The sequence below is a fragment of the Amphiprion ocellaris genome, chromosome 2, assembly GCF_022539595.1.
Source record: "Amphiprion ocellaris isolate individual 3 ecotype Okinawa chromosome 2, ASM2253959v1, whole genome shotgun sequence".
In the NCBI taxonomy this organism is placed as follows: domain Eukaryota; kingdom Metazoa; phylum Chordata; class Actinopteri; family Pomacentridae; genus Amphiprion; species Amphiprion ocellaris.
The window spans coordinates 16,253,520-16,397,698 of NC_072767.1; the positions used below are offsets into that span (position 1 = coordinate 16,253,520).

The following is a 144,179-nucleotide window of genomic DNA, read 5'->3' on the forward strand; positions in this document are numbered from 1 at the left end:
TTTTTTTTTTTTTTTGGACGGGCAGTGTATAATAATGTATACATTTTGTATTCCCATTTCTATCTTGCCTATCTTCTCAGATGCTATTTCCTGTGAACATAGTAAATTAAAACAAAACCATCCCTGCCACTGCATTTGCTCTCTTCTGGTCAACACAACCTGATACCAGTTCTCGTGCAGACTCTCTCCCTTCAATACCTCCTTCTGCTGTGCCAAACTGCAGTCCTTGCAGTTAGAACTACAGAGGAGGCTGCTCTTCAGCTCATGCAAACAGGTCTTTGACCACACCAGCAAAATGGCTTCCCCTATTTTCTGAATTCAGTCTGTACAACATGTCCAGTGGCTGCATTTTTCAAAAAATTTCCTTCAGGATCAATGAAATTCCATGATGTTACATTCTGGTCCATGGATGCTACCGTCAGTGCAGAATTCCTTTCTTATTGTGAATTTATCATATTTTGATGCATGCAGCTTAAGACAAAGTCCTTCAGGCACCCGGGGACTTAACAGCACGACAACAAGATCAGTGATCAATAAGTTAGCTGATATCCGATCTGTCAGTGAACGGCACCACTGGCATGCTGAATATTATTCCAACTTCTGACAAAGTCCTTAAAAATGCTGTTCAAAGTCAGCTATTTCCCAGCCCAAACATGTTTTGAGTTAAATTTTCCCTTTGAGAAAAAAGATCAAATGAACCAGTGTTATGAAGGTCAAACAAATTGAATGTCTAAAATCTCCTCCAGTGTGGACTTTGATTTTTTTTTTTCAAGCCTTGAAGAGAACTCACTGCAGAAACCTTAACCTAATGTTGTAGGTCCTGACTCCCAGGGCATTTGTCAATGAGGTCAAGTCACATTTATATCGCAATTACTTCTTAGTCTCCCTGAGCCAAAGAGGATTCCTCTTCTATCATTTATTGTCAGCACGTCTACAGACCTTTGTTATAAATGTGAGATTAACTACAATGTTAAATCCTTTGACAATATTAGTAGATTTGCTGGCTACCACAGGAGGGCAATAAGACCAGGACTGAAGAGATAAACCAGTGATTGCTCAGCTTATATTTAGCCTCTGACCCTGTGGTCTGCAGTCCCAGGAGATCTGTGGCACTGCCATGCACAGTACACGTCTTTTATTAAAGCACGAGGAACCACTGCATTTGGACTCTGGAGGCACTTTGTCAGGGCAACTGAAAGACAACAGTCCTTTGTCCTTTCATAAAAGACTTTCAACTCACGTCAGAGTGGTTCGAGCCTCTTGGGGCTGCTGCTGTGACCACAGCAGCTGAGCTGCTGTTGTTTTAAGTCTTATTTTCCACATCCTGCGGAGCACCTAATTCAGTGTAATTCACTGCAAACTTCAGTGATTTTGAGCCGAGCTGGTAGCGTAGCTTTATGGAAGGCAGTCAGTTCAGGCTACCACTTTGTTTCAGACTGAAATATCTCAACCAGAAGTAGACCAACAACAAAATATAAACTGGGATTTTTTTTGTCATGCGGCCCCAGTTAGGAACATCAAATCTGAGGTTAACACAACATGTGGGTTGATTAGCAAATTATTCAACAAAAACTAAAGAAAATGTTAGTTTGTGTTCAATAAAAAATAGTTTGAAGATGATTGTGACAGGCCTAAGGAAATACAGACATGCCAGATTTTCTTCACCCCTAAAACAGAGTGATAATGAAGTATAGTCAGACCATTCTACACAGCACTCTGTTGGTACGAGAGAATGGTCTACCTATGTGAGACTTAACTAAGATGCAAAATCAGGAAGTTAATATTCAAAGACTGTACAGAAAGTTTTAAAAAAAATGTTGAAAATGTTGCAACATACTCTCATTCCTTTTAGTTATTTTTTTATTCTTTTACCTAAATGAAGTCCAGCCTGATCATATGAATGATGTATTGTGTTCCAACTTACATTCACAGGATAACATTCAGTAATGCACCTCTGTTTGAATATGGATTGGATAAATATCCTTTTCCTCCGAGGCTATAATGTAAAAACAATTATGAGCAGTCCAGAAGAAAATTATCACATTTATGAGTTTATTTTGCTCATTTACTATCGAAGTTGACAACCATATTTTTATTTGTCGACTGTGACTGTAAATGCCTTTGACTTTAGAGAAATTGAAGATAGTGTGTATTAAGTCTGACAATTAAATCTCAGAAATTATCAAACCTGCAGCAGAACTCCAGCACTGAAACCCCAAGGTGGACAAAAACATTCAGTTAGTTTGTTTAGCTTGTTTTTGACAGGACAAAGCACCTGCTCTCTGTTCGCTCCTCTCTAATGCTTTTGCCTCTTCACAGCTGTCCTCATCATCACCTGCAGACTACTTGAATGAATCTGTTATACCTGAGCACAGTTTGCGGCATCAGTCGGTAAAGCTTCTCTTTGTTTGATTTGGCACACCATCTCTGCCCTGCCTGTCAGTGTTCTGTTTCCATCCATGTTTTGGCAATGAGCGCTGGATGCATTTAAAAAGTGCTAGATAATAATGGCCTGAGAGCGCTGATACTTTTGGTTGTGATGGCAAATACTACCTGCTAAGACTGTTTTCATCAGCCATGTTGATAGTCTATTCAATACCTGTTCATAGAAAATAGGGACAAAAAAGACTGGGCCTGACAAAACCAACCTCCTGGGAAAATTCATGAACCTTCCAATGGCCAATCCATGCTTTTTCCTAACAGATATTAGATAAGAGTCCGCTAAACTATAGTAACATACACTACTGTTCAGAAGTTTGGGGTCACTTAGAAATGTCCTTATTTTGGAAAGAAAATCATTTTTTAAAGGAAGATTACATTAAAATAATCAGAAATACAGTCTAGACATTGTTAATGTGGTAAATGACTATTCCAGTTGGAAACAGCTGATTTTTAATGGAATATCTACATAGAGGTACAGAGGAACATTTCCAGCAACCATCACTCCTGTGTTCTAATGCTACATTGTGTTAGCTAATGGTGTTGAAAGGCTAATTGATGATTAGAAAACCCTTGTGCAATTATGTTAGCACAGGAATAAAAGTGTGAGTTTTCATGGAAAACATGAAATTGTCTAGGTGACCCCAAACTTTTGAACCATAGTGTACATTCAGGTGCTCAAAAGATGGATCCTGCTTATTTTGATTGTCCAACCTTCCTTCTAGTGCCATCATGAGGTCACTTTTTTAGTGAACTATCTCTAAAGCTGTAGGATGTTTTGTCATGAAGATATTCTCCAATGAATCTTGTGATACTTTTGTATCTCTTGCAGATACAGTTTGACATTTTGTGAAATGCAAAATGTCTGCCTCCTGATAATAGTCAAATAAAAAGGTTGCCACCACTTTCAGCGTGGCTCTGTCCAAAGGTCAATGTATCAGCACTTCTAGAATCATTAATTAACATATTACATTGCCTTTGTTTAATCTAAACTGTCTTTACCTTGGTGACTGATATCAGGGATTTACTGGATAAGAATAGCTTTCAAGTAGGACTTGAGGATCAGGATGAGGATTTACGGAATGAAAACAGCATTGTTTTAATTTACCGGTTGACTGATTTTATAACCCTCAACCCCCCTTACCCTGCTGCGAATCTGACACTTGGATCTTTGATAAGCCGTTACAGATACGGTTCATAAATTCATATCATATAAATAGCGGGAGATTTGTGTGATTTAAAAAAACTGTCTGCGAGATCACACTTCACTCAGAGGAAAAGCAAAAAGTACAGTTAGGTGCCTCGAGATATGAAAACGTTTGTTTTTTTTTTTTTAATGCTTTTAATGAGAATTGGTCTTAAGTCACCACCCATTGCACTTCTGAATTACTTGAAGTGCTTTAATTTTCTCAGCATTTATAAACAACACCTGCTCTAAATGCAGTCAACACATTTTTTAACCCAGCTCCCCTCCTGCCAGTGAACTGAACGGTCCGAACGGCTCATTGCCTTTATGAAGATTACATTTTCTGAGATGACTTCTTCCTGCTTTCCACAGATGTCAGTAATTTGAGGGGCAGTTAACTGGCATCAGTCAGGGCCCTTTGGTATCCAGTATCCTCTTGAATTAGTGGTGGGTGTATGTAAATGAATGTTCTTCACCTTTGATGATGATCTGTGTCTGAAAGTTAGATGACAGCATGTTAGAGTCCACATAAATAGACATATTACATGTTAAATTTTAATTAATGTCTCCTTTTTGTGTTCAACACAGTTCGTTTCCTCTCATATGCTTTGCTCCGTGTTTCTGTCTTTCACTGTATTTCCCCAGTATGTTAGAAATGGTGTAAGTTGCTTCCTAATGACCTATCCCCTCATGCATATTTTATGTAATGTTCTCATTCACATTTGAAAAGAGGCTAATTCACAGCATAAATATTTGATATGGACCTTTTATATTCCCACCTCCCACATTTCAATTAACAGCAAAATGTATCTTTGGGCTCACAATTCACAGCCTTGCTATCCACCATGGAAACTGTTCCCCTCATTACGTTTATGTTTGTTATGCTTCCATAAAAACAGGCTCCACAAAGCATTAGTAAGATTGCATTTCCCATTGATTAACCTTTGAAAGCCTCACCAAGCCTTCCCCGTTGGCCACATTAAGCACACTTCACAGGCCACAAGCAGACTTTGAATTTCTGATGATGCCGAGACAAGTGGTGACCGTTTTAAATGTCGTGAGACGCCTTCACATCTTACAGTAGCACCTGCGTCGGTTTCACTGCAAGACCAAAGGCGTAGGAGGCCACAGCGCTTCATCAATCAAACTGGGAGTAATCAGACACAGATTGCTGCAAATCGCCCAGGAGGATGGGAATCAATGTAAAGCAAAATTAACCCAGGGAAAAAATTGACAAAGATGAAACAACTGGTACAAAATTGGATATGAATTCCAATTATGATAAATACTGTGGCTTAAGGCGTAGGGGCATGTTTGCCAGCGGTGGATTCTTTGAAGGACGCCAAGTGGAACTGTTCTGCATGAGTTGACATGGAATATGGAGTGGTCTCACAGCCAATAAAAAATAAAAAGTGTACGCGTTTACCTTCTAAACTGGATCCCAGCTTTGTTTCTCAGTACCTCCTAAGCCCCAGAAGACAGTATAATACTGCTGTTCATACTGCCTGCTGTAATATGAAGAAAATACACAGAGGAAAACATTCTTAAAAGACACAAAACAATTTGTTTATCAATTTATTGGCAAACATATTTTGGCTTCTTCCAATTAAAAGTCAATTACTGTATCCACAAAGAAACGGTAATAAGCAAATCCAGAAATCAGGGAGACATTATTTTTAAAAGGCCAGACACAAACATACCTGGAGATACTGCAACATAGTCGGTTCTTAAAATAATTTCAACATTCGTGCACATTGGCACAGATGTTCCATTATTTTCATGTACATGGACTTGAGCAACACAAACATTACATAATTGCCTTTTACTGCCTTTTGGCAACTCTTTCAGGACATTATTAACAAACTCAAAACACAACCTTAAATTATAGCATGCCACTTTTGAGGACGTTTCTTGTACCACGTCAAATGATTTTAAGCATACGTACCCAGAGATTGTATAAAACGACAGACGGACAGTATTGATATCTTTCTGGTGATAGAGCTCTCATCCCCCAATCGCAAGGTTGGTGGTTTCATCCTCAGTTTGGGCTGCATTGTCCAAACACAGAGTGGCAACATTTTTACATTTAGCTTGCTAGCAAGTCAAGAGTTAAGGTTAAGTGTTATGTTCGTAGAGCAGTAATTTTCTAGTTTTAGTGACTTCTTGCCAAAGAAGCTTGACAGAAACTGTACTTCACTATTTCTCAAACACAACTGTCAAACAAAATTGAACAATATTTCATTACACCAGACAGACAGATTTTCTGGCAATGTGTAGTTTACAGCCTGTCGCGATATCTCAAGTAATGTAACCAAGTGCTGGTCTTGTATCTTTGGCACAAAGTAGCAAATATGTTTCCTGTCATTGTCTACTGTTTGCGATATTCATGGACGGGGTCTCAGGGTGCAGTTAAGGTGCGGAGGGTGTCCAGTTTGGGAGCCTCAGAGTTTTGACTCATCTTTTTGCAGATGTTGTTCTGCTGGCATCATCAACACTTGATCTTGAGCGTAGAGTGAGGCAGCTACCAGATCTGAGGCCATGGTTCTCTGCTGTAAACTGGTTTATTGTTCCCTTTGAATAGGGGGTGAAATTGCAGGTACATCGCGGTCGAAATTAGTTTAGAGATAGGAGGCCAGCTATCCAAAGGGAACTTGAAGTGGCTACTTCTAAGTTTTGAAAGCAGCTGTAGCGGTTCAAGCATCTGATTAGGATTTCTACTGGATCCTATACTGATACTGGATCCTTTGAAGGTTTTCCAAACACATCCAACTGTAAGGAAACCCAAGGGTAGAGATGGAATTTGCTGGAGAGATTTCATATCTCATCTGGCCTGGGAACATCTGTGAAAATAAAATCTACCATGAGCTCTCAAGTTATCATTTATTATGTATTTGTTCATTTTATGTACATGTATCTTTGTATGTATCATTGTTGGTGGGGGGAAAAAATCTGCTTTTGGAGTAACTTTCATGTGACTTGACTTAATTATGAAAGAGTTATCTAAGGGGTCAAAAAAGGCTGAGGCCGACCAGAGAAGATATGTTTACACCCCTAAAAGGTTTTTGTCTTTGGAAAGATGGACTCAGCATTTCTAATGCGATACGGAAAACTTTTTTAATTTTAACTTTTTTTTTTTATTTACAATCTATTTACAACGAGCCATTAGGACAAAAGTTTGTTCTCACTGTAAAAGCTATTACATTGGTACTTCCTCTTAGAGAGAGAAAGGAGTGAGGTCTCTCCCCTGTGTTCAGTAAGGTCTCTTTCCCATTGCAATGATATACTTTTATTATTCATATTAACAATAATACATTTACGGACAACCCAGCAGTGTTTGTTATCTTATTCAAGGGTAGAATCCAAGTGCATAAAATATTCTCGACAAATCTGAAGGAGGAACTGAAAAGTGCTGCTGGGAAAAGGGATAACTGGAGTACCCTCTTTAATATGCCACCTGTGGATATAACCAAAAAGTTTTAAAACCTGATGCCTAACCATCGAGGTGGCAGATCAGTCACACAAATCACCTTTTTAATTATCATATGTAATAGTTTCAAAGACATTCATCCTGTCAGTCTTACTCTCAGGCCTCCAGATCACAAAGTTCTCATCAAAGGCATAGTGGGAAGCAACTGAAAGGAGCCTACTTTATTATTCAGTCTTTAAAAATATTAATATTTTAGGCGTGACAACTCACAGAACAACGCTCCTCCTGCTGCCACCCTTTCTGTGTAAAGTCTTACATGATCATGGGACACAGAATACTATATATGTAATTCTTTCTGATAATGCAAATGACTATTTTAAAAAGCCAATAACTCAGTTCAGTCTGTCAAAATTTCCAGAGTGAACCGGAAGCTCTGACTGGCATCTAAAGCCTGAATGGAGCCGAGCCGTCCTCTCTATCTGTGACAAGCCACTGAACCCCGACCAGTTTAACTGATCCTTTCTAGAGCTGAGTTCTGCTGTGCTCTTATCTGAAGAAGTATGTTGATGTGACTGTGTCATGATAATGAAGTTAGGGCCACAGAAGCCTGTCTCAGTGACTGAGTGATGGCCTGAGGGCTTCTGCCACCACCCCCATTCATCACAGTGATGATAGTTTTCTCTCCCTCTCTTTTTCCCCTCCCTCTCTCTCTCTGTCTTCATCTCTCCATCTGTCTATCTCTTCCTCCATTCCCTTTCCCTGCATTTGCATTTGTACCCTTTCAGCTGTTCATTAACACTTGATAAATGCTGCTGTGTAAAAAGGTTTCCTTAAAGTCATTTAGTTTGTGAGTCATGAATATTTCCTGCGCCCCTGCTCAGCCCCCACCATACCCATCATACACAGTCATTTTCTGACTACACTGCTGCAGCACGGTTTTAATGCAGGTCATCTGTCAGACACCCACTCCTTATTATCTGTTACCTCTGTAGACGTGACACAGTCCTGGACACCAGTAGTTTAATTTCACCCCTGAGAAATATGGAACCTTAGACTATCAGCACACCCTGGAGATTGGAGTGAACTGACATCATGTATATCTTTTCCTATCTCTCTTTCACCCCACACACAGCTGCAGGGCCAGAGGACAAGTGGCCAGGGTGGCACAGGCCCACAGCTGTAATCTGACTGGCAACCTCTGCTGTCTCCTGTACCAGAATCAGGAGGTAATCGGCATTTGGCTTATTAGTATTCTGGATTGAATACTGAGCAGGCCTAATGGGTACAGGACCAGGGACCCAGGACTGAACTTCTAAATGAACTGACTAGTAACATTTCATTCCATCATTTTTGTTCGGAAGCTATGAAACGACCACAGAGACAGATACAACAAAACCAAAAAGAGAAACAATGACGTAACAGCCAACTGCAACAACATTTAGGTGGATGATACGTGTCAAAGTAACCTTCTCATGAATGCCAGGATCCACGGTTTCACAGCAGAACATCGTACTGTAAAGAGATTATCAATGTCACGTTGACTGATCAACATAAATGTCCATATGAATGTGTGAATGCTGGTCTCGTTGTGATGTGTTTATGGTTTGTAGGAGATGCAGAGCAGCCATAGTCAACTGCAACAAGACACAAAATGACCACAGAGACAGAGCAACTACACTGAACGCTGAAGACAACCACAAAGAAATGCAAAAACCAAGTGCAAAAACAACTACAAAAATATGCAAAATATCCACAAAGAATTGCAGCTACAAAGAGATGCAAAATGACCACAAGAAAATGCAAAACAAATATGAAACAACACAAAACAGCCCCACACATTTGCAGACCAGCAGCGAACGAATGCAAAATGATCACAAAACCACCACAAAGAAATGCAGAACAACTTCAGAAAGACAGAAAGCAGCTTCAAGGAAATGCATAACAACCATAAAGAGATGTTACACAACACATTCGCAGACCAGCTACAAACAGATGCAAAATGACCACACCTACTGACTTTCTACCTGTAATATTTTGGTTCTACATCCATTTCTGTTCTGGAACCTTGGAACGAGAGTGCCACCTTGTGAACCAACCCATATTTTAAGAAATTTGTTGCAGAACTGATACGGCACGATAAAAACAGATTTTTTTGTTGAACTGTGAATGTAGAGCAGGGAAAACCAAGCAAGTTGTTGGGTCTTATCTGCAAAGTTTTAGCATCTCATTGCACAGTACATTTACAGTTACATGTGCCGACACATGTCGTGGTGGGATGACTAACAGTTTAGTATGCAGACTACAATGGAATTGATTCTCTATAGTTGGAAATACGAGGTCAAAGCAACTGCTAAAAGAAATAAATTACATGGCCACATCATTTTGCAATTCTAAGTCTTCATCAGTCTTCAGTGGTCTTAGTTCTGTTTGAGAAGAGTGGAGAAGGTTTTAAATAATCTGTGTCCATCAGTCTGTTGTCTGATAATACATCCACATCTGCGGGCTGTCTGGAGTTACATTTTTCAGTTACTTATTAATATAGTTTCATATTAGAATATTTAAAATTCATACACTACCGTTCAAAAGTTTGGACTCACCCAGACGATTTCATGTTTTCCATGAAAAGTCACACTTTTATTCATGCGCTAACATTATGGTACAAGGGTTTTCCAACCATCAATGATCCTTCAACACCATTAACTAACACAATGCACCATTAGAACACAGGAGTGATGGTTGCTGGAAATGTTCCTCTGTACCCCTATGGAGATATTCCATTAAAAATCTGCTGTTTCCAGCTAGAATAGTAATTTACTACATAGCAACGTCTAGACTGTATTTCTGATGAATTTAATGTTATCTTCATTGAAAAAAAATGCTTTTCTTTCAAAAATAAGAACATTTCTAAGAGACTCCAAACTTTTGAACAGTAGTGTATGTTACACTAAATGAATAATATGGTTATTTACAATTGCATAGATAATAATATTACCAAAAATCAGGGCTTCGCATTTGAGAGTTGATACACTTTTATGTATGTCATAAATATGCTCCAGTCTGACCCCTAAACTCTAAAGTTTCTAACCCGACACGCTGCCACACATCATCTCTGCTCACTCATTCCAGCCATCTGCTGTTCTTTTTCAGTCACTTCCACCGACATTTCTTTCCCTCTTCTTTACTTTTTTGCCTCTTACTGCTCTTTCTCCTCATCTGCCCTGATTTTGCACTTTGCAGCAGCCATTAGTCTAAAGTACTGTCTCTCATGCATTAACCATTGGCCCATATTGGCTCCCATTAGATCTGCCGCCTCTCATAGAGGAAGAACCGAGGTGTTGGGAGACAGACTGAGTGCAGGGGCCTGATGCTTTTACAACAGCCTCAAGAAGGCAAACCGTCTTGTGCTTATTAACATCCTGCTCAGTCTTACCTTCAGCAAAAGTTCAAGATCCACAATGGGAGTTGTCATAATCGCAGTGACAGGGGAACAAGATGAAACACACACACACACACTCTCACAAGCCTAATGATTCGTGCACTAATTGTGATTGGTTGATTTGCTGTGCCGCTGCCAGATGAAGCACGGATTGAAGGACTGAGGCTTTTTGATGTTGGGAATATGAATGTTAAACATAATCACATCAAAAATGACCTTTACAGCCTTTATGTACCTGTTGGGTCTCTCATTAGCGAAGTCTTTTGATGTTTCACTGTGTGTAAATCATTTAAATCTTTCTAGCCACATCGACCTGCACTGCCGCCGCTGTATTTGCAGACAATGGTAAATGTTAACTTAATACTGTCTTATCTGTGGTGTGGGGGGTTTATCACATAGCTCTCTGTGGATATCTACCACAGACTGTGTTTTTAAAGCTAAGGCCAGCTCCATCGCCGCAAAATTGAACCCAACTTTTAACACTGAAATAAACAGAATTTGAACAGCAATGTGTCAAGGTTATAAGTCATGAGCCTGAAGGGCAGAATGAGGAATGACATGTGAAATAAGGATTCAAGCCTGTGCTCTGTGTGTGTTGTTTTGGGGTTTTTTTTTTTTTTTATATATATACATGTCGTGGCAGCTGACATCTGACAGTTAGAGCTCCATTGTGCTCCTGCTGATTACATTTGCAGCAGGTATCAATTAGCCTCGACAAAGGATAGATTTGGCACAGTTGTTATGAAATTAAGTGCAAGGTGAGTGACTGTGTTTTACCAAAATCATGCATTGCAATTACTCATTTAAATCATTTGCTTCAACACTAGCTCTGTCGGAAGATGTGTCTGGTTTTTGCACTCTTCCTGTCAGATGCTGTTTGTTGATCAGATTTAACAAACCTCCTCTGTGTTTATCTCTATGGGTTTACCCCAACCACAAAAAAATCTGGGGAGTGTGTTGGTTTTAGTCACATTTTCGTCTTTTGACACCCACAGCAGGCAACAATGTTATGTTAACATTTTCAGTGATTAGCCTCAGCATCAAAACTACCTGCCTAACATCGTGTAAGTCACCCAAAACAGCCCCAACTCAAAGACACCAGACCTCTGGAGGTGTCCTCTGGTGTCTGGCACCAGGATGTTGGCTGCAGATCCTTTAGGTCATGTGGGTTGTTAGGCAGGGCTTCGTGGATTGGACTCTTTAATTCACAGATGTTTGATCCAATCAGATTTAATCACAATTTGGACGTTTAAACTCTTAAACTTTCCTCACGCTGTTCATGAGCAGTTTTTGTGGTGTGGTGATGTGCATTATTTTGATGTGGAAGGCTGCTGCCATCAGGTTGTGGTCTGCAGCTTCATTTAGTTTAGTGGTATGTGTCCGAACATCCACATGAATGCAAGGACGCAAGGTTTCCCAGCAGAATGTTGCATTTTAACTAGATGGATAATGTTGTTAGCATCACCTGTCAGTGGCTTTAAAGTTGTGATGAATCAACATACATCTCCTATTTAATATATGAGTGTGCTGATCTGACTATGGTTGTTTGTAGGAAGAGTTTTTTCCTGTTTTCTTTTTTGTTTGGTGAGCTGTGAGGAATTGTAGATAAATTCATTCCATAAGTCTGTTACTTTCTCCATTCAAGAACTAGTAACATTGACTCAAATTACTCCAGAGACACACCATGACTGAAATGCACAAGGCTGTAATTAGTTTTACAAACAGGAATACATAATGTGTTATTCTGCAGCTGAATGCAAGTTGTGGAATAAGGCTTTACACACTCAAATCAATTTTCTTATATTTAGCCCAAACTAATAAATACAGCTTGAGCACAGATGTTTAGACTAAGCCTTTGTCAGTGTACAATAGAGGACTTCACGGGTCCAGAATGTTGAAACAGATCCAACAGGAACCCATGGGAAACCTGCCTAATCCCAACATGCATAAATTAACTGTCAAAAAGACAAACCCAATCCAAGGGGGACCCATGCACAGGCAGACCTAACCTGAATAAGCCCGAGTATAATAGACGCAATCCAAAATGTGTTTGACCCAAAGGGATCCAAACAAAGAGGGAGCACAAATAGTGGCAGCAAAATAATGCACTACCAATTAAGGTGATCAATTAAAAATCAGCAGTGGGTGGAGAGAGACCATAAGAAGAACCCAAGGCAGAAAATGAGACCTTTTGAATGAGTGCAATTTGGACTCGGTCCAACTAAAGTTTCATGTCCAAGTCTTGGTTTCGCAGCCTCAAATGGACCCATGAGGAACTATAGAATGCAATAACAGATGGGAAAAGCTGTCTACTAGGTAATGAGTATTTTCTTGTACTTAGGCAAGGAAAAGCAAGTTTTTTTGTATAGATTCACACACAAGGCAATTCAAGGTGCTTTACAATGGCAAAGAAACACATTCAGAAAAATGACATACAATGAAATAATAGAAAAACACATAAAGGTATACATTAAGTTCATAAAAGTGCAGTAAAAGACAAGAAAAAAGACTGAGCATCTAAGAGAAAGCTGCAGCAAACAATATGGCTTTCAGGCCTTTAAAAAGCTACCTACTTAGTAGTTAGCTTTTTGGTTTTCTACAACCATTCTACCTTTTTTTTTTTTTTTTTTGCTTTGAGCGCAATGTTTTTTTCATATTCTTTATGGAATAAGCTCTATATCAAAACAATTATTATTTCACTTGTTTGTTCTTTCATCTTCTCAAATTATTATCTAGTGCTACGTTTTTCAGCAAATAGTACTTAAAGTCTTGTTTAATGGTGGGAAAAAACTGTGACAACTGAAATGTAAAATCATGGGTTTTTTGATGAAATTAGCACTGTGAGGGTGGTAAACACTACAGATTATTAGCAGCATGTGCCAATGAGGGTGTTGTGTTGAGAAAGAACTGCCAGTGGCCCTAAATGTGATAATCATACTGTATTCTCTGCAGCTGCAAATTGTTTACATTGCCAGCTTTTAACCTTGAATATTGAACCTCATTGATATAAAATATTAATTGGGACAGTAAAACAAAGTCATATAATATAATTAACAATATATAATTCTGTTCTGTGAGTCACAGGAGAATATGGTAAAATAGAACGTCATGCACAAAAGATGTATCAGTATCAGATTACAGCATGTATCAAACATGCATGTTTTTTTTTTTGTTTTTGCTTTTCTGTAACTGTATGTATTCAGATACAGAAAAGCAATGAGTTTTATACCTTATTCCTGTAGTTTTATGGTTATTCTGTCATTTTTTGTTCATAAAATTGTTCATAAAATGCAACATACTTTGCATCACAGCTGTGTCGAAATGCATTTGACACTCTAATAAGCTCATTCAAAAAACATTAAAAGCTTTTGTTAAAATCTATTCCTGACTGACCATTGTAGTGGAAATTCATTGTATTAGAGATAACGGAGAAGCATCGCTGTGTCACATGATAAAAGCGGAAAAGTAGTGAGACTTGTTTTTGGGTGGAAAAGTACTGAAGGTCCTGAGTTTCTTTTTGAGTGAAACTATAAGTTTTGTCAGCCTGCCTCACTGGGCAGACTCTCAGTGTCATATCTTGCATGTCACACTGACTGTCTCTTCTGCTGCAGAAAAAAAGATTTTGTGCACATTAAAGGAAAATCAAGAAACAACAATCCTAACTGCATGGTGTTTATTGATAAGTTGAAACTTCCACAACACCATGAACCAGCATCACTGAACATGTCCTGAAGAATAACCTGGCAAATCCACAAAATAGAACTGGAAAATAGAAATGATTCCACTGAAGTAAGACTGCAGTGTAGGCGTTAAGCAGTTCCAGGATTTTCTGCTGTGGCTGCCTCAGTTAGCATGTTGGATTAAGTACAGTGAGCTTTGTAAAACTCCAAACCCTGCAGCCAGCAGTGAGACACACTGGAAGAAGACACTGTTACTGAGAGAGACAGCTTTGAATCTTTGGTCAATTTTGAATTCCTGCTTCATCAAAGCATTTTAAACTTGAATCAGCTTACAGAAATATTGGGAGCTGTAACTGGATCTTTTCCTTCTCGTTAATTGTGGGGGCATCTGGCATGACGTCTCTATTTTGAGCTCTTGGTGCTTTGCTTCCTCGCATGGAGAATGTTTGTTTTCTTTTGCAACTAAAACAGTCTCTTTGAATCCCTGCAGGACTCGGAGGCCTGCACTCTCCCAGCCTTGATATTGATGCAATTTGATGTTCACATCTGTGTATCTGTGAGGCATTTTTTTTCTCTGGCTGGTTTCTTCAAGCACAATGTATACTTCAGCTTTCCTACTGATTGGATGATACAATTGCAAACGCTTTACCACACACATGCAAACTGTCTGAATAAGAAATGCTGTTAAGGGGCGACATTACAGGTGAATAGAGTAACATTTTCAGATAATGGATCTCACCAGGAATCTTCCCCAGTTAATTATTTATAATAAGACAATGATTTTGTTTCAGGGTTTTTTTTTTATTGTTTGTTTGTTTGTTTGTTTGCTTGTTTTTGCAAGTTTTGTAATATTTGGTGTGGAAATATACAAACAAGGTATTTGGTATGATATAATGGTATAAGTTGCATTCATTTCCAGAAGATAGATCTAAATATTGGATAAAGCCAGCTTTTTAAAAATATTGCTTCTTTTTATTTATTTATTTATTTATTTATTTAGACAAATTACAGTCAAAATTTTTCTACAGATTGGATTTAGGATATCTCTTTTTTTATCATTCAATAAATCAGAAAAAAAAACTACTGTAAACAGCCAGAGAAATAACATTTACACCATGTTTTTCAGAATAAAGTGTTCTACAAGTTAGGCTATGACTAACACGAAGAAATCTTCAGAACATAAATAAGAACAAAAGTGGAAAGTTTGGTGTATGATAGTGATAGTGAATTTGAAATTTCAGGTGCAGAGTATGAGGAAAAAGATGATTTTGTAAAAACAACCTTTAAATATATGCATTACACTTGAAATCTCAAGACACAAATAAACAAAGTGTGTAAAATAAATACCTAAATGAGTAATTTAGCTTTTTCTTTCTTTGCATTATTCTGAAAGAAGACAGGGCTACATAGTGCAGTTTGCATGTTCTCCCTGTTCTGCATGGCTTCTCACCGGGTTGTCAGTCTTCCTGCCACAGTCTGAAAATATGCTGAGGTTAACCTCTTAACACAGATCTTCACAAATTCGCATCATGCCACTTTCATTCAGACTGCAGCCGAGATAGCACATCCATTCCCCCAGTGCCGGTTTGTGCATATTCAACACGTACCTCAGAACCTTTTGCAAGCACTGGTTTCTCATAGGACCGGTCAGAGTGGGACCTAATTATTATATATCTGTTATTATTATTATATATCTATTGTATGTGTTATTGACAAATTAATAATCTCCACTTAATTTTGCATCAGTTGGAAAATAGAAACTTTTTTTTTTAAATTGTAAATAAATTCAGGCATCAAGGGGTTAATTGGTGGCTCTAAATTGTCCATAGGTGTGAATGTGAGTGTGATTGTTTGTCTCTATGTGTAGCCCTGTGATAGACTGGTGACCTGTCCAGGGTGTCCCCTGTCTTCACCCTAAGTCAGCTTGGATAGACTCCAACCCCCCTGTGACCCTACAGAGGAATCAGTGGTGTATAGATGATGGATGAAAGAAGACAGTGAAGCGAAATATCTCAAAACTCACTAGTGCATGAAAAAGCCGTGTTTTTCCCAGTAGAGTCTCACCTTGACCTGCTTGCAAATACAGAAAAGGGAGGACGAGTTTGCAGAGTTAAGATTCTATTAAGCAAGTCAGCAATACGAAGGATTCCAGGATTTGTTTGATTCCTGTGACATTCAGAGTGTATGGTTGAGTGTATCACAAAGATAACATCTGTGTCAAAAACAAATTTATTTTCAAGTCTGCATTCAGATTTAATCTGGAGAGATGCAAGGCCTCAACCAGAGGCTGTTTGAATCTGTCTAGAATACTGGAGTTTTAGGTTTAATATCTTATACGTGCATTAGTACAGAAGCGTATTGCCTTAAGAACCTTATCTTGTAATTATAACTTAATATGTGGTAATTATGAGAAAAGGTTAAGATGGTTATCAGTCATTGCTATACAGAAGTGACAAGGAAGGATGGCTCTAGTTGATTTTTAATAAAGAATGTTGGAATATGTCTTAATGAATCTTCGCCTGTGTGAGCAGTTGTGAACTTTACAGGGAACTGGAAGTACAATGTAACCATGGATGCAGTGTTGTATGTCCTCACCACAGGAGAACAGCTCCCCCAGATAAGACTGAGGTCTTGCAGTGGGGTAATGGGTCATTAGCCATGTGAAGTGAAGGTAACAATAAATATATATATAGGACTCAGTGGCAGGTCATGCATTTTACATCTAGGCTTCAGTGGCATCCTACCTGAATCAAACCGCCTCCCATCAATATGACGCCATGACACCAATATTATACAGAAAGGTAGGATAACAGGACGTTGCATCACAGACAGGTATCTCATGTAGCGAGAAGGAATGCTACTACTAAAGCAAGAAACCCAATTAAAACAATTCAACAAGTCTCCTTTTATTGCAGCTGCTGCACACCTGCACCATATACATCATATCTAGCAGAAGCATCAATATTAACCTTGCTCACCAATACTTGTGGTTCTATGAACACAAAATATATCCTCCTTCCTTTCCTCATGAAAAGTTCAATCACACTGTTGTGCAGGCAATCAGTGTGTTTCAGTTCCAACAATAAGTCCTTTTCTATTGCCATGGAGACAATGTTGAATGTTGGGTCTGTCCAGTTGTATTTCTGCCAAAAATCGAGTCAAGGTTACCGCTCATAGTTACTGAACTGAAAGTGATGGACAAACCTTTTTTCCCAGCTGGTGGCTTGCTAGCTTTGGTTGTTGGCTGGCTTTTCCTCAGAATGGCTTTCTAAGTATATCTGTAACCAAATCAACATCTTTCACTCTGTCAGCCATTGTGGGTTAAAAAAACAGCTATTAATATAAGTTTCAGCTTGTGTGGGTCGCTACAGATAGAAATTGCTAGCTTTGGCTAAGCTTTCTGACCATCCAATCAAAGGATGTGAAAATGCTGAGGTAATCATATGCCTGCTAGATGGCTCTGAGGTCACCAACTCAAAATCTGCTTGGTTAAAGCAACAGATTCATTGCGATATATTTTAAGCCACAGGTGCCTGTACTTCTGATTCTGAAGACCTCAAGGCAGATTTCTTTGACCCTGGCACACGTGATGGCTGAAATATGATTGGATGAAAACTCTAATATAAACATACACTGCTGGAAGTGCCACAGCCCAGAGACACCCTATGAAATGAAGAGACTATTGGGAATAATGTCAAGATTAATGGGGAAAAATTAAAAGGTAAGTCAGTGATTCTGATAGAGTTTAGGCCAGGAGAGAAGGTCTTGCTGGCCCTGACCATGCACCACTGATGGGACCTCTATCAGTTTTAGAATTGAAGAGTCCTTTTTAATGAAGTTGAAACACATTCAAGAAACAAAAAACAAAATGTCCAGTTTCCTTCTCCTAAAGGTCTCAGTTTCACAAAAACCTGGTTGACTGGGAATCTACACAAACACACATTATCTCATAATTATGAGAAAACTATGTCATAATCTGGATCAGGAATTGAGGTGTGTATCAAGATCTTGTAATTAAGAATGTAAAATATATATTAAAACATTTTTTTTTTTTAAAAACAGCACACATTGACACTGTATGCATGTACTCACGCTCCCTTCTAGTGGGCAAACAATCCAACGATGGGTGAATTCTGCCTCGCAACGATAGGAAGAGCCGACATCGAAGGATCAAAAAGCAACGTCGCTATGAATACTTGGCCGACATAAGACAGTTATCCTTGTGGTAACGTTTGTGACATATATAGATGACATATATAAATGATATAGAAAAAAGCAAGTGAGGTCATTGAACCATAACATAAGATTTTCATAAGGCTAGAGGCATTGTGTTTTAGAATCATAACTGTATATCTGTCCCTTTCTTATGAACACAATAAATCAGGAATGACTGGAGGGGATTTTATTACATCTGGCACAAATGTTCACTTAAACTGACTGAGGGATGAACTGATCAGAATTGGTGGTCAAAGGTTACTGCGACCTCTCAAAACATGTTTCTGGCCGTAACTCAAGAATTCATGCTCTAATTATGACAAAATATCACACAAATGTCGAATGGGAAAGAGGATAAAATGATAAAATGATTTTTATATTCAAAAGGTCAAAGGTCTGGACAGACATGGATGTAAACTGCAGCTTCACTGGATGGCAGCAACGCAGTAATAAAGTAGTTTTTAAAGAAGGCTGAGCTTGCAGTCAGTCCCCAACTTTATCTTTTCACTTTCTCATCTACTGTCAACTAATGCTCGGTGCCTGGCTTCAATATCTGATCTTTGTGGTAAAAATAACTTTAGTTGACACTGCACAACTTATCTTGTGCAAAATGATGAAAGTTATTTAGGAGTACCATGGCTGAAGACTTGATAATTTATCTTAAAAGTTCCTATATCTCTTCACATCTTAGCAGATCAACATGATGGAAAGTCCAGCTGGTTTGGCTGCCAGCACTGTACAGACACCTGAAGTCTAATAATTAGAACAGTCTGTGATGTTAGAAGAAGCACTGTGGGTCTCAAATTTCTATCCATCCATTATCTATACACCACTTAATCCTCATTAGGGTCGCTGGGGGCTGGAGTCTATCCCAGTTGACTCAGGGTAAAGACGTGGGACACCCTGGACAGGTCACCAGTCTATCACAGGGCCACATAGAGACAAACAATTACATTCACATCTACAGACAGTTTAGAATCACCAGTTAACCTCAGCATGTTTTTGGACTGTGGGAGGAAGCACAGGGAGAACTTGAAAACTCCATGCAGAAAGAACCCAGGACCAGGCCGGGACGCAAACCGGGGATCTTCTAGCTGCAAGGCAACAGTTATAACCACTGAGCAACTGTGCAGCCCTGGTCTCAGTTTTTTCAACTGAGTTATTCTTGGTGGACATCCTCATATCATTGCACAGAGTAATTTGATTTTAGCAGCTTATGATTTCTGTATGTTGATTAGTGTCGTGGGCCAAGCAGTCAAGCACAAAATAACACAGGTTTAAAGTTAAAAAAAAAAGAAGGATTTATTTTCAAAAGTAACTTTTACAAAAGAAATGACTAAAGGTAATTAAATCACAGCTGTAGTGCCCTTAAAAGAGGTCAACAAAATATAACTCTACTGAAAATAAGAGTGACAGAACCTAAACACCAACTCAAATAACAGACCTGCCAGAATGAGACACCGGGGCAACATATATAGTGATGGATCAGACCACATTTAACACACAGGGGGAAACTACATACACAATAAATAAAACTAACTAAACAAAACCCTGATCGCCCCATGATGTAAAAGCTCTTGGTTTAGTCCATGAGAGGGCCTTCAGCATAAAGCTGTGCTCCGCCCTCACCCCCGTCTTTTGTTCGTCCAAGCCAGAAATGCCATGCAGCAGCCAGGTAACTCAAACAAAGGAGAAATGAATTACTACAAACAAATTGCAAAATGATGAAATATGTAAACTAAATGTGCATGCTAATAAATAGATTTTAAACAACTGCGTTATAATTTAAGTGACTGCAACTCAAAATAACTAAACATATGACAGTGGTGTTTGTGGGTGAGTGAATGCTGCAACCTTTTGTGTGGCTGTAGGCACGGCCATCACAATTAGACTGTTGTGACAGAGAAGAAGTACTGTAATGAGAAAACAAATATTAGTGCAGAAATATTGCTTGTATCTGCCCAGAGTATTTTCTGTGTTTGGCTTTGCAGGTTTATTAGTAACATTAGACCCTCAACATCAGATCTCTGTATAATGCACTGTGCATAATCTTATCACAGCAGGCTGAAGTCTATATAAAGGGTGGAAGCCGAGCAAACATCCTGGATGTGTTTCCAGTCCAGTGGAGGGCAAACACAGTCACGCAGACAGCAAACAGCTGAGGAAGATAGTTTAACTGTTTGTTGTCTGAAGGTAGAAATAAAAGGAGAAGAAAAAGAAAGCAAAGGAAAGACACCAAAGTAGTGTAGTAAGTACTAGGAAGAAGCAGATGTCCACTTTTTGAAGCTGGTTTTACCAAAGCTTTATGAAAACTAAACATTTTGTTCACACAAAAAACATTCATGTATTTATCATTTAAAATGTGAAATTTTAAACAGAAAACACAGTTTTAGATGTCAAAGTATCAAAACAACACATCAGTCAATAGAGTCTGATGATACCTGTTTGCAGCCCACATACTGTTTATTTTCAGTTAACATTTACAGGTTGTGGCTACAGTCAGGATCTGACCCTCTGCTCCTTGAATGTCCTTCACTCTACAGACTTATCATAGCTGTGTGTTTAGAATGAGAAGGAGTAATTTTGAGGCATATTTACTCTCCTGCAGATAACAATCACGTTTTAACATTACTGACCCCAAAAAAGTGAGAAACTCAGTCTTGCCTAGTTTGTTTTAATTTATTATTTTTTTTAATCATTATTGAGTGACCGTGGTGTAACATAATTGAACAGCATGACTTGTCTTGCTGCAAAGTGCAAGAACAAAACTTCAAGATAAAATCATATTGGAAGATTGTGAGAATGGAGATCCCAATGGCTTCTATGTGACTCCTGAATGAAAGAAATGAATAGAATTCTGTCCAACTTGATCCTGACTTGCTGTCACATCATGCAAACATAGGCAGTAATGACCTCAACAGAAGTGCTAAACATCTGCAGCTCCTTGAATGGTCACTTTGGTTCCAAAACTCAGTCAATCTCCATAGACCCCTATGTAAAAATGGCCCTCATTGCAGCAGAAATAAATATGTTTACAGTCTGGTATAACAAAGACTTTTGGTCTCTATAGCTAATTTCCCCATCTATGACTACTGTTTCTTCATAAAACCGATTTGTTTAATTTGTATTAAAGCGTAATAATCAAGGCAGTGGCTACTTTGACTGTCCAAGGCCTTTCTCAGTTCCACTCATGCTCCAGGTGAAAGTTTGAAGGAGACAATGGTGATAGCAGAAGTCACAACACTGAGCTTTAAAGTTTTCAGGAAACCTATGGATAGCATAAGAGAAGGTTCATTCATCTTCATACAAACTCACTGGATCTTCTATAACAGCTGATTGGTTTGATGTAGAATCAACAAAATGCATCAAAATGTGGCATCATTGTCAAGTTAAAAAGTTTTGATTTTAAGTGTAAGAGTTTGCTCTAGAAATGTTTACAGTGTTCAGTTAAAAGAAGAAATATTTTGTCGTCATTGGTGACCACCGAGGTGAAATAAATTAGGCTTAAACACTGCCTGTCCTAAAAAAGTCTCACACTCTATTATTTTATTGGATAGCCTTCAGCTTTCAGTATGGCACACATTCAGTGTGGGATTGCTTTGATAAGCTTCTCCAATGTCACAGCGTTTATTTTTGTTCAGAGTTTCAAGCAAGCATAAGTTATGGCAACTGGACTAACCTCGTGTGAGTCGAAAACGTTTCACCTCTCATCCAAGAGGCTTCTTCAGTTCTGAAAGCCTGGTGGGGAGTACCAGATATTTATCCACCAGGAGGGTGGTGGCAAAAACAAGTGGACAAAGACCCGAAACCAACAGACTCGTTAGGTGTTAATGTGAGTCGTTAGCCTTTGATGGGCGGTCGTTACCCCTCCCAGCCCTCTAGGAGGGTGGTTGGGGGTCACCTGACTGCAAGTGGGACAGATGGCTGCACCTCCTTGGGAGGGCTCTAAGAACGGCGTTGTAAGTGGGAGACAAGTGGTGTCTGAGGCCCCCTCCTCTGTTCAAAGATGGCCGTTCTAGTTTGACATGAATGGCTTCTTTTACCCCTCTCTCAAACCATCTGTCCTCTCTGGCTAGAATGCGCACCTTGTGGTCATCAAAGGAGTGCCCCTTCTCCTTGAGGTGGAGGTGGACTGCTGAGTCCTGGCCTGTGGTCGTGGCCCTCCTGTGTTGTGCCATGCGCTTGTGTAATGGCTGCTTAGTCTCTCCAATGTACAGGTCAGAGCATTCCTCATTGCACTGCACTGCGTACACCACATTGCTCTGTTTCTCCCTTGGAATTTTGTCCTTGGGATGGACCAGCTTTTGCCTCAGAGTGTTGCTGGGCTTGAAGTGTACTGGGATCTGGTGGGTGTTAAAGATCCTCCTGAGTTTCTCTGAAATTCCTGCCACATAGGGGATGACAATGTTGTTTCTCTTTTTGTGGTCCTCGTCTTTCTTATCCTCCCTGCGCTTTTTTGCTGTTTTGATAAAAGCCCAGTTTGGATAGCCACAAGTTTGAAGAGCAGAGTGAATATGTTTGTGTTCCCTTCTTTTTCCATCCGCTTCTGATGGGATGTTCTGTGCTCTGTGCTTTAAGGTACGGATCACCCCCAACTTGTGTTCTAGTGGGTGGTGTGAATCAAACAGGAGGTACTGGTCTGTGTGAGTGGGTTTTCTGTAGACCTCAATGTTGAGTTCCCCATTGGTTTCAATGCGTACCACGCAATCTAGAAACGCCAGACAGTTGTCTTGGACATCCTCTCTTGTGAACTTGATGTTTTTATCCACCGAGTTGAGGTGTTCTGTGAAAGGTTCGACCTCACCCTTCCTGATGGTGACCCATGTGTCATCCACATATCTGAACCAGTGCCTCGGGGAGTGGCCACTGAATGTTCTCAGTGCCACAATCTCCATTTCTTCCATGTACAGGTTAGCTACAATGGGGGATACAGGGGATCCCATGGCACAGCCGTGTTTTTGCCTGTAGAAACCATTGTTGTACTGGAAATAAGTGGTGCTGAGGCAAAGGTTAAGGAGGTCACACACCTGTTCGGGGGAGAGGTTGGTCCTCTCAGACAGAGAGTTGTCAAGCAACAGAGTTGGATTCATTTTCTACCAAGATCTTACACTGATGATGGCAGAGTCGGACAAAGTCTTCTCCAGCACGTCTCAAAGACTCTCAATGGGGCTGAGGTCTGGACTCTGTGGAGGCCAGTCTATGTGTGAAAATGACGTCTCATGCTCCCTGATCCACTCATTCACAATGTGAGCCCCATGAATCCTGGCATCATCATCTTGGAACATGCCCATGTCATCAGGGAAGAAAAACTCCATTGATGGAAAGACCTGGTCATTCAGTATATTCAGGTAGTCAGCTGAACTCATTCTTTGGGAGCATAACGTTGCCATGATGAGCGCATCACTTCATCCACTTCTCTTCTTACCCTGATGCACCCATCATTTTGGAACGGGGTAAATTTGGACTCATCAGACCACATGACCTTCTTTCACTGTTCCCGAGTCCAATCTTTATGCTACCAAGCAAATTCAAGCTTTTTTTCGATTAGCCTCACTGATCAATGGTTTTCCTAGAACTACACAGCTGTTTAGTCTCAATCCTTTGAGTTCCTTTCACATTCTGCATGTGGAAATGCTCTTATTTACACAATGAAACATAGCTGTGAGCTATACTGGTAATTTCTTATAATATGATTTCACCAAACGTTTAAGTGATCTCCGATCACGGTCATCCAAGAGTTTGGAGGCGAGTTGCATCTGAGCCATGTTAGGCATGAAGGGTTTATAAAAATTTTGAGACATGTAGCTTTAAAAGTAAAAACAAAAGTTGGTCCCCATGAGATGATCTTTCAGCCGCATAATAACTCCAGAGTCAGTCTGAGTGAAGACTGTAAACTGAAGCTCAGTCCCTGTCTGTTGGAGGTGTGAGCCACTGAGCCCCCTGTGAAACTCTACAAACATATTGGATTTGTTGATGGGCATCAGGGGCTCTATTGAAAATTAAATAGCCCCTCAAGTGTTTATAGCCTTGGAATAGACTTAAATATTATCCCAATAATTCTCTCTTGTTCTTACTCCGTTTTGAGAAAGAGGGGGACAAGCTGATTAAAGAGACAAAGACATTTCTGGCGTGATGACAATGAAGCTCATCTAATCTAAAGCTAATCCCTTTTATTGTCTCCCTCTGAGATCCGGCCCTCTCTTACTGACCCATCACTCCCTCTTCCGCCCATCCCTCACCCTCCCTTCCTCCCCTTTCTTCCTCTCTTTGCACTTCAGTTTTAATACCAATTCACTGAGGCCTGACTGTGCATATAACCCTCCATGGCTTGATAAGCCCCTGATAAGCAGTCTGTCTCCTCTCCCCAAGGACCCGGGGTTTGAGTTTTTCTATTTGACCTCTCTTTGAGGTCCAGGTTTCTTCCCTGTGGAGGAGCCAGGCCCAGAGCTCTCCGCCGGTGACCCGTCCGAGAGAGCCGCTCAGAGCTGACAGGATCAAAATCAGAGGCACTGAGCTCAGGGAATAGGAGGCTCTGTACATGCTCAGACTCGAGAGGAGGGATAAGGCTCACAAGCTTTTCATGTATGTTTTTTTCTTTCTCCCTCTCTTCCTCTTTTGGTGAATCGTACTGTATACATGTCCAGCAAGACGTGCCACTGCATACAAATGTGTTGGAGCTCTCTGCAGCTTTGCCTATTTCCTTTGTGGACGTTTCCTTGCAGAGGTGTGACGGGCTGACCACAAGATGTTAGTAGGGAGATGTAAACAGAGGCACTGAACCAGAAAGAGAGGTGGACATGTTTTCCCCACAAGGCAGCACAATTAATCACATAATACAGTCGACAGCTTCCGTTGGATCCCGCAGAGGGAGCAGCTGTGAGACGAGTTACACCCATTTGACAAAGGCGATGTAGCAAAACATTGTATTTCTGTATTTTCAGTAACTTTACCTGTTTTGAAGGGTCACTTCACCCAAATACCAAAAACACATGTTTATTATTAACACATGTTGCAAGTAGTTGTATCCAGCTGGACTTTCTGAAACAAAGTCTTTAAAAAAGTGATGTTCTTTGGTTTTCGATGTGATAATACTTCATTGTGACATTCCACCTTATCTTATGTTCATTTTGACTCTGATGGAGGCGCAGTAGTGCCACATCATTAGCTGCTGCAAACCAGTCAGTACACTCCAGTTGGCTTCTGGTATATTTTGAGTCTTGTTTAGGTTTTTCAGAAAACTCCACAGATTTCAGTGTGAAACCCTTAAAGAAAAACCACTCCCTATCAAATTTATAAAAAGCTGCTCACAGTAAGGTCAGGGAATGAATTCTCAAAACAATCCCCCTCTTGGGACAACCACTGTATATCCGGTCTGTTCCTGAGTAATTGAGACATTGTTTACTGGAAGAAGAACAAATGCTGCTTTTCAGTGCTTAAACGTAACAGATACGGTCCTATTTTCTTCTATTATATTAAAGTAGTAAAGAATCTTTCAGAGGCTGGCACCCCAAAATTTCACCTTGTCATACTAAAAGTAAAGCAATGCCTGTGAGCTGGTTGGAGACTAATCCTGTCACACGGCTCTCTGTGCTGTATTAAGCTCGGTGCTCTTACCATGTATGCATTTTCTGGACCCAAAAGCGGGTCGCTAGTTGAGGAAGCTGGCTGGCAAACAGGACACAGGAGAAGCCCGAGGCACGTGGAAGTTTGATGTTATATGAATCTTAAAATAGCAATGGGAAGGATTCCAAGGTAGATGAGCAGGTAGGATAAACTGGCAAAGAGTGGAGGGGTGAGACAGGTCTATGTGCAGCAGAGGGTTGCCTCGATGAACCTCAGGAGTGTCGGCAGATTGAAAACTGGAGAAAGAAGGTTCAGGTACACACATGCAACACACTGTTCATTCTTTATTCACATAAGCACCCATTTAATTAGCTTGACCTAGCTGTGTGCATAATATACTAATAAGAATGTATTAATATTCAGTGTATTAAATTAATTTAACCCCAACTTTAAATTTAAAAAAGAACTACCATGACTGAGACACCCATCCATTTCTATACATTGCTGAATTCTCATTAAATTTGTGGGAGGCTGACTGAGGGTGAAGGCACTTTCAAGCCACATGTGGAGAATCTTGTGAAGAAGCTGAGGCTAAAATGGGGTTTTTATTTTCGTAGCAAGTTGTCTTTTTCTTTCAATGCAAAAAAAGCAGCTTGTCGCTGCAACTGTTTTGTCTGTGTTGCATTATAGCGATCTTTTGTACATGAATGCTTCTGCTCAATGTCTTCGAGTTGTTGACTGTCTACCATGCTTATTATAAATTGCAAAGTGTCGACGCACCACTGCGAGCTATACTCTCGGGTGGGATGGCCTGCTTTAGCGTCCAGAAGGATCTATCATTGTTAGACTTTCATACTGTGCAGGCTCCAGATAGTGGCAGCATTCTCCCCCTCCCTTCCTGAGTCTTAATTGACAGGTGCAGCTGGAGCAGGAGGCGGCAGGTGTTCTGCATCTGCAATCAGCTGATCTGGAGCGAGCAGGTGAGAGTGGTTCAGCCATCTACTCTCGGACTGTGAACAAGCAACTGATATTTCTGCTCTCAGTTCAGTTCCTCGTGGGTTTTTTTTTTTGCCTTCAGCTAACTCTCATTTGTGCTCTTTTCCATCCTGGACTCTCATCTGCTTGAGCCATTCTTTGTCCACCTACCTCAAGCCTCAGCCTTCCATTGCCACTCCGTCTCCTGGTTCCTTCCCTGTCTCGGACCATTCATGTCTCACTGCCACCATGTGCCACCTCACGGCGTCTCCTGCTCCGTTCCATGCCACTCCACCGTCTACCTCTGCACCTGCCCACAACTTCCCCAGTTCCCCACTTGGTTTCCTGTCAGGTAAGTCCTCAGTCCTGAGCCAGGCTGGTAATTAGTTGAGTTTTGTTCGATTCGGGTTCATGTATTCGCTTCTGTATACTTCGTGTGTTCATATAGTGTTACGCTGCCGAGTACGGCCTTCATTCTCTTTTGTGTACCTTGCTTAGTGCTCTTATTGTTTGTATCACCCTGCTAGGATATTCCTAGGGTTATTTTGCTGCCCTGTTTAGCGGAACATTTCGTGTCCTGGTTATTTCTACATAGTGTAGATTTTCTGCTGTAGTATTCCTTGTGTACCTCAGCTCTCCTGATTAGGTTGTACCTTCCGTGGGTTGGCCACTGTTCTTGTTAAAGTACAATTAGTGCAATTTTTCCGCTTGCTTGTTAGAGGGTTTAGTTCTCTTGTTCACCCTAGTTTGCATTCTGTGTGACAACTCGTCACTTCCGTTAAATTGTATTGGTGTAATTCTTCTGCCTGCCTGTTAGAGGGTTCTGTTCTTCTCTTTGGCTAAGTTGATATTGTGTGTGGTTACACGTCACTTCTGTTTGTAGTTCTTTGTTGCGATTCGTAGTCCGCTTTGTTAATATTATGTATATATTGTACATAAAGATCATAAATTGTTCTTGGAGGGTGTCGTTTGTCATTCCTGCGCCTGAGCCTCCTTGTGAACTGCAACACATATACAAGGCAATACTTGGGCTACTACCTGCCTACATTTGCTCCTTCACTGCACAGAAAAGTCCTGATCTTCACTGTCTCTGTTAACAAGATCATTTGTTTTCTGTTCTATATGCCTGTACTAAATTGGAGAAAAAAGGCTTTTGTTTACGCTGCACCTTTTGCATAGACTTTGTTGCAGAAAGACTAAAAAATGAGTTAATCTCCTTGAGCACCTTTAAATCCAAACTGCGAATTCTTGAGGCCGACTCCACAAAATGCAATTTGTCATAATTTGATTGTAAATTTAATTTTTTCCCCGTTTTTTTTTTTTTTTTTATTTTACTAGTGTCTTAATTGTACCTTTAATTGTGTTTTAGCTGTAGTTTTGTAACCATTTTGTATTTGCTGCTGCCAGTCTTGGATTTCTCCTGGTTAAAGGTTAATGATGACAATAAAGGCAGGGGACACCCTGGACAGGTCACCAATGTACACAGCAACAAGCACACTCGCATTGTGACTGAGACATAACCCAGAAATGCTGTTAATGTGTTGCAAATTCAAAATCAATTGCTGCAGTCCTGCAGCAGGTGACTTGTGTTCTCTAAAAGAAAAAATTTAAATATTCGTGTGATACCTGACTTGGTGAGTTATTGTCATTTCAGTGTGACTAGTTTAAATCTGGATTCTGAGGAGATTTTTTTTTTTTTTTTAAAGGTCTGTCACCTGACAGGTTCTAACTGTGAGGAAGAAGTCATTTTAAATCATAAATTACACACAAATGCGTTTTGGAGACTCATCTCTGTAAGGTGTGTGTGTGTGTATATATATATATATATATATATATATATATATATATATATACACTCAAAATTACACCCTTTATCAGAGGCAGAAACTATAAAAGCAGAAGGAATCGTTATATTTTTAGCTTTCTAGTGGTCCTTGAATGTATCATGTCTGACTTACACAACCTAAAGATAAAACATCCAAATCATAGCTAAATTTGTTATATTCCTACAAAGCAGTCATTCCACGTCTCATGTAAAGTTTGCCAAAAATAAACGGTTCGCACCAGATTCTGTAACAAAGAATTCTGTGCTCATCTGCACAACTGAGAAGCCATCAGTGACTCAACAGAGGGCGACAATAATGTAACAAAAAATCAGAGAACATTGTAAACTGCAGACTGCGGTTCTACACAGCAGAGAGGAAATGAAAAGGGAGATTGAGAGAGGAAAAATACAACCAACCTCAATCTATAAAATAAATGCAGCATGGCTCAGAAATGTGTGCAGGGGCAAGTTTTAGCAAGTCGTTGGAAAGTTCATTAAATGTGGTGCAGAGTTGTGTGAAAATTGCATTGAAAAATGTAAATGATAAAATATCTGTAGCATGTGGAGCCACCATTTATTTCCACTTTCAATAAAACCTTTGGTAGCTGAGAAGTAGTTGAATGTTACACATGTTGATTCTGGGGGGTTTTTTTTGTTTGTTTTTTGTGCGATATATAATCACACTTGTTTCTTCTTTATTGCAATCTGTGGCATTACAGATGTGTCAAACTGCACACAAGATATTTCTGAGTTCTCTCTACTTCTAGCATTGATTGTGCTGCCTAGATTGATGTGCAGGATTTTGTGAGTAAAAAAAGTAAAGGAACAAAAAAATGGCCTGTAACTGTTTGTGGCTCAGATATCTTCCATGTACAGCACACTACCATTCAAAAGTTTGGGGTCATCTAGGCAATTTCATGTTTTCCATGAAAACTCACATTTTTATTCATGTGCTAACATAATTGCACAAGGGTTTTCTAATCATCAATTAGCCTTTCAACACCATTAACTAACACAATGTAGCATTAGAACACAGGAGTGATGGTTGCTGGAAATGTTCCTCTGTACCTCTATGGAGATATTCCATTAAAAATCAGATGTTTCCAGCTAGAATAGTCATTTACCACATTAACAATGTCTGGACTGGATTTCTGATTAATCTGTTATCTTCCTTGAAAAAAATGCTTTTCTTTCAAAAATAAAGACATTTCTACGTGACCCCAAAAACTTGAACAGTAGCGTATAATCAAAGGAAGAAACATTTGTTTCTTCTTTTTTGCAATCTATGGCATTACAGCTGTGTCAAACTGCACAAAAGACATTTCTGAGTTCTCTCTACTTCTAGCAATGATTGTGCTGCTTAAATTGATGTGCAGGATTTTACACTGTGGTAAAAAATAGTAATAATAATAACATAAGCCCACAGTGAGTAAAAAAGTAAAGGAACAAAAAAAATGGCCAGAAACTGTTTGTGGTTCAGATGTCTTCCATGTCTGCCTCCTGAGTTTAGTGTGTTTGTCTGCCAATAGTTGTGAATGAAGTGCAGCTGAGGCTGATGGAATTGTTTGGTTTTATTTGGCCATTAAATCAAACTATTGAATAAACCAGATGATGGTGTTAGATGAAAAGTCAGAGGGAAGTTATTACAGTCTATCCTGAGGGGAACATGAATGTCAAATTTCATGGCACTCCATCCACCACTAAAGTCATTAGAAATCATTTTGTTCTCATTTTCATTGTGCACAGTACCTGCAGCCGTGATTCTCCCCATTAAAACTGCTCCTTCACACAAGGGCCCTTGTGATGTTTGAATCACTTGATCCATTAGAGCAGCTGTTGACGCAAACTCTCATGACAAGGTCTTTCGTGCCTCTGCAGACAGCGGTATTCAGGAGATACGATCTGGCAGAGACTTGCTCGACCCAACTCTGTTGATCACCAGCAGCGAAAAAGCAGATAAGGAGTGACAACACAGTCTCCCAGATAGCATGGGCTGGATTTAGGTGACAGTAGCAAAGGCTTGGGGTGGTTTTCTTTTTAAGTTTCAAGAGAAAGAACCTTTAAAAAAATGTTAAAATAAAAACATAAAAGGTCAGAAGATAAAATGCAGGGTTTGCTGTGGGGGGGCATCTCCAAACCAGGGCATCAGCTGTAGATGTAACAGATAGTATCTCTGAAAAAAAACAAAAAAAAACATAGGATCAATTATTCATACAGAGAAGAAAATGCATCTGGATTACTTTCAAACAGGTGGAGCTGAATTCATACTCTAAATACAGTCAAACAGAATATGGAATCATAATATTTACATACAACATATCCTCTGCAATGATATGTGATAGTTTTAATTTGAAATTCTTTTATGAAACCTGAACATCATATTTTTAAAACAGTAATACTTTGAATCTGCTGTGTGTTTGAAAGCACTTTCTAGGTGCTTCAGCTCATTCTCCAGCTTAAGGAAAAATTCAGCTGAGTTAACAGTGTATCTACTGGAGTAAAACATTTCATAAATCTTTTCACCTCTGCCTTTCTTGAGAAGATATCCCTTCTTTAAAATTCTCCACAGGAGAGGCAGAGTTCCTGCTCTGATTTTCAACATCAGTGGGACAGTACATTCTAGCTTTGAGCTTAACTACCAGGTTCTTGGAGCCCCATAACTGATGATGTGCCAGTGAGCAGTATATACAGGGCATTTAACTGCTAAAAGGACACTATTCTGCATTATCATATACACGGTGAAGGAGATTTATGGTTCAGCATCACCTGAAAGCTTGTGGCAATGGTATTGCCAATAGCTGTGTGTTTTAGTAGTCCTGGGATGAATGGATCTTGTCATACAGAACATTTTTCTTGGACATTGTGTCTGGACCATTCCTTCCTTCACTGCCTTAGAATGGGAAAGAAAACATGTTATATCAGCCCAGCCTTCATTCTGAAATGCACTTACTGTATCATCGCAAAGGGTTTATGCCTCTTTCATAATGACGGTGGTTCCTAAATAATTAATAATGACTAGCCTACAGTAGTAATCTGTTATAAAGCATCAGTTTCCAGGTTGAGTTCCCATTTACGCCTGAAAACAAAAGGTTATATTCATTATCAATTTGTCTTTTGATTATCTGCCCACTTAGCAGAAAAACAATTTGGTGTTTAAAATGTCACAGCATAAAAATATTCTTTAGAATTATGAAGCACACCCATCGTGACTTTAAAGTCCAACATTACACACTCAAATGTCTTGTGTGTAACCACAACCTACAGACATTCAGTTTACTGTGGCAGAGTAAAGCAGACAATCATCACATTGGAGAAACAGAGAATATAAAATGACTTAAATCAGTCATCAGAATAGTTGCAGATTGATTTCACAAGCACCAAACCACAGTGTCAATGAGATGCACAATTGTTTAGTAAATGGGAATACGAGTGTAATGGTGATGGGATATAAGATTAACAGCTGCAGTGAGGAGAAGGCCTTGTTAGGGATCTCCCATATCTCCCTCATAAAGAAAGGGGAGAGAGGGAGGGTGAGGCCCAGCATACAAGTGAGCTAAGGTCACACTTTCAAATTGATTTTTAAACAATCAGATTATTCATTAAGACACACGATGCCTCATGCAGAACAACTTTACATCAGTGGATTCATCAGTGGCTTTGTAAGACCTCGAGCTAATAGATTATTTTTCTTATGAAAAACATCACCTGTAATGCTGTTTTCAGCTCAAGCAGGCAACACTGTGCATTTGCCTTGTAGTGGTTGCTGTCATTATCCATTGACTGAGCACTTTATAGGTAGCCTGTATATCTGCACCTCTTCAGGGCTCACTTGTTCAGAAGTAATCTGATTGCATTGGATCTAAATTTGAAAATGGGTTGTTTTAAAGGAAAAGACAGGATTTTGAAAATGGAACGGATCAAGTAATCCAGTCTTGGGTTTGATCTAAATAAAACCCTTAGTATGTGTTTTTTAAATCTTTAAAGTTTTGATTGGGATACCTGTAATCCAAAGAATCAGGATTATCGTGATCCCAATAGAGGGTTGGATTAAGGCTGGATTTTAGTGACAAAATGTAATAAAACTTTTACCAAAAAAGATTTTATCCATATAAAAATAATTCTCTAAGTACTGGTCAATATGAAAGCAAAAATAATCCATTTATTTTAACTGGCATTCATCACTGTATCAGTTATCAGAGATGACTGTGTCTCTTAACTGCAGAGCTTTAAAAGCTGGTCAAATGAAGAAGAACTCTGAACGTTCTTCATGCATTAATGAATCAGCATCATTTAGTCTGTATTAGTAATGGGTCAGATGAGAGAGTTGACTGTTCAGAAGAAATTGAAAATGAAGTGACCCATAGTATCCTACACTGTGATGTGGAGTCGTGCTTAGAACTCTGGTAATGCAGGTTTTGTAATACGGAAAAGTTTATATTTGGATCAGGGTAATTCAGCCCAATGTTGCTGTGAAAAACTGACACAAAAGTAAGAGGGATTCTTTGATCCTGAATATGAAAATGTGGGAGTCCAGCCTGCGGGTCGTGGTGGTGGTTTTTTTTACACTCTCTGGACCTTTTAATAGCAAGCAGTTCAAATGTCACATGTATCTCTTAATGGTCACAGTTTACCATCCTCTAATGGCTACTCCCAGCAGGAACATGCACCATCTCAAGCTGGTTTCATGAACATGATGATGAGTTCATCTGCCACCAGCAGTCCAGTAGAACTGGGGTTTGGCAACAATAATGTGATGCAATCATATCCACACAGAGCAGAACCTCAAAGGAACATTTCCAACATCTTGTGGAATCCATGACACTGAGAACTGAGGCTGTTTCAAACCAATGGAAGCCGCTGCTCAGCATCCATATGGTGGTCCTATAATAAAGAGCTTGAACAGTGTATCATCCAGAGAGAGATGGAGTCAACTGATCGACACAACTGAGCTGAGACTGTTTTTTTTTTTTTTTTTTTAAATCTATTAAGTCGATGTGTCATCACCTCAAATACACCATCAAATGCACTTAGTTGTTGCCGTGTCCCTGATCATCACACAGCAGCACACAGGAACGCCTCCTGCCTGAGCTCATTACCAACAGTGAGGACGTGTGAACATATACATAAGCAGCTGTCCTGCTTTTGTGAAATGCTGTTGTTGCTGCAGCTCAACATCATCACAGGGCCATCTATAAATAATAGTGCAGCAGTGAGTTGCCTCCATCTCTACCTGACCCCGCAGAGTGACTGATTTTAGACCGAGTCTCCAGGGGAGCCACTGAAACTGACATCAGGGAGAGGCTACAGTGTTTGCTGTGCCAGAGCTGAAACCCTACAGTAGATTTCCATTCGTCTCATGGGTGCAGTGTGAGTTGCGGCATTAAAGGCATTGCTGTCTAATACCTCCTTTGTAGTTGCACGAGCAGCCAAAAGCATAAAGGGTACAGGACATCATCAGTTTGCAAGGTAGAGAAGAACAGAAAAATATAACTGCACTGTCACCCCCTTTGACCTGCCTCCACTCTGAGCATTTATACGAGAAAACAAAGCAAAAGATGAATACAAACACACATAAAAATACATGAGCTGTATAAACGGCTTCACTGGATACTGTTCGTTCACAAGGTTCAATCTCATTTTCCTGCATTTGGAACAGCTGGCGGGTTAAGTGCCTTGCTTAAGGGTATTAAGAATTTACATTGCTGCTGACGGAAGAGAGAGCAATACTTGTTACTCATGCAAAGGAAAAAACTGGACACACACACACACACACACACACATACAGTATCCATGAGCAGTTTCCCAGCCATTGTAGGGATTTCAACACCACTGTGTAGTATTGGATCAGCAGCAGTCAGCCAACTGGAATCCCAGGCTGATATTAATACAAGGTTAAACCACAGTGTTGCCTTATCAGAAGCAAAGGGCTGCAATATAGAATAACTGTTATTACTGCTATTGTTGCCAAACAGTTTTGTGCACCAACTGAAAATTGCATTTTGACTGACAGCCAGTGGTTTAACTTCCCCCCTTGCATCGACAGTGTTGAAATGTATTGCACTTTTGACCAAACAGCGTGTTTCTGTGTGTTCTCAGTGTTTTGTTCTGACCTTTAGTTCTCGAATGAATAGGTGTGACCTGTGACAGGTGTGTGAGAGAGAGAGTGTCCATATGCAAATAGGCCTGTACCACTCTGTGGAGAAGATTTATCTGCTTTTTGATCCTCCACACATGACCTGCTCCTTCCAGGTGACAGCGCAGCCAAGACGGCGTTACACCTGCTCAGGGCGTCATCATCTCACCCGTCCCGCTGCCTCCATGGTCTTGTCTGACTGACTGCTTGGTCTTTTTTAAGTTTGTAAAGCTGGACTTGTACATTTTTTTTCTCCATTGCACTTTGGTTAGTACATTGCTGTAATATGGTAAAAACTGGTCACTAAAGAGGGCCTGCACAGTGACTCAGTGGTTAGCACTGCCGCTGTGTAGCTAGAAGATCCCCAGTTCTCATGGGATCTTTCTGCATGGAGTTTGCATGTTCTCCCTGTGCAGTGTAGGTTTTCTCCCACAGTCCAAAAACATGCTGGGGTTTATTAGTGATTCTAAATTGTCTGTAGGTGCGAATGTGAGTGTGATTGTTTGTCTCTATATGTACCCCTGTGATAGACTGGTGATCTGTCCAGGGTGTCCCCTGCCTTCACCCTAAGTCAGCTGGGATAGACTCCAGCCCCCAGGGACCCTAATGAGGTTTAAATGGTGTATAGATGATGGATGGATGGATGGATGGACGGACAAATGGATGAATGGATGGATGGTCATTAAAGATGAAAAAATAAAGTCTGATCCAGGTCTTATTTATTATAGTAGTAATAATAAGCAAATCCTTACTACTTGTTGTAAATCCAATATATGGATAAACATAGATTATACATGTGTTAATAAAGGACAGTTATATTTAAAAATCATGGTGCCTTGGATACTTTTTTGGACTGTCAACCAATATTAAGGACTTCTTTTCATAAGAAGTGAGACAGTCATTATTTTTTCATCTTTCCTGACTTCTGGCTGAATCTTTGAAGAGCACCTCATTTTATATTTTTTTTATCATTACTCTACCTACACTAGTGTTCCTGACCCAGCAGCACTCCCGATTTTCTTTTTCCTTTCTTTTTTTGCCTCTCTCTTTCTCCATAGAATATATTTACAATCACTGCGATTTGCAAAAACATTGGTCAATCGCTTAGTGCATGATAACAACAAAACGCATAGCTAGGTAGTAGGTACTCAGGTCCATACAGTTAGTGTGAGTGTTTGACAGACCTCAGTTTTCTTATGACTCTGGGGTAGAAGCTGGCTTTCAGTCTGTTTGTCTGTGATTTGTTAGACCTAAGGCGTCTACCTGAGGGTAGTGGGTCAAACCGATGATATAATTGTTTGCACTCAAATTACATCCTTTTATTGTCTGTCCCAAAGGTTCACACTGAACTTGGCAAACTGGCTTTTATGTTCTCGGCCCCCGGACTCTTCTGTCCACTGCTGAGCAGGTGTCGAAGCACACAGTTGTACAGTATTCATTATGACTGACTTGAACTGAAAGCTGTTGTGACATTGAAATAAGAAGATCATTCAGAGCTTCATAGATTGAGTAATTGTCCATATTTTTAATATATACATACTTATACAGTACCGTTCAAAAGTGTGGGGTCACCGAGGCAATTTCATGTTTTCCATGAAAACTCACACTTTTATTGATATGCTACCATAACTGCATAAGGGTTTTCTAATCATCAATTAGCCTTTCAACACCATTAACTAACACAATGTAGCATTAGAACACAGGAGTGATGGTTGCTGGAAATGTTCCTCTGTACCTTTATGTAGATATTCCATTAAAAATCAGCCGTTTCCAGCTAGAATAGTCATTTACCACATTAACAATGTCTAGACTATATTTTTGATTCATTTAATGTTATCTTCATTGAAAAAAATTTCTTTCTTTCAAAAATAATGACATTTCTAAGTGACCCCAAACTTTTGGGCGGTAGTATATATATAATAACTCTGTGGGAGTTATTATAACAAAAGTATGAATGAGGTTGATACAATTATACAGGTTTATTTTATCAGTTCATAAATGAGCTCTTTTCATTAAAGATGATGAAAAATTATAATCTGGTTAGAACACCGCAAAGCAAAATACTGCCTGTCTCAAAAAGTACTCATAATTAACAAACGTGCAAAACTGGATGAATAATGTTTCGATTACTTGGTGAGACTGACGGATCTCATTCTGTTAGTCAAATAAATTAGGACATAGGAGAGAAAGCAGATAACTTTAAACACATTTTACAATTTGTGTTTCCAGACCAGCTCTGGCTGTAAAAACTGTTTTTACTGGTCAGTCTGATCAGCAACAGTCCATCAAAGTAGCAATACAGTGACTCCATTAAGTTTTTCATGTTTTCACATTTCCCCAACTAATTATAAAACATCTGTTGGAAGAATGAACCTACAATTTCTCATATGCTGTTCACATTTTACTCCACAGTCAATTAGCACAATTCAAAGTGCACAATAATCCACTGAGTGCAATTTCCCAACTTGGTGGCAAAGCTGCAATCCTAAAATAAGTGACAAGTGTTTCTTACGGACATACATGAGGCATTCATCACACGAATCAGGAACAGCGTTATTAAGCTCGGTGGGAGAATCACACACGGCAATCCTTTCATTTCCTTTCAACCCTCTCTAAACTAATGAAGAGTTATTACTGGGGTTAGTCGACCACAGGAAAACCCGTCGCTGTCTCTCCCACTGAGGAATTAAAGTTAATTGACTGTACCAGGGATTAGGTGTGGGCCAGAACCAAATCAGTCCGCCGTTTGAGGTGCAAAGTCATTCCACATGCTCAAATTGAAGTATTACTTTCACACTGTGTAACATCACTGTCCTCTGTATTTTTGTCACTTTTAACACCTCCTGGTAGCAATGATGCAGTTACATTATGTTTTTTTCTGTAGTATCATTAATTTCAAAATGAGCTTAGAGCACAAAATACCATTTTTCTCTTTTTTATTCCAGACCTTTTCCCTTTATAGTTGGAAATAATTCTACGGCTACCCAGACTGTAATAATCAATAACTCATTCCAGCTTGGTGTTTTATACTCCAGTGTCATGCTGCCAACTGCTTAGCTACTGATAAAAGATTGTTAAATTAAACGAACTTACAGAGTGCTGAAGGAGAGCAGAACAATACTGTATGTGTATTTTGAAACGTTATCCAGGAAACTGGATGAATACAAGTGTGCAGACTGTTTGCTCTTGTTGGCACTAACCAAACTAGTCTGCACCTGAATTGTTTTCCAGTAATATTGGTTGTATGTGGTTCAGAACAATTAGCCTAGCAACTGCTCAAGAATTTTGAAATGTACTCTATCACAAGTCAGCACGCTTGTCAAGGGCAATAGAAAGAAGGCAAAAATGGCAACTGTGCTGTTTCGTGTATTTATATTTACAGCATACATAGCAAATTAACATTGTTGTTGATGTTACTGAAGTCAAGATATTATAACTGTGTAACTTTTTCTTCATAGACCTACTGTTTAGCTACAAATATATTTATTGCCCAGTAATATTCAGTAAAATCTTCAATTTCTGGGCTTTAGGAAACCTATACCTTCACAGATTTCAGCCAATCAGAGAGCTTTCTCAATCAGATGAGAAATCATAAATGGCAACAAAGACTGTGGTGATAAAAGGACGTGAAGGTGCAATGGACCAGGACAGAAGACTTTCACTGAGGAGTTTGAATCCAAGGTGAAGCCATAAATGAAGGTTAACTATCTTTGCACTTTGGAAGAACATGGCTCAGAAAGGGAGGAGGCGTACATTTTTAAATTACATTTTTTTGCTCTTTATTTTTTGATTATTTTCCTGTTTTTACCTCCAGACTTCTGCCTCCTGCAGCCAAACTCTGCGCATGCATAGTAGATGTATCTCTGTCAGGGGAAAACACGTTTCAAGTCTTTTTTGGGGGGCAACGTCAGCAAACGTTTTACACATCAGATATGTATAGCAATTCTATACATTTAGTTTGTGTGTCCCAGTGACCATTAGAATTACTGTTATCATGCTCTCCTCATTTATTTAGCTGTTGGGGGGTATTAACATGATAGTTGCTGAGTAACAAAGTCCCCTACAAGGACTCTGACGCTCTTGAAGTAAACTGTGGAGAACGTACAGTAGGTTGGAGAGTATAGAATTGAGTATTTATAGTATACTGTACAGTTTTGAGGATATTGTATGTCCAAGATGAAGCTGCCTGAAGGGCGAGACAGAAAGAGACATAAATACAAATCCATCAGCACAGACAGCACCATGGATTTATCAATACTCAGCACAGTTAGGCTACTGATATTTCAGAGCAGTGGTCGGTGCCATACATTCTAACTTGTACAAGGTCCAGTCAGATAGATGTCAATGAGTCAGGGAGAGTAGATAAATGTATTCAGCTAAACAACCTCTGTGTTACTTGGGTAGAGAGGAAATGGAGAGTTTACAGTGCATTTTGGTCATTTAACTAACAAGGGGGATGACAGGCTGCCACATTCCCCCGTAAAACATCTACTGATCATACACTGCTCGTCCAAAAAAAAGTCACACGCTAATATTTCGTTGGACCACCTTTAGCTTTGTGTACAGCACATATTCACTGTGGCATCGTTTCGATAAGCTTCTGCAATGTTACATAATTTATTTCTGTCCAGAGATGCGTTTATTTTCTACCTGGATCTTATATTGATGATGGGAGAGTCGGACCACTGTGCAAAGTCTTCTCCAGCATAACCCAACGATTCTCAGTGGGGCTGAGGTCTGGACTTTGTGGAGGTCAATCCATGTGTGAAAATGAAGTCTCATGCTCCCTGAATGACTCATTCACAATATGAGCCCCATGAATCCTGGCATTGTCATCTTGGAATATGCTCGTGCCATCAGGGAAGAAAAATTCCATTGATGGAAAGACCTGGGATTTTTCAGTATACTTAGGTAGTCAGCTGACCTCATTTTTTGGGCACATAATGTTGCTGAACCTGGACTTGACCCACTACAGCAACCCTGGAAAATAACACTGTCCCCACAGACTTGTATGGTAGGCACTAGGCATGATGAGTGCATCACTTCATCTGCTCCTCTTCTTACCCTGATGCCCCTATCACTTTGGAACAGGGTAAATCTGGACTCAAACCACATGACCGACCACATTTATTCCTCAAAGATGATGGTTCACCACTATCCTTCAGGTTTTAATAATGCGTTGGACGGTTCTTAACCTGATTTCAGTAGTTTCAGAAATCTCCTTAGTTGTTTTCTTTGCTTGGTGCAGGACAATAATTTCACCCTTTTGACACTCATTAACATCCTTTCCATGACCACAGGATATGTCTTCCAACATGGTTGTTTAAGAAATGAGAAGCTCCTCACTGCATCAGCTAGGGTTAACTAAGTCACTGCAGCTGAAACATATTCATCACTGCAGTAATTATCCAATGGAAGGCTCTTACCTATTTGCTTTGTTAAATCCAGGTGGCGACCTTTTTTGGACAGGCAGTGTATTTTACATCTACGATTTTATCATCTTGTTCAGAAGTTCCTTTTGTCCCTCAAGACCAAATAATAATGCTTTTATTTTTCCTTTTTATTCAACCTTGATTTTACCACATTAAGGGCAATTATTTACACCTAGCAAGTGCAGTAATATACCTCTGACACAAGGTTCAAACTTTTCCTGATAAAGTTTTACAAATAATACAAGCCACAAAGTATGTGTGGTAAGATATACAACAAATCCTGAATGCTTTAAATATGGCATGTGTGAGGCCTATTTCACTTGCTCAAAGGCACATAGGTGTGACATATAGCAGCATCTTCTCAGGTGATATTTGGACAGTCTGGATTTCCAAGAAAGTTTTTCTCTCCAGGAATTAGTCAGGGCCCAGTTAGTCATCCAGTTCATGGACATCAAAGAAATTTCCACTTAGTTTGTTCGATCAGCACATCACATTAGCACTGACATTAGCTCCTCACATTAGCGCATATTATACCTGCAAGCTTTCTGTTCTGCCACTCCGACCATAAGGCAGCCATTAGCTTACTCCCACAGTCACAGCTATAATTATTTATTGTAAAAGGATCTCTAATTTGATTTTTAGACCCCAAATATTACAGCACACCAGACAATCTGGACTTTTGAAGGTTGAGGCAGATAATGTTTAAATCGATATGTCCTCACTGAATGCATTTCTTTTCTGTTCTCAAAGCATATGCCTTTGAGAAATACAGTTCATTTGGTTGCATCAGTTCACCATGCTGCATTGTTGAATTATTTCTATAGACTGAGTACAGTGAGCTTTGCAAACTTTAAGGTTCCTCTTCTGCTGACAGAGCAGGAAGACAGTGACACATACAGACTCTGTTTTGACTGATATAGGATTTTGAGGACACATTTCTAGTATTTTTAGACATTTAGGCATTGAAGTTGTTAGCATTTTGACCCCTCAGAATATTCTGTTTTTCCTGTAGATTTATTCCTGTCAAGGTAGGAAAGCCACTGAAACACCCTGCAAACCACGCTGGATAGTCTACCAACATAAAGTACATATAGTTTATAAAATCATGTCACAGTAACCCCTTCAGCAATGGTGGAAAGTAACTAAGCACATTCACTAGAGTACTGTACTGAAGTGTAATTTTAAATTACTTTTATTTGTGCATATTTTGTACTTACTCCACTACATTTGCTGCATTGACTTTGTAGGTTAATATTTTGCTTACTTGGACAGAAAAATCGTTATTTTAACAAGTCATTTTTGTCTATTACTAGTCCCTAAAGTCACATTTTCTAAAAAATAGAAAAAACTGTGCTGTGCAGTAATATACGGTGTTTTTAAAAAGTTTTTGCCTCCAATAGAAATGAATCTCTGTAATGCCTTGTCAACATTGAATAATAAACAATTTAGTTCCACTGTTTTGGGGAAGATCTAAAAAAAAAAAATCCTTCATGTAAAAGTGAAAACGGATGTCTACAAAGTAATGCACAGGTGTGACTTGTCAAGAGTCAATTTGTGCAAGTATCTGCCTTCTTAATGTGTTTGAGACCATCAGTTTTGTTGTGCAGAGATAGGGTTAGTACACAGTGGATATCCCTGTTTGTCTACTGCTGTAATCCAGAGCATGGCAAGAACCAATCAGCTAAGTAAAGAGAAACTACAGTCCATCATTACTTTTAGAACTGAAGGTCACTCGAATCAGAAAATTAGAGCCCATATAAATTCTTCATAGACTTCAAGTAGCAGACAAATCTCAACATCGGCTGTTGAGAGGAGACTACGTGAATCAGGCCTTCATGGTCGCAGTGCTGCAAAGAAGCCATCACTCAGGATGAACAAGAAGAAGATGAGAATAGTTTGAACCCCAGAAAGAAACACAAGGAATGGACATTAAGCCAGTGGAAATCTGTACTCTGGTCTGATGACTCCAATGTGAGATTTTGCTTCCCATCGCCGTGTCTTTGTGAGACCAGAGAAGGTGAACGGATGGTCTCTACATGCATGGTTCCCACCGTGAAGCAAGGAGGAGGTGGTATGATGGTGTAGGGGTGCTTTGCTGGTGACTCTGTTGGGGATTTATTCCAAATTCAAGGCACATTGAACCAGCATGGTGACCACATCCTGCAGCAACATGCCGTCCCACCTGGTTTACACTTACTGAGACCATCATTTATGTTTCAACAGGACAATGACCCCAAACACACCTCCAGGCTGTGGAAGGGCATTTTGACCAAAACAGAGAGTGATAGAATACTGCATCAGATGACCTGGCCTCTACAATCACCTGACCTAAACCCAATCCAGATGGTTTGGGATGAGATGGACCGCAGAGTGAAGTCAAAGCAGCCAAGAGGTGCTCAGGGAACTCCTTCAAGACAGTTGGAAAACCATTCCAGGAGACTACCTCATAAAGCTGATTGACAGAATGCCAAGAATGTGCACAGCTGTCATCTAAGCAAAAGGGGGGTCCTTTGAAAAAATTAAAGTATAAAACATATTCTGATTTGTTTAATACTTTTTTGTTTACTACATAAGTCCATATGTGTTCTTTCATAGTTTTGAGGTCTCCAGTATTAATCTACAATGTAGGAAACAATTAAAATAGATAAAGAATATTCACTGAGAAGGTGTGTCCAAATTTTTGACTGGTACTGTAGCTAAAAGTGGTCTAATAAAATGCTGTCTATTACCAGAATGTTCTAATAAAGTATTTTGACCCTAATTTGACACATATTCATTGGATGATTGTAAATGAGGTTCTCAAATGGGAGAATATTTCATGCATTGCTTTCCAGGTTTCAAGGAGCCTCAGCTATAGGGATAGAGTGCGTTTAATATTAACAATGGACAGACCTGAAATGAGCAATCAATATCATGACCTGTTTATCAGCAGTAGAAGTCTAACCCCACCTACAAATATATTGACATTGAGTCAATGCTGCAAACTGCTGGTTTGCAGGCTGAAGAAGGGCAGCTCTCTTGCACATCCACACAATACATGAGTAAACAAGATACATGGACTGTTTATCATCGTCATCCTTACAGATTCATCAAACATTTATACAAACTGGACTGAAGCGATTTGATTTATTATCTTGAATTCGGACTGAATCCATCCTTCTTCTGCATTTACTGGAAACTGTCTCATGGCTCTCTCTGAAGTTGCTTCTGACTAGTCTGCTTTGTCTGTCTACAGGCTTTCTATAAGTTATGTTGCCAGTGCATTGATGGGCCACGCTTGGGCTTTTTCAAACAAGGGGCTGAACTCTGCAGCAACCTCCTGTTTCATCACCTTGAATCATTCATTATTCCTTTGTGAGCAAAGAGCTGCAGGAGGTTCAGCTGGGTGAAAAAAAAAAAGATATATAGGATTTGAGTCGGTGAGCCATGTGTTTTAACAGGACTTCCTTTCTTGACAGTCTGCTGTAAGAAACACAAGGATCAAAGAGGGAGAAGCTCTGGAACATAAATGAGTATTGACTCTGCAGAAAGGCAGCGGCAGCAAAGACTGAGCTTATCGTGACAATCTGTCATTTTCGGCCTTTGCAGTGTTGAACAAGAAATGTGTCGTTTAGGTGGAAACCAGTGGTTCATTAACCTGTGGAATAATAGTTACTGCTTGCTGCATATCATTAGCATTAAGCTGAAATCCTTAGGGAGGATGGCTCTGCTGTTTGTTTGCTGTGGGCTCAAACATTAATGCTCGTCCTGCTGATTAAACAAGTTGGGCTTATCCTAACATGCTACCTGTTCTGGCAGCACCCTCAGATACAACTAAAAAGAAATCCTGCTCATCAGGATCATTACAGTATTTGCTCTATATGTCAGATGCAGACATTTTTACCAGCTCTAAAACTCTGTTCTTTTAAAAAGTTAGAATTACAACAAAGTAAAAAGCAGCAGTTGTGTCAGATAAATGATTTATATTCCTAGCACTTGAATATCATGTATATTTTACATATACTAAATTATGAACTTGGTAGAAGTTTCCCCAAAGTAGATGTATTATAAATTCTTCCTTTTTGATAATGAGAATGCAATTTATTATGATGAGAATGAATAGTATTTTAAACATAAAAAGAATGCCTAAGGATGTTAATTTTTTTTCCCTCTACCAGTCTTCAAATCTGTAAGGGAAATTTTAGCGGGAGTGAGACCTCTATCAAGGGCATGTTTTTCTCCAGTTACTCTGTAGAGTTGAGTGCATGTGTGGCAAAGCATCCGTGAGAAATAGCCTAAATAGCCTGAATTTCAGTACTCCGTCTATCCTTCAGCGTGAATATATGGAACTAAAAGAGTGTGAAGTACAGAGTTGCTGAAACAGAGCATAGAAAATGGCCTCGCTCAAATACATACGCGGTGTGAAGATGATAAAGCAGCCATTGCTTTGCCTTGATGTCCTCTGCATATTTTTCTTAATGTGCAACCAAAACCAACAGACTGAGCAGGAAACTTCAGGTCAATAATAAGGTTACTGGAAGTAATAAAACCAGCTGGTGTCCAATTTAGTTCCTCTCCAGCCATGCCTTAATAATAGGAAATCTGTAATTTCAAATATTCCAATTGATTTTTGTGTTTTGTTTTATTTTTTTTTTTATATTTACATAGTTGATCCTGTTTTCCACATCATCCCTTCAGTTGGCTGCTCTGGCTTCTAAATGGATCACTTCTGTCCTCTAGTGGGGAGATAAAGAAACAACACAAAGAAAACTAGTGCGAATCTCCAATAAATATTGTTTACTAAGAGCCAATATTTTAAAGGAAGTGTTAGAATGACCTCTGTGATTAAATGGTGGCTTTGAAGATTTTTCTGCCAATTCGTTTTCATTTTCTTCACACACTAAACTATATTAGCTTTCTAGACAGTGCTACATTTTTATGCATTTTGTGGTATATAGTTGTTGGACAAAGGATCAAATGACCCCTCAGTAATCTATATGTGCTGTAGGTGGATATTAAAAACCAGCGCAGCATCACAGTAAGTACCTCTATACATCCTGCACAGGGAGCTCCTGGGACAGGGATGGCGTGTGGGATGTCTGGTGGGATTTGAAGCCTGGTTTTCATAGTTGCCTCTTAGCTGTGCACTGAATAACACTGACCAGCATAATACCTCTCAGCTGATTTATACTTTCTTCAAGCATATTTTAAGATTGAAACCTTGTATTCTTATCCATTTCATCTTCCTCATTCACCCACAGCAAAGTACAGCTTTTAAAAGTAACAGTTGAAGCTGCGCCTGACTTACAGAAAGTGATAGAAAGTGTAACATGACAGTGAAAATGGCATTAAAATGGATCTGTTATTACAAGGTGGATCTTCTTTTAGCAATAATAACCTGTAAAACCCAAATAAAAAGAAAAAAAAATCATCCTGTGGGGCAAAATTTCTGTATTTGTATTCACATTGTCTGAGCCACTGTAGTGCTCATTTGTACAATTAATTGCTGTCTGCATTCTAAATGCCATTATGTATTCACATTCTGCACACTGCACAGATGACTCTCTCTTTACTGCTGATATTTTAAATGGAAAAAATAACATTTTGGAGGTCAAATATTTTCATTGCAGTTAATGCCAACTAGAGCTGAATAATTTGAGAGAAAAGTCTGCTTCTGATTTTTCTGACAGATATTGTAATTTGGGGCTACATAAAGTGGGTGGTTAGCACCGTCACCTCACAGCTAGAAGATGCCCAGTTCACATCCCAGCCTGGGATCTTTCTGCATGGAGTTTGCATGTTCTCCCTGTGCATGTGTGGGTTTTCCCCAGGTTCTCTGCCTTCCTCCCACAGTCCAAAAACATGCTGAGGTTAACTGATGATTCTAAACTGTTCATAGGTGTGAATGTGAGTGTGATTGTTTGACTCTATATGTAGCCCTGTGATAGACTGTTACCTGTCCAGAGTGTCTCTTGCCTTCACCCTAAGTCAGCTGGGATAGACTCCAGTCCTCCCACGACCTTTTAGAGGATAAAGCGGTGTATAGAAAATAGATTAATGGATGGCTATTGTAATTTGATTTGTAATATATGTATAGTCTAATTAAGCTTTATTTCAATTTTTACTGTGCAATACATTTTAAACGTGACCATTCATTACCATATGAGACGCCATCAAAAAGCCTGACTGTCACACAAGGAGGTAAACATGGATTCACATTGTTTCAAATTGTGACTTCAATTTCAAGTCAATGAATTGTTTAGCCCTATTTACACTTTCCTCTGAAGTAACACAATACTCTGAGACTGTTAAGAACAGTTCAGTTAAAATACTTTTCCATAAAAACAAAACTAAACTGTAAAGTTGCTTTTCAGAATATGAACCCTTGTACATCTACAGAACTTTAGTAATCATTAACTAAAGACTTGCTGTAAATAAATGGTAATTAAAATGTTAATTACAGTATGTGTCCCATCAACAACTGACGATACATTTTTGTGGACAATAATAATTACAGTAAAGAAACAAATCCTCATTAAGCAACTTAAACATCCATTAGAAAACAATAGTGATAACAACTATTCTTCTTATTCTTATTATTTAATCCTTAATGTTACCATTATTCTGATGATGATAATAATAATAATTCATTTCATTTATTTAAATAAAAAGTTCAATTACAGCATTTTTCCATGTATTTCCATGTATTTCTTCGTACATGTTTTTCATTTCTGGACTGCATTTTCCATAAACCCATCGTTTTATTAGACGGCGTGAGACTGTGTTGTATAATTTCATTTTATTTTATTTTTTGCTTGCATGGACGTTTCTGTTGGTATTGACTTGTTTTAGGTTTATTTTAGGAAGAGGGATGATGGTCATAGTGGGAACAAGTTGTGAAAACAAAACTGTAAACATTACTAGTACAAATCCAGTGAGAGCCTTGTCCGTACTACACATTATAATATGACACTGAGCATGGATGGTTGCTAAATAAATCGATTTTTAACTGCTATGAATGGGGAAAAAAATTTTCAAATGATGCAGTGAACAAAAGAAATAATGAAGCTGCTAGCTGTTGCAAAAATAAATAAATAAATCGAATAAACTGTTGGAGGTGATGCAACAGCTTCAGAGGGTTTGGAAAACCAAAACATAAGTAGTTATTAATTATTAGAAAAAATGGGTATTGACAGTATAAAGTTGGTTTGTTTTACTTTCTGCATTGCATGTCTTGTATTATTTCCCTTATAGAATTTTTTTTTTAGCTTGTAATTCATGAAGTCACATTATGTACTGTATTTAAATTTGGTGTGTCGTATAGATTTGGGATACAGATGTGATTGTGATGGTTTAACTGATTCTTTCATATTATCTTCATCATGTGCTCTCTACATAATTCTTCTAACTGCATTCAGATCAACACCCAGCAGATGGACTGTTTCTAGCTGAAGACTTAAACAAATCTTAGTTGATGTAATTACAGTTTGAATATTGAATGCCATCTGTTTTAACCTCTGCTTTGTGAATGAGTTCGCCTGTCTCTCAATGATTGACTTCATAAACACAACTCACAAACACAAATTCATACAACTGCTTTATCTAAACAGGAATTATGTATGCATCAGCTGATGTTCAATTACATATGGAATACTACTTTGTGGAAAAAAAAACAGTGAAATAAAGGTTTATTTGCTCATGGTTTATGATGCTGAAAGACGTGCTGTGCATCTTGTTTGTGTTGGTGTTGAGGAGCGACTCCTATCCACTACCTCAGGAGGTCACTGCTGAGCAACATGTAACATTTACCCTGTTCTAAACGCATTCAGACCCACAATAAGCTGTGTCTTTTTGTGAGTGCGTATGTGCTCAAAACAGAATAAATGTTGCATTTCTACTAGTCTGTGTTGTTTTAAGGAATAAGTTTGTACTGATTTATGTTTTTTTTCCATGGACATTCAGACATAGAGACAAGTTGCTGTTGCACAAAACAGTAACATACAGTGTGTACATGAACAGGACATCGATAAAATCTTCACTGTCCAAAAATCCTATAGTTTTCCTCCTACTGTCCCTTTGCACAGTCTGCCTTTGATTATCCAGCGTCTCCCAAACATCTATCCATTATCTATACACCACTTTATCCTCATTACAGTCGCGGGGGCTGGAGTCTATCCCAGCTGACTTAGGCTGAAGGCAGGAGACACCCTGGACAGGTCACCAGTCTACCAGAGGGCTACATATAGAGACAATCACACTCACATTCACACTTGTTGGACTGTGTGAGGAAGCCAGAGTACCCGGAGAAAACCCATACATGCACAGGGGTAACATGCAAACTCCATGCAGAAAGATCCCAGAACCAGGCCAGGATGCAAACCAGGGATCTTCTAGCAGCAAGGTGACACCGCTAACCACCGAGCCACTGTGCAACCTGCTCTCAAACATGCTAACAAATATTTTCTAGTAATCACTTCAGTCAAAATGAACTTCAATTGAGTTAACTGTAAATGGACAAATTATGGTGACACTCACATGAGTGTCTCCCATCTGTTTGTAAATGCAGACATGGCCTTCTTACAGAAGACCTGAAATGAGGACTAGGGCTACTGGTCAAACCAATAAGCTTTAGCTGAGATACAGATTCAGTGATGGGTTTATAATTAGTTTGTCCAGGGACTTTATGTCCACCATTAGTAACCTGATCAAAGTAATAGTCAATGTGGTCATAAGATGCTGTGTTGGTTGATATGTTTCTTTTTTTTTTTTTTTTTTTAAGATTTTTTTTTGGCTTTATTTGACAGGTTGAGAGACTATAACCCCTGTTTATGGGTCACCCTCTCAGCCAGTTGAGCTATCTGGGCTCCCTTCACTTTTTTACTTAAAAAAAAGGGACTCAAAAATACAAAAAGAAATGTGATTAGTGGTGATTAATTTTGGCGATGCAGTTTCTATCAATCGATAGTTTTTATGCTTTGTCTTTCATTCTGCTTTAATTTCATTCTCATCTATTTAATGTTTGTGTTTTTTCTATTGTCTGTTGGTTTTTAATCTAGCTTTCATTAGCTCTCTTGTCCCATTATTGGCTCATCTGTGAAACACTTTGAACTGCATTAAGTCGTACGAAAGCTGCTGCACAAACAGTTTGACAAACTGATTGCTTGAGAAGTGAGTTTTTGCAACATATGTGTTTTTAGTGACATATTCCTTCTGTTCGAAAGAAGCACGAATAACGTGAAATCATGTTGAGAAATGAAGGTGAATCCTGCATTGCTCAACAGTAACATTTTGTTTTATTAGTGTCCAAACAGAGGTCAGATTGCATTGTTTGTTTACCAGCTGTTTTACAATCCAACATGAATGTGCCTGTATCTCATTGTAGTCCTGACTGTTACATTTTAACACAAAAGCAACTTGGATTAGTTTAATGTTTTTAGAGTAGTGATCATATTTTAGAACTAGTTTTGAACTGACACACTGCTTTATTTATTTTTTTATTGCTTGTTTACTCTCAGTGAGAAGACCCTGAGCAGACTCACTGAAATGCAACATATACTGTTTGCTCAATTGATTCCTGCAAATGATTACCAGGAAAGTGAAAGAAAGCCAAAAGCAAATAAACCTTTACTGGCATAATGGTTTTATCACTGAATAATAAACATAGTTACCACACAGGGTCACTAAATTTTTGCACAGCATTAAAAATACCTTTTAAAAATACACAAGTGTCTGTGTGATTCTGTTATTTACACTTTCCATGATTCACTGAAGGTTTTTTTTTCTTGTAAATAAATTTTCTTTACCTTTTGTGTCCTAATTTTCAGATGACATTCTGGTGTTTTCATGGTTTTGGTAAATATGTGGTGTGTCATATTTGGTGTGTGTGGTCACTTCCTCTGTTTTCTGTTCCCTGTAAGCCTGGGATTATATTTGGAGGCTGGAGCTGCCTTGCGTAATTTATTGAGCAATCTTCTTTTCTTCCCTGTGAAACCCACAGCTCCTGCTCTGTTTAACACTGTTTCACTCTGAAGTTTGTGCCTGATGGTCCACGGTAGTGCAGATAAAATGCACGTAATAACCAAAACCTGTGTCCTATTTTTGTGGATGCATCTACTGACCTTTGTGCAAAGCCAAGGTAAGACCCAGCAGTCAGACTTATGTATATGTTCCATTATTTTACCTTTCAAATTATTGCTTTTTTGTCGAGATAAAGTGATATACTGCATATTTACTTCTGTTTCTTGCTGTTCTACAGATTGTACACTTCAGCAGTTTGTAAATGGCCCCCACTATGATTCAAATTTTGACATAACTGGTCTGGACGATAGCTACGCTGGTGGAAGGCAGGTGAGAGTGAGCTGCAGCGTTGGCTACACTGGCTTTTTCAAGCTGATCTGTGTGGAGGGACGATGGCAGACTAGAGGCAATAAATGTCAACGTAAGTTTTCATCTTCTACTGCTTGTAAATATGTACTCTGACATTGTAAGTGGTAACCACTAGAATAGATAAAAGCAATACGTTATGTTGTGTCACGGTATGTTTTTTACGAAATGGACAATGCAGTGCAATTACATAATAAATGCACATTATTATTATTACCACATTCATATTATATGATTCATTATGAAGCAAATTACAAGGTATTGTTATTATATAAATAGAAGCACATATTTCCCAGTATTTTTCTGTGCAATATATTTACCTACATTCTCTTTTGTTTGTTTTAAGCAAAGTCATGTGGTCATCCCGGCGATGCCCAGTTTGCTGATTTCCATCTTGAGGACGGAATTGATTTTGTTTTTGGGTCAAAAGTTGTATACACTTGCCACAAAGGGTATGAAAACAGCTTTAATCAAAAGTTCTTAGTTTTTTCTTTATATCTTATCTTACATATATTTTGTATATATTCCCTGTAAGCTTTGCTTTTCTTTACAAGTCATTACCATAATAACTTTTCTACATTCAACTTGTTTAAGCTATCAGATGGTCAGTAGGACGAAATTCCGGCGTTGCACGGCAGAAGGCTGGGATGGTGTTGTTCCAGTCTGTGAAGGTAAGAGATGAAATGAAGGATCTTATCTATTCAGTGTCTGATGTAAAGTGACAAGTGTCACTCTGTGGGTATATTTTTGTCATCCTTTGAAAAAAAAGTGGATGGATAGATAGATAGATAGATAGATAGATAAGAAATGAAAAGAAAAGGGTATTGCGTACTTGCCCGTATAGCCCCATACATCTGAATGTTTCTTGGTCATTTTCCTTTCAGCCCAGCAGTGTCCAGCGATTCATGTGGACAGTAATGTCCAGGTGATTGGGGATCCAGAAGACGCAAACTATGGCAATGTAGTTCGATTTAGATGCAAACTAGGCTCTGAAGTCCTTGAAGGGTCGACAGAGATGTATTGTGATGAAAACGGACAGTGGAGTGGGACGGAACCAAAATGCACAGGTAGAGTGTCAGTAAAGAAAACAGACAGCAGGGTACTGACCTTTTGTAAGCTTCGCACCCGATAAGTAACACTTCAACAACCACTAACCACCCAAAGGTTAACATATAACACCAGAACAAACAACAGAAACCAGTAAGACACAGCCTGATGAAACAATCAGGGCTGTGTACTGGATTGTGTCAAACGCTCCTTTGAAAAAGATGAAATCCTAAATGTGCTGTGTGCACACAATATTATGCCATTGTTAATAATAATAATATAACATTGGGGCTGACATTAGGAACTCTTTTAAAATGCCCAATGAAAACAGAAATGGGTTACTATTCATTATTATTAATGACTTAATCACATGCTTGTTTAAATGTTTTCAAATCGGCCCATTGTTTGACTCTTCTCATGGCCAAATGCTGTACTTACATTCATGCTTGTGTGTATTTTTAACAGAAATAAAATGTACAGCCCCCCTTATTGCAAATGGTGTGGTGCTTGGAGGTGTCCAAGAGTACAAAGAAAATCAAGTCCTGAATTATCAGTGTGATCCTCAATACAAGCGTGCTGAAGAAAGACAATCAAAATGCATGAAAGTGGTAACAAAAGCAGAGTGGAGTCCCACACCTGCATGTGAAAGTAAGTATAAAATGAAAGATCCATAATTTATTGATTATATCACAATGACAAGTGAAAACTGCTGCTATTATTGCACTACAGTCTGTCTTGTTATAACAGACTAGCAGATAATATTTTCATTTCTCTACAAATGCAGGAGTAAAATGTGAAGTGAAACTGCCAGCACTTGAAGGAACACGATATGAACCTGCTTCCCCAAATGTGTTTTTACCTGGTGACACACTCAGAGTTCTCTGTGGAGAGAAACACTGGATTGTGGACCATCAGACCACCTCAGCAGAGACGACTTGTCAAAGTGATGGAAAGTGGAGCATCAGGCCACTCTGCCACGGTAGGAATCTATATGAGTCTTAAAGCCAGAGACAGATTATGAGATTATTGTTTTTAACTGTGTGGTCTTTCATAAGATCATTATTGTAATTTTCAATCTAATCTTGGTAAGTTAACACTGACAAATCTTTCTCTCATTCCAGAGGTCATATGCAGCAATCCACGAGACCAAAATCTGTACAGCTGGGGTGTCAGTCGGTATGATCAGAAAAAACTGGGTGACTCTGCATATTACAGGTGTGAATATGGTTATAAGAGTACAAGTAGAAACGATCAGGCCACTTGCACCAGAGATGGATGGACACCAAAACCACTGTGTCGAGGTACTGTGAAGTTAACCTTGTGTTTCTTATATTTATGTCTTTAATGTTACCTCATATTTATAAAAGTGTGAAGGAGCCAGTTTGGATTCAGTCTTTTAACCCTATTAGTTGTATTTGAATGAAATATCTCAGCGGTGACAATTCCCGTTTCCACCATTTACAGTCATTTCAGTAGATCAGTAATCCATCCAAATAATATATCACACTGCCTGATATTTCACAATTCTGATCAACAAGGCAACAAAGTATAACAAATGCAACAGGTATTTAGTTACTTTAGCTGTTTCCACCCACAAAGTGTTATTTCTCAGAACTGGCAGTTATACAACAAGGTACCAGTCCTAATATGTCTGAAGTTATTGTTAGTAGTAAATCATCACAGGCTAACTAAAGCCAACGTACAATTAATGTCAGCACTTCACTTCACCAGATAACATGACAGGACTGAGTTCAGGATCTCTGCACAGCAGCTTCTCATGAGGAGACGTTTGCATCAGAGTCCTGTGATTCTTCTTACATTTATAGTACATTAGCTGTAATTGGTGCATGTTGACCTTCAGCTTAACTATTTTTATACATTTAAAATGTGAAAACGGTGCTGGTGTGGTGAGAGGATTTTTGAGTCCATCGATCTGTGTCTCCAAAGGGACCTGGCCAATAGAGGCACAATCAGACATCCTGATGAAATGAGACATTCATTCATTTTGTTGCATTCAATTCTTTTTTCTCCATTGTCAGTGCCTTTTTTAATTTGTTCTAGATTTTGTTCTTGTAAACAGGGAATTATTAACAAATTAGTCTTTTATCTGTATGAATTACTTAAGTGTAATATATTTGTCCCCAGGAACATACTGTACCAAACTCAACATTGAAAACACAGACGTTTCCCACTACCGCAGGGACCATTACTATCACAATGACCGAGTCCAGTACACTTGCAGGAACGGCAATAAAAACACTTTTACTATTACCTGTATTGAAGGTGGTTGGACAGGAATAAAGAGCTGTTCAGGTAAGAATATACAACTATAATTACTTATTTACAGTTTGAAGGCTAGTTGTGGTTCAATTGTGACATGTTTGTAGTTTGTTTTCTCCCAATGGATAACCCTAATTGTCTCAGATTTAAATGGCATTAGTAGTGTGATTACTTAGAGTAATCATTTTAAGGATGTGTATTACTATTGCCATGTTATCAGGATCATGAAGCTTTACCTCTTGAATGCAAAAACCAGCATTCTAGCATTCTCACCATCACAATACTAGCATATTGCTGTTTAGCAAATATATTGATCAAGTTAACTATCCAAGTTTTGCTGGAGCTGATAAAAACATCACTGGGTTTGCAGGTATTTAGTATTAAATAAAAGTAAGTGACTAATGTGCTGAATGCTAATCCATGCTGAAAGATCTCCAGTCAGTGGGATTCATCCTCTGGGAACCATCAGCACACAGACAGACCTGTCTCACTGTCTAACTAATGTTATTTGCATATTTTTTTTCTGTTTTGTTGATAACACAGAGTGTCAAAAAGCTGACGTGCCATATGGATTTATTGTTGGTCCATACCAAGACAAGCTGTACTACACCTGTAATGATGGTTATAAGCTTTCCACCAAAGGCTGGTGGGGTGAAGCCAGATGTATTGGTGGTGTTTGGTCTGGACTCAACCAGTGTATTGGTAATTAATCTTTACCGTCTTACTATTGTATATGGTACTATAATGGAGCCAACTAGCCACAGTGGTTTGTAGAATGTAGACTGTATCACAATCAGCCACATCATTTTTAGCTGCATGGTGAATTCAAGTTTTAGAATCTATATTATCTATACTATTCCAGAAATGTATGAGACAAAAGAAATTGCTGTAAATTGTTCATATTTGCTGCCCAGTGTTCTTGCATTTACTGTATCCAAGCAGTGGCTCTGCTTCTCTGCTGCTTATAGTGACAATCATTTTGAATAGAAAAGTAATTTTCAGTATTGCTAATATTTTGCTAACAATATACAATCCTAATTGTTTGCAATTGTTTCAACTCTAGATAAAAGACTTTGTGGAGAAACTCCTGTGATTCCTAATGGGAAAGTAAACCACCAAGTTAATAGAGGAGCCCAGAGTTCAGAGATTATTTGCAATGAAGGATACTATGCTCAGAATAGGCGCTTATTTTGTCACAACGGAAAATGGCTTCTAGCTGGACCTGGATTATCATTTGAAACAATCTGTGAACGTGAGTCAACTTCAGGATTATTTTACCACATGCATTTATGGCAGAAAATATTTATTGCAACAGATTGCAGGGTAAAAATTAACACTGTCCTGTTTTCATCTCTTGCAGCAACCGCTGTTCACTGCAGTCCCCCTCCTAAAATTCAGAATGCTGTGGTTTTGTCTTCATATCAGAAGGAGTACTTGTCTGACTCTGAAGTAACTTATCAGTGTCGTGATAAGTTTATAATGGAGGGAGAAGACACAATTAGATGCAATGCTGGCCAGTGGGAGGAGAAAAACATCACATGTATACGTACGTACATTAAAAAAAAGCATTTCACAAAGTTACTCGGAGAAAACTTAGAGATTCCAGTTTTAAAGCTGAGTTAGGCTGCCAGCTGAATTATCAGATTCTCAAAGTATTTATAAATGCCTCAAGAAATGCTAAAACTCTGGACTTTAATGTATTATTATGACATTACAGACCAAGTTATAATTACAGAGCAAGGCAACAGATATACTGAAAAGATGGAGATTAATACACCAAGCACAGAATATTACAGAACAACAATACCTCAGAGAACAATACCACTCTGTTTCCTAGAAAATATCTCTATATGAAACTAATCTGTAACAACAAATACGCTGTGGTGACATTACGCTGCCAGCAGTAGTTATCAAGTTGAGCTTTATTTCTTCAGGAAATCTCACTGAGCTCAAGATCTCTTGCAAGAGAGACTAAAACTAATCCCATTTACACAAGGCCACAACAAGGACAACGATTCACTAAACAGTCACAAATAATATTAGAAATATAAGAGTGCTCACTTCACACGTTCAGAGTGGCCATGACTTTCAGTGCTAATCTTTCCCACTGTCTTGTGTTGTGGTCATTCTTTCTGAACTCATTCAAAGGTGTTACATATCTCAAAGGCTTAGGTGGCAAGGTTGAATATTTTTTTATATATTTATTACAGTTGTTCATGTGCAGAAAATTAAGAGACGTCATCATCTGGCAATGTATATCTGCAACAAAAAGTTAAGTCATAATACGTTTTTTTCCAAATACCCACTGCAATGTATACCTACATAACAAGTGCAGCTTATGGCTTTTTTTTTTTTTTTTTTTTTTTTTTTTTTTAATTTCATCTGCAGTTCTTGGCGAAAGTTAGGGGAAGATTGTGGTCTTTGTTTAACCCTGTTGTCTTAGGGTCAAAAGTGACCCGGCCACTACGTTTAACAGCATAGAAAACCCCCTAAAGGACCTTTTTCCAACTTGAAATTCGATGACCCCAGCATTAGAAAAAATGAAGCATTGTCTTTGTTTATATTTTCGTCAAAGCTGTACATCACCAGGGTACAAAGATTGTCTTCGGGTCATTTTTAACCCGGCAGTTAAAAATCACAGTCACAGTGGACTAAAACACACACCAACATCACACACACACCTCTAAAACCACAACGACACACACAGACACACGCATGCCAAATCCTGTGTGGTTTGGTAACTTTGCTAACGTTAAATAAAGACTGTGCTTTATATTAAATGTTGGCAGATATTGTGCCTTAGTTTCAAGTCCCTTTAGGCACATGGGCACACGAAGACACACACACACAGGATGAGAAAAACTCAGAAAAACTAAACCTTTCTTGTGTAGGTGCCACATCAACCATCCACAACAAATCTCAAGTTTTAACAATTTCAAACAAATGAAACATTTCTTGAAAGCACTGTTTTCTAACGGGGAATGTATTCAGAGGCTGTAGAGATGCTGCAGATGACAGCATCACTTCTCTCTTTGCTCAAGCCATCAGTGCAGTTTTCAGTTTGATCTAGTAGATCAAAGATCAGATTTTTTTCACACATCCAAGAGTAACAAGAAGGACTGGAAAACAAATACTGTGTGCTGCACATGTGACAAATATATTTGCAAAGTCCATGCACACACACTGGCATACTGTCCTATATATGCTAATTAGAGATTAATATGTTCTTCAGATTTTTGTTTTGCATCTGTTATTTTATTCTTACTATTGTTGTAGGTTATGCATCTTGAGGGTGAGAGCAATGATTCAAAAGATGTGAAAAGAGTAGTATTTTGTAGTTAAGTTTTGTAGTTTTCCATTCCATTGTACAGTATACAGTACACTGTTGTTTCCCTTAAAAAATGCATTTCAAGCTACTTTCTACACATTTCTGGTTCTTTCTTAGGATATAGAAGTACTCTGTCTTCCCAAACAAATAATGTTTACACTTATACAGTACCTTTAACAGTAATAATAGTGATGATAAACCTTTACTTTAGTAAAGGAAACAGTTATAACATGTGTGATGTAATAAAAATGAGTAGTGTCCACTGATTAAATACAGTCTCTCTCCTCTGAAAAGCAAAAAACCCAGAAATTCACACAGTGTGTGATGCATGACAGGTTGGTTATTCATGTAAAATAGATTTTTGGTTGAAAATTCAATTAAGCTGTTCTATTTTAGAGGCTCAGTTGAGACCGGTTATTGTTGACCATTTGAACAAGGGGAGTGTACAGGATGTTAAGACAACAAGAGGGTTAATATGTAGAAGGCCTAAAGGGGCTTGAAACTCAAGGCATAATGTCGACCAACATTTAACCTAAACACAGTCTTTATATAACATTAACCAAAGCCAGGACGACACAGGATTTGGGATGTGAACCCCAGTTTTTCAGCTTTAACTTCTTCACTTTGTACACCAGGACGTCAATGCTTCATTCACCCGAAAACACAGTTACATTGGACACCAAGAAATAATCTGAAACTAAGATTACATAACTTCTGTCTAAGAAAAAGGGATGTTGCTTGTGTTTTCAGCATACTGTGGCAAGCTCAACAATGAGAAGCAGTCCATGAACTTCACCTCGGATAAAGACAAATATATGAATGGAGATGTCATCGAGTATCAGTGTATCGTCCCTGATCCAGAAGCTGAAGGCAATGCAACATGTACGGATGGCAAGTGGATCAAAACAGTAGAGTGTAAAGGTAAGGACAAGTTTATGTGGAAGCAGATAAAAGAATGATAAATTTAGATTTTTTTTTCTTCGTTGTTCGTTGTTGTTGTCTATCTTGACACCAGAGTCAGGCTGTAGGCTGAGACAGTCCTGGGTCACTGTAATAATTCCTGCTCTCCATACTGGCATTGAAGAGATCTCTTCCTGGTGCAGCTACAGGCCTTGTTCACATGCAGTCCTTCATTGGTTACAGCAGAGATGAAGCCCTTTAGATCTCCTCACAGGCAGTGTGGCATCAAAGAAACATCACAGTAACATATAAAATATTTCCTAAAACCATGTCCATGACCACAACAGTCAGTCAATGTAATGTTCTGAAATTTAAAAAAACAAACAAAAAAAAAAACATGTTACAATACAGTTTTTGCACTCACAAATTGCCTCAGCAGTGTTGACTATTGCCTGAATGGTGAAATGAGTGAAATGATTCACTTTTTAAGCGTGAATCTCTGTTCTAATAAAGAACACCTCTCTCTGTACCATCAGTACCATTTTATCAAAGCACTTCGTTGACGGAATAAATCTTACTAAGGATTTTGTACTGTTGTATGAACACTATTCATGACTCATTTATTGTGGTGATCAAACTGGACAGAAACTGTTTAACCATCAGCAAATGCTCACAATCCGATCAGGCAATGACCAATAAATTCTGAGTTCTTCAGTAAATTTGGCTTGAGAGTCATAAACTAGTTTGTTTGGGCTGCATTCAAACAAATCAGCTTGTGTCTTAATGTGCTAATGTAACGCTTCTTTTGTGTAACGCATCATCAACTTGTGAGGTCAGAGTCAGTAGAAATGTATGTCTCTCCTCCTCTGTCGCCTTAGCAAAGTGGGAAGGTAGGACCCGTTGTAGCACTTTTGGATCTATTTTGACAGGATACAACAGACATGCATTATGAAGAGTCTTTGAAGTGTTGTTGCATGACAGGTTCTGTCTGTTTTGGGAGCTTTCAGTGAAGCTTTTGAGAGCAGTGCATCCCCTTGTGTGCTGATGCAGCATGTTGTTCATACAGTCTTGTACAATCCCATGTTGTACAACCTTCAGTACTCCCTGAGACCTGGGACTGGAGACGGACACACAGGAACTAGGCTCAGAAAGCACAGTTTGTCAGAGGAACTGGGCTCAGTAGCTGCTCAATGAAATGTGATTGTTGGTAATCCTTTTATTTCTCCAACTGTGGGAGAATGTGGAATTTTCTTTAACACAGAATGTTAAGACAGACTTTTTTTTAATGCTGCAGTGTTATACGTTTAGTTTACTATCAAACATGTATGTTCAGCTGGGTTCTGGCTTGCAGTCCATCAGGGACGCTGCTATTGTGAGTTAAACAGTTTTCTGTCCTACTCTCTGTTTTGTTGCTGCTTCAGTGACAGAAATTATCAGGTTACATGAATCCATTACAATGTCACCCTTCTGGTGACATTCCACAGTAGTTGACAGTTTTATACAATTGATTGTTGTTACTTGGAATTGGTGATTATGGTACTGAGAGAGTAAAACGCTGCACTGTGTCACCGCCAACAATTTCTATTAAATAAATAGCCCTGTGGTAAATCAAAGAGTAAAAACTGTCAAGTTTACAGTCACATTGATGACTAATCTCTCTTTTTCTTGTGTCTTCAGTAAAGCCATGTCCACATCCTGATGAAACTCCAAATGGCAGTTTTCAAATTACTGAGGGCGAAGACTTTGTCTTTGGAACTGCTATCCAATACGTTTGTAATCAAGGGTACGTGGATGAAGAATGATTCATAGAAACAAGGCATTATGGTGCCACAGCATTTTTAAGAATTGTATTGACAGTATTATTTAACACATAATTTAGGTGTTAACTGATATGTGTTTAATAATGTGCATCTAGTTTATGAAGATAGGATTACAGCTATGGGAAATAATAGCTGTAATATGCAATTTGATAAAATGACAAACACTGTACATTGAAAAACACAAAAACCCTTCTGTTTACCTTCAATATGCATTATAATGTGTCATATCATTTGCTGTTCACAAGTACTGAATAAGGTCAGGATAAAGTGTTCATTTTAAAATAGGAAGCTTTATCTTATTTTCTTTGCAGGTATCAAATGGTGGGTAAGGACACATTGAATTGTTCTCTGGATGGATGGACCGGGAAGGCACCAACATGCAACCGTAAGTCTCAGTATCAGAAGCAATTGTGTTTCAAGTTCCGTCAACTAATATTAATTCTACTCTGTTCTGTTGACATAAGAATTTTAGTTTCTACATTAAGGGGGTTTGTGGATATCATTTTTTGTCAAGTTTCCACAAAGAAATTCTCAGAGAGCTGCTGCTAAAGTCCTATCAAGACAAACTCATCACACAAGCTCTCAAGCCTCATTTTGGGTTTCAAGTGCCTCAGAGAACAGAGTTTAATGAAGTATTGCTGCTTGCTATCAGAGATTAGGGGACCAAATTGCATCTCTGATCGTCTTTCATCAAATGTTTCTTCTCTACCTTTGCAAGCAGCATTCACTTGCTGTGCACCACAACAAACTTCTAGAACATATCATGCTCTGATCAACTTTAAGTTCAATCTAAAGACATTGTGCTGTGCAACCTTAAACACCCATCATACTCTTTTGGAACCTTTTGATTTCCTTTAGATTTCTGTGTTGTTGTTTGTTTGTTTTTTCATTTATACATGTGGTTTTGTTTATATGCCATTCTTTCTTCACTATTCACTTCGGACATGAACAACTGTAAAAATAAACATGCTTCCTCTAAAGCACAAAGTGGAAAACTGAGACAATTCCATGTTTCCTGACATGGAATGGAGTCATGTCATTTTTCTTTCTTCAAGGACATAATAATGGTGACATAAACTAAAGTTTGCAGTTTTGAAGTGGATTTTATCTGTCTTGCTCTTTTCAGTCATTACTTGTGAAGTTGGTGTTCTGCATCATGATCTCATTGTAACTGGAATGCTATCAGCAAGTGAAACTGTTCCAGTTGGAGATAAATTACTGTTTGACTGCAGCAGCGAGTTTCAACTGGACGGATCTAAAGAAACAGAGTGTTTACCAACTGGACAGTGGAGTGCGCCCTTCCCAACCTGCTCCGGTACGTTCACTTTATTCAATATTTGGAATAAATTTGTTCAATTCATATTTGTAGATTGAAATTTCTATTAAGTGATCTCTCTATCCATTTACTGCATCTTTGTTCAATTTCAATCAATTGAGTTACAATACTTGCAACAATATGTCTACAGAGGAAAAGTTACAATGGGTTGACACAGATTTATATTACACTGACTCTAAAATGCTGATGTTCATTCAGCAGAAACCTCTTGATTAAACAGTTTCTCTTCTTCAAAACAGAGAAATGCAAAGTTTCAGGATTAGCAGCCAACGTAGTCGTCACCCCACGTTTATCAGGCCAAACTCTAACAAAAGGACAAAAGTTAACATTCAGTTGCAGTCAACGTGGACAATTTATTCAAGGGAATGCAACAGTTGAATGTTTGGCAAATGGACAGTGGAGTGATTCCTTTCCAACATGTGGAGGTAAGTCAGTTTTTCTCTTCTCCCTTCACTCCTTATTATTGAAAATGTTGGGAAAAAATAATCCACAAACCCAGCTTCAGATATTTCCCACTATGCTCTATGATGTCTGAGGGCTTGATTGGCCCAGTTTACCTGCATTTTACAAGGCATTGACCGAACAATTATGTAGAACAGTTTGTTTGTGTTGAAAGTTTAATCTCAGCATGTGTTGGACTGTAAAACCACAGCAAAGTTTTACCAACTTAGAATTTGTGAGAAGGTGCCAATTTGAAACATAGCAACAACAACTTTTTCTTCCTGGATACAGTTGGTGTTGTTAATGTTTCCTTTGTTGTAAGTTCCATGTGAATGACTGCAGATTAGTAAATTTCACCTGCTGTTGTGAGCAAAGACATGTTGATTGGGTGATCAGGGGAATTAGTGTGGAAGAATTTGGGTTCTGCACTGTAGTTAGCAAAATAATTTTAAGGAAAGGATATGATATGCAAAATAAAGGTCACATGACAAATACTCACTTCGGACTTGTCCACACATAGACTTGTTTTTTAAAACATAGTTTTTTCTATATGTCTTCCAAGACAAAGAATTTCAGAACAGCAGTGTTGATGTACAGACAGAGAAAACTGAGTTTTTTTTATTTGTCATGTAAGAGGGTGCACCATTACCTTCTTTATTTACTTACATGAGGCAGTTTTGTGTAATTGAAGACATAATCCAAATAGTACTGATGCTGACTTTGCTAACAGGACCTTTACATGTTTACACATCAATGCACAATTACTCTTTCACTGTACTGACAAATGGGTGTCAGAATTAGTCCCCACATATAGTTCCCTCATTTCTCCATGCAGCATTCCTGGGAGCTGACCAGAACCAATAATATTTTTGAGGTCTCTGATTGTCCAACATGGTTAAAGTTAAAGTCTAAATTGATTTGTTTGGTCTACTCTGGACAGTTGTGTCCAGTTGTGTTTTTGTGTTTTACTGAACAAAGGAGGAAAAATCCCACTTAAAGTTACTACTGAAGTGCACTACTTACTGCACTCACCTAACTTTGAACAACCATCACAGTGAGAGGTAAGTTAGGATAAAAAGACCACTGATTAATACCAGAAATCAGTTCAAAGCCCAGAAGTCACATGCCATTATTGGGATAATTCCCCCAGTTAATACTAATTATAAATGTTTACAGTAGCATTTAGTTTGAAGTCCACAACGCATGGCAGCAAAAGATGTGAAAATGTAATAGTTATGACACAATACCACATAAACTTGTATTTTCTCTACCTCTGTCTTGTAGCTCCTGTGGGTTGTGGGAAACCTCCACCTCTTGCAGATGGAGACACCAAAGAAACTGTTGGCTTTCTGTACAGACATAATGCAAAGGTTGAATACATCTGTCAGAATGTTTACCGTATGGAGGGTGGGCCGTTCAAGATCTGCAAAAATGGTGAATGGACTGGACAGATGAGATGCCTCAGTAAGTTACAGTTCCATGTATATTTTTCATACTAAGATCTGTTAAGATTCTGCATTGGTAAAATTGATTTTGGTTTGCATGGTCTATCAAAGTGCTAAAATCTATTAATCATACGCAGAGCCATTGCACATCACAGTCATTAGGCATTACAAACTAAGTGAAACAAAATTAATGGCTGGTACAGCAGACACATTTAAAAGTGTGTTTGGACTCTGTCAGCCTCAGATTCTCCAACAGGTTATTTGATAACTACAAGGTCTTGACAGAGACGACCTGGTCCCTCTCTTTATTAATCATTATTGATAAATGAAGACAATATAAAAGAGTAGTTAATCCATCACCAGTTCTCAGTGCAGGTACAGTAAATCTGTATAAAAATAGTTGATGAAAGAATATGATTGTGAAAAATTTGATCAAATGACACAGACTAAAACTGGTCCCAGAATTGATCCTTGGGGAATGCCTCAGTTAAAACTGGCCGAGACTCAAAGGGTTTCCTTGTTAACAGCATTGATTAAATTACTGCATGAAGATCTGAACTAATAACTTTTCTTGAAGAGAGATGACAATTTTGTTCTAAATCTAAAAGAAGTAGAAACTAGTCCACACCTTTAGAGGAATCTGAATTAACATGGAAGGTGTCATCACAGCTTTTGACTTCAGTGACATCCATGTAGTTTGTTTTTAGGTATGGGAATGCGACACCACTGATTTCAGTATTCTTCAAGTATTAATACAACCATACTGTAGGAAAACACTTCTAATCACTGGACATGTTGAAAATTCTTTGTTTTTTAAAGAGTTAATTTAAATAGACATGAAAGATGAAAGAATGAATATTTCTTGTTATATATTGGGTGGAGTGTAATATCTGCATTTTTAGGTCTTATGTATGGAGGTCTTTGACTAACCTAAAAAACAATGAAATGAAAAAACGTGTCACATTCACATCACAGTCTGCTGGCAAGTAATATTTGCTCTCTATGTTGAGTACTGTGACAGAATTTGAAACTGATTTGTTTTGAAATATCCAATATTTATTTCTAATAGAGAGTGGCAATAATTTGGTGTGCTGTACATTTCTGTAAATTACTAATATCAATTTTCTGCAATCTTTTGCAGAGCCCTGCACTGTGGATAAAGATGTCATGAGAAGACACAATATTACGTTCACATATAGTTCTGAAGAAAAGCTGTACGCACCCCATAATGATGTAATCCACTTCTCATGTATCTATGGAACAAGACGTGTCGACAGAGTGGGAATGCGTCAGAAGTGTATTGATGGTGTGATGAACTTCCCCACCTGCGGATGAAGTTTTTTAATCAGCTGGATGTGATAAATCAGAGCACACAAGCATGATGACATCCAACATCAAGAGTAAGAGCAGTTATGTATTTTACTTCTGTGTGTGCTCATTTTAATAAAAGTATATATACACCCTCAGTCTGTTTTCATCCTGAATGGTGTGTTATGATTAATAGTTCCGCCTTCATTTGTTAATGTGCCAAGAGGAGTGAAGACAATTGATGAATTGCCTGTTGCCAATTTTGTCAAACTTTATTTGAAAACCAAAATAAAAAAAAAAAAAAAAAAAAAAAAAAAAAAAAAAAAAAAAAAAAAAAAAAAAGAAAACCAAAATAAATGCTCATGATACAAAGTATATACTTGAAATATCCTATGATATATGTTAATAAATAAATTAGATTTTTTGGCATATAAAGGAATGGTTTTGCCTGAAAACCGTCCATGAAAATGCAAAATTTTCCCCATGCTAAATAAATCTGATAAATGTCTAGCATACATTACATGTAAAGAAGTTTTCACCTCCCTCTGACATGTTCCCCTTGTTTTGTTTTTGAACATTGAATCATGGTCAAGTGAATTTGGCTTTTTTGACAAGAATTTTTTTTCAAAAAAGTTCAGAATTAACTACAACAGTTTTTTTTTTTTTTTAATGTCCATGTAAAATCAGTTATTGCATAATTTTTTACCACCTTTAAAGTGACTCATTGAATTCAACACAAGTGCAACCAGTGTCAGAAGGAACACATTTAGTCAGCTGGAAACCATCTGAGTGCAAAAAATGTGTCTCAGGTGGAAGGTCCAGCAACTGGTCCACAATGAAGACAGAAGACCACTCCAAGCAACTCTCTGGAAAGGGCACTGAAAATAATAAGATATGAAAAGTCACTGAATATCCCTTTGAGTATAGTTAAATTCATTATTAGGAAAGGAACCAGAGTTCACCCAGAGGGCATGTGGGAGACTCTGGAGTCAATCGGAAAAAGGTTTCAGACCAAAATTGAACTTATCGGACTAGATGCTATGTTTGGTGGACAACAAACACTACACATCATCACAAACAGACCGGTAAAGCATGGTGGTGGCAGCATCATGATGTCAGGATGCTTCTCAGCTGGAGGCCCTGGAAAGTTTGTTAAGGTAGAGGGTAAAATGAATGCAGGAATACAGAGGGAAATTCACAGGAAATCCTGGAGGACAACCTGATGCAGTCTGCAAGAGAAGAGAACTGAGGAGAAGTTTTTTTTCCAATAAGACAACAAGACTAAAGCTACACAGAACTAGTTTAAAGACAACAAGGTGAATGTTGTGAAGTGGCCAATCAGAGCTCAGACCTCAATATAACTGAGAATTTGTGGTTGGATTTGGAAAGTGCTGTTCACTCATGATCCCTGTGCAACCTGACAGAGCCTGAGCAGTTTTGCAACAAGGAATGGCGTCAAATTGCTGTGTCCAGATGTGCAAAAGTGATTAAGACCTAAGAGCTGAAATTGCAGCCAAATGTCAATCTACTAAATGCTGACTGGAAGGGGGTGAAAACTTATGCAATGTTACGTTTTATATTTCTGAATGGTTGATATCGTAGAAATCTGTTTTTACTTTGACATGATAGAATCTCTGTTGTGAATTCTTGTCAAGATTAACAAGACTAATTATACTGACCATGATTCAGTGTTGGCTGCACAGTGACTTGGTGGTTAGCACTGTCACCTTGCAGACAGAAGATCCCTGGTTCGTGTCCCGGCCTTCCTGGGATCTTTCTGCATGGAGTTTGCATGTTCTTCCTGTGCATGTGTGGGTTTTCTCCAGGTTCTCTGGCTTCCCCCCACAATCCAAAAACATGCTGAGGTTAAGTGGTGATTCTAAATTGTCCATAGGTGTGAATGTGAGTGTAATTGTTTGTCTCTATATGTAGCCCTGTGATGGACAGGTGTCCCCTGCCTTCACCCTAAGTCAGCTGGGATAGACTCCATTCATAGTGTGTTAGTGAGCTTGGCTGAAAGCAATAATAGAAACGATCTGAAACTTTTCATATATTTCTGTCTGAGTGACAGGACACAGATACAGATAATATGAGCTGAATGTCAGTGGACAAACAGTTTATGCTGATACATTGCAATACGTCAGGTGTACAGTCCCACTGGGCAGTCCATGTTGTGACCCTCTGTACTCCATCAGAGCTGGAGCTGTTAGCAAACAAACTGAAATTCTTCTCAGGAAACAAGCACTGACAAGAGAATGAAGCTGTCTTTAACCCTCCTGTTTCTCCAGCTGTGGGGGAACATGGAACTCTCTTTGTCACAGAATGGTAAGTTGGGCTGTCTTTTTTTTTTTTTTAAATTACATTAAATATTTTTGACTTATCTTTGTGTAGAAACAGATAGAGTTTAGGTCAGATTACGTTGCACACAAAGAGCAGATTGCGGTGTAAATTTTCTCATTAGATTTTACGCATTACAAGAGAATTTGTGTATATGTGTGGGAGATGTCTTTAAAGTAAATTTGTTTTGGTAGATTATGATGTTTTTCACTAGAAACTCTAAAAACTGACACGTGTGGATAATAAAAAGCAAATGGGAAGAATAAAATCTTTATTTTGTTAAACTGGTATCTGTTGTGGATTTTAGAATACTTATTATTGTGTGCATGTATGTCCTTGACTTTAATCCATGTAAAATATTTGGGCATAGTTCATGTGATCTGTGGCTGCATAGTGTCTTCACCAATATTTCTTTTTGCTGTTGTTGCAACATTACAAGCTTGTACCTGTTAGCAAAGGTTCAATGGTGCCTTTTACATTTTCTTAATGAGTTTTATGTCATGAATCCATTGTACCACTTAATCATACAAATAGATAAAGAGTGTATCCAAAAATTGTGTACCTGCAGTTAAAGTTTTTAAATTACTTTTTATAATGATATCCGCAGCTTTTCAGTGTTGTGAAGACTTTAGTTTTACAGTCGTGTTGTGTGCACAGCTACAATGTACACATTTGTACATGTGGTAAACAAATGAGACAAAATTGTTAAATAGTTGGAGTTTGTTGACGTCACCATGTTTGTTTCTCAGCATGTTCAAAGCTCCCTGATGTTCCACATGCTCACGTGTCAGAAGAAACCAAAAAAGCTGAGTACCAGGAAGGAGACGTGATACATTTCACCTGTGAATCTGGTTATATATCAGACCACACTTCAAAATATGTCTGCACAGGGGCAGGCTGGCTAGTAGTCCGTCGGGGAATGTGCTACTGTGAGTAAAATGGCTTTATGTTTTTTTTCACCACTTGAATGATTGTTGTATGAGAAAGATCTCTTCTGAGATCCATACTGAAATAATGTCCCAATGCAGGACCCACAACTACAAACCACTACAGCCTGCCCTAAGTATTACACTAAACTGCACTTTAACATGCCATTCTGCTTTATATAATCACAATAAAGCTCAACCTTAAAGCTCACATTTTTATCATTCACATTCAATAGGATGGATTTCTGTTTCATAGTCAGATTTTCATGAAGATTCACACAGTGAGACCTTTGGTATCAAAGTACCAGCCTCCACATCAGTGTCTGAATGCTATCCCGTTGGAAGATCACTTTATTTGAGACATGTAGAACCAACAGGCTACAGACAAATATTATTCTAAAAGAAATTAATGCATTTAGTACAACATTTGTGTTTCGTGCATCATTTGAAACTTAAATTAAAGAGCCAGCATGACACCGAACCCCTTTTCATATTAATTCATGCATTGTGAGTGTGTGTGTAATTTCTTCTTGTTTTCTGGAGTGACTCTTTTGTTGCTGTTGTTGCTAGCATGTTCAGTGCTCCCAGATGTTCCTCACGCCCAGGTGACAGATGAAACCAGAAAAGCTGAGTATCAAGAAGGAGACGTGATACATTTGACTTGTGAACCTGGTTATACGTCAGATCTGACCATCAAATATGTTTGTGCGAGTGAGGGCTGGCTGGCAGTCCGCCAGGGACTATGTTACTGTGAGTTAAATGTCTTTCTGTCCTACTCTTTCACCACCAGCTGAATGACAACTGTTGTTGTTGCCCCTTAGATAATAATAATAATAATAATAATAATAATAATAATAATAATAATAATAATAATAATAATAATAATAATAAATTTTATTTATAAAGCGCTTTTCCAAAAACTCAAAGACGCTGTACATAAAATACAATAAGATAAAACAAAACAGTTAATTAAAATCAGTAGATAGTAAAACAAGTTCAAGATAAAATACAGATGTATTATATCATATATTTTAACAACATGGCAATAGCCAGGATATAAAAGCAGAAACTATTTTAACTTTTGACTCTCTTTAGCCCTTCATCACTAAAAGGTGGTGGCAAATTTTCTCATATTTAAGAAAAGGCACTCTGTCATTTCTCTAACCCATCTGATGCGTCTCAAATCTAAAATGAACAGCGTTGCATTAACCTGAACTCCGCAGAAACACTGGAGGTGATGAATACTTGTCTTTGGCACTGCAGTCACACTTTTCTTTTTTCAGTATCATCTCTTACACACAAACAAAACAAAAATCTTCTCCAAAATGAAGACTGTTTTCCTTTTTCAGGAATTACCTCGGTATAAATTGTGGAGTATTTGTTCCAAGTTCCAAATTAAAGTCCACCATGTATTCTTCTTTTGATTATTCTGACTTCCACCAACTCCAGAGAAACATTTGGGCGCTAAAGGCCCAGTGATGTTCACAAGCTCGTCTCTAATCATGTCTGTCTGTTGCTTTATGGTGAGCAGCTGAGGGCTGTACTATGAAGTGAGATTAGTGGGTTAGGGAGGTGTGTTGAGCTTCAAGTCACAGTTTTCAGCGTCACAAAGATGTTTCCCGTTTAACCTGCTAGCTCACTATGGTAACTGATGCTATGGAGCTAACCTGGTCCATAATAGGTTCTGGTAAGAGTTTCAGATTTAAACTGTAAAAAGCGTCTCCCTTTCATCAAATCCTTCCTTGGGCGATTCTTTATGAGTGATACAGATTATCAACTGAGGGAATATATTATATCTACAAATCTGTTGAGCTGTGTGTTACTAAAACCACTGAATAAAGCCGTGTAGTTACAGTTTCTCACATGGTATTCATCACGTTGCCCTGGGGATCCCACATGCATTCAGCTGGTGATGCAGAAATCACACAAATATGTTTACATCCGTTTACACTGCTGGCGCTGCAGCTGATACAACACAGATTAGAAAATGGATTATTCTACTGGTATTTATTCCAGAGAATATTCAATCATATCATTAAATTCACTTTGATTTGGACACATACTGAAATGATATCCTGCATTATGGGACAGTGTCAGATTAAATGCACTTTACTACAGTACGTAATAAATATATCAAGTTTAAAGTTTAACAGCTTTTTTGTGCAGCTGTAAGTTAGAAATAAGTAGCTGCATTGATTGGTAAAAAAAAATATATGAAAACGCAAATCACAATTTTCTACAAGTAGGCTATTCCTTTCTTGCATCATTTGCAATCAGTTGCAGTCATTTTTTCCCTTGTGGCTCTACACTGTAACAACCTGTTGACTGAAGTATATGACACTCAATAATTTCATTTTGTGCAGAAGAAGAGTCACGTGACATGTTAAATGCCCATTTTTATGTGAAAATGCACAGAGTCTGGTAACCACTTTCATGATGTCTGTTATCTCTGACTGGGACTTTCGTCTTGTTGAGCTACACAAACAAAGCCTTGCTATGTCAAACTTACTTCATAATATACCCCTTAGCTGTAGTATGCAATGGGTTTTTAGACATTTAACGTTTCCCAAAACAGTAAACAGATTGGGGAAAAACTATCGAGTAATTTGAGATGAAGCTCTATAAAGCTGAAGTAAACAGCAAAATGCATACATTTTGATGGTAACATGAATCATATTGTTTTTTTATTGGATAATATGTTTTGTTCTTTTCAGACCCTTGTCAAGTTGGCAAGATGCATCCTCGTCTCTTTGTAGCTGGATTACCACCAACAAATGAAACAATAAAAACTGGACATAAATTACAGTTCCAGTGCAGCAATGACTTGACACTAGAGGGGTCTGAAGAAACTGAGTGTTTAGGAACTGGACAGTGGAGTGCCCCCTTCCCAACATGCTCTGGTATGTTCACTTATAATTCATTCAATATATTGAACAAATACAGTGCTGTGAAAAAGTATTTATTCTGATGTCTTCTATTTTTGCACATTTCTCACACTTATGTTCCAGACCATCAAATTTGTATTTATTTGATATTAGACAGAGATAACCCACAAAACACAAAATGCAGTATTTAAGTGAGGATTTGTTGAAGCTTTATTCTATATATATGTAGGTTGCAGACCATCAAATTTGTATTTATTTGATATTTATTTGGTCCACCCTTGGCAGCAACTACTGCAGTTAAAGATTTGTCTACAGAGGAAAAGTTCCAATGGGTTGACACAGATTTACATTACAATGACTCTAAAATTCTGATGTTTATTCAGCAGAAACCTCTTGATTAAACAGTTTCTCTTCTTTGAAACAGAGAAATGTAAAGTTTCAGGATTAGCAGCCAACGTAGTCGTCACCCCACGTTTATCAGGCCAAAGTCTAACAAAAGGACAAAAGTTAACATTTAGTTGCAGTCAACCTGGACAATTTATTCAAGGGAATGCAACGGTTGAATGTTTGGCAAATGGACAGTGGAGTGATTCCTTTCCAACATGTGGAGGTAAGTCAGTTCTTTTCCTCTCCCTTCACTCCTTATTATTGAAAATGTTGGGAAAAGATAATCCAGGAACCCAGCTTCAGATATTTCCCACTATGCTCTATGATGTCTGTTGTTGATTAAATTAAAATTAAAACTTTTGCCAACTTAGAATTTGTGAGAAGGTGCCAATTTGAAACATTACAACAGCAACTTTTTCTTCCAGGATAGAGTTGGTGTTGTTAGTGTTCTTTTGTTGAAAGTTCCATGTGAATGACTGCAGCTTAGTAAATTTCACCTGCAATTGTGAGCAAAGACGTGTTGATTGGGTGATCAAGAGAATCAGTGCATGGAAGTGTTTGGGTTCTATGTATCCACACGTACATACTTGTTGTTGAAAACATAGTTTTTTCTGTCTGTCTTCTCTACCTTTGCAAGTAGCATTCACTTGCTGTGCACCACAACAAACTTCTAGAACATATCATGCTCTGATCAACTTTAAGTTCAATCTAAAGACATTGTGCTGTGCAACCTTAAACACCCATCATACTCTTTTGGAACCTTTTGATTTCCTTTAGATTTCTGTGTTGTTGTTTGTTTGTTTTTTCATTTATACATGTGGTTTTGTTTATATGCCATTCTTTCTTCACTATTCACTTCGGACATGAACAACTATAAAGATACACTTGCTTCCTCTAAAGCACAAGGTAGAAAACGCATTCAATTCCGTGTTTCCTGACATGGAATGGAGTCATGTCATTTTTCTTTCTTCAAGGACATAATAATGGTGACATAAACTAAAGTTTGCAGTTTTGAAGTGGATTTTATCTGTCTTGCTCTTTTCAGTCATTACTTGTGAAGTTGGTGTTCTGCATCATGATCTCATTGTAACTGGAATACTATCAGCAAGTGAAACTGTTCCAGCTGGAGATAAATTACTGTTTGACTGCAGCAGTGAGTTTCAACTGGACGGATCTAAAGAAACAGAGTGTTTACCAACTGGACAGTGGAGTGCGCCCTTCCCAACCTGCTCCGGTACGTTCACTTTATTCAATATTTGGAATAAATTTGTTCAATTCATATTTGTAGATTGGAGTTTTTATTAGGTGATCTCTCTATCCATTTACTGCATCTTTGTTCAATTTCAATCAAATAAGTTACAATACTTGCAACAATTTGTCTACAGAGGAAAAGTTACAATGGGTTGACACAAATTTACATTACAATGACTCTACAATGCTGATGTTCATTCAGCAGAAACCTCTTGATTAAACAGTTTCTCTTCTTCAAAACAGAGAAATGTAAAGTTTCAGGATTAGCAGCCAACGTAGTCGTCACCCCACGTTTATCAGGCCGAACTCTAACAAAAGGACAAAAGTTAACATTTAGTTGCAGTCAACGTGGACAATTTATTCAAGGGAATGCAACGGTTGAATGTTTGGCAAATGGACAGTGGAGTGATTCCTTTCCAACATGTGGAGGTAAGTCAGTTCTTTTCCTCTCCCTTCACTCCTTATTACTGAAAATGTTGGGAAAAAAATAATGCACGAATCCAGCTTCAGATATTTCCCACTATGCTCTATGATGTCTGAGGGCTTGATTGGCTCAGTTTACCTGCATTTTACAAGGCATTGACCGAACAATTATGTAGAACAGTTTGTTTGTGTTGAAAGTTTAATCTCAGCATGTGTTGGACTGTAAAACTACAGCAAAGTTTTACCAACCTAGAATTTGTGAGAAGGTGCCAATTTGAAACATAGCAACAACAACTTTTTCTTCCTGGATAGAGTTGGTGTTGTTAATGTTTCCTTTGTTGTAAGTTCCATGTGAATGACTGCAGATTAGTAAATTTCACCTGCTGTTGTGAGCAAAGACATGTTGATTGGGTGATCAGGGGAATTAGTTTTTTTATTTGTCATGTAAGAGGGTGCACCATTACCTTCTTTATTGACTTACATGAGGCAATTTTGTTTAATTGAAGACGTAATAAAAATAATACTGGTGCTGACTTTGCTAACAGGACCTTTACATGTTTACACATCAATGCACAATTACTCTTTCACTGTACTGACAAACAGGTGTCAAAATTAGTCCCCACATATAGTTCCCTCATTTCTCCATGCAGCATTCCTGGGAGCTGACCAGAACCAATAATATTTTTGAGGTCTCTGATTGTCCAACATGGTTAAAGTTAAATAGTCTAAATCGATTTGTTTGGCCTACTCTGGACAGTTGTGTCCAGTTGTGTTTTTGTGTTTTACTGAACAAAGGAGGAAAAATCCCACTTAAAGTTACTACTGAAGTGCACTACTTACTGCACTCACCCAACTTTGAACAACCATCACAGTGAGAGCTAAGTTAGGATAAAAAGAGCACTGATTAATACCAGATGTCAGTTCAAAGCCCAGATGTCACATGTCATTATTGGGATAGTTCACCTAAATAATACCAAGTATAAATGTTTACAGTAGCATTTAGTTTGAAGTCCACAACGCATGGCAGCAAAAGATGTGAAAATGTAATAGTTATGACACAATAACACATAAACTTGTATTTTCTCTACCTCTGTCTTGTAGCTCCTGCGAATTGTGGGATACCTCCACCCCTTCCAGATGGAGACACCAAGGAAACTGTTGACTTTCTGTACAGACATAATGCAAAGGTTGAATACATCTGTCAGAATGTTTACCGTATGGAGGGTGGGCCGTTCAAGATCTGCAAAAATGGTGAATGGATTGGACAGATGAGATGCCTCAGTAAGTTAAAATTCCATGTATATTTTTCATACTAAGATCTGTTAAGATTCTGCATTGGTAAAATTGATTTTGGTTTGCATGGTCTATCAAAGTGCTAAAATCTATTAATCATACGCAGAGCCATTGCACATCACAGTCATTAGGCATTACAAACTAAGTGAAATAAAATTAATGGCTGGTACAGCAGACACATTTAAAAATGTGTTTGGACTCTGTCAGCCTCAGATCCTCCAACAGGTTATTTGATAACTATGAGGTCAAGGCAGAGACGACCTGGTCCCTCTCTTTATTAATCATTTTTGATAAATGAAGACAATATAAAAGAGTAGTTAATCCATCACCAGTTCTCAGTGCAGGTACAGTAAATCTGTATAAAAATAGCTGATGAAAGAATATGATTGTGAAAAATTTGACCAAATGACACAGAGACTAAAACTGGTCCCAGAATTGATCCTTGGGGAACGCCTCAGTTAAAACTGGCCGAGACTCAAAGGGTTTCCTTGTTAACAGCATTGATTAAATTACTGCATGAAGATCTGAACTAATAACTTTTCTAGAAGAGAGATGACAATTTTGTTCTAACTGAAAAAGAAATGCAAAGCAATCCACACATTTAGAGGAACCTGAGTTAACATAGAAATCAGATTTTGCAACACCTGTTTCAGCATATTTAAAAATCACGGAGCCACAGAAGAATCATTTTGTAGGAGCGATCACCAGCAAGAGAGCAGATAATTCTGATCACGATGCAAAGGAGGACTCCTAGGTGCCATAACAGCTTTTGACTTCAGTGACATTCATGTAGTTTGGTGTGGGAATGAGCCACCACTTATTTCAGTATTCTTCAAGTATTAGTACAACTATACTGTAGGAAAACACTTATAATCACTGGAAATGTTGAAAATTCTTCTTCTTTTTTAAAGCATTACTTTGAATGGATATGAAAGGTGAAAAAAAAGTTTTTGTTGTTATATATTGGGTGGAGTGTAATATCTGTATTTTTAAGGTCTTATGTATGGAGGTCTTTAACTAACCTAAAAAACAATGAAATGAAAAAACATGTCAGAGTCACATCACAGTCTGCTGGCAAGTAATATTTGCTCTGTATGTTGAGTATTGTGACAGAATTTGCTCCTGATTTGTTTTGAAACATTCAAAATTTATTTCTAACATAGAGTAGCAATAATTTGGTGTGTTGTACATTTCTGTAATTTACTAATATCAATTTTCTGCAATCTCTTGCAGAGCCCTGCACTATGGATAAAGATGTCATGAGAAGACACAATATTAGGTTTGCATATAGTTATGAAGAAAAGCTGTACGCACCCCATAATGATGTAATCCACTTCTCATGTATCTATGGAACAAGACCTGTCGACAGAGTGGGAATGCGTCAGAAGTGTATTGATGGTGTGATGAACTTCCCCACCTGCGTGTGAAGTTTTTTAATCAGCTGGATGTGATAAATCAGAGCACACAAGCATGATGACATCCAACATCAAGAGTAAGAGCAGTTATGTATTTTACTTCTGTGTGCTCATTTTAATAAAAGTATATATACACCCTCAGTCTGTTTTCATCCTGAACAATGTTTTATGAGTAATAGTTCCACTTTCATTTGTTAATGTGCTGAGAGGAGGAGTGAAGACAATTTATGAATTGCCTGTTGTTCATTTTATGTCAAACTTTATTTGACAAACTAAATATTCATGATACAAAATATATACTTGAGACAACCTACTTGTTTTTGGTCCTTTCTGCTATGATATAATATGTTAATACATAAATTGGATTTTTTGTTCGATAAAGAGAATAGTTTTCCCTGAAAACCATACATGTAAATGCAAAATTTTACTCATGGTAAACATATGTAAACACATGAAAAGAAGTTTTCACCTTCATCTGACATGTTCCCCTTGTTTTGTTTTTGAACATTGAATCGTGGTCAAGTAAATTTGGCTTGTTTGACAAGAATTTCACATTTTTGTTAAAAAAAACCTCAGAATTAACAAAAACATTGTTTTAAAATTTCGATGCAAAGTCAGTTATTGCATAACTTTTTACCACCTTTAAAGTGACTCGTCGAATTTAATGCAAGTGCAACCAATTAGTGCCAGAAGTAACATATTTAGTGAACTGGAAACCATCTGTAACTGGTCCACAGTGAAGATAAAAGACCACTCCAAGCAACTGTCTGGAAAGGGCATTGAAAATAATAAGTTAAGAGAAGTCACTGAATATCCCTTTGAGTATAGTTAAATTCAACATTAAGAAAGGAAAGGAATACGGCACGTGCATAAATCTGTCTACAACAGGTCATCTTCAAAACCTGAGTGACCATGTAAGAAAAAAAAAGCAGTGAGGGAGGCCACCAAGACACCTATGACTCTTCTGAAGGAGTTCAAAGTTATAGCAGCTGAGATGAGATAATGTGCATACAATAACTTTTGCAGCAGTCAGAGCTTCCTAGGACTGTGACAAAGACAAAGCCACAGTTGAAAAGCAAATATGAAATCTCAACCACAGTTGACTTTTTCAGTCATCAGACTAGATGCTATGTTTGGTGGACAACAAACACTACACATCATCACAAACAGACCTGTAAAGCATGTTGGTGGCAGCATCATGATGTCAGGATGCTTCTCAGCTGGAGGCCCTGGAAAGTTTGTTAAGGTAGAGGGTAAAATGAATGCAGGAATACAGAGGGAAATTCACAGGAAATCCTGGAGGACAACCTGATGCAGTCTGCAAGAGAAGAGAACTGAGGAGAAGTTTTTTTTCCAACAAGACAACAAGACTAAAGCTACACAGAACTAGTTTAAAGACAACAAGGTGAATGTTGTGAAGTGGCCAATCAGAGCTCAGACCTCAATATAACTGAGAATTTGTGGTTGGATTTGGAAAGTGCTGTTCACTCATGATCCCTGTGCAACCTGACAGAGCCTGAGCAGTTTTGCAACAAGGAATGGCGTCAAATTGCTGTGTCCAGATGTGCAAAAGTGATTAAGACCTAAGAGCTGAAATTGCAGCCAGTCAATCTACTAAATGCTGACTGGAAGGGGGTGAAAACTTATGCAATGTTACGTTTTATATTTCTGAATGGTTGATATTGTAGAAATCTGTTTTTACTTTGACATGATAGAATCTTCGTTGTGAATTCTTGTCAAGATTAATAAGACTAATTATACTGACCATGATTCAGTGTTGGCTGCACAGTGACTTGGTGGTTAGCACTGTCACCTTGAAGACAGAAGATCCCTGGTTCGTGTCCCGGCCTTCCTGGGATCTTTCTGCATGGAGTTTGCATGTTCTCCCTGTACATGTGTGGGTTTTCTCCAGGTTCTCTGGCTTCCCCCCACAATCCAAAAACATGCTGAGGTTAAGTGGTGATTCTAAATTGTCCATAGGTGTGAATGTGAGTGTAATTGTTTGACTGTATATGTAGCCCTGTGATGGACAGGTGTCCCCTGCCTTCACCGTAAGTCAGCTGGGATAGACTCCATCCATAGTGTGTTAGTGAGTTTGGTTGAAAGCAATAATAGAAACGATCTGAAACTTTTTTTTCATATATTTCTGTCTGAGTGACAGGACACAGATACAGATAATATGAGCTGAATGTCAGTGGACAAACAGTTTATGCTGATACGTTGCAATACGTCAGGTGTACAGTCCCACTGGGCAGTCCATGTTGTGACCCTCTGTACTCCATCAGAGCTGGAGCTGTTAGCAAACAAACAGAAATTCTCCTCAGGAAACAAGCACTGACAAGAGAATGAAGCTGTCTTTAACCCTCCTGTTTCTCCAGCTGTGGGGGAACATGGAACTCTCTTTGTCACAGAATGGTAAGTTGGGCTGTCTTCTTTTTTTTTTAATTACATTAATTATTTTTGACTTATCTTTGTGTAAAAACAGATAGAGTTTAGGTCAGATTACGTTACCAAGCTTTTAATGGAATAGAGAGCTGAAGTCATCACATGTCTTCTGAGGTACATAGATTTCTGCTGTAATATGAAGAGTAACATACTGTACATACATATAGAGATTTTTGTTTTCACTTTATTTTTCATCATGTTTTACTTTCAGCCCAACACTGTCCACTGATTCATGTGGACAGTAATGTCCAGCTGATTGGAGATCCAGAAAGAGCAAACTATGGCAGTGTAGTTCGTTTTAGATGCAAGTCAAGCTTTGAATTCCTGGAAGGGTCTGCAGAGATGTATTGTGATGAAAATGGGCAGTGGATTGGGACGGAACCAAAATGCACAGGTACAGTGGCAATAAAGAAAACAGACAGCAGGGTACTGACCTTTTGGAAATGGGGCTTTTTCACATTTAATAAATAACACTTAAACAACCACTAACCACCCAAAGGTTAACATATAACACCTGAACAACCAACAGAAACCAGTAAGACACAGCCTGATGAAACAATCAGGGCTGTGTACTGGATTGTGTCTAATGCTCCTTTGAAAAAGATGAAATCCTAAATGTGCTGTGTCTACACAATATTATGCCATTGTTAATAATAATAACAATAATATAACATTTGGGCTGAACTTCAGGTTCAAAGCAGCTCCTAAAGCACAGTTCGACAGCAATAACAGGACAGGCCATAATAGCGTGACAATATAGGCAGCAGATGGTTAGCTTAGCTTTGCACAAGGAGTAGAAAAACGGTTTTCTATATCTTTCCCTAAGAAAAGTCTCCTCCTCTCTGTACAAAACATAAAACTGGCACATATTTGTAATCTGACATTAGGAACTCCTTTAGAATGCACAGTGAAAACAGAAATGGGTTGTGGGTTGCCATTCATTGTTATTAACTAACGACTTAATCACATGCTTGTATTAAATGTTTTCAAATTGGCCCATTGTTTGACTCTTCTCATGGCCAAATGCTGTACTTACATTCATGCTTGTGTGTATTTTTAGATGGAATAAAATGTAGAGCCCCCGTGATTGCAAATGGTGTGGTGCTTGGAGATGTCCAAAAGTACAAAGAACATCAAGTCCTGCATTATCAGTGCGATCCTCAATACAAGCGTGCTGAAGAAAGACAATCAAAATGCACGAAAGTGGGAACAAAAGCAGAGTGGAGTCCCACACCTGCATGTGAATGTAAGTATAAAATGAAAGATCCATAATTTATTGATTATATCACAATGACAAGTGAAAACTGCTGCTATTATTGCACTACAGTCTGTCTTGTTATAACAGACTAGCAGATAATATTTTCATTTCTCTACAAATGCAGCAATAAAATGTGAAGTGAAACTGCCAGCACTTGAAGGAACACGATACGAACCTGCTTTCAGAAATGTGTTTTTACCTGGTGACACACTCAGAGTTCTCTGTGGAGAGAAACACTGGATTGTGGACCATCAGACCACCTCAGCAGAGACGACTTGTCAAAGTGATGGAAAGTGGAGCATCAGGCCACTCTGCCACGGTAGGAATCTATATGAGTCTTAAAGCCAGAGACAGAGATGAAGCCCTTTAGATCTCCTCACAAGCAATGATATTTGATGTATTTTGAAAATGTTAGTCTAGTGAATTTGAAATGTTACTAGTAAAAACAAGACATATGGCCATTCTGCACCTGTGTGGTCTGTATTAGAATATACATTTTAATTGAGTTTTTTAGAGAGCAAGTCCAGCCTATGCACAAATACCCTATAGGGTTTGTGATCAAAACAAAATTATCTATATATATATTTCTTTTTTTAAGGAATGAAAAAGCTCTCACTGTCAGAACTACAATCTAAACACAATGCAATATACAGTGCAAAGCAGATGTATTGAGAGTAAAATATAGAACAATGAATACATAACATTCATAAAACTATGTAAAAGCGTTTTATTGGATTGACATATTGTAAGACATTATACTCACTGATAGTGTGGTCACCGTGGTTTGAGAATTAAGAGCGATAAAAACTGCTGCTGCAGTTCTATTAAAACAAACACATCGCAGCAGTTCTCATATGTGGTTCTGGATTCCAGGTCATCACAGAAAGCAGTTCAAATGAAGCGTCATTGCTTACATAGAAATCTCTCAGTGACTAAGAACCAAACTACATCTCCGACTATCTTTTTATCTAATGTTTCTTCTCTAGCTTTAGAGGCAGCATTCAGTTTCTGTACACCACAAGAAACTTCCAGGAGATATGACACTCTTAATAATTTAAAGTTAAAGACTTTATGCTGTACAGTGCCTTTGACTCAACCTTAAACACCCATGATACTCTGAACTTTATATTTCCTTTAGAGTTTTCATCTAGGAGACTGTGATCTCTACTGAAACCCCAGATTTTGACTAATAAAATCAGTGTATTGATGTATAAATGTCTGACTGACTGACTGACTGACTGACTGATTTTAGCTTGAACCTCTTCTTGCAGTAAAACGTTGTCCAAGAAAAATATATTTCCTGAACATTTTCTCACATCCAGCCATTTCAAACTCTTCCAAAAAATTACCCAGAATTGTTATGACATGCTTTTGAATTCTGTAAGGACTACATAGATGATAACGGTGACATAAACTCATGAACTGAACTTTGCACTTTTTAAGTAGATATTATCTGTCTTTTTCTTTTCAGACATCACTTGTAAAGTTGGTGTTCTGCATCCTGGTCTCACTGTAACTGTACACGTTGGAGAAAAATTGCAGTTTGACTGCAGCAGTGAGTTTCAGCTGGATGGGTCTAAAGAAATAGAGTGTTTACCAACTGGACAGTGGAGTGCTCCCATCCCAACCTGCCTCTGATGGTATCTGTTGGTGTTAGCGGTACATGTTCTGTCACCATCCCAGCTTCAACTCCTGTGATGAGTGGAAGATAATACAATCTGTTCATTAGTACCAACAGAATAAATGAAAAATCTTTTGAGAATTTTCTTACAATGAAATTAAATGTATATCCACTGATGGTGAGTCTTTGGCATTACTTTCTTTGGTAGCTTGCAGTACAGCATTGATCTCTTCTTTCACTTGTCTGGGTGTTATAGCACTTGTCAAGTGGTTCAATAAACATGAAATTTATTGCGATGTGTGCTAAGTTATCATCACTTTCTCTTTTCAGCATTAATTTAGGGACAGCATGAAAATATTCGGTAAGGTAAAATAAGCATATACTATTAAATCTCAACATAAGGAACACATGGAGCATCTTGAAACTTTGCACATATAATGAAAATATATAGACTCGTGCACATGAGTTTTTGTGTTCCTATGAATGAGTACAAGACCATTTTAGCATGTCAAAATATAAATGAAAAAATGGGACCTCGGCTTATTATATGTGCCACACTTCAAATTGTGTTTTTCATAGGACATATGGACACATTCATTTATATACAGCTACAGAGCTTTCTGGTACCCTAACACCATCCATCCATCAACTATACACCCTTTAATCCTCATTAGGGTTGTGGGGGGGCTGGAGTCTATCCCAGCTGACTTAGGGTGAAAGCAGGAGACACCCTGGACAGGTCACCAGTCTATCACAGGGCTACACATAGAGACAAATAATCACACTCACATTCACACCTGCGGACAGTTTAGAATCACCAATTAACCTCAGCATGATTTTAGACTGTGGGAGGAAGCCGGAGTACCTGGAGAAAACCCACACATGCACAGGTAGAACATGCAAACTCCATGCAGAAAGATCCCAGGCCCAGGCCAGGGAACATCTAGCTGCAAGGCAACAGTGCTAACCACTGATCCAAAGTGCAGCCCTACCTCAATACCTTGTTTGAAATTTTTGTACTTTTTTTCCCTTCCTTCTTTTATTTTTTTCCCATTTTCAAAGGACCAATAATAAAAAATCTGGCCTCTGCTGGAACCGTTCAATCATTTTGATCTGCTTGAAACAATTTTGTCTGTGTCTTCACAAAACTTCATGGCTGTCAGGGTTATATTTCTGAAGTTTCTGAAGTCTTAAAATGGCTTCCTAGATAACAGACTTTTCGGCCTGAGTGGAAATACATAAAACATATACAAATGTTCAAAAGTTTGGGGTCACTTAAAAATGTCCCTATTTATGAAAGAAAAGCAATTTTTCAGTGCAAATAATATTATATTAATCAGAAATCCAGTCTAGACATTGTTAATGTGGTAAATGACTATTCTAGCTGGAAACAGCTGATTTTTAATGGAATATCTACATAGAGGTACAGTGGAACATTTCCAGCAACCATCACTCCTGTGTTCTAATGCTACATTGTGTTAGCTAATGGTGTTGAAAGGCTAATTGATGATTAGAAAACCCTTGTGCAATTATGTTGGCACATGAATAAAAGTGTGAGTTTTCATGGAAACATGAAATTGCCTGGGTGACCCCAAATTTTTGAACAGTAGTATACAAACAAAATATTTTACTGAACTTGGTTTTGCTTCCTAAACAACTGATAAGTAAACTCTGAACCAAATCTGAAACGGTGCAGCAACAGACGTCCTGAATTCTATCACACAGAATGACCCCATACAGAACTATTACACATCATGCCATTACATATTACAAAGGAGAGGCCAATGAAGAAAAACACCAATAACTCATCTAGCACTAATTGTAAATATTACTTACAAAATGTTTATCATTACCTCCATACTTGGTGGTTAGCACTTTCGCCTTGCAGCTAGAAGATCCCTGGTTCACTTCTCAGTCTTCCCGGGATCTTTATGCATGGAGTTTGCATGTTCTCCCTGTGCATGCATGGGTTGTCTCTGGGTACTCTGGCTTCCTCCCACAGTCCAAAAACATGCTGAAGTTAATTGATTATTCTAAATTGCCTGTAGGTGTGAATGAGAGTGTGATTGTTTGTCTCTATGTGTAGCCCTGTGATAGACTGGTGACCTGTCCAGGGTGTCCCCTTCCTTCACCCTAAGTCAGCTGGGATAGATTACATCCATAGTGTGTTAGTGAGCTTGGCTGAAAGCAATAATGGAATAGATCTGAAACAATCAAAGTTTTTTTTTTAAAATATATTTTTTAATATATTTCTGTCTGAGTAACAAACTGGTGTCCCCTGCCTTCACCCTAAATCAGCTGGGATAGATGTTGTAGCCGTGAGATGGTGTGCTTGGTCTTTAACAAAGTTTAGGTGGGAGCTAGCATCCACATGGATGCCAGGACTCAAATTTTCATGCCAGAACATTGCATTGTAACAAGATGACTAATGTTTTACACATCACCTGTCATTGGTTTTAATGTTGTGGCTGACAGCTAAGTATTAGAAGAAGACATGAACTGTTAGCTCATATAATATGACTCCACAAGTTCGATAGCATTTGTTTACTCCTTGTTAATCATTTACTAGTTTGTCCAGGCAGCTCATGTCACTTCCAGTCAGCTAAACTTTTTACTGGCAAGAGGACCAGGTCATCATACCAACAAAACACTGACACAATCTCACTCTATCAAATAGCTATTCCTTTGATGTACTTAACCTCAGGTTCATTACTCTGAGCTGACCATGGCCTTAAATGCAGCATCATGCTCCTTCATTATATGAACGTTTACAGTACAGTACATAAAGGACAATGTGAATAACAGTGATGAGTTTAAAGCATTTTGCCTACAGATCAGTGGTAGAAGAGCTAACGGAATATTTTTTTTTTCTAAAAAGAATCGCCAATGAAAGAGATTAGTCAGTACCCTGCAACTAATGCAGCATTGAGTGTAAAATTACTCAGTAGGTAATGCTGATGCATTAATGTGTAAGTGGCCTTTTTGTTAGTTTTAGCTGCATTATGTAGTCAAACTTTTATGTAGACCGTTTTGTCCAATGGTGACTAAATTGGCATCGCAACAAAACATCACAATATGAATTTGAAGGGTCATATGATGATCAATGGGCAGGAAAGATCTGAGCTCTTCACCAGTTATCTATGTGAAATCGTGTTTTTGGAAGGGAACTTTCTCTTTGGTTGCACTGCTAACATCTTATGGACATCTGAAGTGTAACTAGAGGATTAAACTCTGCATGTTTGTGAGAAATCTTAAACCAAAATGATTCGGAACCAATGGGTTAGTCTTTAACAGTGCTTTGCAGTTTACTTTGTCTTTCGTTTTAATGATAAGGCTAAACATGAAAAGTATTTATAACTCTAAAACTGGGAATAAAAGTACAAAGTAGAAAAAATGTGAAATATTTAAGTAAAATACAAGTTTTTCCAAACAGTAGTCAAAAATTACTCTGCTCAGCTCATTACACTGAATAGGAGTTTGCAACCTTATTTAATCATATGGAATAGCAAAGTGTTTCACTGAGATGATTGATCCATCACTGCAGAAAAACAATCAACATAGAGACCATTACGTCAGCAAATGGTTTGTAGATTACAATTTCAAAGCCTCAAGCCTGGAATTTTACCATCACCATCTTTGTCTTTTTGAAATGGGACACAACCAGTGAGGGGTGGATGTGACTGACAACTGTTAAATTGTTAATTTTGCTCTAAATTGGACCATAATTTACAAAATAAACATCCTGCTTCATTCAGATAGTCCTGAAACTAGCGATTGACACCATAAGCTTAGAAAACCAAGGAAAATGTTTACTGAAATAATAAATGAAGTGAGAAGTAGGGTCATTTTTCTAATAGACCTTTCAAATTTGAGATGTGTTTCAAATGTTTGAGAAATTTTATTTTGACATGACAATTTTTTTAATATGAGAAAATCATTTTTTTGTGATGAAGGGCTAAAGAGAGTCTAAAGTTGACGTAGTTTCTGTTTTTATATCCTGGTTATTGTTGCATTGTTATAATATATGATATAATACATCCAAGGGGCAACAACATGCATATTTGATGGTCAGATCTGATATATAACCAGATTCACAGGGGAAATGTATCATGTCTTCTTCCTGGTACTCAGCTTTTTTGGTTTCTTCTGACACGTGAGCATGTGGAGCATCAGGAAACTTTGAACATGCTGAGAAACAAACATGTTGACATGAACAAACTCCAACTATTCAGCTCCATTGTCTCATTAATTGTTTGCCACATGTGCAGGTCTAAAAATACTTATATTGTAGCTGTGCGACTGTGAAATTGAAGTCTTCATAACACTGAAAAGCTGATAGTCTTTATATAATGCTTAAAAATATTTCAATTGCTTTTGAATACACCCTCTAACACAGCTGATGCACATTTGACTATTTGTATGTTTAAGTGGTAGAATGTTTTCATGATATAAAACTCATTAAGACAGTTTAAAAAGCATCATAAAACCTTTACAATCATGTACAAGCTTATAATGTTGCAACAACAGATACAAATTTTCTTTTAAGACATCTCCCACACATATGCACAGATTCTTCTGTAATGAGTGGATATCTCAAATGAACAACTTATCTAACAGTTATAAATGAATTTCCAGTTGCTCAGTGGAAATAAGTATTTGATCTTCTTGCCGGCAAGAATTCTGACTCCCACGGATTGGTTATGTGGTTCAGAGGAACATTAGTCCATTCTGCTTCAGAGATTACCAGTCTGAATTGGTTATGTGGACATGTGTGAAAGCGACCTGTTCAAAGAATCCCACTTTAAATCTTCAACTTCACCACCATGGGCAAGACCAGAGAGCTATCTAAGGACGTCAGATACCAGATTGTGGAGCTTCACAAGGCTGGAAAGAAACCTTCGGCAAGCAATTTAGTGTAAAGGCAACAACTGTCAGAGCAGTCATTTGCAAACGGAAGAAAGAAAAGAAAATCCATCAGTCCCCCTCAGTCTGGAGCTCCTTGCAAGATCTCATCTTGTGCAGTATCTATTATCATCAGAAAGGTGAAGGATAATCCCAGAACTTCACAGGAGACACTTGGTAATGACCTAAAGGCTGCTGGGACCACATTCACCAAGAAAACCATTGGTAACACACTTCATTGCAGTGGTTTGAAATCCTGCAGCGCCCACAAGTTCAATCGGCTCAAGAAATCACATGTACAGGCCCATCTGAATTTTGCCAATGTGCATTTGAATGACACTCAGGAGGCTTGGGAAAATGGGATTTAGTCAGATGAGACCAAAATTGAGCTCTTTGGCATTGATTCGATTCACTGGAGAGAATGTTGACTGAGAGCCCAAGAACAACCTCCCCACGGTCAAGCACAGAGGTGGAAACATTATGCTTTTGGGCTTTTTCTCTGCCAAAGGTACAGGATAACTGCACCACATGGAGGCAACAATGAATGGGGCCATTTACCAAGAAATCTTGAGCAAGAACCTCCTTCCCTCAGTCAGAGCACTTAAAATGGATCATGAGTAGGTCTTCCAGCAACATGGTGAACCAAGAACAAGCACATGAACGACATGGAGTGACCTAGCTAGTCTCCAGACCTTAATCCTATAGAAAATCTATGGAGGGAGGTGAAGCTAAGCAGCAGCCTCAAAATCTTGAAGATCTGGAGAAAATCTGCCAAGAGGAGTGGTCTAAAATATCTCCTGAGATGTGTGCAAACCTGGTGACCAACTACAAGAAATGTCTGATGTCTGTGCTTGTGAACAAGGGTTAATCTACCAAGTACAGTGAACATTGATGCAGAAGATAACAACAGGATTGTCAAGGCCGGTGCTGTCATCGTAAGACTCCGCGACAACATCTGGGAGCAGAGAGGCCTCAGCCTCACCACCAAGCTGAAGATCCACTGCGCAGTGGTGCTTACCACCCTCCTCTACGCCAGCGAGACCTGGACTATCTACAGCAGACATGCCAAACAGCTCAATCACTTTCACTTGAGCTGTCTCCGAAGACTCCTCCATATCAGGTGGCAGGACAAAATCCCAGACATGGAGGTTCAGGAACAGGCTGGCTTTTCCAGTGGCTACACCCTCCTCCAGAAAACTCAAGGCAGATGGGCAGGCCATGTTGTAAGAATGTTTGACAGCTGACTGCCAAAACAGCTGCTGTACTGTGAACTGTCCCAGGGCAAGCGCACAGTCAGGGGACAGAAGAAATGATTCAAGGGCTGCCTCAAAATGTCCCTCAAAGACCTGGGCATCAATCCCAGTACATGGGATTTGCTTGACTGGGACTGTTCAACTTGACAAAGCAGAGTCACGGCAGCAGTCTGTACAGCAGAGAACAGATGGATTGAAGAGGCACAGAGAAAATGTGCCGCACGCAAAGCCAGAGCAACCTCTACCTCCACAGCAGCACCCACTCACACTTGTCCTACATGTGGACAAGCCTTCCAGGCCTAGATTGGCTTCTCCAGCCATCTTCGGACCCATAATCACTGGTTTTCATACTAACGTTGAAGTTGCAGCCTTCTTCGATCATGAAGGGCGAACATCACCAAGTACTTATGGTGGTCATGGTTCAAGTCATGTTTTCTGGGAGATCAAATAGTTACTTCCCTTGATAAGCAGGAAATCAATTTACAACTGTTTGATAACTTGTTTTTCTTGAATTTTTTTGTTGATGTTCTGTCGCTCTTACAGTTAAAATAAACTCACTATTAAAATTCTAGACTGACCGTGTTTTTGTATATGGCCAAAATCATAAAACATGCAGGGGATCAAATACTTATTTCCCTCACTGTACTTTCATTCATAAGACTGAGATTGCTTTTCTGTGTACAGCACGTTCTCAGGTTCTCAGGTTGATGTAACGAGATTGTTGTTTGGGTTAATGTTTAAAATTTTTAATAAAAAAATTGTACCTCATGTTATTGTAGAATTTTAGTCTTGAACCTTTTTCCGATTTACTTCAGAATCTCCCACATGCCCTCTGGTTGAACTGTGATTGAGATTTCATATTTGCTTTTCAACTGTGGCTTTGTCTTTGTCACAGTCCTAGGAAGCTTTGACTGGTGCAAGTTATTGTATGCACATTATCTCATCTCAGCTGCTGAAACTTGTAACTCTTTCAGAGGAGTTATAGGTGTCTTGGTGGCCTCTCTCACTGCTTTTTTTTTTTCATGGTCACTCAGTTTTTGAAGATGATCTGCTGTAGACAGATTTATGCATGTGGCGTATTCTTTCCTTTTTTAATGACGAATTTAACTATACTCAAAGGGATACTCAATGACTTCTCCTAACGTATTATTTTCAGTGCCCTTTCCAGAGAGTTTCTTGGAGTGGTCTTTTATCTTGATTGTGGACCAGTGACTGGACCTTCCACCCGAGACACATTTTTTGCACTCAGATGGTTTTTAGTTCACTAAATGTGTTCCTTCTGTCACCAATTGGTTGCACTTGCGTTGAGTCACTTTAAAGGTGGTAAAAAATTATGCAATAACTGATTTTACATCGACATTTTAAAAAAATGTTGTAGTTAATTCTGGACTTTTTAAAAAAGTGTTGGGAAATTCTTGCCAAAAAAGCCAAATTCACTTCACCACAATTCAATATTGAAAAACAAAACAAGGGGAACATGTCAGACGAAGGTGAAAACTTCTTTACAAGTGTTCACTTATGTTTACCATGAGTAAAATTTTGCATTTACATGGATGGTTTTCAGGTAAAACTATTCTCTTTATCGAACAAAAAATCCAATTTATGTATTAAAATATTATATCATAGCAGAAAGGACCAAAAACAAGTAGGTTGTCTCAAGTATATACTTTGTATCATGAATATTTATTTTGTTTGTCAAATAACGTTTGACATAAAATGAGCAATAGGCAATTCATCAATTGTCTTCACTCCTCCTCTCAGCATATTAACAAATGAAAGTGGAACTATTACTCATAAAACATTGTTCAGGATGAAAACAGACTGAGGGTGTATATATACTTTTATTAAAATGAGCACACACAGAAGTAAAATACATAACTGCTCTTACTCTTGATGTTGGATGTCATCATGCTTGTGTGCTCTGATTTATCACATCCAGCTGATTAAAAAACTTCACACGCAGGTGGGGAAGTTCATCACACCATCAATACACGTCTGACGCATTCCCACTCTGTCGACACGTCTTGTTCCATAGATACATGAGAAGTCAATTACATCATTATGGGGTACGTACAGCTTTTTTTCATTACTAAATTTAAACCTAATATTGTGTATTCCCATGACATCTTCATCCACAGTACAGGGCTCTGCAAAAGATTGCAGAAAATAAATATTAGTAAATTACAGAAATGTACAACATACCAAATTATTGCTACTCTATGTTAGAAATAAATTTTGGATGTTTCAAAACAAATCAGGAGCAAATTCTGTCACAATACTCAACATACAGAGCAAATATTACTTGCCAGCAGACTGTGATGTGACTGTGACATGTTTTTTCATTTCATTGTTTTTTAGGTTAGTCAAAGACCTCCATACATAACACCTAAAAATACAGATATTACACTCCACCCAGTGTATAACAACAAAAACTTGTTCTTTTCACTTTTCATATCCATTCAAAGTAATGCTTTAAAAAAGAAGAAGAATTTTCAACATTTCCAGTGATTATAAGTGTTTTCCTACAGTATAGTTGTACTAATACTTGAAGAATACTTAAATAAGTGGTGTCTCATTCCCACACCAAACTACATGAATGTCACTGAAGTCAAAAGCTGTTATGGCACCTAGGAGTCTTCCTTTGCATCAAGATCAGAATTATCTGCTCTCTTGCTAGTGGTGGATCCTAGAAACTGATGCTTCTGTGGCTCCGTGATTTTTTGAAGTCCCCCAGGAGAACTATGGAGTCCCCAGGTGGTACCCCCTCTGTTCGGTGCATAAGTACAAACAACAGAGTGTTCCCCTCCGCAACACGAAGTCGCAGAGAGGTGACCCTCTCATTTTCCGGGGAGAACTCCAACAAAACGGCGCTCAGCCGGGGGCTCGTGAGTATCCCCACACCCGCCCGGCGCCTCTCACCCTGGGCAACTCCAGAAAAGGAGAGAGTCCAACCCCTTTCCAGGATCCTGGTTCCGGAAACTTTGCTGTGCATGGAGGTGAGCCCAACTATATTTAGCCGGTATCACTCCACCTCCCACACAGCTCAGGTTCCTTCCCCACCAGTGACGTGACGTTCCACGTCCCCAAGGCTAGTCTACGCCAGCAGGGGGCAGTGCGCCTAGACACCCGCTCCTGCCTACTACCTGGTTGGCATAGCACCCAACCCCGATTTCCTCTCCATTGGGTGGTGGGCCCACCAGGCGGTGATCCCATGTTACTTTTTGGGCTGTGCCCGACCGAGCCCCATGGGGACCCAAGGCTCGGCCACCAGGTGCTCTCTGATGAGCCCCCCCCAGCCACACCCGCCATGGTTTCCCTGGTTCAGGAGAGGTGGCAGTGTTCCTTTTCTTTGCTGTCATCAGGGTTTACTGAATCTCTCTTTGTATGGTCCCTCCCCTAGGAACAGTTTGCCTCGGAAGACCCTACCAGGGGCTAATGCCCCGGACAACATAGCTCCCAGGATCACAGGGACACTCAAACCCCTCCACCGCGATAAGGTGGTGATTCATCAGGGGGATTTGCTGTACCTACCCTGAGAACTGGTGATGGATTGACTACTCTTTTATATTGTCTTCATTTATTAATAATGATTAATAAACAGAGGGACCAGGCCTTCTCTGTCAAGACCTTGTAGTTATGAAATAACCTGTTGGAGGATATGAGGCTGAAAGAGTCCAAACACACTTTTAAATGTGTCTGCTGTGTCAGCCATTAATATTATTTTACTTAGTTTGTAATGCCTAATGACTGTGATGTGCAATGACTCTGTATGATTACAGTTTTTCTCTATTGATAAGACACTAAATTCCATTCACTGCACACAGCTGCACACATTTCTCAAAAACAGGACTCTGCTGTCCAAATTTTGGACACTATTCATGGTTTGCACACAGTTTCCAAAATGCTTGCACTCTTTTTGCAAAAGACTGAACACGTTTTTTGCTCATTTGAACACACTTTTTCACTCATAGCACACATTTTTCATAAAGTGAACACTAGGAAGCAGAATTGGGACACTGTTCCAACACTGCTGTCACGATTAAGACACAACAGGACAAAGCTGAAAACACTTTTACCAATGAACTGCACACTATAAAACCTGCTGGGAAACAGCATTAGCTGTTCAGAATGCAATCTGTCGTTATGGTCAGCAGATGGTAAGGATGGTGCATAAAGTAAATGGTTTCAGGTTTACTGTGGTTTACTTTACATGTACGTAAACGTTGTTTGTCATTTCTGAGGACTGTTTCTTTTTTTTACACTTCATGTGAAAACACAGTGAGAGACGAGTGTTTTGTATTTAGCAGTGGAGTGTCCTAGTTTTTATTCGTGTCTTAATTTTGAAAACAAAGTTCAGATTTTGACAATAAAGTGCACTTTTGACACAAGTGTGCAATGTATTGTGAATTGTGGTCAAATCAAGAAAATAGTGTGCAGTGTTGGGAAATGTGTGCTATTTTTCAGGAACAGTGTCTTATCAATTGAGAAAAACTGTAATAGATTTTATCACTTCGACAGACCATGCAAACCAAAATCAGTTGTACCGATGCAAAATCTGAACAGAGCTTAGTATGAAAAATATACATGGAACTGTAACTTACTGAGGCATCTCATCTGTCCAATCCATTCACCATTTTTGCAGGTCCTGAATGGCCCACCCTCCATTTGGTAAAGATTCTGACAGAGGTATTCAACCTTTTCATTATGTCTGTACTGGATTTGAACAGTTTCCTTGGTGTCTCCATCTGCAAGAGTTGGCGGTATCCCACAACCCTCAGGAACTACAAGACAGAGGTAGAGAAAATACAAGTTGATGTGTTATTGTGTCATAACTATTACACTTTCACATCTTTGCTGCCATGCATCGTGGACTTCAAACTAAATTCAAATATAAACAGTTATACTTGATATTATCTGGGTGAATTATCCCACTAATGATATGTGACTTCTGGGCTTTGAACTGACATCTGGTATCAGTGCTCTTTTTATCCTGACTGAGCTCTCACTGTGATGGTTGTTCAAAGTTAGGTGAGTGCAGTAAGTAGTGCACTTCAGTAATAACTTTAAATGGCATTTTTTCTTCTTTGTTCAGTAAAACACAAAAACACAGTATGTCAACAGATGGCGTTTTAACTTTAACCCTAAAATCATATTTTAGTCTCTCTTGCAAGAGATCTTGAGCTCAGTGAGATTTCCTGAAGAAATAAAGCTCAACTTGATAACTACTGCTGGCAGCGTAATGTCACCACAGCGTATTTGTTGTTACAGATTAGTTTCATATAGAGATATTTTCTAGGAAACAGAGTGGTATTGTTCTCTGAGGTATTGTTGTTCTGTAATATTCTGTGCTTGGCGTATTCATCTCCATCTTTTCAGTACATCTGTTGCCTTGTTCTGTAATTATAACTTCGTCTATAATGTCATAATAATACATTAAAGTCCAGAGTTTTAGCATTTCATGAGGCATTTATAAATACTTTGAGAATCTGATAATTCAGCTGGCAGCCTAACTCAGCTTTAAAACTGGAATCTCTGTAAGTTTTCTCCGAGTAACTTTGTGAAATGCTTTTTTTTATGTACGTACGTATACATGTGATGTTTTTCTCCTCCCACTGGCCAGCATTGCATCTAATTGTGTCTTCTCCCTCCACTGTAAAGTTATCACGACACTGATAAGTTACTTCAGAGTCAGACAAGTACTCCTTCTGATATGAAGACAAAACCACAGCATTCTGAATTTTAGGAGGGGGACTGCAGTGAACAGCGGTTGCTGCAAGAGATGAAAACAGGACAGTGTTAATTTTTACCCTGCAATCTGTTGCAATAAATATTTTCTGCCATAAATGCATGTGGTAAAATAATCTTGACGTTGACTCACGTTCACAGATTGTTTCGAGTGATAATCCAGGTCCAGCTAGAAGCCATTTTCCGTTGTGACAAATTAAGAGGTTATTCTGAGCATAGTATCCTTCATTGCAAATAATCTCTGAAGTCCGGGCTCCTCTATTAACTTGGGGGTTTACTTTCCCATTAGGAATCACAGGAGTTTCTCCACAAAGTCCTTTGTCTAGAGTTGACACAATTACAAACAATTAGGATTGTATATTGTTAGCAAAATATCGGCAATACTGAAAATTACTTTTCTATTCAAAATGATTGTCACTATAAGCAGCAGGGAAGCAGAGCCACTGCTTGGATACAGTAAATGCAAGAACACTGGGCAGCAAATACGAACAATTTACAGCAATTTCTTTTGTGTCATACATTTCTGGAATAATATAGATAATATAGATTCTAAAACTTGAATTCACCATGCAGCTAAAAATGATGTGGCTGATTGTGATACAGTCTACATTCTACAAACCACTGTGGCTAGTTGGCTCCATTATAGTACCATATACAATAGTAAGACAGTAAAGATTAATTACCAATACACTGGTTGAGTCCAGACCAAACACCACCAATACATCTGGCTTCACCCCACCAGCCTTTGGTGGAAAGCTTATAACCATCATTACAGGTGTAGTACAGCTTGTCTTGGTATGGACCAACAATAAATCCATATGGCACGTCAGCTTTTTGACACTCTGTGTTATCAAGAAAACAGAAAAAAAAAAATGCAAATAACATTAGTTAGACAGTGAGACAGGTCTGTCTGTGTGCTGATGGTTCCCAGAGGATGAATCCCACTGACTGGAGATCTTTCAGCATGGATTAGCATTCAGCACATTAGTCACTTACTTTTATTTAATACTAAATACCTGCAAACCCAGTGATGTTTTTATCAGCTCCAGCAAAACTTGGATAGTTAACTTGATCAATATATTTGCTAAACAGCAATATGCTAGTATTGTGATGGTGAGAATGCTAGAATGCTGTTTTTTGCATTCAAGAGGTAAAGCTTCATGATCCTGCTAGCATGGCAATAGTAATACACATCCTTAAAATGATTACTCTAAGTAATCACACTACTAATGCCATTTAAATCTGAGACATTTATCTGTTTGGAGAAATTTCTTTCAAATGTTGCTATTAAAAACATACCACAATTAGGCTTCAAACTGTAAATAATTAATTATAGTTGTGTATTCTTACCTGAACAGCTCTTTATTCCTGTCCAATCACCTCGAATACAGGTAATAGTAAAAGTGTTTTTATTGCCGTTCATGCAAGTGTACTGGACTCGTTCATTGTGATAGTAACGGTCCCTGGAGTTGTAGGAAATTTCTGCGTTTTCAATGTTGAGTTTGGTACAGTATGTTCCTGGGGACAAATTATATTACACTTCAGTATTTCATACAGATAAATGACTAATTTATGAAATAATGTCCTGCTTACATGAACAACATTTACAAAGAGTAAAAAAAGGCACTGACAATAGAGAAAAATGACTTGAATGCAACAAAATGAGTGAATGTCTCATTTCATCAGGACATCTGATCTGTGCCTCTCACCAGACCAGCACAGTTTTCATGTTTTAAATGTATAAAAATAGTCGAACTGAAAGTCAACATGCACTAACTACAGCTAATGAACTATTACAATTTTTCTCAATTGATAAGACACTAAATTCCATTCACTGCACACAGCTGCACATATTTCTCAAAAACAGGACTCTGCTGTCCAAATTTTGGACACTATTCATGGTTTGCACACAGTTTCCAAAACGCTTGCACTCTTTTTGCAAAAGACTGAACACGTTTTTTACTCATTTGAACACACTTTTTCACTCATAACACACATTTTCTAAAAGTGAACACTAGGAAGCAGAATTGGGACACTGTTCCAACACTGCTGTCACAATTAAGACACAACAGGTCAAAGCTGAAAACACTTTTACCAATGAGCTGCACACTATAAAACCTGCTGGGAAACAGAATAAGCGGTTCAGAATGGATGTCAGAGGAGCAAGAGGTCATGTTGTAAGAAGAGGACGTGGACGACCACAGCCAGAACCAGAACCAGAACCAGAACCAGAACCTGGACCTGCCCCTGCACCTGGTCCTGGACCACTTTACATGGTGTGTAAATGTTGTTTGTCACTTCAGTGACATGTCTATACTGGAACAATACAAGCAATCAGAAATGTTCTGAGAATACTGTAAAAAATCTAATGTATAATTCTGGTTCACAAGTGCTGGTAAAATTACAGAAAGTGTACATGACTGACTTTTTTTCTGTTTCGTGTGCGTTTGTTCCAGAGAGTTTTTCAGTTGGATTCTGATGATAGACCACATGAACACACCTAAGTAGATGAAGCTGGTTTCAACCTGGCCAAGAGGAGGAGAAGAGGGAGAAACATCATTGGACAACGGGCTATAGTCAACGTCCAGGTCAGCGTGGGGGCAACGTAACCCTCTGTGCTGCAATAAGCAATCTGGGAGTAACTGACCATCATGCAGTTCTGGACCCATAGAACACCCAGCATTTGTTGACTAGATGGGCTTGGTGAGGGCTGACTGACATGGGTGCAGCAGGGCGTTTGGCAAGAAGACAGTTTTTGTTGCTGTCTGGGACAATGTTAGTTTTATAGAGGACTATTGATTAGGTAATGATTCAATATGAACCCTCAAGTTATTGTGGTTTTTCTGCCACCATATTCTCCCTTTCTGAATCCTACAGAAGAATTCTTCTCTACATGGAGGTGGAAGGTATATGAGCGGCAGCAATGCTTTGGGAAAATCTCTAGCAATCAGGGGTCTTGGCATCTGGTGATGTTTCTGTTGATGCATATCAGGGCTGGATCAGACACACTAGATCTTTCTTCCCAGAGAAAACATAGCTTGTGATGTTGATGAGATCATTGTGGCCTGACCAGGCTGAAAGAATTGATGCAGATGTGGTGTAAATATTTGCATACTGTACTGTGTACAATACAGTGCTGTATTTTTTGTCTAACATTATTTTTCTTTTATAATGTACACTCAAGCACTGCAATGCCCCCCTCTGATTCATTTATAGGATGCATTTGTGTTTAAGTTGTCATTTTTGAGGACTGTATAATTTTTTACTTCTTGTGAAAACACAGTGAGAGAAGAGTGTTTTGTATTTAGCAGTGCAGTGTCCTAGTTTTGCTTCGTGTGTCTTAATTTTGAAAACAAAGTTCAGATTTTGACAATAAAGTGCACTTTTGACACAAGTGTGCAATGTTTTGTCAATTGTGTTCAAATCAAGAAAATAGTGTGTTGGGAAATGTGTCTATTTTTCAGGAACAGTGTCTTATCAATTGAGAAAAACTAATGTGAGAAGAATCACAGGACTCTGATGCAAATGTCTCCTCATGAGAAGCTGCTGTGCAGAGATCCTGAACATATTAGGACTGGTACCTTGTTGTATAACTGCCAGTTCTGAGAAATAACACTTTGTGGATGGAAAAAACTAAAGTAACTAAATACCTGTTGCATTTGTTATACTTTGTTGCCTTGTTGATCAGAATTGTGAAATATCAGGCAGTGTGATATATTATTTGGATGGATTACTGATCTACTGAAATGACTGTAAATGGTGGAAACGGGAATTGTCACCTCTGAGATATTTCATTCAAATACAACTAATAGGGTTAAAAGACTGAATCCAAACTGGCTCCTTCACACTTTTATAAATATGAGGTAACATTAAAGACATAAATATAAGAAACACAAGGTTAACTTCACAGTACCTCGACACAGTGGTTTTGGTGTCCATCCATCTCTGGTGCAAGTGGCCTGATTGTTTCTACTTGTACTCTGATAGCCATTTCGACACCTGTAATATGCAGAGTCACCTAGTCTTTTCTGATCATACCAATAGACACCCCAGCTGTACAGATGTGGGTCTCGTTGACTGCTGCATATGACCTCTGGAATGAGAGAAAGATTTGTCAGTGTTAACTTACCAAGATTAGATAGAAAATTACAATAATGGTCTCATGAAACACCACACAGTTAAAAACAATAATCTCATAATCTGTCTCTGGCTTTAAGACTCATATAGATTCCTACCGTGGCAGAGTGGCCTGATGCTCCACTTTCCATCACTTTGACAAGTTGTCTCTGCTGAGGTGGTCTGATGGTCCACAATCCAGTGTTTCTCTCCACAGAGAACTCTGAGTGTGTCACCAGGTAAAAACACATTTCTGAAAGCAGGTTCATATCGTGTTCCTTCAAGTGCTGGCAGTTTCACTTCACATTTTATTGCTGCATTTGTAGAGCAATGAATATATTATCTGCTAGTCTGTTATAACAAGACAGACTGTAGTGCAATAATAGCAGCAGTTTTCACTTGTCATTGTGATATAATCAATAAATTATGGATCTTTCATTTTATACTTACATTCACATGCAGGTGTGGGACTCCACTCTGCTTTTGTTCCCACTTTTGTGCATTTTGATTGTCTTTCTTCAGCACGCTTGTATTGAGGATCACACTGATAATGCAGGACTTGATTTTCTTTGTACTCTTGGACATCTCCAAGCACCACACCATTTGCAATCACGGGGGCTCTACATTTTATTCCTTCTAAAAATACACACAAGCATGAATGTAAGTACAGCATTTGGCCATGAGAAGAGTCAAACAATGGGCTGATTTGAAAACATTTAATACAAGCATGTGATTAAGTCGTTAGTTAATAACAATGAATGGCAACCCACAACCCATTTCTGTTTTCACTGTGCATTCTAAAGGAGTTCCTAATGTCAGATTACAAATATGTGCCAGTTTTATGTTTTGTACAGAGAGGAGGAGACTTTTCTTAGGGAAATATATAGAAAACAGTTTTTCTACTCCTTAAGCAAAGCTAAGCTAACCATCTGCTGCTTATATTGTCACACTATCATGGCCTGTCCTGTTATTGCTGTCGAACTGTGCTTTAGGAGCTGCTTTGAACCTGAAGTTCAGTCCAAATGTTATAGTATCATTATTATTATTAACAATGGCATAATATTGTGTAGACACAGCACATTTAGGATTTTATCTTTTTCAAAGGAGCGTTTGACACAATCCAGTACACAGCCCTGATTGTTTCATCAGGCTGTGTCTTACTGGTTTCTGTTGGTTGTTCAGGTGTTATATGTTAACCTTTGGGTGGTTAGTGGTTGTTTAAGTGTTATTTATTAGATGTGAAAAAGCCCCGTTTCCAAAAGGTCAGTACCCTGCTGTCTGTTTTCTTTACTGCCACTGTACCTGTGCATTTTGGTTCCGTCCCAATCCACTGCCCATTTTGATCACAATACATCTCTGCAGACCCTTCCAGGAATTCAAAGCTTGACTTGCATCTAAAACGAACTACACTGCCATAGTTTGCTCTTTCTGGATCTCCAATCAGCTGGACATTACTGTCCACATGAATCAGTGGACAGTGTTGGGCTGAAAGTAAAACATGATGAAAAATAAAGTGAAAACAAAAATCTCTGTATGTATAGTATGTTACTCTTCATATTACAGCAGAAATCTATGTACCTCAGAAGACGTGATGACTTCAGCTCTCTATTCCATCAAAAGCTTGATAGCACCCATTTTCTAAAGCACCTTAAATTGTCATATTGATTATTAATATTGTAAATAAAAGTGATCTAACTCCACTTTTGCACGTCTTTGGAATTTCTAAATAAAAGACCACAGTGTCTGTTTTCTAATGAGACAAGCAAGTTTTCTTCTGCTACTCCTCTTAAACATATCAGATTTGTCCGAGGACAAGTTAATGTTCACAGATAATCCTTGATTACAGAAAAGGCTTGAGGTAAGTGCATTAGAAAAAAGTGAAACTCTTACAGCTTTGCTCAGTTTTGTCAAAAATAGGGCTAAAGTATATGTAGAAATTGGATATTATTCATCAGTATTTAATTAAATGACTCATTAGGAAAAATGTTTTGCAAAATCGTTATCATCATTGTATCATCACTGCAGTATGAGAACACAGATGTGATAATCGGACTTTCTTACCATCCTGTTGCAAAGATTCATTCATGTTCAGCCACAGGATAAAAAAAGTAAAAAGGTGAAATGATGTCATTTTGAAAATCCAGAAACTGCTGTAGTTCCCTGACCAGAGGACCTGTTGCTGAGTTAAACCTTCCTGCACACTGAAAATACAGATGTGCAACAAAACTTACATGTATTTGGACACCTATCCAAAAAAAAAAAAACAAAAAAACCTTCATCCAGGCAAACACACACACACACACACACACACACACACACACACACACACACAAACAAACACACTGTGGTTTGGGGGAGGGCAGTCCAGACATGCTGAACATCCAATAAGTCACTTTCGGATTGAAACATTCAAGCATTCTTTTTTTTTGTATGATCTGATTCAACATATCTCATACATAGTTGCAATTTCTACATTCTGAATGCTTATGTTCTTATCAACCCTTTCATTGCCATTGCTCAGCAGATCTGTCCATTGGTTTACCTTTTTACAAATCCAAAAGCTTTATTAGGTGCTTGCTCAACAACTTTGGTTTTTAGTCCTTGTTTTACTTGTGTGGTATGGGTGGACCAGCTGCTGGCTGTAGCCTTTTATCTACCTAATATTGTCACCATCTATTTCTTTGACAGAAAATCAGTCAGGGTTTTCTCCAAACTGTCTGTATATGTAAATGTTCAGTACAAGTTTAAGTATTTGCCAACAACTTCATTCTCTGTATCAGCTCCATATCACTTACACCGCACACTGCTTAATCCTCATTAGGGTTGTGGGGGTGCTGGAGCCTATACCAGCTAACTTAGAACACCTGTACAGGTCACCAGTCTATCACAATGCTACATATAGAGACAATCACACTCACGTTCACACCTACAGACAATTTAGAATTACCAGTTAACCTCAGCATGTTTTCAGACTGTGGGAGGAAGCCAGAGAATCTGGAGAAAACCCATGCATGCGCAGGGAGAACATGCGAACTCCATGCAGAAAGATCCCAGGCCCAGACCAGGATGCAAACCGGGGATCTTCTAGCTGTGAGGCGACGGTGCTAACCACTGAGCTAGTGAGCAGAATTTTTTTGTTGTTGTTGTTTTTTGGCACATCCCTGTTTTCCATCTGAATGTGTGCAGTAGTCAGAATACTTAGGTTTTAAATGACCAAAAGCTTGTTCAGCTCTCGTCCACATGAGACCCTTTTCTCCTTCTGCCATCTCAAGTTCTCATACCCAATGTCTCCACCCAGACCCTGGGCGTCTTTATTCAGTCCTAATTAAATATGAAAGCTCGTTAATCCAGTCCACAACAACTCCCAGATTTCTCATCTTACTCACAGTTTTAATAGATAAAAAGTTCTTTAAAAAGTTGCGGTGGGTCTTTCCATAGTGGCTGCAGAAAACTGTCATCTCTGCTTAACCCATATTTAGCACAACACTCTGGTATATCCAACAAACAACTTCTGCAATGGGGCAACAGTCATCTGGTTATAATTGTGCGTATAAAATGATTCTTATTCTGCAGACAGAACCTGAACCAGGATTGAATGACACTTGAGACTCCAACGCAACCTATCCAACAATAGGGTGTGATCAGTTACACCAAGAGTCATGATGAGATTCTAAATGACAACTAAAATAGATGATAATAGTTTATTAAATTGACATCTTTATTAAGTTGATGGTTGGGTTCAGTTTGGGTAAATTTTTTATGGATGTGCAGTTTTTAGGCTCAGATGGTATCTATCTAGAAAGCATTGTACTATATATATATTGCTAAGTATCAGAAGAAGATATAAATTGCTCGCTTGTATAATATGACTCCACGACTTCTACAGTATTTGTTTACTCCTGGTTAATCATTGATATGTTTGTTCAGGCAGCTCATGTCACTTCCAGTCAGCTAAACTTTTAACTGGCAAGAGGACCAGGTTATCACACTAAGAAAACACTGACACAATCTCACTATACCAATATCTGTTTTTTTTTTTTTTGGTGTAACCTCAGGTTTTAACTATTTGTTGTATAGTTATATTTATGTTGGTAGGTTTTTCCAATGGTTCCTAAACTTGGGGTCAGACCCCCCCCACCAAAAGGTCACAGCATAAATTTAAAGGCTCATATGATGATCAGTGGGACAGGAAAGACAACCACAATCATTTTTTCTGTTTATCTTTTATTTTTATTTGAACTGGTAAATAATGTGAGCTCTTTGACAGTTGTCTCAATAAAATATTGTCCACATTTAGAGTGGAAATTTCTCTTTGGTTGCAGTGCCAACAACTTATAGACATCTGAAATGTAACTAGAGGACTAAGCTCTGTTTTTGTAAGAACTCTTGAATCCAAAAAGATTTAGAACCAAAATCTTTAACAATTCTTTGCAGATTTTCTTGTCTTATGTTTTAATGCTGAGTTTAAATATGAAATTTGGAGTAGAAATACAAAGTAGCAAAAAATTTTAATATTCAAGTAAATTTCTAATGCCCCCAGAATATACAGTTCAGTCCTTGAGTAACTGTATGTAAGACTTTCCAGCTAAAGACACATTTCCAGCAGGGGTAGAATATATTTAATAAACAGCTGCACTGAATATCTTATGTATTCAAGAATGTTGCATTAAAAACAATCCTGGGTGAAATTATGAAATGCCAGAAATTAAAAGACATTTCCACATTAACCTGCTAGGGAAATTATCTTCAATAAGTTATTATTATAAATATATTTAAGTCAAAGTCTTGCCAAACAATGCAGTTGTAAAGGTACAAGTGGCTAGTTGATTGTAAACTGGCCGGAGGTGTGAGTTGCATTATCATGGTTGTCTATTTCTGTGATGGAGCAGTGACCGGTCCAGGCTTTACCCCACTTCTCTTCTAATATGGGATAGGCTCAAGCATTCATTTGTTAAAACAGACTGACTGACATATGTTCATTAATATGTCCTCAGATGACAGCACTGAAGTATATACAGAGATTGAGCATCAGTTCATCAGGTGATTAACCATTTCCTGGTTATCACATACAACTGGCTAAATACCTTTACTGGCAGATAAGGCACCATCAGTGCACCTCTAACACATAACCATTGTGCTGACTGCCATTCTTCCTTTGGTATATATGTACTCAGCTTCACCATTTATCAGCTTAGACCACACTGGACTCAACTAGTGTTACGTCAATCTGATGAAATGATGTCCAAGAGTAGAAACATTGCATTTATTTATTAAAGGTTGAATACTGAGGTCATACTGTTAGTAACACTTTGCGCAAGCTGTGGTGGCCCTACCTGCCAGTAAATGGACTGCCTAATGGTCCTAACGCCTTACAAAAATTCCGAACAAGTCCGAACGGAGGTTCGAACATATTCCTAACAAGATCAAAGAGTTTCTAGCGAGGTCCAAACATGAGTCCAAACAGATCCAAACCAAACCATGGACTGAACGGGTCACGTGACGTAAGGGGGCGTGCGTAAAAAGTTTGGTTTGGCCGCCATGTTTTTTCCACCGCTGTAGCACAACATTAGAGAGAAGGTAAGCTCGAAAACGTGATAAATACTCACAAACGCAACATTCTATGTAAGCAGAATTTCTAATCGTGTGACAAAACAATAAATTAATTCATTCTCCGTCCTGTCAGCATTGCTATTTCAGTTATATTTTAACTTTCGTGTTACGTAGCCCGCTTTTCCAACGTAGCTTCTGGCTGTGTACATACGAGACTACGCGGCAAATAATACGACAACATCTGAGGATTACGTGTTATTTATGTGTTTATTTGCCATATAAACAAAGCCGATTTCTCTGGAAAAGCATTAAGATGTGAAATATTGATGCCAAGTGTCATTGTTCGTCCGGGTAATAGCATTTTTTAGAGACTCGTTTATCGATGTTTTCTCCATATTCTTAATGGAGCTCAGCCATTGTGCAAACAATGGATTTGCTGTCCCCCAGTATAAACAGCAATGTATTTATAATGATCAAAATTCATTTTATATATATTTTGATTACACATTCTATATATCTATTATTGATGTGAGCTAAAATAATGAAAAATAAAGTTTTTCATCATCAAAACATTTTAAAGTTTAAAGTCTGTGTCTTCAGTTACCAAGCTCTTCCACCCATGGAGGTCTGCTGTGCGCTTGGACAGTTTCCATTTCATGAGGCGCTTCAACTGTGGCCTTACTACAGAACACCACCCTTTATATGGCACCTTTTGTGCCAAGCTGTCATCCTGTGTTTTTGAATGGGACCAGGAGGATGTGCAACGTCTGAAGGAGGCCAAGAGAGAGGAGTAGAAGAATAGCCACAGTGGACATGCTCCCACTGAGGAACAGATTTTCATCAAAACAGGGGAACTGAGGAAACACTGCCGGAGGAGGACGCGTGCAGTGGAGGAGATGCGACGCATGATTTCAGGACTGTTGGAATCTATGTGGGAGCTTACAGACACCACAGGGTTGCCTTTGGTGAGCCAAGACAGCATGCGCCATATTTGGGAGGTTCAACAGAAGCACCTGGAATGCCTCCAAGACCCTGCAGGTGTTGCACTCTACACTAAGGTGGGGACACTCCAAAAGGGTGGCAAAGAGGTGAACATCCTTAGGTGTGGTAGAGGGTCCTCCTCCCTGGAGAGTTTCCACCAACACCAGTGCGTTTTCATTCCAGGTACATTTGCATTATTTAAAATAACATACGTATGCACTGTAAGGTATTCATATATGTTCGTTTTACAATAATTGTTGACTGAACAAAGTATTGTGTCTCCTAGGCTGGCAGTGCAATGCATTACATATGCAGATGTACATGCTGGAGGGGCTATCAAGGTGGAATATGGGCCGGGCCAAGGAGGCTTTAGCTGTGGAGGGGGGCCTCAACCCTTAGAAGCTTTGATGTTCGACTGATGTCCCACCTTAACAACTTAAGCCAGAGAGTCCATGGTTGTCCTCTAGTAGCAGAATTCACCCCACCCGGGAAACCTACTGGTAAGACAGATCTCAGAGCAACAGTGGTAGACCAGTGTTACTTCTCTTGCTTTTTTCTATGGTATTTTTTTAGATTGTGCTACACATGTAGGAGATATTTCTGTATGTGCTTTCCTCACATTGTGTTTATACTGGTCACAGAGGAGCATATAGCGGTGGAGTATTTATTGGCCCAGACCAACAGAGGGGACCTGCTTGCTCCATCGCATGTCCCTGAAATCCCCTTACAGGGGCTTGAGGAGGAGGAGGACGATGAGGCAGATAGCACCATAGATGTGTCTGAGCTGGTGGCAAGTGATCCTAATGACCAGTTGTTGGAGGGTGACACTGCACCCGATGTCCTTGTCACAGAGGTCAATAACACTTTCTGAAACACTTTTTAACCAAAAACACAATACTTACCTCAAATAAATGTGGTCAATTTTTAACAAGCTAAATTAATGCTAAATCAGCACTGCTCTTGATTTTTTTTTTTTTTCAGACCACACAATGTGACTCCAGAGGTGCCGTGGGATGGGATGCAGTTGATGCCCTGGCAGCCTACCTGGTGAGCTTGAATCGCACAATCACAGCTTTGTCAACCAAGGAGGAGGCAGACATAGTTCACCTGTACACAGCTCTCCATGACATGGACAAGGCACCATCAAGGTACAAAAATAGTTACACATACAGTCCATGGAACAAATGAAGCAAATGAAATACTGTTTCACTGTTTAGGTATTCCCATAAGGCTAGAAAGAGGGCACGTGTGTCAGCAGGACCATGGAGAGCTCCCAGAAAGCCGAGTACCTCTGCACCTGGACTGCAGGCTGCAGAAAGGTGTGTGATCACAATGTGCTGAAAAATATTAAATTCAAATTACATGTTCTTCAAAGCTTTACACCTTGTTCACAGTCCAGGTCATATCTTAATTTTTTCCCACAGACTATACATGACTCATGGCCAAGCAGCCCAGGACCCTGAAGTAAACAGAGTCAGTGAGTGTGTTTGCCTCAGACTTGCCAAAGAGTTTGAGCAAGTTCGCAACAGGCCCAAGGACACAAAGGGGAAAACCATGCCCATCCCTCAGTCCATCGTCAGCATCTACAGCCACATTAGACAGCTGCTGGAGGACAGCAGGGTTGTCCTGGACCAGACAAACTTGGTTCTTGTGCCAGTTAACAACACCACTGTCTCTTCATGGTATGTGTTATTTCATTTACCTTTCCCATTCAGTCAAGACACAATTTATATTTTAATCTCAAGTATAAGCTCCACCTGCATACTTGTTAGAAAAGGTGTCATAACCTTAGGAGGGAGAGGCTCACATGTATGGATGATTTTTTTTGTCTTGTAGGCTACTCAGGAGGGACAAGAGGAGGGACAGGGATATGCTGCTGCAAGACACGGTACTTCCCAAGCAGCTACCTCTGGCCAAGGAGCCTCTCCCTGCAGTGAACACACTTCCAGATGTTCCTGTGCAACAAGCACGTGAGACAATGACATTTGAAGACCCTGAAAATCATGAGGGAGAAGCTTTCCCCGCCAGCGCACTCTGGCAGCAAACAAACAACCTGTGTTCTATCCACCATATGCCACTTTCCCTCCACAATTTGTGCCTGCCACTCCACTCCAGCAAGCTCCTCAGTGGCAGCATCTTCCTTCTTATCTGCATGCTCCCTCTCTTATGCACTCTCCATTTGCCCATGCTCCTCCACTGCAGCCAGCTCCTCCATTGCAGTTAGCTCCTCCATGTCCTGGGGCTGCTCCATGTCCTGTTGCTCCTCCATGGCAGAAAGCTCCTCCCGTGTGCCCTCCATCTGAGCCAAGGCAACGTGCCTGGAGGCTAAAAAAAGCTGCTCAAGAGGATGAGGAGCTAGTGTCAAGGGGGGAACCACCAAAGAACAGGCTGGCAAAGGAAAAGTACCATTACACCTGCAAGCAGTGTGGCCAGGACAAAAGTAAAAGGACTGGACACACCCAGATGAAGGGTCGATGGTATTGTCCAGCCTCAGGACTGACCCTGGATGAATGGAGGAAGACTTTACAGTAAATGCTGTCACTGTGACTTGTTCTCCCATTTTATGTCTCTGTTTGTCTGTCTGTTGGACAGTTTGTGAGACAGTGTTCATTGCACGCTGCAATAAAGTTTTAATATATTTGTTTGAGCCAAAATATGCCTTCACGTTTTTATCTAATCTCCTGAGGACACTCTTTAGATTTAGGACAGTGAGTGTAATACACTGAGTAACTAAATTCAGAATTAATTTTACAGCTGGTGACAAAACAAACACTTTGCTAAATTTGAAATGTGTTTATTTATTGTGCTGCCCTAAACTAGTCTCTCAAATAACTGAGTTTATCAAAAAGTGAGGGGACAGTCCAAATCACTCTGGTACAGGGAGGTTGCCGGTTCAAATCCCTCAAGAAACATAATTTTTTTCCTCTAAATTTAGCATCTTTCTGCAGGTTTCAGGGCTCTCAAGGTGAATCTCTACCTGATAAATGTTATAATTCTGATATTTTTCTTATAAATTTAGCATCTTTCTGCAGGTTTCAAGGCTCTCAGTGTGAATCTCTGCCCAATAAATGTTATAATTCTGATGTTTTTCTTCTAAATTTAGCATCTTCCTGCAGGTTTCAGGGCTCTCAGAATGAATCTCTACCTTATAAATATTATAATTTTGATGTTTTCCTCTAAATTGAACATCTTCCTGCAGGTTTCAGGGCTCTCGGGGTGAATCTCTACCTTATAAATGTTATAATTCTGATATTTTTCTCTCTAAATTTAGCATCTTTCTGCAGGTTTCAAGGCTCTCGGAATGAATCTCTACCTGATAAAAGTTATTTTCATGTTTTTCCTTTAAATTTGATGTCTTCCTGCAGGTTTCAGGGCTCTCAGGGTGAATCTCTACCTGATAGACGTTATAATTCTGAAGTTTTTCCTCTAAACTTGATGTCTTCCTGCAGGTTTTGGTGTAATTTCTCAATTTTTCCTCGAAATTTAGCATCTTTCTTCAGGTTTCAGGATGAATCTCTGCCTGATAAATGTTATAATTTTGATGTTTTCGAACCTTCTGAAAGGTGACAATCTTCCTGTTTTTACAGTTTCTTACTAGAGGAGGGCAGGTTTTGTTTTTTTTTTTTTTTACTTGGGGAGGGCAACTTTGGGAGTAGTTTTAATGAGAGCAGGTTTGGGGCTGGTTTTACTTTGAGGTCAGATTTGGGGGTAGTTTTACTCAGGGACGGCAGGTTTAAGGGCAATTTTACTTGTTGAGGGCAGGTTTTGGGCTGTCTTTTACTTGGTGAGGATAGATTTGGGGCAGTTTTACTTGATGAGGGCATTCTAAATTTAGCATCTTCCTGCAGGTTTCAGGGCTCTCAGGTTGAATTTCTACCTGATAAATGTTATAATTCTGATATTTTTCTTATAAATTTAGCATCTTTCTGCAGGTTTCAAGGTTCTCAGGTTGAATTTCTACCTGATAAATGTTATAATTCTGATATTTATCTTATAAATTTAACATCTTTCTTCAGGTTTCAAGGCTCTCAGGATGAATCTCTACCTGATAAATGTTGGAATTCTGATATTTTTCTTATAAATTTAACATCTTCCTGCAGGTTTTGTTCTAATTTTTAATGTTTTCTCTCTAAAGTTATCGCCTTTCTTCAGGTTTCAGGGCTCTCGGGATGAATCTCTACCTGATAAAAGTTATTTTCATGTTTTTCCTTTAAATTTGATGTCTTCCTGCAGGTTTCAGGGCTCTCAGGGTGAATCTCTACCTGATAGACGTTATAATTCTGAAGTTTTTCCTCTAAACTTGATGTCTTCCTGCAGGTTTTGGTGTAATTTCTCAATTTTTCCTCTAAATTTAGCATCTTCCTGCAGGTTTCAGGATGAATCTCTACCTGATAAAAGTTGTTATTTTGATGTTTTCCTCTAAATTAAGCATCTTTCTGCAGGTTTCAGGATGAATCTCTACCTGATAAATGTCGTAATTCTGATGTTTTTCGTCTAAACTTGACGTCTTCCTGCAGGTTTTGGTGTAATTTCTCAATTTTTCTTCTAAATTTAGCATCTTCCTGCAGGTTTCAGGGCTCTCGGGATGAATCTCTACCTGACAAATGTTGTTATTTTGATGTTTTCCTCTTAATTTAGCATCTTTCTGCAGGTTTCAGGATGAATCTCTACCTGATAAATGTTATAATTCTGATGTTTTTTCCTCTAAATTTTGCATCTTCCTTCAGGTTTTGGTGTAATTTCTCTGTTTTTCCCCTAAATTTAACGTTTTTCTTCAGGTTTCAGGGCTCTCAGGGTGAATCTCTACCTGATAAAAGTTATTTTGATGTTTTCCTATAAATTTATCATCTTTCTGCAGGTTTCAGGATGAATCTCTACCTGATAAATGTTGTTATTTTCATGTTTTTCCTCTAAATTTAGCATCTTTCTGCAGGTTTCAGGATGAATCTCTGCCTGATAAATGTCATAATTCTGATGTTTTCCTCTAAATTTAACGTCTTTCTGCAGGTTTTACGATGAATCTCTCCCTGATAAATGTTATAATTCTGATGTTTTCCTCTAAATTTAACGTCTTCCTGCAGGTTTCAGGACGAGTCTCTACCTGATAAATGTTGTTATTTTGATGTTTTTCCTCTAAATTTAGCACCTTCCTGCAGGTTTCAGGGCTCTCAGGGTAAATCTCTACCTGATAAATGTTATAATTCTGATGTTTTTCCTCTAAATTTAGCATCTTTCTGCAGGTTTCAGGATGAATCTCTACCAGATAAATGTCATAATTCTGATGTTTTCCTCTAAACTTGATGTCTTCCTGCAGGTTTTGGTGTAATTTCTCAATTTTTCCTCTAAATTTAGCATCTTCCTGCAGGTTTCAGGGCTCTCGGGATGAATCTCTACCTGATAAATGTTTTTATTTTGATGTTTTCCTCTAAATTTAGCATCTTTCTGCAGGTTTCAAGGCTCTCGGGATGAATCTCTACCTGATTAATGTTATAATTCTGATATTTTTCTCATAAATTTAACATCTTCCTGCAGGTTTTGGTCTAATTTTGATGTTTTCTCTCTAAATTTAGCATCTTTCTGCAGGTTTCAGGGCTCTCAGGGTGAATCTCTGCCTGATAAATGTTATAATTATGTTTTTCCTCTAAACTTGATGTCTTCCTGCCAGTTTTGGTGTAATTTCTCAGTTTTTCCTCTAAATTTACCATCTTGCTGCAGGTTTCAGGGCTCTTGGGATGAATCTCTACCTGATAAAATTTGTTATTTTCATGTTTTTCCTCTAAACTTGATGTCTTCCTGCAGGTTTTGGTGTAATTTCTCAGTTTTTCCTCTAAATTTAGCATCTTTCTTCAGGTTTCAGGATGAATCTCTGCCTGATAAATGTTATAATTTTGATGTTTTCGAACCTTCTGAAAGGTGACAATCTTCCTGTTTTTACAGTTTCTTACTAGAGGAGGGCAGGTTTTGTTTTTTTTTTACTTGGGGAGGGCAACTTTGGGAGTAGTTTTAATGAGAGCAGGTTTGGGGCTGTTTTACTTTGAGGGCAGATTTGGGGGTAGTTTTACTCAGGGACGGCAGGTTTAAGGGCAGTTTTACTTGTTGAGGGCAGGTTTTGGGCTGTCTTTTACTTGGTGAGGATAGATTTGGGGCAGTTTTACTTGATGAGGACAAGCTTTGGGCTATTTTTTACTTGATGGGGGTAGATATGGGGGCAGTTTTATTCGTTGAGGGCAGGTTTAGGGGCAGTTTCCCTTGTTGAGGGCATTTTTTTGGCTTTTTTACTTGGTGAGGGCAGGTTTGGGGGTAGTTTTACAAGAGGATATGAGGTTTTGGGCTACTTTTCACCCAGGGTGGTAGATTTGGGGACAGTTTTCCTTGGTGAGGAAAGGTTTTGGGCTGTCTTTTGCCCGGGGCCGGTCGATTTGGGGGTAATTTTTCTCATTGAGGGCAGGTTTGGGGGTAGTTTTTCTAGGTGTCAATTAGGAGTGAAATTTTGGCCCGTTTTTTTTTTTTATCCAGGGGAGGGCAGGTTTGAGGCAGTTTTACTTGGTAAGGGTAGATTTGGGGGATGTTTTACCCAGGGAGAGCAGGTTTAAGGGTACTTTTACTCGAAAAGGGCAGGTTTTGGGGTAGTTTTACTTGGTAAGGCTAGTTTAGGGAGCAGTTTTACCTGGGGAGGACAGGTTTTGGGCTGTTTTTTTTACCAGCTCCATTAAGTTATGTGAACTTGTTTGTGTTCTTTATCTCAAATTGTCATGGTAAGTTTTGAATGTTGAACTCAAGTTTATAAGTTTTAGAAAATTAAAGTTAAAGTAATTAATTGTCTTAACTATTTGTAAGTTTTATCAGGACCTTCAGTGTTGATCTAACTTATTTCTGTAAGTTATACCTTGAAAAAAGAAACGGGGTGCTGGGTGGAGGGAGAGGAGGGTCCTGCAGAAGAAATACCATAATTTTGGGATTAGTCAAAAATAAAACTGTAAAGCTATGATATCTAATAATTATCGTGCTCACCAGTTCTCTAAATTGGACAAACCATCGCATTTCAACCACAACTTAATTATTGACAAACAATATAGAAAACAGCGTGGACTACTTCCAGCGGCGGAGGGACACCTTTTTCCCGCTAGCTGCAATCAGACGCAGTGACGCAGCAGAATGCAACTGACCAGGGCGGAGGGATACGTCATTCTGCTGGGAGAAGAGACACGGCGAGGAGGTAGGTTATCTTCTGAAAGTGCATTTGAGTTTTTGTCGATAAAATTTAAAAACAATGTCATTTTCTTCTGTGATAAAATGGAGTAAAGTCAGCACATTGACAGAGCTTTGCGAATATGACTACATTTTCGTGTTTTTCTCTGTGCTAATCCATCCCGTTAGTAGAAGTTTGAAATGGCGCATTAGTAAATTACACCACTGTTGTCCATGTGGGACGTATTTTAGTTGACGGCGTTCATTTAGGTTACAAATGCTTCCGACGTGACAGGAGCAATTAAAAAAAAACTTTTGAACTCAACATTTGCCGGCAAGGAACTGCTGGCTAACGTTACCCATTTGTTAGTTAGCTAGTTTGGACACAGTCACGGTAAAATAGTTCTGGATATATTCTGGTATGCCCGCGAAAGCTGAGTCACGTCACGCACCCCCTCCCCCCACCTAGAGTCAGGGCTCGCTTTTTAGCCGTCGGCGCCGTAAGTTTTAACTTATGAAATAACACGTTAATGAAGTCTAAAGACTTGGACGCTCATATTTACTGCATATAGTCAACGTATTTGTCGATGGTCCGAGTGTTTGAGGGGAGGCATTTGTGTTTGTACGGCGTGTCGTAATGAAACGAGCTGAAATACCGTTAATTTCTTGCATTGACGCGCCGCTTTTTATCCACCGCCGCGCGCGCTCTCGATTCATCCTCTTGCTCGCGCTATCACAACCGAGCTCCCTCTCGAGACCGCAGCTGCTCTGTGAATGAACATCGTTGTCAGGTTGCAGCACTGTCTGAATTGTGTGTGACTTGTCGAGTTTATTCTGCTTTTCCTAATGACCCTACAATCTACAGTTAATTTTATTGTTCATTCAATCTGGTGGTTATTAAATTGATTATTCCATAAAAGGTCAGAAAATAGTTGGTGAGTTTGTGCTGCTCCCGTCAGGCCGCAGGTACATCCTGCCAAGATGCAGGACAAATAGACTCAAGCATTCTTTTGTCCCTGCTGCAATTGTCCTGCTAAACAAGTGACTGACTAATCTGTTCGTCCTATTTATTGTTGTCGTCTGTGCTTTATGTAACTGGTACTCCGCGATTGTTGTGACTCTTGTTCTGCTGACTGTAGAGTGATTTGCCCCACGGGGACAATAAAAGATTCCTTGATCCTTGAATAATATTGATAAAATTCTTAATCACAGCTTCATTAAGTGCATGGTGACACCCTCAAATTTGTCCCAAATAGATTATTTTCACTCACATTAAACAAAACATTGGAGCACTTTTTTTTTTTTTTTTTAATAAAAATTTGGAAGCTTGTAAAAGGGAAATTTGGGGAAATTAATTTTCTTTATTTTTATTGATTGAAATACTGGAATTTGTTTTCTATACGACTTATCTAATAATGTCAAATATTTGTTAGATCCAATCCCTGCATCTTTTTTAAAATGTAGTAGATTTTTTGGTTCTTTGTAGAAATACTTAATAACGTAAATGCAGTTTCACATAGAAGGACCCAAAATATCTATTTCTCTCACTCTTAGTCACTCATGTGATATAAGATGATGCAGATAGGTTAAAAATTGATTCACATTATCCTTTTCAAAACATGCAGCTCATTTTAGTTTTTTTTTTCTCTTGCAGTTGTATAAAGCAGTCATTTCATCAAGCAGGAGGTTGACCCTTCAAAGTGTTATGCAGTACCTTGATAAAGAGGTATGTATAGTGTGAATTTGTCAATGTGAACTTCCATAAGAACTGTAGTATTGCATGAGCTCACTTTTGTGTAACTTTATGTAGGACACAAGTCAGAATAGGAGGACAGCTGCCCTTCTTGGTCTTCCACGTTTCTTCTCGGAGGATACTTCAGAGATCATCAGGATGTGTGATGTAAGAAAATATATTAACATGTTTATATAATAGTAATGATTGACGAGATTTATTAGTATTCATTTTAAACAGAAGCACACATTCCTTTTTTCCACAACATTGCAGAACCTTTTTCATTCAACGTTTACTACATCATTCAAAACTTACTGGCAATTCAAATGTTTTAAAATTAACTGATAGGCAGTTTTAAAAAGAGAATGTGTGATATGATGATATAGACTGCTGAACTTCATAAGTTAATCACAATAAATGCATAGCTGACTATGAGGTGTATTTTAATGCAACCACAATTTTTTACCACTTTCAGACAGTTTTTATTAGGTCACCTGAGACGAAGTCAAAGACCTTAATTAATTACAAATTTCAAAGATCTTCGTAACATCCAGATATGGAAGAATCAAATACACTTTGTGGATGGAAGAGTCCAGGCCCCAGGGTTTCACATTTCCCCGTAGGGAGTGGGCAAAGTTTATCTAAAAATAGTAATCTTAACCTTGATGCCGTAGAAATTAAGGTCTCGATAAGTTTGTGAAGTTTGCATTCAATCCTCAAGTAATGAAGCCGCTTAAGTGGTGGCAAAACCTCTCTAAAAATTGAAAGAGCTCTGAATTAAAAACATTGGCTTAATCTATGATGGAGCTGAAAAAATCCGACCTACAAGCATTGGGTGTTTGCTTCTGATACGACTGTAACTGTATGAAAATCCCAAAGTCACAAACTTTGTTGAATCTAAATTGATGTAGTTAAGTGGTATACCATTCAAAACATGGATTCATATTTTTTTTCCATAAACAGCAAAACTGACTGCATCAAAAATTCAGGTGACCATCAAGGCCCATGTCCTCTTGTTTTTGTTTTGTTTAAGCTTTGCTCTCCATGCTTGTAGCCGGCTCCTCGGTACCTTTAAGGTAGGTAGTCCAGCGCTGCAACTCAATGATAGGAACTAAAACTAAGTCTGAACGGGGTTGTGTGGGGATCTTTCTTGCATCAAAAGTATGTCAATAAAAGTGTTTATTTTGTGACGAACCAGCTCAGATTGCTATGGTAAGTATCTGACAACATTATGGAGACAAATGCTTCCTTTTTATTTACGTGACGTCGCTTCTTGCCCTTGTTTACATCCTGTTATGTAGTCTGTCATTTGAAGCAGGGGAGTGTGTGTGGATCTACAGACACAGAAACCTGTAATTTGTTTCTGAAGTGATGGCTGAATATTTAGAAGATTTTGAACAGTTGGATGAGGTATTTGAACTTGGTGGCCTATATTATGTATTTGAACTGATGAGAAGCTGCAACAGAAGAAGAGAGGGACAGGGAGAGGGGCAACAGGCTGCAGAGTTTCAGCCAGCCATGCTGTTGTGATACTCAGGAGTTTGTTTTGTTACTCATAGTGTTTTAAGTATTTGACAACATTATGGAGAGAATCGACAAATCAAATTCAAATACTACATCAAAGTATTCAGAATCGTCTAAATATTCAGCCATTTCTTCAGAAAAAAACTATGAATTTCCCCGTTCAAACTTACTTATGGTTTCAGGCAAACATTAAACTCAGTGAATACAGCATGGATCTGCCTGATTTTGGTTCCAATCATTCAGTTTTACCCCAGGACAACCCTAAATACAGGACCTTCATCTTCACTTGAACGCCAAGACTCTTGTCTTCATCTTCATCTGAACACCAGGACCCTCGTCTTCATCTGAAGTCCAGGACTCTCATCTTCATCTGAATACCAGGACCTTCATCTTCACTTGAACACCAAGACTCTTGTCTTCATCTGAACACCAGGACCCTCGTCTTCATCAGAAGACCAGGACTCTCGTCTTCATCTTCACCTGACCACCAGGACTCTCGTCTTCCTGTTCATCTTAACCTGAAGACCAGGATCCTCATCTTCATCTAAAGACCATGACTCTCATCTTCATCTGAAGACCAGGACCCTCGTCTTCATCTGAATACCAATTCCTTCATCTTCACTTGAACACCAAGACTCTTGTCTTCATCTTCATCTGAACACCAGGACCCACATCTTCATCTGAATACCAGGACCTTCATCTTCACTTGAACACCAAGACTCTTGTCTTCATCTTCATCTGAACACCAGGACCCTCATCTTCATCTGAAGACCAGGTCTCTCATCTTCATCTTCACCTGAACACCAGGACTCTAGTCTTCCTGTTCATCTTCATCTGAAGACGAGGATCCTCATCTTCATCTAAAGACCAGGACTCTCATCTTCATCTGAAGACCAGGACCCTCGTCTTCATCTGAATACCAATTCCTTCATCTTCACTTGAACACCAAGATTCTTGTCTTCATCTTCATCTGAACACCAAGACTCTCGTCTTCATGTTCATCTTCATCTGAATACCAGGATCTTCATCTTCATCCAAAGACCAGGACTCTCATCTTCATCTGAAGACTAGGACTCCCATCTTCATCTTCATCCAAAGATCAGGACTCTCGTCTTCATCTGAAGACCAGGACTCTCATCTTCATCTTAAGACCAGGACCCTCGTCTTCATCTGAATACCAATTCCTTCATCTTCACTTGAACACCAAGACTCTTGTCTTCATCTTCATCTTCATCTGAACACCAGGACCCACATCTTTATCTTAATACCAGGACCTTCATCTTCACTTGAACACCAAGACTCTTGTCTTCATCTTCATCTGAACACCAGGACCCTCATCTTCATCTGAAGACCAGGTCTCTCATCTTCACCTGAACACCAGGACTCTCGTCTTCCTGTTCATCTTCATCTGAAGACCAGGATCCTCATCTTCATCTAAAGACCAGGACTCTCATCTTCATCTGAAGACCAGGACCCTCGTCTTCATCTGAATACCAATTCCTTCATCTTCACATGACCACCAAGACTCTTGTCTTCATCTTCATCTGAACACCAGGACCCTCATCTTCATCTGAAGACCAGGACTCTCATCTTCAACTGAATACCAGGACCTTCATCTTCACTTGAACACCAAGACTCTTGTCTTCATCTGAACACCAGGACCCTCGTCTTCATCAGAAGACCAGGACTCTCGTCTTCATCTTCACCTGACCACCAGGACTCTCGTCTTCCTGTTCATCTTAACCTGAAGACCAGGATCCTCATCTTCATCTAAAGACCATGACTCTCATCTTCATCTGAAGACCAGTACCCTCGTCTTCATCTGAATACCAATTCCTTCATCTTCACTTGAACACCAAGACTCTTGTCTTCATCTTCATCTGAACACCAGGACCCACATCTTCATCTGAATACCAGGACCTTCATCTTCACTTGAACACCAAGACTCTTGTCTTCATCTTCATCTGAACACCAGGACCCTCATCTTCATCTGAAGACCAGGTCTCTCATCTTCATCTTCACCTGAACACCAGGACTCTAGTCTTCCTGTTCATCTTCATCTGAAGACTAGGATCCTCATCTTCATCTAAAGACCAGGACTCTCATCTTCATCTGAAGACCAGGACCCTCGTCTTCATCTGAATACCAATTCCTTCATCTTCACTTGAACACCAAGACTCTTGTCTTCATCTTCATCTGAACACCAGGACTCACGTCTTCCTGTTCATCTTCATCTGAAGACCAGGATCCTCATCTTCATCTGAAGACCAGGACTGTCATCTTCATCTGAATACCAGGACCTTCATCTTCAATTGAACACCAAGAGTCTTGTCTTCATCCAAAGACCAGGACTCTCATCTTCATCTGAAGACCAGGACCCTCGTCTTCATCTGAATACCAGGACCTTCATCTTCACTTGAACACCAAGATTCTTGTCTTCATCTTCATCTGAAGACCAGGACTCTCATCTTCATCTGAATACCAGGACCTTCATCTTCACTTGACCACCAAGACTCTTGTCTTCATCTGAACACCAGGACCCTCGTCTTCATCTGAAGACCAGGACTCTCGTCTTCATCTTCACCTGAACACCAGGACTCTCATCTTCATCTCAATACCAGGAACTTCATCTTCACTTCAACACCAAGACTCTTGTCTTCATCTTCATCCAACGACCAGGACTCTCATCTTCATCTGAATACCAGGACTCTCATCTCCATCTGAAGACCAGGACCCTCGTCTTCATCTCAATACCAGGACCTTCATCTTCACTTGAACACCAAGATTCTTATCTTCATCTGAACACCAAGACTCTCGTCTTCATGTTCATCTTCATCTGAAGACCAGGATCTTCATCTTCATCCAAAGACCAGGACTCTCACCTTCATCTGAAGAACAGGACTCTCATCTTCATCGAAAGACCAGGACTCTCATCTTCATCTTCATCTGAAGACCAGGACCCTCGTCTTCATCTGAATACCAATTCCTTCATCTTCACTTGAACACCAAGACTCTTGTCTTCATCTTCATCTGAAGACCAGCATCCTCATTTTCATCTGAAGACCAGGACTCTCATCTTCATCTGAATACCAGGACCTTCATCTTCAATTGAACACCAAGAGTCTTGTCTTCATCTTCATCCAAAGACCAGGACTCTCATCTTCATCTGAAGACCAGGACCCTCGTCTTCATCTGAATACCAGGACCTTCATCTTCACTTGAACACCAAGATTCTTGTCTTCATCTGAAGACCAGGACTCTCATCTTCATCTGAATACCAGGACCTTCATCTTCACTTGACCACCAAGACTCTTGTCTTCATCTTCATCTGAACACCAGGACCCACATCTTCATCTGAAGACCAGGTCTCTCATCTTCATCTTCACCTGAACACCAGGACTCTAGTCTTCCTGTTCATCTTCATCTGAAGACTAGGATCCTCATCTTCATCTAAAGACCAGGACTCTCATCTTCATCTGAAGACCAGGACCCTCGTCTTCATCTGAATACCAATTCCTTCATCTTCACTTGAACACCAAGATTCTTGTCTTCATCTTCATCTGAACACCAAGACTCTCGTCTTCATGTTCATCTTCATCTGAATACCAGGATCTTCATCTTCATCCAAAGACCAGGACTCTCATCTTCATCTGAAGACTAGGACTCCCATCTTCATCTTCATCCAAAGATCAGGACTCTCGTCTTCATCTGAAGACCAGGACTCTCATCTTCATCTTAAGACCAGGACCCTCGTCTTCATCTGAATACCAATTCCTTCATCTTCACTTGAACACCAAGACTCTTGTCTTCATCTTCATCTTCATCTGACCACCAGGACCCACATCTTCATCTTAATACCAGGACCTTCATCTTCACTTGAACACCAAGACTCTTGTATTCATCTTCATCTGAACACCAGGACCCTCATCTTCATCTGAAGACCAGGTCTCTCATCTTCACCTGAACACCAGGACTCTCGTCTTCCTGTTCATCTTCATCTGAAGACCAGGATCCTCATCTTCATCTAAAGACCAGGACTCTCATCTTCATCTGAAGACCAGGACCCTCGTCTTCATCTGAATACCAATTCCTTCATCTTCACTTGAACACCAAGACTCTTGTCTTCATCTTCATCTGAACACCAGGACTCACGTCTTCCTGTTCATCTTCATCTGAAGACCAGGATCCTCATCTTCATCTGAAGACCAGGACTGTCATCTTCATCTGAATACCAGGACCTTCATCTTCAATTGAACACCAAGAGTCTTGTCTTCATCCAAAGACCAGGACTCTCATCTTCATCTGAAGACCAGGACCCTCGTCTTCATCTGAATACCAGGACCTTCATCTTCACTTGAACACCAAGATTCTTGTCTTCATCTTCATCTGAAGACCAGGACTCTCATCTTCATCTGAATACCAGGACCTTCATCTTCACTTGACCACCAAGACTCTTGTCTTCATCTGAACACCAGGACCCTCGTCTTCATCTGAAGACCAGGACTCTCGTCTTCATCTTCACCTGAACACCAGGACTCTCATCTTCATCTCAATACCAGGAACTTCATCTTCACTTCAACACCAAGACTCTTGTCTTCATCTTCATCCAACGACCAGGACTCTCATCTTCATCTGAATACCAGGACTCTCATCTCCATCTGAAGACCAGGACCCTCGTCTTCATCTCAATACCAGGACCTTCATCTTCACTTGAACACCAAGATTCTTATCTTCATCTGAACACCAAGACTCTCGTCTTCATGTTCATCTTCATCTGAAGACCAGGATCTTCATCTTCATCCAAAGACCAGGACTCTCACCTTCATCTGAAGAACAGGACTCTCATCTTCATCGAAAGACCAGGACTCTCATCTTCATCTTCATCTGAAGACCAGGACCCTCGTCTTCATCTGAATACCAATTCCTTCATCTTCACTTGAACACCAAGACTCTTGTCTTCATCTTCATCTGAAGACCAGCATCCTCATTTTCATCTGAAGACCAGGACTCTCATCTTCATCTGAATACCAGGACCTTCATCTTCAATTGAACACCAAGAGTCTTGTCTTCATCTTCATCCAAAGACCAGGACTCTCATCTTCATCTGAAGACCAGGACCCTCGTCTTCATCTGAATACCAGGACCTTCATCTTCACTTGAACACCAAGATTCTTGTCTTCATCTGAAGACCAGGACTCTCATCTTCATCTGAATACCAGGACCTTCATCTTCACTTGACCACCAAGACTCTTGTCTTCATCTTCATCTGAACACCAGGACCCACATCTTCATCTGAAGACCAGGTCTCTCATCTTCATCTTCACCTGAACACCAGGACTCTAGTCTTCCTGTTCATCTTCATCTGAAGACTAGGATCCTCATCTTCATCTAAAGACCAGGACTCTCATCTTCATCTGAAGACCAGGACCCTCGTCTTCATCTGAATACCAATTCCTTCATCTTCACTTGAACACCAAGATTCTTGTCTTCATCTATCTGAACACCAAGACTCTCGTCTTCATGTTCATCTTCATCTGAATACCAGGATCTTCATCTTCATCCAAAGACCAGGACTCTCATCTTCATCTGAAGACTAGGACTCCCATCTTCATCTTCATCCAAAGATCAGGACTCTCGTCTTCATCTGAAGACCAGGACTCTCATCTTCATCTTAAGACCAGGACCCTCGTCTTCATCTGAATACCAATTCCTTCATCTTCACTTGAACACCAAGACTCTTGTCTTCATCTTCATCTTCATCTGACCACCAGGACCCACATCTTCATCTTAATACCAGGACCTTCATCTTCACTTGAACACCAAGACTCTTGTATTCATCTTCATCTGAACACCAGGACCCTCATCTTCATCTGAAGACCAGGTCTCTCATCTTCACCTGAACACCAGGACTCTCGTCTTCCTGTTCATCTTCATCTGAAGACCAGGATCCTCATCTTCATCTAAAGACCAGGACTCTCATCTTCATCTGAAGACCAGGACCCTCGTCTTCATCTGAATACCAATTCCTTCATCTTCACATGACCACCAAGACTCTTGTCTTCATCTTCATCTGAACACCAGGACCCTCGTCTTCATCTGAAGACCAGGACTCTCATCTTCAACTGAATACCAGGACCTTCATCTTCACTTGAACACCAAGACTCTTGTCTTCATCTGAACACCAGGACCCTCGTCTTCATCAGAAGACCAGGACTCTCGTCTTCATCTTCACCTGACCACCAGGACTCTCGTCTTCCTGTTCATCTTAACCTGAAGACCAGGATCCTCATCTTCATCTAAAGACCATGACTCTCATCTTCATCTGAAGACCAGGACCCTCGTCTTCATCTGAATACCAATTCCTTCATCTTCACTTGAACACCAAGACTCTTGTCTTCATCTTCATCTGAACACCAGGACCCACATCTTCATCTGAATACCAGGACCTTCATCTTCACTTGAACACCAAGACTCTTGTCTTCATCTTCATCTGAACACCAGGACCCTCATCTTCATCTGAAGACCAGGTCTCTCATCTTCATCTTCACCTGAACACCAGGACTCTAGTCTTCCTGTTCATCTTCATCTGAAGACTAGGATCCTCATCTTCATCTAAAGACCAGGACTCTCATCTTCATCTGAAGACCAGGACCCTCGTCTTCATCTGAATACCAATTCCTTCATCTTCACTTGAACACCAAGACTCTTGTCTTCATCTTCATCTGAACACCAGGACTCACGTCTTCCTGTTCATCTTCATCTGAAGACCAGGATCCTCATCTTCATCTGAAGACCAGGACTGTCATCTTCATCTGAATACCAGGACCTTCATCTTCAATTGAACACCAAGAGTCTTGTCTTCATCCAAAGACCAGGACTCTCATCTTCATCTGAAGACCAGGACCCTCGTCTTCATCTGAATACCAGGACCTTCATCTTCACTTGAACACCAAGATTCTTGTCTTCATCTTCATCTGAAGACCAGGACTCTCATCTTCATCTGAATACCAGGACCTTCATCTTCACTTGACCACCAAGACTCTTGTCTTCATCTGAACACCAGGACCCTCGTCTTCATCTGAAGACCAGGACTCTCGTCTTCATCTTCACCTGAACACCAGGACTCTCATCTTCATCTCAATACCAGGAACTTCATCTTCACTTGAACACCAAGACTCTTGTCTTCATCTTCATCCAACGACCAGGACTCTCATCTTCATCTGAAGACCAGGACTCTCATCTCCATCTGAAGACCAGGACCCTCGTCTTCATCTCAATACCAGGACCTTCATCTTCACTTGAACACCAAGATTCTTATCTTCATCTGAACACCAAGACTCTCGTCTTCATGTTCATCTTCATCTGAAGACCAGGATCTTCATCTTCATCCAAAGACCAGGACTCTCACCTTCATCTGAAGAACAGGACTCTCATCTTCATCGAAAGACCAGGACTCTCATCTTCATCTTCATCTGAAGACCAGGACCCTCGTCTTCATCTGAATACCAATTCCTTCATCTTCACTGAACACCAAGACTCTTGTCTTCATCTTCATCTGAAGACCAGCATCCTCATTTTCATCTGAAGACCAGGACTCTCATCTTCATCTGAATACCAGGACCTTCATCTTCAATTGAACACCAAGAGTCTTGTCTTCATCTTCATCCAAAGACCAGGACTCTCATCTTCATCTGAAGACCAGGACCCTCTTCTTCATCTGAATACCAGGACCTTCATCTTCACTTGAACACCAAGATTCTTGTCTTCATCTGAAGACCAGGACTCTCATCTTCATCTGAATACCAGGACCTTCATCTTCACTTGACCACCAAGACTCTTGTCTTCATCTTCATCTGAACACCAGGACCCTCGTCTTCATCTGCAGACCAGGACTCTCGTCTTCATCTTCACCTGAACAACAGGACTCTCGTCTTCCTGTTCTTCTTCATCTGAAGACCAGGATCCTCATCTTCATCTGAATACCAGGACCTTCATCTTCACTTGTACACCAAGATTCTTGTCTTCATCTTCATCCAAAGACGAGGACTCTCATCTTCATCTGAAGACCAAGACTCTTGTCTTCATCTTCATCCAAAGACCAGGACTCTCATCTTCATCTGAAGACCAGGACTCTCATCTCCATCTGAAGACCAGGACCCTCGTCTTCATCTGAATACCAGGACCTTCATCTTCACTTGACCACCAAGACTCTTGTCTTCATCTTCATCTTAACACCAGGACCCTCGTCTTCATCTGAAGACCAGGACTCTCGTCTTCATCTTCACCTGAACACCAGGACTCTCGTCTTCCTGTTCATCTTCATCTGAAGACCAGGATCCTCATCTTCATCTGAATATCAGGACCTTCATCTTCACTTGAACACCAAGACTCTCGTCTTCATCCAAAGACCAGGACTCTCATCTTCATCTGAAGACCAGGACTCTTGTCTTCATCTTCATCCAAAGACCAGGACTCTCGTCTTCATCTTCACCTGAACACGAGGACTCTCGTCTTCCTGTTCATCTTCATCTGAAGACCAGATCCTCATCTTCATCTGAATATCAGGACCTTCATCTTCACTTGAACACCAAGACTCTCGTCTTCATCCAAAGACCAGGACTCTCATCTTCATCTGAAGACCAGGACCCTCGTCTTCATCTGAATACCAATTCCTTCATCTTCACTGAACACCAAGACTCTTGTCTTCATCTTCATCTGAAGACCAGCATCCTCATTTTCATCTGAAGACCAGGACTCTCATCTTCATCTGAATACCAGGACCTTCATCTTCAATTGAACACCAAGAGTCTTGTCTTCATCTTCATCCAAAGACCAGGACTCTCATCTTCATCTGAAGACCAGGACCCTCTTCTTCATCTGAATACCAGGACCTTCATCTTCACTTGAACACCAAGATTCTTGTCTTCATCTGAAGACCAGGACTCTCATCTTCATCTGAATACCAGGACCTTCATCTTCACTTGACCACCAAGACTCTTGTCTTCATCTTCATCTGAACACCAGGACCCTCGTCTTCATCTGCAGACCAGGACTCTCGTCTTCATCTTCACCTGAACAACAGGACTCTCGTCTTCCTGTTCTTCTTCATCTGAAGACCAGGATCCTCATCTTCATCTGAATACCAGGACCTTCATCTTCACTTGTACACCAAGATTCTTGTCTTCATCTTCATCCAAAGACGAGGACTCTCATCTTCATCTGAAGACCAAGACTCTTGTCTTCATCTTCATCCAAAGACCAGGACTCTCATCTTCATCTGAAGACCAGGACTCTCATCTCCATCTGAAGACCAGGACCCTCGTCTTCATCTGAATACCAGGACCTTCATCTTCACTTGACCACCAAGACTCTTGTCTTCATCTTCATCTTAACACCAGGACCCTCGTCTTCATCTGAAGACCAGGACTCTCGTCTTCATCTTCACCTGAACACCAGGACTCTCGTCTTCCTGTTCATCTTCATCTGAAGACCAGGATCCTCATCTTCATCTGAATATCAGGACCTTCATCTTCACTTGAACACCAAGACTCTCGTCTTCATCCAAAGACCAGGACTCTCATCTTCATCTGAAGACCAGGACTCTTGTCTTCATCTTCATCCAAAGACCAGGACTCTCGTCTTCATCTTCACCTGAACACGAGGACTCTCGTCTTCCTGTTCATCTTCATCTGAAGACCAGATCCTCATCTTCATCTGAATATCAGGACCTTCATCTTCACTTGAACACCAAGACTCTCGTCTTCATCCAAAGACCAGGACTCTCATCTTCATCTGAAGACCAGGACTCTTGTCTTCATCTTCATCGAAAGACCAGGACTCTCATCTTCATCTGAAGACCAGGACTCTCATCTCCATCTGAAGACCAGGACCCTCGTCTTCATCTGAATACCAGGACCTTCATCTTCACTTGACCACCAAGACTCTTGTCTTCATCTGAACACCAGGACCTTCATCTTCACTTGAACACCAAGATTCTTGTCTTCATCTTCATCTGAAGACCATGACTCTCATCTTCATCTGAACACCAGGACCTTCATCTTCACTTGACCACCAAGACTCTTGTCTTCATCTTCATCTGAACACCAGGACCTTCATCTTCACTTGAACACCAAGATTCTTGTCTTCATCTTCATCTGAACACCAAGACTCTCATCTTCATCTGAATACCAGGACCTTCATCTTCACTTGAACACCAAGATTCTTGTCTTCATCTTCATCTGAAGACCAGTACTCTCATCTTCATCTGAATACCAGGACCTTCATCTTCAATTGAACACCGAGAGTCTTGTCTTCATCCAAAGACCAGGACTCTCATCTTCATCTGAAGACCAGGACCCTCGTCTTCATCTGAATACCAGGACCTTCATCTTCACTTGAACACCAAGATTCTTGTCTTCATCTTCATCTGAAGACCAGGACTCTCATCTTCATCTGAATACCAGGACCTTCATCTTCACTTGACCACCAAGACTCTTGTCTTCATCTTCATCTGAACACCAGGACCCTCGTCTTCATCTGAAGACCAGGACTCTCGTCTTCATCTTCACCTGAAAACCAGGACTCTCATCTTCATCTGAATACCAGGACCTTCATCTTCACTTGAACACCAAGACTCTCGTCTTCATCCAAAGACCAGGACTCTCATCTTCATCTGAAGACCAGGACTCTTGTCTTCATCTTCATCCAAAGACTAGGACTCTCGTCTTCATCTTCACCTGAACACCAGGACTCTCGTCTTCCTGTTCATCTTCATCTGAAGACCAGGATCCTCATCTTCATCTGAATATCAGGACCTTCATCTTCACTTGAACACCAAGACTCTCGTCTTCATCCAAAGACCAGGACTCTCATCTTCATCTGAAGACCAGGACTCTTGTCTTCATCTTCTTCCAAAGACCAGGACTCTCATCTTCATCTGAAGACCAGGACTCTCATCTCCATCTGAAGACCAGGACCCTCGTCTTCATCTGAATACCAGGACCTTCATCTTCACTTGACCACCAAGACTCTTGTCTTCATCTTCATCTGAATACCAGGACCTTCATCTTCACTTGAACACCAAGACTCTCGTCTTCATCCAAAGACCAGGACTCTCATCTTCATCTGAAGACCAGGACTCTCGTCTTCATCTTCATCTTCATCCAAAGACCAGGACTCTCATCTTCATCTGAAGACCAGGACTCTCATCTCCATCTGAAGACCAGGACCCTCGTCTTCATCTGAATAGCAGGACCTTCATCTTCACTTGACCACCAAGAGTCTTGTCTTCATCTTCATCTGAACACCAGGACCTTCATCTTCACTTGAACACCAAGATTCTTGTCTTCATCTTCATCTGAAGACCAGGACTCTCATCTTCATCTGAACACCAGGACCTTCATCTTCACTTGACCACCAAGACTCTTGTCTTCATCTTCATCTGAACACCAGGACCTTCATCTTCACTTGAACACCAAGATTCTTGTCTTCACCTTCATCTGAACACCAAGACTCTCGTCTTCATGTTCATCTTCATCTGAAGACCAGGATCTTCATCTTCATCCAAAGACCAGGACTCTCATCTTCATCTGAAGAGCAGGACTCTCATCTTCATCTAAAGACCAGGACTCTCATCTTCATCTGAATACCAGGACATTCATCTTCAATTGAACACCAAGAGTCTTGTCTTCATCTTCATCCAAAGACCAGGACTCTCATCTTCATCTGAAGACCAGGACCCTCGTCTTCATCTGAATACCAGGACCTTCATCTTCACTTGAACACCAAGATTCTTGTCTTCATCTGAAGACCAGGACTCTCATCTTCATCTGAATACCAGGACCTTCATCTTCACTTGACCACCAAGACTCTTGTCTTCATCTGAACACCAGGACCCACATCTTCTTCTGAATACCAGGACCTTCATCTTCACTTGAACACCAAGACTCTTGTCTTCATCTTCACCTGAACACCAGGACTCACGTCTTCCTGTTCATCTTCATCTGAAGACCAGCATCCTCATTTTCATCTGAAGACCAGGACTCTCATCTTCATCTGAATACCAGGACCTTCATCTTCAATTGAACACCAAGAGTCTTGTCTTCATCTTCATCCAAAGACCAGGACTCTCATCTTCATCTGAAGACCAGGACCCTCGTCTTCATCTGAATACCAGGACCTTCATCTTCACTTGAACACCAAGATTCTTGTCTTCATCTGAAGACCAGGACTCTCATCTTCATCTGAATACCAGGACCTTCATCTTCACTTGACCACCAAGACTCTTGTCTTCATCTTCATCTGAACACCAGGACCCTCGTCTTCATCTGAAGACCAGGACTCTCGTCTTCATCTGAACACCAGGACTCTCGTCTTCCTGTTCATCTTCATCTGAAGACCAGGACTCTCGTCTTCATCTGAAGACCAGGACTCTCATCTTCATCTGAATACCAATTCCTTCATCTTCACTTGAACACCAAGACTCTTGTCTTCATCTTCGTCTGAACACCAAGACCCTCGTCTTTATCTGAAGACCAGGACTCTCATCTTCATCTGAATACCAGGACCTTCATCTTCACTTGACCATGAAGACTCTTGTCTTCATCTTCATCTGAACACCAGGACCCTCGTCTTCATCTGAAGACCAGGACTCTCGTCTTCTTCTTCACCTGAACACCAGGACTCTCGTCTTCCTGTTCATCTTCATCTGAAGACCAGGATCCTCATCTTCATCTGAATACCAGGACCTTCATCTTCACTTGAACACCAAGATTCTTGTCTTCATCTTCATCCAAAGACCAGGACTCTCATCTTCATCTGAAGACCAAGACTCTTGTCATCATCTTCATCCAAAGACCAGGACTCTCATCTTCATCTGAAGACCAGGACTCTCATCTCCATCTGAAGACCAGGACCCTCATCTTCATCTGAATACCAGGACCTTCATCTTCACTTGAACACCAAGATTCTTGTCTTCATCTTCATCTGAACACCAAGACTCTCGTCTTCATGTTCATCTTCATCTGAAGACCAGGATCTTCATCCAAAGACCAGGACTCTCATCTTCATCTGAAGAGCAGGACTCTCATCTTCATCTAAAGACCAGGACTCTCATCTTGATCTGAAGACCAGGACCCTCGTCTTCATCTGAATACCAATTCCTTCATCTTCACTTGAACACCAAGACTCTTGTCTTCATCTTCATCTGAACACCAGGACCCACGTCTTCTTCTGAATACCAGGACCTTCATCTTCACTTGAACACCAAGACTCTTGTATTCATCTTCACCTGAACACCAGGACTCACGTCTTCCTGTTCATCTTCATCTGAAGACCAGGATCCTCATCTTCATCTGAAGACCAGGACTCTCATCTTCATCTGAATACCAAGACCTTCATCTTCAATTTAACACCAAGAGTCTTGTCTTCATCCAAAGACCAGGACTCTCATCTTCATCTGAAGACCAGGACCCTCGTCTTCATCTGAATACCAGGACCTTCATCTTCACTTGAACACCAAGATTCTTGTCTTCATCTTCATGTGAATACCAGGACTCTCATCTTCATCTGAATACCACGACCTTCATTTTCACTTGACCACCAAGACTCTTGTCTTCATCTTTATCTGAACAACAGGACCCTCGTCTTCATCTGAAGACCAGGACTCTCGTCTTCATCTTCACCTGAACACCAGGACTCTCATCTTCATCTGAATACCAGGACTTTCATCTTCACTTGAACACCAAGACTCTTGTCTTCATCTTCATCTTCATCCAAAGACCAGGACTCTCATCTTCATCTGAAGACCAGGACTCTCATCTCCATCTGAAGACCAGGACCCTCGTCTTCATCTGAATACCAGGACCTTCATCTTCACTTGAACACCAAGATTCTTATCTTCATCTGAACACCAAGACTCTCGTCTTCATGTTCATCTTCATCTGAAGACCAGGATCTTCATCTTCATCCAAAGACCAGGACTCTCACCTTCATCTGAAGAACCGGACTCTCATCTTCATCTAAAGACCAGGACTCTCATCTTCATCTTCATCTGAAGACCAGGACCCTCGTCTTCATCTGAATACCAATTCCTTCATCTTCACTTGAACACCAAGACTCTTGTCTTCATCTTCATCTGAACACCAGGACACACGTCTTCTTCTGAATACCAGGACCTTCATCTTCACTTGAACACCAAGACTCTTGTCTTCATCTTCACCTGAACACCAGGACTCACGTCTTCCTGTTCATCTTCATCTGAAGACCAGCATCCTCATTTTCATCTGAAGACCAGGACCTTCATCTTCAATTGAACACCAAGATTCTTGTCTTCATCTGAAGACCAGGACTCTCATCTTCATCTGAATACCAGGACCTTCATCTTCACTTGACCACCAAGACTCTTGTCTTCATCTTCATCTGAACACCAGGACCCTCGTCTTCATCTGAAGACCAGGACTCTCGTCTTCATCTGAACACCAGGACTCTCGTCTTCCTGTTCATCTTCATCTGAAGACCAGGACTCTCGTCTTCATCTGAAGACCAGGACTCTCATCTTCATCTGAATACCAATTCCTTCATCTTCACTTGAACACCAAGACTCTTGTCTTCATCTTCGTCCGAACACCACGACCGTCGTCTTTATCTGAAGACCGGGATCCTCATCTTCATCTGAAGACCAGGACTCTCATCTTCATCTGAATACCAGGACCTTCATCTACACTTGACCACCAAGACTCTTGTCTTCATCTTCATCTGAACACCAGGACCCTCGTCTTCATCTGAAGACCAGGACTCTCGTCTTCATCTTCACCTGAACACCAGGACTCTCATCTTCATCTGAATACCAGGACCTTCATCTTCACTTGAACACCAAGACTCTTGTCTTCATCTTCATCTTCATCCAAAGACCAGGACTCTCATCTTCATCTGAATACCAATTCCTTCATCTTCACTTGAACACCAAGACTCTTGTCTTCATCCGAACACCAAGACCCTCGTCTTTATCTGGAGACCAGGATCCTCATTTTCATCTGAAGACCAGGACTCTCATCTTCATCTGAATACCAGGACCTTCATCTTCACTTGACCACGAAGACTCTTGTCTTCATCTTCATCTGAACACCAGGACCCTCGTCTTCATCTGAAGACCAGGACTCTCGTCTTCATCTTCACCTGAACACCAGGACTCTCATCTTCCTGTTCATCTTCATCTGAAGACCAGGATCCTCATCTTCATCTGAATACCAGGACCTTCATCTTCACTTGAACACCAAGATTCTTGTCTTCATCTTCATCCAAAGACCAGGACTCTCATCTTCATCTGAAGACCAGGACTCTCGTCTTCATCTTCACCTGAACACCAGGACTCTCATCTTCCTGTTCATCTTCGTCTGAAGACCAGGATCTTCATCTGAATACCAGGACTCTCATCTTCATCTGAATACCAATTCCTTCATCTTCACTTGAACACCAAGACTCTTGTCTTCATCTTCATCCGAACACCAAGACCCTCGTCTTAATCTGAAGACCAGGATCCTCATCTTCATCTGAATACCAGGACCTTCATCTTCACTTGAACACCAAGACTCTCGTCTTCATCCAAAGACCAGGACTCTCATCTTCCTCTGAAGACCAGGACTCTTGTCTTCATCTTCATCTTCATCCAAAGACCAGGACTCTCATCTTCATCTGAAGACCAGGACTCTCATCTCCATCTGAAGACCAGGACCCTCCTCTTCATCTGAATACCAGGACCTTCATCTTCTCTTGAACACCAAGATTCTTGTCTTCATCTTCATCTCAACACCAAGACTCTCGTCTTCATGTTCATCTTCATTTGAAGACCAGGATCTTCATCTTCATCCAAAGACCAGGACTCCCATCTTCATCTGAAGAGCAGGACTCTCATCTTCATCTAAAGACCAGGATTCTCATCTTCATCTTCATCTGAATACCAGGACCCTCGTATTCTTCTGAATACCAATTCCTTCATCTTCACTTGAACACCAAGGCTCTTGTCTTCATCTTCATCTGAACACCAGGACCCACGTCTTCATCTGAATACCAGGACCTTCATCTTCACTTGAACACCAAGACTCTTGTCTTCATCTTCACCTGAACACCAGGACTCACGTCTTCCTGTTCATCTTCATCTGAAGACCAGGATCCTCATTTTCATCTGAAGACCAGGACTCTCATCTTCATCTCAATACCAGGACCTTCATCTTCAATTGAACACCAAGACTCTTGTCTTCATCTTCATCTTCATCCAAAGACCAGGACTCTCATCTTCATCTGAAGACCAGGACCCTCGTCTTCATCTGAATACCAGGACCTTCATCTTCACTTGAACACCGAGATTCTTGTATTCATCTTCATCTGAAGACCAGGACTCTCATCTTCATCTGAATACCAGGACCTTCATCTTCACTTGACCACCAGGACTCTTGTCTTCATCTTCATCTGAACACCAGGACCCTCGTCTTCATCTGAAGACCAGGACTCTCGTCCTCATCTTCACCTGAACACCAGGACTCTCGTCTTCCTGTTCATCTTCGTCTGAAGACCAGGATCCTCATCTTCATCTGAAGACCAGGACTTTCATCTTCATCTAAATACCAATTCCTTCATCTTCACTTGAACACCAAGACTCTTGTCTTCATCCGAACACCAAGACCCTCATCTTTATCTGAAGACCAGGATCCTCATCTTCATCCAAAGACCAGGACTCTCATCTTCATCTGAAGAGCAGGACTCTCATCTTCATCTAAAGACCAGGACTCTCATCTTCATCTTCATCTGAAGACCAGGACCCTCGTCTTCATCTGAATACCAATTCCTTCATCTTCACTTGAACACCAAGACTCTTGTCTTCATCTTCATCTGAACACCAGGACCCACGTCTTCTTCTGAATACCAATTCCTTCATCTTCACTTGAACACCAAGACTCTTGTCTTCATCTTCATCTGAACACCAGGACCCACGTCTTCTTCTGAATACCAGGACCTTCATCTTCACTTGAACACCAAGGCTCTTGTCTTCATCTTCACCTGAACACCAGGACTCACGTCTTCCTGTTCATCTTCATCTGAAGACCAGCATCCTCATCTTCATCTTAAGACCAGGACTCTCATCTTCATCTGAATACCAGGACCTTCATCTTCAATTGAACACCAAGAGTCTTGTCTTCATCCAAAGACCAGGACTCTCATCTTCATCTGAATACCAGGACCTTCATCTTCACTTGAACACCAAGATTCTTGTCTTCATCTTCATCTGAAGACCAGGACTCTCATCTTCATCTGAATACCAGGACCTTCATCTACACTTGACCACCAAGACTCTTGTCTTCATCTTCATCTGAACACCAGGACCCTCGTCTTCATCTGAAGACCAGGACTCTCGTCTTCATCTTCACCTGAACACCAGGACTCTCATCTTCATCTGAATACCAGGACCTTCATCTTCACTTGAACACCAAGACTCTTGTCTTCATCTTCTTCTTCATCCAAAGACCAGGACTCTCATCTTCATCTGAATACCAATTCCTTCATCTTCATTTGAACACCAAGACTCTTGTCTTCATCCGAACACCAAGACCCTCGTCTTTATCTGGAGACCAGGATCCTCATTTTCATCTGAAGACCAGGACTCTCATTTTCATCTGAATACCAGGACCTTCATCTTCACTTGACCACGAAGACTCTTGTCTTCATCTTCATCTGAACACCAGGACCCTCGTCTTCATCTGAAGACCAGGACTCTCGTCTTCATCTTCACCTGAACACCAGGACTCTCGTCTTCCTGTTCATCTTCATCTGAAGACCAGGATCCTCATCTTCATCTGAATACCAGGACCTTCATCTTCACTTGAACACCAAGATTCTTGTCTTCATCTTCATCCAAAGACCAGGACTCTCATCTCCATCTGAAGACCAGGACTCTCGTCTTCATCTTCACCTGAACACCAGGACTCTCATCTTCCTGTTCATCTTCGTCTGAAGACCAGGATCTTAATCTGAAGACCAGGACTCTCATCTTCATCTGAATACCAATTCCTTCATCTTCACTTGAACACCAAGACTCTTGTCTTCATCTTCATCCGAACACCAAGACCCTCGTCTTTATCTGAAGACCAGGATCCTCATCTTCATCTGAATACCAGGACCTTCATCTTCACTTGAACACCAAGACTCTCGTCTTCATCCAAAGACCAGGACTCTCATCTTCATCTGAAGAGCAGGACTCTCATCTTCATCTAAAGACCAGGACTCTCATCTTCATCTTCATCTGAAGACCAGGACCCTCGTCTTCATCTGAATACCAATTCCTTCATCTTCACTTGAACACCAAGACTCTTGTCTTCATCTTCATCTGAACACCAGGACCCACGTCTTCTTCTGAATACCAATTCCTTCATCTTCACTTGAACACCAAGACTCTTGTCTTCATCTTCATCTGAACACCAGGACCCACGTCTTCTTCTGAATACCAGGACCTTCATCTTCACTTGAACACCAAGGCTCTTGTCTTCATCTTCACCTGAACACCAGGACTCACGTCTTCCTGTTCATCTTCATCTGAAGACCAGCATCCTCATCTTCATCTGAAGACCAGGACTCTCATCTTCATCTGAATACCAGGACCTTCATCTTCAATTGAACACCAAGAGTCTTGTCTTCATCCAAAGACCAGGACTCTCATCTTCATCTGAATACCAGGACCTTCATCTTCACTTGAACACCAAGATTCTTGTCTTCATCTTCATCTGAAGACCAGGACTCTCATCTTCATCTGAATACCAGGACCTTCATCTACACTTGACCACCAAGACTCTTGTCTTCATCTTCATCTGAACACCAGGACCCTCGTCTTCATCTGAAGACCAGGACTCTCGTCTTCATCTTCACCTGAACACCAGGACTCTCATCTTCATCTGAATACCAGGACCTTCATCTTCACTTGAACACCAAGACTCTTGTCTTCATCTTCATCTTCATCCAAAGACCAGGACTCTCATCTTCATCTGAATACCAATTCCTTCATCTTCACTTGAACACCAAGACTCTTGTCTTCATCCGAACACCAAGACCCTCGTCTTTATCTGGAGACCAGGATCCTCATTTTCATCTGAAGACCAGGACTCTCATCTTCATCTGAATACCAGGACCTTCATCTTCACTTGACCACGAAGACTCTTGTCTTCATCTTCATCTGAACACCAGGACCCTCGTCTTCATCTGAAGACCAGGACTCTCGTCTTCATCTTCACCTGAACACCAGGACTCTCATCTTCCTGTTCATCTTCATCTGAAGACCAGGATCCTCATCTTCATCTGAATACCAGGACCTTCATCTTCACTTGAACACCAAGATTCTTGTCTTCATCTTCATCCAAAGACCAGGACTCTCATCTTCATCTGAAGACCAGGACTCTCGTCTTCATCTTCACCTGAACACCAGGACTCTCATCTTCCTGTTCATCTTCATCTGAATACCAGGACCTTCATCTTCACTTGAACACCAAGATTCTTGTCTTCATCTTCATCTGAAGACCAGGACTCTCATCTTCATCTGAATACCAGGACCTTCATCTACACTTGACCACCAAGACTCTTGTCTTCATCTTCATCTGAACACCAGGACCCTCGTCTTCATCTGAAGACCAGGACTCTCGTCTTCATCTTCACCTGAAGACCAGGACTCTCATCTTCATCTGAATACCAGGACCTTCATCTTCACTTGAACACCAAGACTCTTGTCTTCATCTTCATCTTCATCCAAAGACCAGGACTCTCATCTTCATCTGAATACCAATTCCTTCATCTTCACTTGAACACCAAGACTCTTGTCTTCATCCGAACACCAAGACCCTCGTCTTTATCTGGAGACCAGGATCCTCATTTTCATCTGAAGACCAGGACTCTCATCTTCATCTGAATACCAGGACCTTCATCTTCACTTGACCACGAAGACTCTTGTCTTCATCTTCATCTGAACACCAGGACCCTCGTCTTCATCTGAAGACCAGGACTCTCGTCTTCATCTTCACCTGAACACCAGGACTCTCGTCTTCCTGTTCATCTTCATCTTAAGACCAGGATCCTCATCTTCATCTGAATACCAGGACCTTCATCTTCACTTGAACACCAAGATTCTTGTCTTCATCTTCATCCAAAGACCAGGACTCTCATCTTCATCTGAATACCAGGACTCTCGTCTTCATCTTCATCTGAACACCAAGACTCTCGTCTTCATGGTCATCTTCATCTGAAGACCAGGATCTTCATCTTCATCTGAAGAGCAGGACTCTCATCTTCATCTAAAGACCAGGACTCTCATCTTCATCTTCATCTGAAGACCAGAACCTTCGTCTTCATCTGAATACCAATTCCTTCATCTTCACTTGAACACCAAGACTCTTGTCCTCATCTTCATCTTCATCCAAAGACCAGGACTCTCATCTTCATCGGAAGATCAGGACTCTCATCTCCATCTGAAGACCAGGACCCTCGTCTTCATCTGAATACCAGGACCTTCATCTTCACTTGACCACCAAGACTCTTGTCTTCATCTTCATCTGAACACCAGGACCTTCATCTTCACTTGAACACCAAGATTCTTGTCTTCATCTTCATCTGAAAACCAGGACTCTCATCTTCATCTGAACACCAGGACCTTCATCTTCACTTGACCACCAAGACTCTTGTCTTCATCTTCATCTGAACACCAGGACCTTCATCTTCACTTGAACACCAAGATTCTTGTCTTCATCTTCATCTGAACACCAAGAGTCTCGTCTTCATGTTCATCTTCATCTGAAGACCAGGATCTTCATCTTCATCCAAAGACCAGGACTCTCATCTTCATCTGAAGACTAGGACTGTCATCTTAATCTTCATCCAAAGACCAGGACTCTCGTCTTCATCTGAAGACCAGGACTCTCGTCTTCATCTGAATACCAGGACCCTCGTCTTCATCTGAATACCAATTCCTTCATCTTCACTTGAACACCAAGACTCTTGTCGTCATCTTCATCTGAACACCAGGACCCACATCTTCATCTGAATACCAGGACCTTCATCTTCACTTGAACACCAAGACTCTTGTCTTCATCTTCATCTGAACACCAGGACCCTCATCTTCATCTGAAGACCAGGTCTCTCATCTTCATCTTCACCTGAAGACCAGGACTCTCGTCTTCCTGTTCATCTTCATCTGAAGACTAGATCCTCATCTTCATCTAAAGACCAGGACTCTCATCTTCATCTGAAGACCAGGACCCTCGTCTTCATCTGAATACCAATTCCTTCATCTTCACTTGAACACCAAGGTTCTTTTCTTCATCTTCATGTGAACACCAAGACTCTCGTCTTCATGTTCATCTTCATCTGAATACCAGGATCTTCATCCAAAGACCAGGACTCTCATCTTCATCTGAAGACTAGGACTCCCATCTTCATCTTCATCCAAAGATCAGGACTCTCGTCTTCATCTGAAGACCAGGACTCTCATCTTCATCTTAAGACCAGGACCCTCGTCTTCATCTGAATACCAATTCCTTCATCTTCACTTGAACACCAAGACTCTTGTCTTCATCTTCATCTTCATCTGAACACCAGGACCCACATCTTCATCTTAATACCAGGACCTTCATCTTCACTTGAACACCAAGACTCTTGTCTTCATCTTCATCTGAACACCAGGACCCTCATCTTCATCTGAAGACCAGGTCTCTCATCTTCACCCGAACACCAGGACTCTCGTCTTCCTGTTCATCTTCATCTGAAGACCAGGATCCTCATCTTCATCTAAGGACCAGGTCTCTCATCTTCATCTGAAGACCAGGACCCTCGTCTTCATCTGAATACCAATTCCTTCATCTTCACATGACCACCAAGACTCTTGTCTTCATCTTCATCTGAACACCAGGACCCTCGTCTTCATCTGAAGACCAGGACTCTCATCTTCAACTGAATACCAGGACCTTCATCTTCACTTGAACACCAAGACTCTTGTCTTCATCTTCATCTTCATCCAAAGACCGGGACTCTCATCTTCATCTGAAGACCACGACTCTCATCTTTATCTTCATCTGAAGCCCAGGACCCTCGTCTTCATCTGAAGATCAGGATTCTCATCTTCATCTGAAGACCAGGACCCTCGCCTTCATCTGAATACCAGGACCTTCATCTTCACTTGAACACTAAGATTCTTGTCTTCATCTTCATCTGAACACCAAGACTCTCGTCTTCATGTTCATCTTCATCTGAAGACCAGGATCTTCATCCAAAGACCAGGACTCTCGTCTTCATCTGAAGACTAGGACTCTCATCTTCATCCAAAGACCAGGACTCTCGTCTTCATCTGAAGACCAGGACTCTCATCTTCATCTGAATACCAGGACCCTCGTCTTCATCTGAATACCAATTCCTTCATCTTCACTTGACCACCAAGACTCTTGTCTTCATCTTCATCTGAACACCAGGACCCTCGTCTTCATCTGAAGAAAGGACTCTCGTCTTCATCTTCACCTGAACACAAGGACCCTCGTCTTCCTGTTCATCTTCATCTGAAGACCAGGATCCTCATCTTCATGTGAAGACGAGGACTCTCGTCTTCATCTGAATACCAGGACCTTCATCTTCACTTGAACACCAAGACTCTTGTCTTCATCTTCACCTGAACACCAGGACTCTCGTCTTCCTTTTCATCTTCATCTTAAGACCAGGATCCTCATCTTCATCTAAAGACCAGGACTCTCATCTTCATCTGAAGAGCAGGACTCTCATCTTCATCTGAAGACCAGGACCCTCGTCTTCATCTGAATACCAGGACCTTTATCTTCACTTGAACACCAAGATTCTTGGCTTCATCTTCATCCTAACACCAAGACTTTCGTCTTCATGTTCATTTTCATCTGAAGACTAGGATCTTCATCTTCATCCAAAGACCAGGACTTTCATCTTCATCTGAAGAGCAGGACTCTCATTTTCATCTAAAGACCAGGCCTCTCATCTTCATCTGAAGACCAGGACCCTCGTCTTCATCTGAAGACCAGGACTCTCATCTTCACCTGAACACCAGGACTCTCGTCTTCCTGTTCATCTTCATCTGAAGACCAGGACTCTCGTCTTCATCTGAAGACTAGGACTCTCATCTTCATCTGAATACCAATTCCTTAATCTTCACTTGAACACCAAGACTCTTGTCTTCATCTTCATCCGAACACCAAGACCCTCGTCTTCATCTGAAGACCAGGATCCTCATCTTCATCTGAAGACCAGGACTCTCATCTTCATCTGAATACCAGGACCTTCATCTTCACTTGACCACCAAGACTCTTGTCGTCATCTTCATCTGAACACCAGGACCCTCGTCTTCATCTGAAGACCAGGACTCTCGTCTTCATCTTCACCTGAACACCAGGACTCTCGTCTTCATCTTCACCTGAACACCAGGACTCTCGTCTTCCTGTTCATCTTCATCTGAAGACCAGGATCCTCATCTTCATCTGAATACCAGGACCTTCATCTTCACTTGAACACCAAGACTCTCGTCTTCATCCAAAGACCAGGACTCTCATCTTCATCTGAAGACCAAGACTCTTGTCTTCATCTTCATCTTCATCCAAAGACCAGGACTCTCATCTTCATCTGAAGACCAGGACCCTCGTCTTCATCTGAATACCAGGACCTTCATCTTCACTTGAACACCAAGATTCTTGTCTTCATCTTCATCTGAAGACCAGGACTCTCATCTTCATCTGAATACCAGGACCTTCATCTTCACTTGACCACCAAGACTCTTGTCTTCATCTTCATCTGAACACCAGGACCCTCGTCTTCATCTGAAGACCAGGACTCTCGTCTTCATCTTCACCTGAACACCAGGACTCTCATCTTCCTGTTCATCTTCGTCTGAAGACCATTATCTTCATCTTCATCTGAAGACCAGGACGCTCATCTTCATCTGAATACCAATTCCTTCATCTTCAGTTGAACACCAAGGCTCTTGTCTTCATCCCAACACCAAGACCCTCGTCTTTATCTGAAGACCGGGATCCTCATCTTCATCTGAAGACCAGGACTCTCATCTTCATCTGAATACCAGGACCTTCATCTTCACTTGACCACAAAGACTCTTGTCTTCACCTTCATCTGAACACCAGGACCCTCGTCTTCATCTGAAGACCAGGACTCTCGTCTTCATCTTAACCTGAACACCAGGACTCTCGTCTTCCTGTTCATCTTCATCTGAAGACCAGGATCCTCATCTTCATCTGAATACCAGGACCTTCATCTTCACTTGAACACCAAGATTCTTGTCTTCATCTTCATCCAAAGACCAGGACTCTCATCTTCATCTGAAGACCAAGACTCTTGTCTTCATCTTCATCCGAAGACCAGGACTCTCATCTTCATCTGAAGACCAGGACTCTCATCTCCATCTGAAGACCAGGACCCTCGTCTTCATCTGAACACCAGGACCTTCATCTTCACTTGAACACCAAGATTCTTGTCTTCATCTTCATCTGAAGACCAGGACTCTCATCTTCATCTGAATACCAGGACCTTCATCTTCACTTGACCACCAAGACTCTTGTCTTCATCTTCATCTGAACACCAGGACTCTCCTCTTCCTGTTCATCTTCGTCTGAAGACCAGGATCTTCATCTGAAGACCAGGACTCTCATTTTCATCTGAATACCAATTCCTTCATCTTCACTTGAACACCAAGACTCTTGTCTTCATCTTCATCCGAACACCAAGACCCTCGTCTTTATCTGAAGACCAGGATCCTCATCTTCATCTGAAGACCAGGACTCTCATCTTCATCTGAACACCAGGACCCTCGTCTTCATCTTCATCTGAATACCAGGACCTTCATCTTCACCTGAACACCAGGACTCTCGTCTTCCTGTTCATCTTCATCTGAATACCAGGACCTTCATCTTCACTTGAACACCAAGATTCTTGTCTTCATCTTCATCCAAAGACCAGAACTCTCATCTTCATCTGAAGACCAAAACTCTTGTCTTCATCTTCATCTTCATCCAAAGACCAGGACTCTCATCTTCATCCTAAGACCAGGATCCTCATCTTCATCTGAATACCAGGACCTTCATCTTCACTTGAACACCAAGACTCTTGTTTTCATCTTCATCCAAAGACCAGGACTCTCATCTTCATCTGAAGACCAGGACTCTCATCTTCATCTTCATCTGAACACCAGGACCCTCATCTTGATCTGAATACCAGGACCTTCATCTTCACTTGAACACCAAGATTCTTGTCTTCATCTTCATCTTCATCTGAAGACCAGGACTCTCGTCTTCATCTGAAGACCAGGACTCTCATCTTCATCTGAATACCAATTCCTTCATCTTCACTTGAACACCAAGACTCTTGTCTTCATCTTCATCCGAACACCAAGACCCTCGTCTTTATCTGAAGACCAGGATCCTCATCTTCATCTGAGGACCAGGACTCTCATCTTCATCTGAATACCAGGACCTTCATCTTCACTTGACCACGAAGACTCTTGTCTTCATCTTCATCTGAACACCAGGACCCTCGTCTTCATCTGAAGACCAGGACTCTCATCTTCATCTGAAGACCAGGACTCTTGTCTTCATCTTCATCTTCATCCAAAGACCGGGACTCTCATCTTCATCTGAAGACCAGGACTCTCATCTCCATCTGAAGACCAGGACCCTCGTCTTCATCTGAATACCAGGACCTTCATCTTCACTTGACCACCAAGACTCTTGTCTTCATCTTCATCTGAACACCAGGACCTTCATCTTCACTTGACCACCAAGACTCTTGTCTTCATCTTCATCTGAACACCAGGACCTTCATCTTCACTTGAACACCAAGATTCTTGTCTTCATCTTCATCTGAACACCAAGACTCTCGTCTTCATGTTCATCTTCATCTGAAGACCAGGATCTTCATCTTCATCCAAAGACCAGGACTCTCATCTTCATCTGAAGAGCAGGACTCTCATCTTCATCTAAAGACCAGGACTCTCATCTTCATCTGAAGACCAGGACTCTCGTCTTCATCTGAATACCAATTCCTTCATCTTCACTTGAACACCAAGACTCTTGTCTTCATCCGAACACCAAGACCCTCCTCTTTATCTGAAGACCAGGATCCTCATTTTCGTCTGAAGACCAGGACTCTCATCTTCATCTGAATACCAGGAACTTCATTTTCACTTGACCACGAAGACTCTTGTCTTCATCTTCATCTGAACACCAGGACCCTCGTCTTCATCTGAAGACCAGGACTCTCGTCTTCATCTTCACCTGAACACCAGGACTCTCGTCTTCCTGTTCATCTTCATCTGAAGACCAGGATCCTCATCTTCATCTGAATACCAGGACCTTCATCTTCACTTGAACACCAAGATTCTTGTCTTCATCTTCATCCAAAGACCAGGACTCTCATCTTCATCTGAAGACCAGGACTCTCGTCTTCATCTTCACCTGAACACCAGGACTCTCATCTTCCTGTTCATCTTCGTCTGAAGACCAGGATCTTCATCTGAAGACCAGGACTCTCATCTTCATCTGAATACCAATTCCTTCATCTTCACTTGAACACCAAGACTCTTGTCTTGATCTTCATCTGAAGACCAGGACTCTCGTCTTCATCTTCACCTGAACACCAGGACTCTCATCTTCCTGTTCATCTTCGTCCTAAGACCAGGATCTTCATCTGAAGACCAGGACTCTCATCTTCATCTGAATACCAATTCCTTCATCTACACTTGAACACCAAGACTCTTGTCTTCATCTTCATCTGAACACCAGGACCCTCGTCTTCATCTGAAGACCAGGACTCTCGTCTTCATCTTCACCTGAACACCAGGACTCTCGTCTTCCTGTTCATCTTCATCTGAAGACCAGGATCCTCATCTTCATCTGAATACCAGGACCTTCATCTTCACTTGAACACCAAGATTCTTGTCTTCATCTTCATCCAAAGACCAGGACTCTCATCTTCATCTGAAGACCAGGACTCTCGTCTTCATCTTCACCTGAACACCAGGACTCTCATCTTCCTGTTCATCTTCGTCTGAAGACCAGGATCTTCATCTGAAGACCAGGACTCTCATCTTCATCTGAATACCAATTCCTTCATCTTCACTTGAACACCAAGACTCTTGTCTTCATCTTCATCTGAACACCAGGACCCTCGTCTTCATCTGAAGACCAGGACTCTCGTCTTCATCTTCACCTGAACACCAGGACTCTCGTCTTCCTGTTAATCTTCATCTGAAGACCAGGATCCTCATCTTCATCTGAATACCAGGACCTTCATCTTCACTTGAACACCAAGATTCTTGTCTTCATCTTCATCCAAAGACCAGGACTCTCATCTTCATCTGAAGACCAGGACTCTCGTCTTCATCTTCACCTGAACACCAGGACTCTCATCTTCCTGTTCATCTTCGTCTGAAGACCAGGATCTTCATCTGAAGACCAGGACTCTCATCTTCATCTGAATACCAATTCCTTCATCTTCACTTGAACACCAAGACTCTTGTCTTCATCTTCGTCAAAACACCAAGACCCTCGTCTTTATCTGAAGACCAGGATCCTCATCTTCATCTGAATACCAGGACCTTCATCTTCACTTGAACACCAAGAATCTTGTCTTCATCTTCATCTGAAGACCAGGACTCTCATCTTCATCTGAACACCAGGACCCTCATCTTGATCTGAATACCAGGACCTTCATCTTCACTTGAACACCAAGAATCTTGTCTTCATCTTCATCTGAAGACCAGGACTCTCATCTTCATCTGAAGACCAGGACTCTCATCTTCATCTGAATACCAGGACCTTCATCTTCACTTGACCACCAAGACTCTTGTCTTCATCTTCATCTGAACACCAGGACTCTCGTCTTCCTGTTCATCTTCGTCTGAAGACCAGGACTCTCATCTTCATCTGAATACCAATTCCTTCATCTTAATCCCAACACCAAGACCCTCGTCTTTATCTGAAGACCAGGATCCTCATCTTCATCTGAAGACCAGGACTCTCATCTTCATCTTCATCTGAACACCAGGACCCTCGTCTTCATCTTCATCCGAATACCAGGACCTTCATCTTCACCTGAACACCAGGACCCTCGTCTTCCTGTTCATCTTCATCTGAAGACCAGGATCCTCATCTTCATCTGAATACCAGGACCTTCATCTTCACTTGAACACCAAGATTCTTGTCTTCATCTTCATCCAAAGACCAGGACTCTCATCTTCATCTGAAGACCAAGACGCTTGTCTTCATCTTCATCTTCATCCAAAGACCAGGACTCTCATCTTCATCCTAAGACCAGGATCCTCATCTGCATCTGAATACCAGGACCTTCATCTTCACTTGAACACCAAGACTCTTGTTTTCATCTTCATCCAAAGACCAGGACTCTCATCTTCATCTGAAGACCAGGACTCTCATCTTCATCTGAAGACCAGGACTCTCATCTTCATCTGAATACCAGGACCTTCATCTTCACTTGACCACGAAGACTCTTGTCTTCATCTTCATCTGAACACCAGGACCCTCGTCTTCATCTGAAGACCAGGACTCTCATCTTCATCTGAAGACCAGGACTCTTGTCTTCATCTTCATCTTCATCCAAAGACCGGGACTCTCATCTTCATCTGAAGACCAGGACTCTCATCTCCATCTGAAGACCAGGTCCCTCGTCTTCATCTGAATACCAGCACCTTCATCTTCACTTGACCACCAAGACTCTTGTCTTCATCTTCATCTGAACACCAGGACCTTCATCTTCACTTGAACACCAAGATTCTTGTCTTCATCTTCATCTGAAGACCAGGACTCTCATCTTCATCTGAACACCAGGACCTTCATCTTCACTTGACCACCAAGACACTTGTCTTCATCTTCATCTGAACACCAGGACCTTCATCTTCACTTGAACACCAAGATTCTTGTCTTCATCTTCATCTGAACACCAAGACTCTCGTCTTCATGTTCATCTTCATCTGAAGACCAGGATCTTCATCTTCATCCAAAGACCAGGACTCTCATCTTCATCTGAAGGGCAGGACTCTCATCTTCATCTAAAGACCAGGACTCTCATCTTCATCTGAAGACCAGGACTCTCGTCTTCATCTGAATACCAATTCCTTCATCTTCACTTGAACACCAAGACTCTTGTCTTCATCCGAACACCAAGACCCTCCTCTTTATCTGAAGACCAGGATCCTCATTTTCGTCTGAAGACCAGGACTCTCATCTTCATCTGAATACCAGGACCTTCATTTTCACTTGACCACGAAGACTCTTGTCTTCATCTGAACACCAGGACCCTCGTCTTCATCTGAAGAACAGGACTCTCGTCTTCATCTTCACCTGAACACCAGGACTCTCGTCTTCCTGTTCATCTTCATCTGAAGACCAGGATCCTCATCTTCATCTGAATACCAGGACCTTCATCTTCACTTGAACACCAAGATTCTTGTCTTCATCTTCATCCAAAGACCAGGACTCTCATCTTCATCTGAAGACCAGGACTCTCGTCTTCATCTTCACCTGAACACCAGGACTCTCATCTTCCTGTTCATCTTCGTCTGAAGACCAGGATCTTCATCTGAAGACCAGGACTCTCATCTTCATCTGAATACCAGGACCTTCATCTTCACTTGAACACCAAGATTCTTGTCTTCATCTTCATCCAAAGACCAGGACTCTCATCTTCATCTGAAGACCAGGACGCTTGTCTTCATCTTCATCTTCATCCAAAGACCAGGACTCTCATCTTCATCCTAAGACCAGGATCCTCATCTTCATCTGAATACCAGGACCTTCATCTTCACTTGAACACCAAGAGTCTTGTTTTCATCTTCATCCAAAGACCAGGACTCTCATCTTCATCTGAAGACCAGGACTCTCATCTTCATCTGAAGACCAGGACTCTCATCTTCATCTGAATACCAGGACCTTCATCTTCACTTGACCACGAAGACTCTTGTCTTCATCTTCATCTGAACACCAGGACCCTCGTCTTCATCTGAAGACCAGGACTCTCATCTTCATCTGAAGACCAGGACTCTTGTCTTCATCTTCATCTTCATCCAAAGACCGGGACTCTCATCTTCATCTGAAGACCAGGACTCTCATCTCCATCTGAAGACCAGGTCCCTCGTCTTCATCTGAATACCAGGACCTTCATCTTCACTTGACCACCAAGACTCTTGTCTTCATCTTCATCTGAACACCAGGACCTTCATCTTCACTTGAACACCAAGATTCTTGTCTTCATCTTCATCTGAAGACCAGGACTCTCATCTTCATCTGAACACCAGGACCTTCATCTTCA

The 144,179-nt window shown here is 39.9% G+C and overlaps 4 protein-coding genes across 5 annotated transcripts; 3 read left to right on the top strand and 1 right to left on the bottom strand.

Moving 5' to 3' along the window:
• Window positions 1–50,259: 50,259 nt before the first annotated feature.
• cfh (complement factor H) lies at window positions 50,260–75,636 on the top strand. The gene is made up of 27 exons (XM_055004711.1): window positions 50,260–50,425; window positions 50,546–50,728; window positions 51,020–51,125; window positions 51,268–51,344; window positions 51,558–51,740; window positions 52,186–52,368; window positions 52,505–52,699; window positions 52,842–53,021; window positions 53,866–54,033; window positions 54,544–54,702; window positions 55,064–55,252; window positions 55,361–55,546; window positions 58,079–58,249; window positions 59,906–60,011; window positions 60,360–60,433; window positions 61,175–61,363; window positions 61,624–61,809; window positions 63,110–63,289; window positions 64,412–64,576; window positions 67,665–67,844; window positions 68,412–68,591; window positions 70,556–70,741; window positions 71,151–71,336; window positions 72,159–72,347; window positions 72,608–72,793; window positions 73,889–74,068; window positions 75,314–75,636. The coding sequence occupies exons 1-27, from the start codon at window positions 50,332–50,334 to the stop codon at window positions 75,505–75,507; spliced, it is 4,455 nt and encodes a 1,484-aa protein (XP_054860686.1). The 5' UTR covers window positions 50,260–50,331; the 3' UTR covers window positions 75,508–75,636.
• Window positions 75,637–77,753: 2,117 nt separating this feature from the next.
• Window positions 77,754–80,995, top strand: LOC111575821 (C4b-binding protein-like). Its single transcript, XM_023281173.3, has 5 exons — window positions 77,754–77,910; window positions 78,152–78,334; window positions 79,001–79,186; window positions 79,323–79,517; window positions 80,670–80,995. The coding sequence occupies exons 1-5, from the start codon at window positions 77,841–77,843 to the stop codon at window positions 80,834–80,836; spliced, it is 801 nt and encodes a 266-aa protein (XP_023136941.2). The 5' UTR covers window positions 77,754–77,840; the 3' UTR covers window positions 80,837–80,995.
• A 7,801-nt stretch (window positions 80,996–88,796) lies between these two features.
• On the bottom strand, window positions 88,797–99,056 carry LOC111575813 (coagulation factor XIII B chain-like). 2 transcript variants are annotated; one of them, XM_035953261.2, is made up of 10 exons: window positions 98,897–99,056; window positions 97,286–97,471; window positions 96,955–97,149; window positions 96,633–96,812; window positions 94,070–94,237; window positions 93,403–93,561; window positions 92,853–93,041; window positions 92,559–92,744; window positions 91,576–91,755; window positions 88,797–89,121 (listed from the first exon to the last, which is right to left on the bottom strand). In XM_035953261.2, the coding sequence occupies exons 1-10, from the start codon at window positions 98,964–98,966 to the stop codon at window positions 88,928–88,930; spliced, it is 1,707 nt and encodes a 568-aa protein (XP_035809154.2). In that variant the 5' UTR covers window positions 98,967–99,056; the 3' UTR covers window positions 88,797–88,927. The 2 variants fall into 2 exon arrangements, with proteins under 2 accessions (XP_035809154.2, XP_035809155.2); XM_035953262.2 differs by lacking the exon at window positions 98,897–99,056 and adding an exon at window positions 98,138–98,326.
• Window positions 99,057–102,353: 3,297 nt separating this feature from the next.
• Window positions 102,354–106,020, top strand: LOC118471340 (uncharacterized). The gene is made up of 8 exons (XM_055019219.1): window positions 102,354–102,412; window positions 102,986–103,549; window positions 103,653–103,866; window positions 104,008–104,219; window positions 104,348–104,514; window positions 104,584–104,685; window positions 104,791–105,048; window positions 105,203–106,020. The coding sequence occupies exons 3-8, from the start codon at window positions 103,785–103,787 to the stop codon at window positions 105,588–105,590; spliced, it is 1,209 nt and encodes a 402-aa protein (XP_054875194.1). The 5' UTR covers window positions 102,354–102,412; window positions 102,986–103,549; window positions 103,653–103,784; the 3' UTR covers window positions 105,591–106,020.
• Window positions 106,021–144,179: the final 38,159 nt, after the last annotated feature.

Bases quoted from the DNA above. Each gene is read 5' to 3' on its own strand.
- cfh (XM_055004711.1), top strand. From the start codon at position 50,332: ATGGTCCACGGTAGTGCAGATAAAATGCACGTAATAACCAAAACCTGT. The intron at 50,426-50,545 runs GTAAGACCCAGC...GCTGTTCTACAG, and splicing joins GACCTTTGTGCAAAGCCAAG to ATTGTACACTTCAGCAGTTT. The intron at 68,592-70,555 runs GTGAGTTAAATG...TGTTCTTTTCAG, and splicing joins CCGCCAGGGACTATGTTACT to ACCCTTGTCAAGTTGGCAAG.
- LOC111575821 (XM_023281173.3), top strand. From the start codon at position 77,841: ATGAAGCTGTCTTTAACCCTCCTGTTTCTCCAGCTGTGGGGGAACATG. The intron at 77,911-78,151 runs GTAAGTTGGGCT...TTTTACTTTCAG, and splicing joins ACTCTCTTTGTCACAGAATG to CCCAACACTGTCCACTGATT. The intron at 78,335-79,000 runs GTACAGTGGCAA...GTGTATTTTTAG, and splicing joins GACGGAACCAAAATGCACAG to ATGGAATAAAATGTAGAGCC.
- LOC111575813 (XM_035953261.2), bottom strand. From the start codon at position 98,966: ATGACATCATTTCACCTTTTTACTTTTTTTATCCTGTGGCTGAACATG. The intron at 96,813-96,954 runs GTAGGAATCTAT...CTCTCATTCCAG, and splicing joins CATCAGGCCACTCTGCCACG to AGGTCATATGCAGCAGTCAA. The intron at 92,745-92,852 runs GTGAGTCAACGT...CATCTCTTGCAG, and splicing joins ACTCGAAACAATCTGTGAAC to CAACCGCTGTTCACTGCAGT.
- LOC118471340 (XM_055019219.1), top strand. From the start codon at position 103,785: ATGTCCCACCTTAACAACTTAAGCCAGAGAGTCCATGGTTGTCCTCTA. The intron at 103,867-104,007 runs GTAAGACAGATC...TACTGGTCACAG, and splicing joins CCCACCCGGGAAACCTACTG to AGGAGCATATAGCGGTGGAG. The intron at 105,049-105,202 runs GTATGTGTTATT...TTTGTCTTGTAG, and splicing joins AACACCACTGTCTCTTCATG to GCTACTCAGGAGGGACAAGA.